Genomic DNA, 144,179 nt, shown 5'->3' on the forward strand with positions numbered 1-144,179 from the left:
AAGAGATGAAGAGAGTGAAGGCCTTAGCTTTAGGTTCAAAGTGCTATATGAAGCCCTGGTAAATGCTGCAGACACCTAGAAGAATAATAACATATCTGGGCTTGCATTGCATGTCTTCTGGCCTGTCTAAAGCAAATTCAATTTTTCTGAGAATACAATACGAGCAGTTCGATCAGTATGCACCGCGGCATCCCAGAACGCAATCTGCTGATCTCTGTGCCATTTCTGTATTTCACCATGTGTAAAGTTGACTATCTTTCTGAAGGGACATAATCTTTTGTTTGCTGACTGCAGGTCAGTGGCAGTATTGAGTGGAAAATGTTTGCACGTACAGTAAATCTAGTGGTAATTCTTGAGGTCATTGCTTGGAGATGTTCTTGCTTCCATGTCAGAGCGGATTTTAATACATTTTGTGAAAAATCAATGAATTTTCATTTGCTAACAGGATTTCATAACTGCAAATCACTGTAACTGAGAGAGCGAGAGAGAGAGAGAGAGAGAGAGACAGAATATAGCCACTTTTTCTAATTAAGACGATAGAATCCAGATCAAGTTCAGAATGTCATTTATTAATTTTCTCTTTCCCTTACTTTATTTTCCTCTTACTGAAGTTAATGCATGTGGATTTAATGGACTCCCATTAAATGCATTTCTGTTCAATCTAAAGCAAACAGGTAAAATACAGCAAGGCAATATACGGTCTTGCCAAACAGCCAATCGGTGATGTAGTGAAGGGGAATCCATGTCATTTATACTGAAAGACCTTCATTGGATACACACAGTTTATTCTGGATACAGATGCTAATTGCATTTTAATGTGTCATTAAAAATAAACCCATAAATCAACTGGTAGCAGTGTAATTGGGGTTTAGAGATTTAATGGCCCCTTAGGAGACATAATCCCACTTCCAGAGGAGTGGTGAGCACAGTGCAGTGTGGGATTTCAGGGCAAACAGATAAATGGCCAGCTTTTCAGTGTGACCACAAATATGTCCAATGGTGCTATTCAGCTCTGAGGCCCTGCTTTGAGCAGCCAGCACATGACTGAAACACAGTGGAGGGGATCCAGAATACAGGAGTGATTCTTAGGTTCAAAATTAACTTAAGCACAACCATTGACTTGTGATTGTACTGACAATTCTCAGGATGCTAAATCATTGCTTTCAAGCAGAGGTTACTCTGTACAATGGAGGTGCTTTTTCATGACACATACTTTAAGTTAAAGCCCAAATGCCGTCTTTTAAATGTAACTGTATGTCTATTAAATCACTGTACGTTTTCATTTCATGAAAATATCTCCAAATAAATGTATATGAACTTATTTCCCTGAGCCTCCTTTTACCATTGAAATGCTCAGTCTGATTGCGTGGAGGTGTGTTGATACAAATTGTAATATATTTACATACACAGCCCTGATGGGCAGATAGGACCCTATAGACTCTTGAGCCTACCTGCTTACCAATTAAAAGTAGGATACATATACAAATAAAAGATGACTAGTCATTGTTCAAAATAATCAGATCAGATTGTGATGTCTTTATCTGGGCCAAAAACTCCATCCCACCGGACCAAGCTGAAATTCCAGGAATTTCCTCTCTAACACAAAATCGGGATATCATAATTTTTTACCATTTCAGAGTGTCATTCGACCTCAAAATGAAACATGAAAATCATGGTCTTGACTGCACTGCCCCTTTTAACCATAGAAAAAAACAAGTAATGAGGTGAGATGTCTGTGAACAAAACACTTGTTCATTATATCCGCAAACCCTCCAATAATCAATAAAGAATAGGATTTCTAGAGGTTGGGAGAATAGGGCAGAAAGTAAGTCCAGGAAAGGTGGTCAAGCTTCTTGGTGGATGAGTGTGGGTTGAATTGGGGGGTAGAAAGAGAATTGTTCGAATGTAATTTTCTCTCTTACCCTCTCTCTGTTATGTAAAATCCAAGAGCAAGCTGAAACAAGAGGGAAAAACAGTGAGGGAGAGAAAGAGAAACATATGAGTTATTTTTAATTGTTGTCCCACAGCGATATGTAATTGTCAGATGCTTTATCTGTCAGCTGCACTCCTGCCAATATACAGTAGACAGCTCTAGGCCCTCTGGGAGGTTTCACGGTGGGTTTTTTCTCACCCCACTCCCTCTGGCTGTGGCAGGTGTAGAGTCATTACAACTCTGTTATCTCCACCATGGCAATAAAAGCACATTAACCTGCTAGCTGGAGATCCCTGCTCATTACCCTAGTGAGGCCCAGTAAGGCTCAGTGGACCATGGAACCAGGGGGAGGGGCTGGGGCTCTGTCCAGAAGGGCCCGGCCCAGACCTGCTGCTTTCATCTTTCCACTGGCTCAGAGACACGGAGCATGGTGAGGCAGGGAGACAAGAGGTCACATGAATGAAAGCATCAAACACTTCTGGATTCTGATCACATTCCACTCTAGCCTTCACAGGCCCTGGCCCTGTCTCAGAATGCTTAGAATCCCCCACATGCTCCCCCATAGTAACCATCTCTCAACAAAAGACAGGGATAATAGGTGACCACTGACAACACACTCCACCCAGCACACGGCCCTGGCCCTTCTGCGGTCAGCCATCGTGGCAGGCAATCTCCATTCACACCCGGATAAAGGCCTGCTGGTCGGGCTCGCCTGGTTGGGGCTACCTCGCCACAGGGGCGTGTCCGCCTCCCTCTTTCCACCTCACTAATCCCAGGCTAGCCTACCAGAGAAGACCATTGAGAGCATACCTGGCAGGCCCCTCCATATCCATCTAGCTGGTTCTGAGATAATTAGCCTCTAGATTTCTCTTAACCCCACTGCCTGTGCGTCCCTGAGAACAAGCCCTTTGTGCAGGAGACATTTACTAAGGCCTCAATGGACTCCTGGAGGTGTAGGGTGGTGGGGGCCTGTGTCCCAGCCCCTCAAGGAGATGGAGAAATGTTGACCCTTTGTTTTCCCTGTGGAGCTTTTCTCTCAACCTGGAGGTTTGGAGATGATTAAAAACTCTGTAACATTGTTAAAGGAAACCAGATTCATTCAAATGTTTTGTTTTGTCTCTATCTGTGTACAATAATGTTTGGTTCTGTTCTTTCCTTCCTTCTGTCTCCAACCTAGTCTCAGAGCATTTCGTATTATTCTTAATCCGTACACTCCATTCAGTATGTTTCGTATGGTATGTATTAATTTGTGGATGTCCATCATCCATTTCGTATGATATGTTACGAATTACAATTTGTATGATATGTTATACATTTCCAATATATACTATATATTACAAATTTGCAAAAAGTATGATATGTTACGATTTCCAATTTGTTGTGGCTAATGTTAGGTAGGTGGCTAACACTAATGTTAGCTAGCTGGCTAAAGTTAGCTAGGCTAGGGGTTAGGTTTAGCGGTTGGGGTTAAGGTTAGGATTAGGGGAAGGAAAAACTAAATGGTTAAGGTTAGGATTGGGGTTAGGGGAAGGAAGGGTTTGCTAACATGCTAAGTATTTGCGAAGTAGATCAAATGTAGTAAGTATTTGAAAAGTTGCTAATTAGCTGAAATGATAAAGTTATCTGTGATGTGATTCAAACACGGAACCTTTGGGGTGACGTTTGCGTTATACGCCCACACATCCACCCCGACCAACCACTCCCTTTTTGTTTCTGCCTTAACTTCTTAAGGTATAGGGGGCAGCATTTTCACTTTTGTATAAATGGCTTGCCCAACTTCAACTTCCCGGCTACTCATGCCAAGAATATAAGATATGCATATTATTAGTAGATTTGAATAGAAAATACTCTTAAGTTTCTAAAACGGTTTGAATCATGTCTGTGAGTATCACAGAACTTATGTAGCAGGCAAAACCCCGAGGACTAACCGTTCAGATGTTCTTTTTTTGAGGTCTCTGTCTGTTCAATGAGATCTCTTTTTTTGAGGTCTCTGTCTGTTCAATGAGATCTCTTTTTTTGAGGTCTCTGTCTGTTCAATTATATTTCTTTGGAACTAGTTTTCAGTTCCTACTGCTTCCACTGGATGTCACCAGTCTTCGGAATTTGGTTGAGGTTTTTTCCTTTTGCAATGAAGAAGCATGGCCATCTAGGAACTGCGTCTCAACTCTGTTGAGAGTTGCGCAAAACTTGAAGAGTAGCTTGGTTTGTTGTCTTCCTGTATTGAACACAGATAGACCCGTCTTCAATTTGATCGATTATTAACGTTTAAAAATTCCTAAAGTTGTATTACAAAAGTAGTTTGAAATGTTTTGGCAAAGTTTACAGGCAACTTTTGAAATATTTTGTAGTGACGTTGCGCAATTTGGAATCTGTTTTTTTTTATTTAAATTTAAATTTTGGATATATATGCACGGAATTAATCGAACAAAATGACCAATTGTGATGTTTATGGGACATATTGGAGTGCCAACAAAAGAAGCTCGTCAAAGATAAGGCATGTTTTATATTTTATTTCTACGTTTTGTGTAGCGCCTGCAGGGTTGAAATATGCTACCCTCTTTGTTTACTGTTGTGCTATCATCAGATATGCTTTCGCCGAAAAGCATTTTTCAAATCTGACATGTTGGCTGGATTCACAACGAGTGTAGCTTTAATTTAGTATCTTACATGTGTGATTTAATGAAAGTTTGATTTGTATGTCATTTTATTTGAATTTGCCGCGCTGCATTTTCCCTGGCTTTTGGCCAAGTGGGACGCAAGCGTCCCCTATACCATAAGAAGTTAATTAAGTAACATTCTGTTTTATATAACCATACCAAACGTAACATATTATACTAATTTGTTTCCCAGATTTGCTTTTGTAACGGATGTGAAACGGCTAGCTTAGTTAGCGGTGTGCGCTAAATAGCGTTTCAATCGGTTACGTCACTTGCTCTGAGACCTTGAAGTAGTAGTTCCCCTTGCTCTGCAAGGGCCCCGGCTTTTGTGGAGCGATGGGTAACGATGCTTCGTGGGTGACTGTTGTTGATGTGTGCAGAAGGTCCCTGGTTCGCGCCCGGGTATGGGCGAGGGGACGGTTTAAAATGATACTGTTACACTTTTACTATGTTACTTCTAGTCTATGAGACCAGGCTGCTCTCTCCTGTTACATTTATTGCCTCAGTCAGAACTGTTTTCTCTGGTAGGAGACCAAGATATACAGCTTTCAGTTTTTTGGACATTAACACATTTTTACTTGGTAAACATAGAAGTTCCAAAATAAAAAAAGTCCTCACTAACAACTTTATCGTCTCATCTCCCAGCCTCAGGAACCAGGGAATTGTACACACAGATGGAGGTAATATGCCGCACTCCAAAAAAGTGAGGCATATAGGCTTCACTGTTATGCAACAAAAAGAAGCAAGGATTAGGCCTAGATATGAATTAGTACACAAACATACTTTTATGCAATGTAACAACACAGAGTAAAGCAGAATGTATGCTGATGTGTAGATTGTGGCCATCAAGATCTAAATAGAAGGGGGAACATAACAGACCCTTCACTTCATTCTGCACCTATTCCAGAATCACATTAGGGTTGTAGAGTGCTGCTTTAGTGCTTTTAGCTTTTCAATTAGGCCAAATAATTTGTGTCCACCTCTATGAGATTAGATTTTAATTAGAAACATGTTGTGTAATTAATTATCGGAACTCTTATTTTGTGGACAAAGCTCTTTAACTCCAAACAACTTCTTTTTTTTAAATGGTCAAGGAAGTATGTAAATGTCCCTTCTCTCTGTCCCCTGCATGGCTAATGTGAAGAGCAGGGTGGAGCGGAGCTAGCTCGGGGCTGGGGTGTAGTGGACAGACAGACAGGCTGAGTGATTAGCTCAGTGACGATGAGAGGGGGCTGTCACAGCAGTAGCACTGAAGGCCCATCAGGCGCCTGCATAACCATGCTGTCGGGCTGGCGCTGCGTCTGTCATCTGCCTGACACCTTCACACAGGGTGGTGTGTGTGTGTGTGTGTGTGTGAGATGCTCATTCCTCAGCACACTGATAACTCTTCTTCTGCTGCGGCTCAGCTTAGCAAAGTGGGTCAGGCCTCTGCTGCTACTGCTGCTACTGCTTGCCTCCGTCGCCCCTGGATCCACACATACTGAGAGAGACAAAAGTGCTGCTACAGCGTGACTGTTTACACTGCAGGCCCTGTGTAGATATACCATACGTGTACTTTGCATCAGATGTCTATTTGAGGTCTATATTGAATTCCTGGCTCAAATTAAGATCCTAGATCTGTATAAATGGCTGACTAGAGTGACGGATGTGTTCAGCTAAAACAGACATCAACAAGGCTGGTGGTTTTAGAGTATGGGTAATGCTCTGGTAGGTCATGTATGTATTTTTTTACCATATGCCTGCTGTTCATTAGAGCTGTTAACAACTCTGATCACAAACTAGGTACACAGTACTCCAATTCAACCATAATGTGACATTTCAGTAAACCTATCAGGCCACTCTGAACTTCATGTGAACTTAATGTTAGTACACTGATCAAGAGTGTTCTAGAGTAGAGCTGTGTTCTCTGTGACACATGCTCTGCATTTTCTAATCTACATTTACAGGTGATGTCATGTATTTATAAAATGGAAACAAAGCAGTCATTGATTTACATTATGCATGCTCAGACAAAGTCCTCTGAAACAAGTAGAGACTTCAAACATGACAAAGTGATTGAAACATTATGCCTACAACTGGGTTTAGGGAAAACAAATGACAACGCAGCAGCCCTACGGCTATGGCTCTTATCTTTGAGTAATTCCTTGAACCTTAGATTTTGTCACTTGAACCTTGACCTCTGCACCGCTGCAGCATAGCCAATCAGAAAGGCAGTGGAGAGCTCTATGACCACCCACCCAACAGTACTTATAGTTAGCATAGATTATAAACCTCACAATCAGACCTGTAAGGGACGGCGAGCAGTTTTTTTGTAAGGTATCCTTCATCTGAGCACAAAAAGTATAGTTCTTTACTTAAATGCTCCTATACGATCTTTAAAATGATGCAAGTGCACTTGAGTTGCTTCTTAGAGGGCTTTCCTCAGAACGGGAGCCATTACTGTATGTATGTAGCTATACCAATTCCTGTTTGCTAACAGTTGAGGATCTATTTTAGAATTGGTGCAGAAATCCCAATAGAAAACAGCCCCTCTAGGGGGTTTGGGCTTTTTGTTTCATATTCATGCAATTAAAACATACTCTCCTAATTATCACTCTATTCCACTCCAATCCTTTTGAAGAGAGACTTTTTTCTCTCCTCTTTTGAAGCTGTATCAATAAAAAAAAGTTGAGAAAAGGGGACCAGTTTGGGAAAGGCAAACATTTCTGTTGATACAATTCTACTTTGCACATTTCTTGAGAGACCAAATCCCTATTTTAAGTGTTTATGTAGACACTATTATCATTCATTACCGAGGTACAGTGCCTTGCAAAAGTATTCAGATCTATTGGATTTCTTCACATTTTGTTGTGTTACAAAGTGGGATTAAAATGGATTTAAATGGTATTTTTTTATCTACACAAAATACTCTAATGTCAAAGTGGAATTAACAATTATATGTTTATTTAGATAAATAACCAATTCCTTACAAATATAGTTGATTCAAAGGTATTCAGCCCCTTTGTTTAGGCAAGCCTACATTAGTTCAGGAGTAAAATGTGGCTTAACAAATCACATAATACTTTAAACTCTGTTTGAAATAATAGGGGTTGACATGATTTTTGAATGATTAAGCCTTCCTCTGTCCTCCATACAAATTAAGTGCCCTCAGTCAAGTATTGAATTTCAAGCACAGATTCAACTACAAAGACCAGGGAGTTTTTTGAAAGCCTCATAAAGAAGGCAATAACAAATCAGACATCATATCTCCTTTAATATAAGGAATTGGAAATTATTTACACTTTCATTATTGATACTTAAGTACATTTGACCAATTACATTTACTTTTGATACTTAAGTTTATTTAAAGTCAAATAATTTTAGTTAGTATTATTTTACTGGTTGACTTTTACATGAGTCCTTTTTTGTCAGACAAGTGAAATATGGGTTCGTGCATGTGTAACAACAACACTAATGATGCCCCTGTACATGTCAAAACTACTATTCCACTTCAGCCACTGAACTCCAACCCCACATGATTCTGTTATCTATAGAGATAATTGTTTTAGCACTCAAGGGGGATCTGTTGTTTGTCTTGTTATACAAATTAGTGATTCATTTGTGAGTTTTCTCCCATCCTTATCAGAATCCCCACACCACCATCCAGCTCTATATGTGGGGAAATGGATGCATTTCATTGTATTCAAAAGCATCTCTGTTCTGGCTTAGTTTAGATGTGCTCTTCCCCCATATACCCAAATCTCCCGCTGCAGATGTGTGCTGCAGCTGACAGCTGTGTTAGTCACAGAAATAGAATAAACAATTGCAAATGAAAGCTCAATTTCTTGTTAACAATTACTGTTGAATGGAGACCAGGAGGTTAATCTAGTAATCATTGAATCTGCATAAACGGAATAAGTAATGAATGATGTAAACTAGAGGCCTTCTCCCTGAAAAGTAAGACAGGATGTGATTCCCAAAATGGTTATTCATATAGAAATAAAACCCTTACAAACTGGTTGAGGAAGGCGAGGAAGTAGACAAGAAACATGCCTCCGCAACTGTCATCTCAGATTATAGAACCTTTGAGCACAGACCAAAATAACCAAAATAAAACATCGATATGGAAACATTCCCAGTCCTAGGGAGTAATTCACTTCCTGTAGAAATTCTCCATATAGGTCAGGGTGAATTGCCATTAGTTGATTTAGTTTCTTTTCCAGACAGTTCCCTAGCTGAGACTGTACTGAAGTACCATTTACCCTCATCTAAGTCATATTAGAAATATCAATGGCTCCCCACATCTCTCCCCTTAACCCTGGAGGGCTGATCAAGCTGGAATCAGGGCATGATGAATGTTGGTCTGGGCTTACAATTTCCCATGACCCTTTGCACCACACACCATACTTCATTGGAAAATGTGTCTGATATCTAACCTAGTCTACATTGAATAACACCACACCAAGGTTATTAGGGGATATGTACTCCATACATCAGAGGCTGGAGCTTTAAGCAGATATTCAAACAAATGCAGTACACCATAGAGAGCAGCGTACTGTACTCCATTAGGGCTGGGAATTACCAGGGACCTCACGATATGATATTATCACGATACTTAGGTGCCAATATGATATGTATAGTGATTCTCACGATTCTATAGTGTATGTATTGTGATTCGATGTTCCAAACATATTGCTCACTAGGCTATAACAGCTGACAAGCGATGACTTATGCTACCTACAGAAGCATGGGTTTTTAATGAGTATTTTAGTATTTTTATGAATCAATACATGGAGTCAAATATCGATATAACATCATCCAAAAATAATATTGTGATATGTAACTGTAGCAATTTTTTAATGTATCATAAATTCATTCAACATAAATTATTGATACAAGTCCGACAAGAGTTATCTTGCCAAGGTGCCATTTTAAATATTCTTTGAACTGTTGATTTATCAACTGAGAATCGATCTGTGAGAGGGAAAATACAATGTGTCAGGGGCACAGTAAGTAGTACTTTGTACCTTTTCTAAGGACCAAAACAGAACCATGTGTCTTTCTTTTCCTCTAGTTCAGCACAGTATTTCCCATTAGACCCATGGGGAGAGCACTGGGCCCTCGGTCAATAGAGGCCCCATTAGGTACCCCTGTGGAGGATGGGCTCTGGGCATTGAATGGCCTATCCTGGCTGCTGCTCTTAGCGGTGTTGTTGGTGGTGGTGGTGGGGATGGGGAGCCCCTCCAAGCCCTGCGGCACTCATCCATCAGGCCCTAGTTCCTCTCTCCAGCCATACCACAGCTCCCTCTTCCAGGTACACAGCACGAATGGCAGCCTCTCATCTATTCTAGTGGTTTCCAGTGTTATTATGAGCTGTGAATATTGGCTACTGGGGGAGTGAATTTGTCATCTGTGTTTATGAAAATCAAGCATCCTGCTAGAGGACAGCCAAGCAGCTGTTGGCCACTGTTTCTGCTGAACTACTATGCGTTCACATTGTATCAATTCAGGTGTCAATGAATTGTGGCTCATATCATTTTAGTCTTGTGGAGATTTTCTAGTGTTGTCTTTCACATGCATAGGGTCTCATGTACAGCGCCATACCACTACAAAAGGATAGAGGGGAATTGCTGTTAATGTACATATCAGACAAACAAATCTTCACAGGAATGTATGGTAATTGTTTCGATAGGGACGGGTATCGTGCATGTGTCAGTTCATAAACAGTCTTGAAGCAATATTTATTCTATATCACTATAGTGGTTATGCAAACTCTGTTCTAGCATGTTTACCCAGATACCTCACTACCGCCTGAGCTGTTGGCATCTCCTACAGTATTCATTTCCCATTAATAATGTGGTACATCTCATGTGAGATGGAAAGACAATGGTGTCACAATGCTGGCACACATCTCTCTATTGACAATGGGCTACACTCTGATTTCCCTGCCTCTTCATCCCTCACATTGCTGGCCAATGAGAGGGCGATTTGCAGAGAAGATGCATGATTGACCCTTGACTCTCAGTAGAGTGGCACCCACGCAGTTCACACGACTTGACCTTTGCGTGCCGTGGATGGTGCGGAGCAGGTCTGACTTCACTGATTTCTTTAGCTTTGGTTCCTCCCTCGCATGATTCCCTTGAGGAAGAAACCTTTATTGCATCGTTATTTTCCCAGGTTTGATTTATTTCTTTCCTCCCTGCTTAGAACCCCGCTGAGATTGAATTGGATTTTAATCAATGATCTTTGCACTGGCCCTTCTGCAATGTTATGCAATAGTCATCATCATACTCTCTCATTACACAGCAGTGACTAGTAAAAGGCAAGGAGATAGATATGGAATATGGAATATCTATGATGGCGAGTAAACACCATTGACTTCTCTGAATCCAAGAATTCTGATTCTTCAGGTTTCATAACAAGAGCAGCTCAACCTAAATGGCATTTCAAATCCTTCCTCAGCCCAAATATGTTATCATGAATATATTCCTTAATACTGTGTGCAGGTACATGGATTTGTGAGGCTCGTCTTCACAGTCGGCCATTACGGGGCTAGAGAAAGAGCCTCGGCTAGCTCATGCCAAATGAGCTGTCTCCTTCTCTGCTACTGGCCAGCTAATAGCAGATACGCAGAACTTACTGTGTCTTTAAAGAAACCATCAGATCGGCCAAATCCATCATCCTTCTCCACAGTGGCTTTTGCCAGCCTGTGAAATTGATCATCTGCCCAGGGGATGGCAGTCCGGAGAGGGGGAGACATATTTTACTAGCCCCTAAATACTTAATGCTGCAAGGTGCCATGTGCCAGGCCATAAAAAGGAATCAGCGTGAATCCAATGGCGGCCAGGCTATTCCCAATCAAATAGTCCGGGGTAGACTGGTATGGGAAAAGCATCTGAAAGGGTTTTCATAAAGGAGATAATGTGTCTAACTCGAGTGATGCCAGCGCGTTTCATAAAAAAAGGGCGATATTTTGAAAGGTATTAAAATAAAAAGGCTTATGATTTAGTATTCTTTGGGGTAAGACGAATGTCAGATTTGAATCACAAATGACCATTATCCATTCACAGTATCTGCCTTGAGCAAAACGGGTTTCAATCAGCTTTGTGTGAGTTTGCAGAGTTGATGTCTTTATTTGCATCACACTGGACTGATGATTCTTACCTTTAAGCATGTTTGAATGTCAAGCTAGGAAATAACTCTGCTGTCAATGTCATCATCTTAGGTGAGTGCAGAAACACTGTAATTATTATGCGTAAACCTTTCCCTGCACTTTGCCAATTATTTCTCTGCGTTTACATAAAATATGACACAAGCAAAAAAAGAATAACCTTTCTGTTTGTCTGCTGAAGGAAGGTCTTGTCTGAGGTAGATCAGTTAGGCTGATTGTCTATTCGATTCATACAATCAAATATGCAAATAATGTTCAAATATGCACATAATTATTCAGCTTATATATCTTAAAGCCAAATGTGTTTTTCAAATGTCCTTATATTTGAGTTTGAAGCATTTAATTTGCATAAGATCCTGTTCATTTGTCCATATTTGTCAACCAAAGGATGAATTTCTTACTTGTGAATATGCTTCCAGATGTAGGCCTAATGATCAAACCAGACTGACGATTAAGGCTAAAAGGAGATGTTTGAGTTTCAGTGAAATACCTGACAACAACAGAAGACATGTTTCAAAACTGTTTTCAATTACATACACTTGAAGTCGGAAGTTTACATACACCTTAGCCAAATACATTTAAACTCAGTTTTTCACAATTCCTGACATTTAATCCCTGTAAAAATTCCCTGTTTTAGGTCAGTTAGGATCATCACTTTATTTCAAGAATGTGAAATGTCAGAAAAATGGTAGACAGAATGATTTACTTCAGCTTTTATTTCTGTCATCAAATTCCCAGTGGGTCAGAAGTTTACATATACTCAATTAGTATTTGGTAGCATTGCCTTTAAATTGTTTAACTTGGGTCAAACGTTTTGGGTAGCCTTCCACAAGCTTCGCACAATAAATTGGGTGAATTTTGGCCCATTCCTCCTGACAGAGCTGGTGTAACTGAGTCAGGTTTGTAGGCCTCCTTGCTCGCACACACTTTTTCAATTCTGCCCACACATTTTCTATAGGGTGGAGGGCAGGGCTTTGTGATGGCCACTCCAATACCTTGACTTTGTTGTCCTTAAGCCATTTTGCCACAACTTTGGAAGTATGCTTTGGGTCATTGTTCCTTTGGAAGAACCATTTGCGGCCAAGCTTTAACTTTAACTGATGTTTTGAGATGTTGCTTCAATATATCCACATAATTTTCCTCCCTCATGAAATCATCTATTTTGTGAAGTGCACCAGTCCCTCCTGCAGCAAAGCACCCCCACAACATGATGCTGCCATCCCCGTGCTTCACAGTTGGGATGGTGTTCTTCGGATTGCAAGCATCCCCCCATTTTCCTCCAATCAAAACAATGGTCATTATGGCCAAACAGTTCTATTTATGTTTCATAATTTCTCCAAAAAGTACAATCTTTGTCCCCATGTGCAGTTGCAAACCGTAGTCTGTCTTTTTTATGGTAGTTTTGGAGCAGTGGATTCTTCCTTGCTGAGCGGCCTTTCAGGTTATATGGATGGAAGGCGCATTTTACTGTGGATATAGATATATATGTTTATTTTTTTGTGGAAAAATAAATGCTCAATCAATGCTATATTATCCATCTATCTTTAAATGTAACTAGGCAAGTCAATTGAGAACAAATTCTTACTTACTTTCAGGGCGGCAGGGTAGCCTAGTGGTTAGAGCGTTGGACTATTAACCGGAAGGTTGAACGTTCAAACCCCTGAGCTGACAAGGTATAAATCTGTCGTTCTCCCCCTGAACAGGCAGTTAACCCACTGTTCCTAGGCCATCATTGAAAATAAGAATTTGTTCTTAACTGACTTGTCTAGTTAAATAAAAATGTAAAACATTTCCAAACAATGACAGCCTACCAGGGAACAGTAGGTTCACTACCTTTCAACCTTTTGGTTACTGGCCAAACACTCTAACCACTAGGCTACCTGCCGCCCCATCTGCAGGTTTGCTTAACAGATATCGTCAATTTATAGTGTGTTGGACAGATGTGAGTTGAATCTTCAGTCAAATCCATAATTGCTTTTTGAAAGTCTCGTAACTGTCATAAAACCCCCACAAACAAATACACACCTTTGCATGCTCATCATGTCATATTTTAACATTGCTGCTCACCTTGGGATCAGACATGATAAATAGTCACGTAACCAGTCAACATCCAATTTTTTCATGTGTGGAAATTGCATATCTGTCCTTGGCTTTTCGTGCTGACAAGTCCACTATCTCCAGCAGTCATATTTCAAACCAGGAAGTGAGTTAAGTCAGATGGTTTAGTTAAGCCTTCCCACTGGGCACACACTGGTTGAATCAACGTTGTTTCCACGTCATTTCAATAAAATTAAGTTGAACCAACGTGGAATAGGTGTTGAATTGACTTCTGTCCCCAGTGGGTTACCGTTCATCTGATTTCCATGTACAGCATATTGCCCAGCAGAACACAGTTGGCCATTGGATGATGAGCCCTCATTATTTAAAAGGGTCATGATTTTTTAACCTGCTGAGGCAGACTGGTATTATCTAATCCAGGCGAAGTGTATTCTTATATATTTCAACAATATCACTATTGACCTTGGTATTAGATGTGAATTGTATGAATAATGGCAAACTAGTGCTTCAGATTTTTGCAGAATTGCAAAATATAATGATTTATTTCCCTTAATCCTCTATTGGCACTCTTCCAGTTTTTCTCCCTCTCTGTCTGATGGTTGAGTTAAGTGCAGCATATCTGGGAGATATCAACTTTTCCTATTCAAACATTGAGAAAAGGGTTTTATAGAGAATATAAGTATTGCAACGCCTCAAGAAACTGATTGAAAATAAAACCCAACTTTTACAGGAAAACTTGCAGAGCTTCTTTTCTATACGTGTTCTGTTGGAGTTCACATTTTCAACGTCAATACTATGTCCAATCAGCCTGCAGTCGTGAGAAAAAAGCCCGATAACATACAACCAACCTACCAATGGACCCTAAGCATAAATCTGCCAAACTAGGAACCAAGAGGATGGAAGAACACTCTGTGTTGCTATTAAATCAGTCCAACTCTACTGTGTATATCAAAATACTCAAACATTTCTGCGTTCATGTCAGTTGGCAGGACGATAAGCAGGCTGTAGTGTACTGTAGGGATTAGTGGTGACAGAGGAGTAGCCATAGAGCCTCTCATACTCACCCAACCAAAAATGCAAGGATGGGGGCCAAACTCCCCTAGAAATATACACTATGGATGCATCCCAAATTGCACCCTATTCCCTATATAGTACACAACTTTTGACCAGAGCCCTATGGGCACAGGTCGAAAGTTGTGCACTGTAAAGGGAATAAGGGGCTATTTGGGGTGCAACCCTTAATAATGATTGCAGTCCATCAGCCCGTGAGACGAGATGTTGATACCATTCCAACTTAATAAAATAAATATTAGAATAACAGGAGATATAATCCTTATAAATCGATTAAGATTCCTTTGTATAAAATCCCTCAGGATGGAGCTGAATTAGATGTTTTGTGCAATGTTGGAGGTTTAGTAATGTCTTCTTAATGACAACATCCCAGCTATTGTTCTTCATATAGACTGTACCCTGCCATGTCACTCAGTCTCACACACACACACACACACACACACACACACACACACACACACACACACACACACACACACACACACACACACACACACACACACACACACACACACACACACACACACACACACACACACACACACACACACACACACACACACACACACACACACACACACACACACACACACACACACTCACTATCACAAAAACACAAACAGTCATGTATCACATTTGTTTAGATTGAATCAAAACTACTTTGATTGTATTCTTACTTTAACTTTCAAAGAACACGGATGAATGATTTACAAAATGGTGTGTGTGTTGATGAATATATTAAACTCTTTGAAACTGTTTAAAAGCAAAGGTTGTACCACGGTTACATAATAGTAGCTATTTATGATGGAAAAGAATCCAATGAGAAACAAAAGATTTCTATAGAGATTGTATTATATTTCCAAAAATATATGTACAGTCTATTACAAAGGTTACAAAGCAAAAAAGAAATGTCCTATGTAACAGGAAATTGTCTAAGAAGTAATGATTTTAAAGTTCTGCTGTTTGGGGAAAATACTTTTGACCGATGAATACTCAATACTCTCATCACAGAAAAAAATAAATAATACATTGACAATTCATATAACTGTACATTAAACTAAAAGAGAAAATAAAAACAAAATACAATTCTAGATGGAAAACCTGTCTTTGGTCCTAAATGAGAAAGTATGTACAACTGAAATCTTCTGGGTGACAATAATCATCTGCAAGTGAGATAGAAAAATATAGTGCATTTTCAATGTATTCAGAGCTCACTACAGAGTAATATGTGTAAAAAGACAACTATATAAATAAAAATGTACAGGTTTTACAATTAGAACATATACAAAGTTCCCCTCGGACCTCAGATCTTTCTGACACAATCAACAGTGCTGAACTCTTTGGAATCATCCAACACCTATGCATTGCAAAGGCGTGTCCACAATTTCCAACAGTTTGTCCAAAAGGTTTGAAAATAATAATCATTCTACTTTGTATTTAAAATGTGTTCTCATTCCTGAATCCAATCAACTCACCACACAAACTGCATTCAGCTTTGTTGAAACAGAACAACATCCCCATATATTCACTTGAACATCCTCAACAAGAAAACAGGTAAGAAACAAAGTAAAAGCGGAGAGGAACCATGAGGATGGAAGGTTGTGAAGGCCTGTGAAGGTTACAGATTATTTATATGGCAGATCGATTGTATCCAGGTCTTAATCTCAATTCGGCTCAAATTTGCTGTCTCTACAGGACCCCAGACTCAGAGAGAGAGGGAGGAGGAGGAGTGGGGGCCTCCAGCTCTGGGGTGTGAAGGCCCCTAGGGGCCCGCTGTTAGAGATCAGAGCAGGGGAAAGGAGAGAGAGAGAGAGAGAGAGAGAGAGAGAGAGAGAGAGAGAGAGAGAGAGAGAGAGAGAGAGAGAGAGAGAGAGAGAGAGAGAGAGCCTGCTTGCCTTCCTGTGAACTGGGGAGTTTTGTGCTGACTGAATGACTTTACGCTGGTATTCAATTCAAAGGGCTGGCATGTTCCCAATTGCTGAGCTTTGCTGTATGGATAAAGAATGGGTCTGTCTGTGACATGGGGCCCAGAGCAGGCTGTGCATGGTCTGATTCCCTGGGTACCCCCCCCACAGGTGTGAGTCCCTTTGGACCGAGCACAATGGAAATTAATCTAGGAAAAAATAGACAAAGTCACTAATGGCTTCACAAAAACTAAGCTTGCAGCCATAGTCCATGATAGTGTTTCAAGGTTGGTTTTCTGAAGACCAATTCAATCTACAGGCATATTAAAAGGCGTCTTAAATAAACCATTGGGAAAATCTGAATCTATGATCAGTCCATAAAGACAGCCTTGGATATAATTGCAATTGGAAATACCTATATTTTCTTTACTTTAAATGACAAAGAAATGAGTGAATCGACCATCAGAGTGCTGGAGACATATTCAACGTGATAACATTCATTTTGTTGTAGAAAGAGAAGACTGCGATGGCACCATTAGGTTGGCTCTTTAGCACATCTCTGCAGAGCCCATTCCTTATCTCTGTGCCGTGATTAACATGTGAAGGGCCAGGTAAGTTAAAGAAAAAAGCCTAGAAAACACTTTTATGCATGTTACATCACCCTGTTTGCCTGGAAAGGTTTAAGCAGAGACACATTAATAAACATGTGGCTGGGACGCTATGTGATTTTCAGAGTATGAGCATCATAATAAGGAGTATTAGGATTTTCAATATATTATGATAATATTAGTTAGTGTATTTAGTGTACCTCACACCGAACTGAACGCCTGCAAATGCAGTGTGCTGCAATGGAAAAGATGATGTCATGACTAATATGTATGACTCTCCGCTGGTTGAATGTCATTTCACTCCACTGTAACAGCCATATATTCCAAACATGCTCATACTCTGTGACATTGTTATCAAGTCATTAGCATGCCACGGTATACCATTTCGTAAGTGGCATTACTATTTCATTATTTGATAACTCGGTATTGTACTGTACCAATCTATCGTCCCAGCCCTATAATCCAGGTCATCTTCAACTGGAAAAAGATCAATACATATTCCTTTTTCCTGTTGGTGACAGAACATTTCCAAAGAATTTTCCCAGCACATCTGATATTTGTGTAAAACCCAGCACCTTAAAATCTCAGAGGACCATTTCCACCTGGGCTAATTATTGCTCTGTTCAATATTCTACCCTACACTGACTGCGTTAACCATCACTGTGCATGCACTTGATTTGATCTATTCAAGTTCAGGATGACAGGATACCACAAAGAAAAAAAGGGAACTTGACCATTCCACCCTACAAAAGACTGTCTCAGTGAATCGCAAAAAAACTTGCCATAGAAGTGCCGAAAAAATAATGGGAATACATTTGTTTTAAGGGACAAGTACTTGTAGAACGAACATACACAGCCGTTCATAGATTCACCCTTGACAACTGTTTTCACCAAAATAGGAAAGAAATACCATTTGCTGCAACAACAAAAAATATGCTTGTTTAGGCATTTCAAACCCTTTGCGGTGGATCAAGTCTCTTTAAGTTTCAATACAACCTTTCTACAGTGCTGTCTGTGGAAACGTTCAAATAAATAATTCAACAACAAAACATTTCAGATTGAAAGTATATTGGACAATAACGTAAAATAATTCATGTGGTAAACATAAACATTGCCAATTTGATGCTTGATATTAGATATAAAAGTTGTGATCAATCTGAAATCGAATTGCCTTGTTGGTGTCATACTGTTTCGCAATTCCTACATAGAAATTTGAAATGTTTTCATTATACAACGAGAGCATCTGTCTTCAGAAAAATTCATACAACAAGCCACTCTTACAAGCTTGAAAAAACCAAGTGAATACTACTATCCTTGAAGTCACTGATCTGAGGTGCAGGATGCCATTTCCACTTCAGAAACATCAGGGAGAAAAAACACAACTCACTGCAAACAGTTAAAACAGGCAGTAGTGTCTCAAGACAAACTGGTCGAGATCATCTCCACCAAAATGTTCAGACACCATATTCATCCTCCCTGTCCTTTTGATGGGAACGTTTACCCTGTTGTCAAGTCCCAAAAAAAAGGAAGAAAAAATTGTAACGGGAAAGAAAGATGTTAGATGACTTTACGTACCAGACCATGTCACTGTGCCTTCTGAAACTAACAAAATTAACAAACTAGAATAAAAATAATAATTTTTAAACATTGCAAGGGAAAAAAGTTTTGGGGGGGATTTCTTTTCTTTTTTAAGTGAAATCCATTTTCATGGTGCCCTCCCCCCCAAAATTCATAAGGTTAAAAGATCAAGGTAATATGGATAAAACTCCTTTTCCAAAGCTCCATCTCTATTTGTGGTTGAGTTTCTCAGAGCGGCATCATGTCCAGGGAGTATTCTCTCAATCTCTCCTTGGTACCCATTCTAAAGAGGGGTTAAATCCTTTGCCAAGGAACAAAGGAATGATTTTAATTCCGATAACATCCGGAAAAACAGAGTCAGACACAGGAGACGACGTCACGTCACATGATTTGTTATGATTATCCTGGGAAGTTCTGCCCTTGCGCTGCTCTATATAGCTCTTTGCCCCCCTGTCCACAGGGGGCACTGTAGTCTATCATCACACCTGGATGCCCGTGCCGTGGAGATTTAGCATCTGGGCTCTCATAGTCTGTATGTTGCTCATGATCTTCTTCTGATGTCCCACTAAAGTGATCCCCAAGCTCATCACATCCCTGCAAGACAAGACAAACAATCATAAATCACAGCACTGTACCACAAAGATGTTCAAAACGTCTCATGATTTATAGCACTAGGTATTTCATTAAAGGAGAAATGGAGGATAAAAAAAATACATGTAAAACTCGACAGGCTTGTTCATGAATCAAAATGATGAAATTTAAATTCAGTGAATTTTGAATGAGAAAATAATTCTAAAATAACTCTCCAGAACTGGCTATGGTGGCTTTGGCATCCACAAGTGTTTTAAAGTTCATTACTCGATTGACATCCTGGCCACAGATTCCAGTGAGCTGTAGCCTTCGGCGGTGAAGTTGTCTTTGTATCTCTCCATCTTGATGGCCTCCAGCCACTCCCCCACCGAGCGGAACGTCGTGAAGTCTGGTGTGCTCTGATCTAACAGGGGACTAATCGGTCTGTGGGATGAGCAAGACAAAGAAATGAACATCTTATGCAAAAACATTCCCACAGAAAATACAAATTCAGCTGTAAACAAAACACAAAGACAGCCAAAGACATCCCGGGGTGCAGTAAATTGCAGGTGAAAAATAAATTAACACATTCTTTACACTTCAATATCAAATTCAAAAGTGACTATGCTATCTGATCCTCTTTTTCAGGCAAATATGTGTGCTAAGTAACTATCAAAAACCCTCAACATCAGTTGATGTTCAAACTCAAACCTCCACAATGGCCCCCAGAAATGGAAAAGTTTTTTTTACATTTTCAGGGGGGTTACGTTCTCAATCTCACCCAGAGAGATTGTGTTCAGACTGTAAATATAATTAATTTGACAAATGTCACAGTGGGGTCCAGAGTTCCCACAGCACCTGAAAGTCCCAGGAACTCATTACAGCGATTGATTTAAAAGCCCTGCTATTGACCATAAAGCCATGGAAGCTGCTTTGGCTTATTGATTCTCAGGGATTTATCTTTCATCTGTGAACTCCTATGGATAAATCAACCATTGGATGCTCTGAATTGTCCACTAATGTAGTTCCATAGTAATGAAATATGAAGAAACAATACATACTTCCAGAGTCTTAAACAGATGGCGGATCTTAATTTGATCACTCTTTTGTTGCTGAGAATTCGTGATTGACATAAATTCACTGAAAACGCAGTTATATAAACAATATAGCACTCATCATGTAGCCTACTTTTGGCTGGCTAAAATTGTAGTATACCTTTAAAGCTCCCAATACCCTTTATTTACAACGTTTCCAGCCTAAGCACCAATTAAGCAACATTGTGAACTAAACACAGGATTATTTTGCTGTGGCAATATACAGGTAACTGCCAGAAATGATCTTACTAGGTTTTACACCTTGTCATAGATTCTGTAAGTGTCTGGAACTCTATTGGAGTGGATGTGACACCATTCTTCCATGAGAAATGCCATCATTTGGTGTTTTGTTGATGGTGGTGGAAAAAGCTGTTCCAGAATCTCCCATAAGTGTTCAATTGGGTTGAGATCTGGTGACTGAGACAGACATGGCATGCGGTTTACATCGTTTTCAAGCTCATCAAACCATTCAGTAACCACTCATGCCCTGTGGATGGGGGCATTGTCATCCTATAGCAATGGTAGCCAAAATAATGTCTTGCCCAGCATTTTTATACATGACCCTAAGCATGATGGGATGTTAATTGCTTAATAAACTAAGGAATCACACCTGTGTGGAAGCACATGCTTTCAATATACTTTGTATCTCTCATTTACTCATGTGTTTCTATTATTTTGGCAGTTATCTGTAGGTCAAATTAAAATTCTACATCTGTAGCAAACATGGTCAAATCTAATGAATGAAGCTGAAAATTCAATTGATTTCATTAGAGTTTTGTAGTGCTCAGTCATAGGGTTAATGAGACAAGCTTTCCTTACCTTGTGCATGTTCCCAAAGGGGTTTTTAAGGTATTGGGATTGCGAATCATCTTATCAAGGATGCCAACTATTTGATCAAATTTGGGTCGATCAGCCCTGTCTTTCTGCCAGCAGTCCAGCATTAGCTGGTGCAGGCCTGGAGGGCAGTCCATGGGAGCAGGGAGGCGGTACCCCTCCTCTATTGCCTTTATCACCTGGGAAAACCGAAACACAGGAGAGTCATTACCACCACATAAACACAAGTCACCACTTCCTACAGTTCATTACCATTTCTTCCTCTAATCAAGATAAACAGGAAGTGTCAGTACATAAGTCTTTTGTGGTTCGCTATATACAGACGTGGTACATCGAGGGGAAACAAGCCAAATCGGATGTTCATCGCTCAGTGTCAGCATGTAAAGATGATGGTGAGACACAAGGACACAGAGTAGCAGGACCCAGCTATTGAGAGTAGCAATAGTATGTCCCTGTATGGCACTGAGATTAGTCACTGGAAGAGCTGCTCCTGTCTGTTATAAAGAACCAATAGACATGATTGTAATTCATTTAGCCAACAGTGGAACTTTTTTCCTTTAGATGCATCATTTATACTGTTTGTCTCATCAATAGGGGGGCATCTGCATATTCTTAAAGCTACATCTATTCTCACTGTGTCAATAGTTCAAAACCAAGTCCATTGAAAGTCTATGGCGTGAGAACATTTAACATTAGGGGCAATGGGAAACTTTGATTTGAGACTCAACAGTCTCTTCCTCTATTCTAGGATTTATTTTCTGCAAATATTAATCTGTTATTCCTGCCAGGGCTATTCAAACAAAACTGAACTATGGAAGGAAAAGTGTCGAAACACTGAAACTGTTGAGGAAATGTAAATATTTCTCTTTGTGTATCCCAGAGGAGCTGTTTGCCAACATCTTGACAGAGGAACTAAAATCCCTGACATTGATGCCTGTCAAGTACTAAAATGGCTAATCATGTTTAGTATTTCTACCAGCTGATTGTTCAATCAGCAGGCTTCCCATTAGGAGTTGAGAGTAATATAATCCTTTGTAGTTTTTTTCTGCTGAGGAGAAGAATGTTTGTCCTACTGGATTATATCATCTTTAACTTTGCCAAGGGAGACAACTAACACTGGAGCATCTCCCAGACTAGTATTTGCAAACATTGGTGGATTTTGGGCTCCTGAGTGGCGCAGCAGTCTAAGGCACTGCATCTTAGTGCTAGGTGAGTAAGACATTTAAACGTGTTAACCCTCGCAAGGCTGCAGGCCCAGACGGCATCCCCAGCCGCGCCCTCAGAGCATGCACAGACCAGCTGGCCGGTGTGTTTACGGACATATTCAATCAATCCCTATACCAGTCTGCTGTTCCCACATGCTTCAAGAGGGCCACCATTGTTCCTGTTCCCAAGAAAGCTAAGGTAACTGAGCAAAACGACTACAGCCCCGTAGCACTCACTTCCGTCATCATGAAGTGCTTTGAGAGACTAGTCAAGGACCATATCACCTCCACCCTACCTGACACCCTAGACCCACTCCAATTTGCTTACCGCCCAAATAGGTCCACAGACGATGCAATCTCAACCACACTGCACACTTCCCTAACCCATCTGGACAAGAGGAATACCTATGTGAGAATGCTGTTCATCGACTACAGCTCGGCATTCAACACCATAGTACCCTCCAAGCTCGTCATCAAGCTCGAGACCCTGGGTCTCGACCCCGCCCTGTGCAACTGGGTACTGGACTTCCTGACGGGCCGCCCCCAGGTGGTGAGGGTAGGCAACAACATCTCCTCCCCGCTGATCCTCAACACGGGGGCCCCACAAGGGTGCGTTCTGAGCCCTCTCCTGTACTCCCTGTTCACCCACGACTGCGTGGCCACGCACGCCTCCAACTCAATCATCAAGTTTGCGGACGACACAACAGTGGTAGGCTTGATTACCAACAACGACAAGACGGCCTACAGGGAGGAGGTGAGGGCCCTCGGAGTGTGGTGTCAGGAAAATAACCTCACACTCAACGTCAACAAAACTAAGGAGATGATTGTGGACTTCAGGAAACAGCAGAGGGAACACCCCCCTATCCACATCGATGGAACAGTAGTGGAGAGGGTAGCAAGTTTTAAGTTCCTCGGCATACACATCACAGACAAACTGAATTGGTCCACTCACACAGACAGCATCGTGAAGAAGGCGCAGCAGCGCCTCTTCAACCTCAGGAGGCTGAAGAAATTTGGCGTGTCACCAAAAGCACTCACAAACTTCTACAGATGCACAATCAAGAGCATCTTGGCGGGCTGTATCACCGCCTGGTACGGCAACTGCTCCGCCCTCAGCCGTAAGGCTCTCCAGAGGGTAGTGAGGTCTGCACAACGCATCACCGGGGGCAAACTACCTGCCCTCCAGGACACCTACACCACCCGATGTTACAGGAAGGCCATAAAGATCATCAAGGACATCAACCACCCGAGCCTTCATCCAGAAGGCGAGGTCAGTACAGGTGCATCAAAGCTGGGACCGAGAGACTGAAAAACAGCTTCTATCTCAAGGCCATCAGACTGTTAAACAGCCACCACTAACATTGAGTGGCTGATGCCAACACACTGACATTGACACTGACTCAACTCCAGCCACTTTAATAATGGGAATTGATGGGAAATGATGTAAATATATCACTAGCCACTTTAAACAATACTACCTTATATAATGCTACTTACCCTACATTATTCATCTCATATGCATACGTATATACTGTACTCTATATCATCGACTGCATCCTTATGTAATACATGTATCACTAGCCACTTTAACTATGCCACTTTGTTTACATACTCATCTCATATGTATATACTGTACTCGATACCATCTACTTTATCTTGCCTATGCTGCCCTGTACCATCACTCATTCATATATCCTTATGTACATATTCTTTATCCCCTTACACTGTGTATAAGACAGTAGTTTTGGAATTGTTAGTTAGATTACTTGTTGGTTATTACTGCATTGTCGGAACTAGAAGCACAAGCATTTCGCTACCCTCGCATTAACATCTGCTAACCATGTTTATGTGTGACAAATACAATTTGATTTGATTTATTTGATTTGATTTAGATGCGTCACTAGAGACCCTGGTTTGATCCCAGGCTGTATCACAACCGGCAGTGATCGGGAGTCCCATAGGGCGGCTCACATTTGGCCCAGAATCGTCGGGGATAGGGGAGGGCCGGGCCGGGGTAGGCCGTCATTGTGAAATCATGATTTGTTCTTAGCCTAGTTAAATAAAGGTTCAATAAAAAATGTTAAAATGTTACTACTTATAGATGTAGTATCTTAATTTGATCACTCTCATTCGTTCCTGAGAATGTTCCTGTTCCTGTAAACTTGTAGTGTATTCTAAGTTTAAAATGGCTTCTAAAGTTTATTTCCACCTTAAAATATCAGACTTGTTTTGCCCTAACAAAAAATTTATCAACCCCTACAAAAAATATCCATTAATTCTAATCCACATAATAATTCACATTTTCAGTTGCTACAAAATTAGATTAATAATATAATTAAATTAAGATCCTACATCTGTAAGTATCATCGTTACTGGTGTTTGAATTGGCGGCCAAACTCCTCTAAAGCCACTTTTCCGATCAGCATGATGAACAGCTATGCAATGTTCATCTGTTCCAATTTAGCTGAAACAAAGCAATGACCACAGTTCAAACTAAAGGCTCTACATGACTAAGTAAATAGCTCTGGAATTATTGAACTCAGCTAATGGCAGATTTGGTTTTCATTATCCTAACTCATTATAAAGGTTAAAAGCCGTTTTGAAGTCAGAAAATTATTTGTATGGCTGGGTAGCTACTATTTTTCTTTATATTATCATATATACATTTTATGAATATCAATCTCTGATTAAAACGGAATCAATTAAAAACTAACAATCCACCTCATTTAACTCTGAATAGTAATTGTGGCCCATGTTTAAATCATTTATAAGAATTCTGTTAATTCTGTTAACCCCTGGGCAATATGGTAGCTAGTCCCTGAGCTACATGTGAAACCTGACATGACATTTGGTGTATAATTGACTTTATGTAAGAGAGCAACTCACATCTTGATTGGACATGTCCCAGTAAGGCCGTTCCCCATAGGACATGACCTCCCACATGACAATGCCATAACTCCACACATCACTAGCGGAAGTGAATTTACGGTACTGGATGGCTTCCATTGCTGTCCATCGAACAGGTATCTTTCCACCCTGTTCAGTAAAATGCAGGTCAATGGCTGGAGTAAATATCACATTCATTATATCCTGCATCTTCCCCTAAAACATCAATTCAAATAGAGTTATAACTCTGCACACAGGGTCAGCAAAACTTGAAAACCTTCAAAGCAAAAACTCTACCCCATAGACTGCATGCTTTGCATATTGAATAGCTAGCTAGCACAGGCAAGCATCCATATTTTATACTACATGTTCATGCATTGGCTGTTGGCTGGATTTGAGTATTCAGAGAGAGCGCAAGGTGTCTAGGAAGGGAAAGTAATACGGGGCTGGCTTAATTGACTCACCGTTGTTGTGTAGACAGCCTCGGGATCATCGTCGATCACTCTTGACAGGCCGAAGTCAGATACTTTACATACGAGATTGCTGTTGACAAGGATGTTTCGTGCAGCCAGATCTCGATGGACATATCCCATGTCAGAGAGATATCTCATCCCCGCAGCTATGCCCCGCAGCATTCCCACTAACTGGATCACTGTGAACTGACCATCGTGTTTCTGTACACAACAGAAGACAACCGTCAGCTAATCAAGATCCAGTGAGATCCAGGTCACAAAGCTATTGCAGTGCTTTTATTCATAGAATAAGAAGCTCTTATTGGGAACATATTGTATTATACATGTATAACTGGTAAGGGATTTGCCATTTGAATGCATTGAAAGGTTCTCACCCTGAGGAAAGCATCTAATGAGCCGTTTTCCATATATTCAATCACAATCATCACCGGTTTTCCTGAAAACAAAGGTGACACTTTCCGTTAATTGACTCATAAATATGGCTTGCAAGTGTTTATTAATGACGGCCTGCTAAAAATACATTTCCGCCTCAGTGTTATATTGAGCCGTTTGTTTGTAATTAAGTGTTAACATCTGCCCCTTATATTAGGCTGTCTAAATTAGAAAAAAATAAAACAGGGAGCAAGGCTAATTCAATCAGATACTTCTCAATGCCATTCCTCTTGACTGCAGCACTTTCACATTGTACAGCTAGCAAAATATATTGTAAAATGTTCCTCTCATGTCTTCTTCTTGCAGTTGGTCTGGCAACTTAACCTTTTCACACATTCATGTGATTCACTAAATGTACAAAACATTAGGAAAACCTTCCTAATATGTGATTTGCACTCCCTTTCACCCTCAGAACAGCCTCAATTAGTCGGGGCATGGACACTACAAGGTGTTGTTAGCAATTGATGTTATTCTTCAATAACACAAACTCCAAAGCAAATCAGGTGGAGAAAAATAGGTTTATTTGAGGACAAATCAAGATGTTATGCTGGGAGGTAGATGTTTAGTCTCCCCTGTCCTCAGCTTTTCTCCACCGAACAAAGGAACAGGATGCCATTTATAACCCCCCACCCTAGCCTGGGGTTGACCAATCTGAAAGTCCTTGCAGTACGACTGGGCCAATGGCCAAATAACAAGTATCCTGCTCCCGACTCAATGTACAGAACGTAGCACATGTAGCTCTGAGTTCAGGACAGACATTCCACAGATTCTAAACAGCTGTTGAACTGAAGACCAACTATTTACATCAACAATTCCCTATTGACCATTAGTACTATATTTAGTTTATTACTCTCGTCCTCTCATCCTCTAGGTTGTGTATTTATCTTCAAAATATTCTTATAGTGTCAAAAGCATTCTACAGGGATGCTGGCCAATGTAGACTAATGCTTCCCACAGTTGTGGCAAGTTGGCAGGATGTCCTTTTGGTGGTGGACCATTCTTGATACACACGGGAAACTGTGGAGTGTGAAAACCCAGCAGGCTTGCAGTTCTTGACACAATCCCGTGCGCCTGGCACCTACTACCATAACCTGTTCAAAGTCACTAAAATGTTTTTGTCTTTCTCATTCACCCTCTGATTGGCACACACACAATCCATGTCTCAATTGTCTCAAGGCTTAAAAATCCTTATTTAAACTATCTTCTCCCCTTCATCTATACTGATTGAATTGGATTTAACAGGTGACATCAATAAGGGATCATAGGTTTCACCTGGACAGTCTATGTCATGGAAAGAGCAGGTGTTCCTAATGTTTTATACATTCCGTTTATAATGACTGTAGCAATTTAACACTTGAAATGCAAGCTAAAACCAAGAAATATTGACATTTTATGTGGCCTTAAAGCATGCTCTTTGAGTGCATTTGCTCGAATTCCTTGCTAGAGCTTTAGTCATGTGTGTGCGTGTGTGTATGCGTGTGTGGGTGTGTGCCTGTGTGTGTGTGTGCGTGCGAGTGTGCATGTAAAATAATGCAGTCCTTACCTCTGGTCACCACTCCCTCCAGATGGACAACATTGGGATGGTCAAACTGGCCCATAATGCTGGCCTCACAAAGGAAGTCTCTCCTCTGTTTCTCAGAGTAGCCCACCTTCAAGGTTTTAATGGCCACTGACGTGTCCCGTTTCCCTGGGAGCTTCATCCGTCCACTACACACCTCCCCAAACTCTCCTGTGAGACCGACAGAGACATAACCTGTCATGACCCTTAAGAAAAACTAGCATTTCATGTTTTGACAAAGCGCTTAGTGTGTTTTCAGACAAAACAGCTGCGCTGCAGGACAAAAGAAATTGGAGTAGGACATCTTGTTCTGCTCTGTGGAGTGTAGCAGAGACACATAATAAGACAAGCTGTGGATATATAGATACTATCATTGACTGCTTCTCTAAAACTATTGTGGCAGCAATTTATCAGCTGTGAGCTGCTTTGCTATATTGTCTTGCCTTTTACAAAGTAGCAGGGCCACACATTAATTGCAATGAACTTTTCCCCACTATCAATATTCGGTGAGGATAAACCGTGTCCCCATTCAAGGTGTAAATATGTGGTTGTCATTATGATGTATGAGTATACGTGACTAAACAGAGAGAGCTGGGAGACACCAGCCAGACTCACCTGCTCCAATAACTCGCTCAATCTTAATGCAGGACGCGTCAAGCTCCTTGGCAAATTGATGGACAGCCCTGTTGGGGTCCTCGTAGGTTTCTGGGTCAATGTATGTTTTGGTGCCTGGAAATTTAACTGTAGAAAGGTAAGGGGATTACTGTTACGATTAAATATGCATACAGAGCACCAGGCTGGCCGGGCGCTTGACAGGCACACCATTACCAAGAGCAACCATTCAGAAGGAATTGCTAAACAGCCAGCTGATGGAAAGCATCCATGTCAAAAGGTCTTTCTACAAAAACCCTAAACCAGACATTTATTATTTTATGTTACTCCTTTTTTATTTTCCTCCAATAGAAATGAAAACGTTATTATATTTTCTTCCTAACCTCCTCACAAAGGAGCAACAAGGATTTCAGCAGCCTAGAATGGGATTTGCTGCGAAAGTTGTCTGCTATACTGAGCAGGGTTTTGAGTTAGCTAAGTCTTTCAAGCTCTGCCAGTGAATTTAAAAGTCTGGTAAGGAAATCCCTCATATACTGTAATACGAGTCATAGAAGACAGTTATTTTCTTATGGTCTGTGACTTGATAACCTTCTGGATTTTGCTACCCAGATAATGGTGACTTTAGCTCTATCACAACTAGTACAATATTACGATTATAACACAATGATACTGGAAAGGTTCATACATATTCATGCGCACATAGAGATGTATGATCTTAATTTGATCACTCACAATTTGCTGAGAAACAGAAATGTGTATTCAAATTTTTAAAAGGATTCTAAAGTTTGTAATTTCAACTTTAAAATGTCAGGCTTGACGCCCTAACGAAAAATGTGGATTATAAATCATTCCATTAATTATAATCCACATAATAACATATCATTTCTGTTGCTGAAGGATTATTTTCCTGCTGTAGCAAACTGGCTCAAATTAAGATCCTACATCTGTAGGGTAAAAAAAGCCACTGCCTGAGAAAGAAGCAGTGTAGTTCTTCCCATGTATACAACACCACACTAATAAATTACAGGGTTATAGTACATGACTGTGTTCCACTGACCTAATTTGTTCATATCAAATTATACCTAATTATAACATAACCTGCCAACTTCAATACCACAAGCTATTTAATGAGATGCACATAGCGGAAGAGTGACACACAGCGAAAACACAGTACAGAGTGAAACAAGGAAAACAGACACACCAAACACCATCATTAAATGACTAATCAGCTCCAGGCTCAATAATGACTAACATAAATTTTATAATATCCTCTGCATACATCCTGGAAAGCCATGTTGGCCTATCCAGTAACATAAACACAAACACAGTGTGTTCCAGCGAGGAGCTCCAGCGATGGCAGCTGATATTTCCCTCCAATCCATCCTATAATTGCTTTGTCCATCCAAACTGTCACTGGATCTGATAGGGAGACATCTTACCACGACTTCCGGGCACTAGACAGAGGACAAATTGGGCCTACATGTTGAATTCACGCACTATCTGGCTTCTGTCACCCTGCCAGTCCCTCTATTAGGCCCAACAACACACAGCGGAGAGCTCTTGTTTGCGTTCCCATCTCACAGTGTTTTTAGCTGAAGGACCTGTGCCTTCCTGCAGCTTGATCTGTCAGGTACTTATCAGCCGAGGATTGCGAAACGCCAACACAGCCCTCTTTCTACCACTGTAGCCATGTGACACCTTGAACCTTTGTTTCACAATCAGCAGTTTGCCTACAGCAACAGATCATTTGGGCTTCGCTTGGGAAGATGTCTGTGGCTGCATCTCTAGGGGCATCGTTAGGATGGGGTGGTGTGTGTCCGTGTGTGTGTATTGGTTAAAGGAGCCTAGAAGAGGAACCTTGGGATAGAGTAAATATGTGTGTACATCTCTACATCTCTACTCCGAGTACCACCAGGAGGTCGACAGCATCCTCCTATCCTACCAAAGTGGCTGAAAAGTTGGGCCTTTACATTTTTTATGAAGAAATTTCTCTTTCAGCTCTGCCCTGGATCACTGTCTCTGACAACTCTCATATTCATGTGTTTGCAGTTTGGAGCCTCGTGTCCTCTTCTCAATAGATGTATCTATCAAATACCAACCAGATGCTAGAGTTGAAGTCGGAAGTTTACATGCACTTAGGTTGGAGTCATTAAAACTTGTTTTTCAACCACTCCACAAATTTCTTGCTAACAAACTATAGTTTTGGCAAGTCGGTTAGGACATCTACTTTTTCCAACAATTGTTAACAGACAGATTATTTCACTTATAATTCACTGTATCACAATTCCAGTGGGTCAGAAGTTTACATACACTAAGTTGACTGTGCCTTTAAACAGCTTGTAAAATTATGTCATGGATTTAGAAGCTTGAGTCAATTGGAGGTGTATTTCAAGGCCTACCTTCAAACTCAGTGCCTCTTTGCTTGACATCATAGAAAAATCTAAAGAAATCAGCCAAGACCTCAGAAAAAAACTTTGTAGACCTCCACATGTCTGGTTCTTCCTTGGGAACAATTTCCAAACACCTAAAGGTACCACATTCATCTGTACAAACAATAGTACGCAGGTATAAACACCATGGGACCACAAAGCCGCTATACCACTCAGGAAGGAGACGTGTTCTGTTTCCTAGAGATGAAAGTACTTTGGTGCGAAAAGTGCAAATCAATCCCAGAATAACAGCAAAGGACCTTGTGAAGATGCTGGAGGAAACAGGTACAAAAGTATCTATATCCACAGTAAACGAGTCCTATATCGACATAACCTGAAAGGCCGCTCAGCAAGGAAGAAGCTCCAAAACCGCCATAAAAAAGCCAGACTACGGTTTGCAACTGCACATGGGGACAAAGACCGTACTTTTTGGAGAAATGTCCTCTGGTCTGATGAAACAAAAATAGAAATGTTTGGCCATAATGACCATCGTTATGTTTGGAGGAAAAAGAGGGAGGCTTGCAAGCCGAAGAACACCATCCCAACTGTGAAGCACGGGGGTGGCAGCATCATGTTGTAGGGGTGTTTTGCTGCAGGAGGGACTGGTGCACTTCACAAAATAGATGGCATCATGAGGTGGGAAATTATATGGATATATTAAAGCAACATCTCAAGACATCAGAAAGTTAAAGCTTGGTCACAAATGGGTCTTCCAAATGGACAACCCCAAGAATACTTCCAAAGTTGTGGCAAAATGGCTTAAGGACAACAAAGTCAAAGTATTGGAGTGGCCATCACAAAGCCCTGACCTCAATACCATAGAGAATGTGTGGGCAGAACTGAAAAAGTGTGTGCGAGCAAGGAGGCCTACAAACCTGACTCAGTTACACTAACTCTGTCAGGAGGAATGAGCCAAAATTCACCAAACTTATTGTGGGAAGGCTACCTGAAACGTTTGACTCAAGTTAAACAATTTAAAGGCAATGCTACCAAATACTTATTGAGTGTATGTAAACTTCTGACCCACTGGGAATGTGATGAAAGAAATAAAAGCTGAAATAAATTATTCTCTCTACTATTATCTGGACATTTCACATTCTTAAACTAAAGTGGTGATCCTAACTGACCTAAGACAGGGAATTTTTACGAGGATTAAATGTCAGTAATTGTGAAAAACTGAGTTTAAATGTACTTGGCTAAGTTATATGTACATTTTGTTGAAGTCAGAAGTTTACATACACCTTACTTTTAAACTCAGTTGGGGGCAATGTTGTTGGACCCACTTCCTGTGAGGCGACAGGCAGGAGCATGCTGTAAGTGAGATGTTTCAATGTGTGTGTGAGCTGATGAGGATAGAAGGGACTCACATTGAAAATACAGCTCCTCGTCTCCTTCCTGGTCTGCCTTGCTGTAGCCACAGTGCCTGACAGGGAGAGAGGCGGAGGAACACACAATCAATTGATCGGGCCGAGGCAGAAGACTGTCTGTTTTACTAGAATCTTAATGCAGCGCCACAATGCTGCAGGTACAGATACAGTTGAGAAGCATGGGAACACTGTTTGGCTGCTGATGTTGAACTAAAGTACCCACCTCTGGTATTCCATATACATACTCTGTAAAAGACTGTTTAGTAGTCCTTGTTATATGTGTAACATTGATGTATTGAATGCACCCTCGGGCAGATAATTCGTAGTACATGGTTGTTCTATAGCACTGTACAATATGGTTTGCCAACAAACTGAACTGATAATGGAGTGATGATTAACATGCAGGTTAATGTCAAATGGATATAGAAATAACATGTGTATGGCTCTACCCCCATGTAAGGCATGCTGTGATGAAATGCTATCCACATATAAATGAAGGACCACTGGAGGAGAGCAGGGTGGTGACTGTCACACAGGAGGGTTGATCTGGGAGGAGACGGCTACAGGCATAAGTGTCATAAGTGTATTACTGTTTAACACCAATGATGTAACACACGTGCAGGCACACACACGCACACACTCACACACGCACACACACACACAAAGAGGAGACAAAAGCTTAAATTTTAGAGTACTTTTATCTCTATAATGGATCCATTACAAAAAAATAAACATGCAAAAAACCGAGTCAGTTGTGTGAGAACTGGAAAATGATGCATCACAATCCATTAGCACAGCATGCCATAGACGATGGGTGCCTGTGGTGTGTGGTGGACTGACTCCACGGCTATGGAGGCCTGTGAGTGACAGAAAGGCTAACTGACAAGCAGAGACTCACAGCAGTGGAGAGTCAATGGGGCCCGCGAGAGCGTACCTTCTCCCAATGATGAAGCCAAACACCATGAAGACCAGGATGATGGTCCCCGCCACGGCCACCACTGCGATGATGATGACAGGGTTCTGCTCGCTGGAGACAATGGTGGATGCTTGGAGAGGGACACACATGCAAGCGCGCGCACACACACACACACACACACACACACACACACACACACACACACACACACACACACACACACACACACACACACACACACACACACACACACACACACACACACACACACACACACACACACACACACACACACACACACACACACACACACACACACACACACACACACACACACAGAGACAAAGGGCACACAGTGTGAACATTCAGCACATCAGGCATTGGAATCTGCAGGACATAATAGAACCAATGAGTAGCGAGCAGGGAGACTGATAACCCCCTTCTCACCCTTTACCACAGAGACATGGAAGGCTAGTTCTATTTCTGGGCCCTCTGCATGCACGCCTCCACTGTTTCAGAAAGTGGGCTTAACGGTCCCAGATGGTAATGCTGGTGCCCTTCATTTGAAACAATGACACATTCGGTTTGGATTGTCTCCCGTTCAGAGCCTATTATGCTGTTAGACTGTTTGCATTGACAAACCACCAATTGCTCAAAAGAATGGTGCTAAGGCACTTTAGACTGTCAGTGCACATGGTGTATGACTGGGAGAATTCATGCATTTTAAATCAAGTCACTTCAGTTGCTATATAAACACCAGCGAGAGAGGAGAGTAATGATTTCTGAGCCCTGGCACTTTAGTTGGGACCTACTGCTCCTTGTGGATGATCCTCAACCATATTTCTAAATGGGATAAATGGAGCTATGAGATCAGTGGCATTTTGATGAAGGTCTACACACTAATCATCTCTGCCTGTGCATGTGTTTTGCTGGTACCTGAGGCCTCCTCCTTGGTAGTGATCTCCAGGCGGGGTCCGTAGGTGCCGTAGCCGGCCGTGGTGAAGGCTCGGATTTGAAACACGTAGGCTGTGCTGGGCTTCAGATTGTTCACTGTGGCTGACGTGGATCTAGACTTCACTGTGGAGTAGATACGATCCTTCTGGTCCTATAGAGAGGAACAAACAGGATTTGTGTTATAATCATCCTGTCAATTTGCAACCATAGACAGTAGACACCAGTATGTCTAGATGATGAATGAATTGACTCAATCTGAGACACCAAGATACAGCCAGAATGTGTCTGTAAATGTTTGAATGCCTCAGTTTGTCTGGTGTTTTTATATGATTTCAGAAGATGTATTAATGAACTATTTAACCCTATCTGGGGTTAAATAATTACTCTCTGTGTAGACTCTCTATCTCAAACCAATAGGAAGAAAAAAAGCTATGATGCCAGGCTCAGAATCCATTTAGAATTTACAGACTGCGTGTACTGTGTCTTTTGTTGTTGATCTGTAAATGATTTGCTCTGCAAAAAACCCAAATGGAATGCCAAAGCCTGTTAGGAGTGAAGTCATGCTTGCTTCCAATTTTACAGCTGGGCAGACTATAGCTACAGTACGTGACACAGGAGACTGATTCCTGGCAGCCTGAGAGGCCATGGCCAACAGGGCCTGGAACATCAGGAGTCATGGAATCTAGCCCTTTGATTTGTTGTGTTAAACCCACTCTTCTCAACCTCCTCAACCCCATCGCTACCTTACTCATCTGCTCAGACTTAGGACACGCGTGAGCTGAGGTTATATTATATATGAGGGGGTGAAGGGGGTGAAGGGGGGGAAAGGAGAGAGGGAAGATACAGAAACAGATTGTTAATGATGGCAGAGTAGCATGATAAAGTGTGTGCTGCCTGGTATGTGTGTGTGGGTGGCTGTGAAGAACCAGGGACTGATTAAAATCTTATGAGCGTCTCATTCATTATTGCAATTATGGGACAAAGGATCTCCTCGCAGAATCCTGCCGATCCCACTCGCAACGGCATGCAGATAGAATGTGAAGTGAAGAGTAGGCAAAATGAAACTAAAAAGGAGAGGATAGAGATAGGGAGGGGGTGGGGATGGGGATGGGGGGGGTGGGGTTTGGGAGAGCCAAAGTTGTCTGTGTTCAAAGCTGTAACACAATCACACACAGGTACATACACACGGACAGGCAACACACACGCTCTCTCTCTCTCTTTCGCTCTCTCTCTCGCTCTCTCTCTCGCTCTCAAACACACTCACTTTTTCATAGTACTTAATCTCATATTCAGTGATGACTCCGTTGGGCTGCTCAGGCTCCTGCCAGGAGAGCTGGACGCTTCGCTGCTGCACTCTCTCCCTGATGACCTCACTGACTTGGGAGGGAGCTGTTGGAACAAGACGTGTCAATAAGTGATGGGCAAACCCACTCTGCACACAGTCTTTTTTCCTAAACTTTTTATCCATGCAATTGGTTGCATGTTTAAATGTGTATTTCTTTCTCAAACTCATCAAACGCACGCACACAAACAAATACACACACACACACACTATTCACACGGCTGCTCCTAAATGTTTACACCTCTTAATTACAGTGCATACAGCGTAAAATAGCATTATCCCAGCCAGTGTAAAACTTCAACATGTGGCTTCTGAATACATGTGGTCCTTCATAGCTCAGTTGGTAGAGCATGGCACTTGTAACGCCACGGTAGTGGGTTTGATTCCCAGGACCACCCATATGTAAAATGTATGCATACATGATAGTAAGTCGCTTTGGATAAAAGCATCTACTGAATGTCATATATTATTATACTGAATATTACAATGAAGTAAAATAAATTCCAGTGAGATGGCGGTCGAACCGGCAGCACTTATTCTCCCTAATGACAGAGGCATTCAAAAATCCTTTTAGTGAAATATACCTGTAACCTCGCGACACCTGGTTTGTAGCAGAGTAATTATCCGTTGCACTGAGCATAAACTCTGAACGTCAGTCTCTTTTTCCCCTTCTACAGCACAATTAAAGTGTCTTGTTACTGCAACGGGTGTGAAGAGCTGTGAAGTTAAGCTTGTAATTGTACATTGTAACAGTTCTGAATATTTAAATTCTCCCACATGTTTGAATATCCATTGTTAAGCAAGAAGAAGTAAACAGAGGCAGGTTTTTATGTAGCAAAGATAATAAACTCAAGGTAATGAATTCAAATCTTTGTGCAGATGGGGCGTGCATTGCTCATTGCTGGTGTGAGCTGGAAGATGGACAGATTGGTGTATGACACTCTTCCTTCCACACAGTCATGACTCAAGGCCAGTTAGGTTCTGAATGAAACAATGCTTTTACAAATTATGACACAAGGTTTAACTCCAGAACTTCCACAGACAATGGAAAATACTAATTGAACTTGAAGTTATGAATATACAGTAGAGTATATCCTTTCAGCTTTCAGCTTGCCCTCCCGGACCACCTGAAGGCACCACAGACTCTGGGCTTTCTGTTGATATCTGTGCTCCTTGGTGTCCTTGTTCCTGGTACTGTCAGCTGGGTTCTTAATGTCTAGCTGTCTTCACTTGTTTTCTCTTTATTTATTATTTTATGTACTTTGAGATTATACTGTATAGTGAAAAGCGTTTTATAAATGTAAGAAATAAATAAATAATTATTATCCTATATCCTATGAGAATGTCTATGAAATAAGCAGCAAAGGGATTTTGCATAGGAAGGAGGAGGGGGAGCCCAATTGTGTGGGAAGGAAGGTTGAAGTTGGAGCTCAGAGCGGATAAAGTGCTGATGTCTCTATGTGTCATGCTGTTTAGGGACCCAGTAGAAGAGGGGCTCTCGGAGCTGTTGGGCCCCAACAGGGCCTGACCCCAGATGTGTTTTAAGATGATCTCCCCGCTAATGACTGCTGCTGGATTTAAACCTTGTTAGGGCTCATCTGCATTCCTGACAGTAACGCACACGACACCAGAGACCCTGTCACAAACTCCCTGTTTTGATATGTCTCATATAATCCTACCAATCCAACCAAAGCAAGGTAACAATATATCTTTTTCACAATGGCCTCGCAGTTACTGGGACGATTAAGTTTCCACAACAAAAGGTTAGGCAGCCTAACTTGGGCCATCTTGGATGCTTGTTCTCTGCACCCTGCCCTGTGACTGGTCCTTTTATAAGTACAGACAACCGCCTTTCTCCTGATCGATGGATGTTCTGGTTTGAGTTTAGAACAGCCTCAAGACACCTCTAGCGTGGGTTTGTTTGGAAATTGAATTAAGATTTTGACTGTTGTGAGCCCCCCCTCTCTCTCTCTCTCGGCCTGCCAGTTGGGAAACACTGCCCTATATAGTGCACTACTTTTGGGCACTTAAGGGCCCTGGTCAAAAGTAGTGCACTATGTAGGGAATAGGGTGCAATTTGGGACACATACTTAGGCAGGCCTCATCATCAGATCCTCCGGCCCTGAGCCTTCTGCTAGGACTCTTGTCAGTCACCCAGCAGACCATCCAAACATCACTCCTCCACTTCACCCCTCCCTCCCTCCCTCCATCCCTCCCTCCCTAACTCAACCACAGGTGACACACATCTGCAATGTTTTGTTTTCACTAGGTACCATCATTAGATCAATGCACACCATGTGCAGATCTGTTCCACAGGAGAGAAAAAAGTGAATTCTCCAATGATCATTTAAAAAAGGAAGGGGTAGCAGTGGCCTTGAAGCATCTCAAATGTTTGAGGGGTGAAAATGAGTGAGGGAGTTGGGTTGGTTATTAATACGGACAAGGCATGTTCCTTTAAACTGTTCTATTCCTCCCCTGTGGATTACTCAGGCAGCACCCTGTGACAAGCATTAATGACGTACTAAACATTATAGAGACCAGAACCCAGACAGCCACAAGACTTTTAACAAACCCGAGGGGCTTAGTGTACCAGAACATTTATTAATTGTTATGCCCGTCTCAAAGTGACTGTTTGGGGGAAAGCGTTTGTGCAATCACTCAGTCTGCAATGTTAGAGAATGTATTAGTGACCCCCAACACCTCCCCCTGTAAAGCTAACTCATCCGGAAGCCCACTCTCTCTCATGCGCTGCATTTGAATACCTTTATGAATACATTACGCTGGAAGATTTTAATATCCGCTTCTCTTTCACTCAGCCGGTTGGTTCTGAGTAAGTCTATAGTGGCGGAAGTAGTGGCAGAGAAAATGTCAGTTCATTATAGAAACTCCTTTCTTTCTGCTCCTCTAGAAACTACTCTGCTTTTAATTACCAAACTACTGAAGTCAAGCTCGAGTATCTGACGCCCACATTATTGACTGAGCGTACTCGATGACGTATACTATCTTAAAAGCCATGGTTACTTAACAGCATTTAAATAGAAAATGAGTGGGAGATTGCTGCATCTAACAGGCTCTGCACAGTAGACAGGAAATCTAATAACAACAAGGTGATTTCAACACTTTAAACACCTGCAGATAACATACATTGGGTTAGCCTATGATATAAATATTAGGCCAAGGAAACGGGTGTGATGTCACACAGACAGGAACCACCTCAGACATGTTTTACACACAGTACGTTGTTTTTGGTCTGTCCTCTAGATTTCATTCTGTCATGACCACTAAGTTTGATATTTATGGCCCACTTAAGGATCTCAATTTTAATAGATTGGGAGCCTCTATGAAAACATCAAGATCGGCGACAGTATGGTCCCAGGGTTGACACTAATGAGCTATGACATAATCCCCAATACTTCCCATTTGACATTGTGACTCACGTAGGAGAGAAAAATTCCCTGGTATTAAATGTTGGCGGCACCCAGGAGAGAGAGGGATGTTGAAGCAGTGGACGAAGGGAAGTAGAGATGGTGTGTGTATGTGTGCATGCGCGTGTGTGTGTGTAAGAGGTGGGTGTACTCCCTCATTGTTATAACTAGGTTTCCAGCTATAGCCTAACTGGCTGGGAGACAGTGTAGTCTTGCCTGAGCTGGAAACAGCAGACTGGGTCTACCAGCCTAGTAGTGAAGGTTCTTCAATCACTCTGGGAGCAGACATGGAAAAGAAGACAGAAGGAATTCACCTTTTGTGTTCAGAGCAAGCAGTAGAGGCTCAGTGACTCAGAAAATAAAAACCTCAGACAATGATAGGCCCAGCCTTTGATGAATGTGAGGGGAACTGCCGGGATTGGCTAGTGGGCCTCGATCTGCACTGGTGTGCGTCCTTCATCCGCCCGCTCCACTGCCTGCTGCGACGAGCCACACACGGAAATGTGCTTTCCCAGCCACCACCGCTCACAGCTTTGTCACCTCCGCTTAGAGTTCGGGGAGGGAGATGGTGAGAGCGACCACAGCAGACGTAAATTGTTCAGCCCCGTTAAGTAACGCTTTCATTTTGTAGAAGGATCAAGGCTTCAGCTTTCATGTGGATGACATCGCTGAGTGGAGTCCTTTGTAACAGAGAAATTCCCAAGCTCTGCTCAGCACCTACAGCAGAACCAGGGTTCTCTCCTTTCACTCCCAGCACTTGGCAATCTCCTTCTCTTTTCAAACAAGTCATTAAATATAGATAATAAGCCAAAGCTAGAATGTCTTTATTCATCTGTGAGTTATATTTCATTTGATCATCTCTATATTTACCCTAATTCAAATTCAGTGTGAGTGCTACGTATAAAAGAGTGTCTGTAAAAATACCCTTATATAATTACCCTCATAAAAATACCCTTATAAAATACCCTTGTAAAAATACCCTTATATAATTACCCTTATAAAATACCCTTGTAAAAATACCCTTATATAATTACCCTTATAAAAATACCCTTATAAAATACCCTTGTAAAAATACCCTTATATAATTACCCTTATAAAATACCCTTATATAATTACCCTTATAAAAATGCCCTTATAAAAATACCCTTATAAAAATACTCTTAAATAAATATTCTTATATAATTACCCTTGTAAAAAATACCCTTATAAAAATACCCTTGTAAAAATACTCTTAAATAAATATCCTTATATAATGACCCTTATATAAATACCCTTATAAAATACCCTTATAAAAATACTCTTAAATAAATATCCTTATATAATTACCCTTGTACAAATATTCTTATATAAATACCCTTATAAAAATACCCTTATATAATTACCCTTATAAAAATACCCTTATAAAATTACGCTTATAAAAATACGCTTATAAAAATACCCTTATGTAGTTACCCGTATAAAAATACCCTTATATAAATACCTTTGTAAAATACCCTTGTGAAAATATCCCTATCAAATTACCCTTGATGTGGTGTGCTTCAAAATAGAGTTAGCAAGAGACTAGCTAGCTAGTCAGACCACTACCTGTATAATGACAATGCTGGACTAGGGGCACCTTTGCTGGGCATATGCAGGGAGGTCAAAGGGGCCTCTGCTTCAAAGTAATTAGCAGAAACTGATTTAGAGGAGGTTGGCTCTTTCATATTACATCAGTATACTGTGGTAACAATGGTATACTGTGTCTACATCTTTAAAACATCTAATAAAAGCTTTCTGACCAAAATTTGAATCAATGATGAATAACTTCTCGATTGGCCAATTTTATGTCTGCAAATGAATTCAATTCAATGCGTTTCAGCAGGTTTCCTGTGTGTCACCCACCATAACAAAATAACTATGGTCTTGTGCTGAACTGTGCCGTGAGTGTGAGGGTCAGTGGGGGGGAAATTGCTCCAGACCCCTTTAATATTTATACTCACTGACATGGACAGTGCCGTGTGCATCATTGCCCCTCCATCGTGAGCTGACAGGGAGTCCGATTCGTTCAAAGCTGCCCCTCAATGGTCGTCCCATGCTGTGTGAACTCTGCTCTAATTTCCAAATAGTTGTGTAACAGATGCAGAAATCACTGGTCAGATTTGTTGCATAATCGTTTAGGCAGCAGGGACCCCACTTATTGAAAATACACTCTTCTGCTCAGTGTCAGTGGCCAAATTAGGAAGTAGGGCTAACAGGGCTGGCAGCCTATCATCAGCAGCTCTGAGACACACACTCCGATTCCTCCAAGAGGATAGGAGAGTTGCTGGGGCTGCTTGGTTGTCATGGAGATATTTGTCCTCTACCCTCATGTAGAGCATGAATGGAATCATCTCCTACCTGGAGATGCACTGCCGATCACTCTTATCCCCATCATCAGTTCGCTGCAGCTTGCGACTGGAATGAGCTGCAAAAAACACTCAAACTGGACCATTTTATCTCAATCTCTTCAAAGACTCAATCATGGACACTCTTACTGAAAGTTGTGGCTGCTTTGTGTGATGTATATTGTTGTCTCTATCTTCTTGCCCTTTGTGCTGTTGTCTGTGCCAAATAATGTTGGTACCATGTTTTGTGCTGCTACCATGTTGTGTTGCTACCATTTTGTTGTCATGTGTTGCTGCCTTGCTATGTTATTGTCTACGGTATCTCTTATTGTGTTGTCTCTTTTGTCATGATGTGTGTTTTGTCCTATATTTATATATTTTTTTATATTTTTCATCCCTGCCCCCGTCCCCGCAGGAGGTCTTTCGCCTTTTGGCAGGAGGCCTTTTTGCCCTTCTTAACTGACTTGCCTAGTTAAATAAAGGTCAGATAAAATAACATTTAAATAAATACAAAAACTTATTCAAATGAGAGTGATTTATAAGAGAGAAACAATGTGTCACCAAGAGACTGGCTTACCAAGAAAAAAAAAACTAAAGTGCCTATTCCAGGTTAAAAGGAGGCAGAGATTGATTTCTTATTGCTCACTTTAATCTATTGTACAGAATGCGGACAGGTGACTGATGTTTCGACGTCAAGCTGATGTCTTCCTCAGAGTGACCAGACCATTGCATTTAGCTCCTATTTATACCCTAATGGCCCACTGAGACACAACAATATTAAACAATTATAATGATATGTTTCAAGGTAAAAGGAATATTGTATCATCAACATCAGGATCATGATGATGTAAATAGAAGAATGATATCCTAAATGTCTTCTTGGGTGCCAGTCATATAGTACGCATTAATGGTCTGAGAAAGATAAGTCAATGTTTTGTTTTCAAGGCCGGGGGCCCAAATAATTCTGTCTTCATAAGGACATTTCCCTGGCTATAATAGTCAACTAGGCTAATGAACCACAGCCAATAATAAGGTCCCGTGTGGCTCAGTTGGTTGCGCATGGCACTTGCAATGCCAGGGTTGTGGGTTTCATTCCCACAGGGGACCAGTATGGAAAAAAAAACACAAAAATGTATCCACTCACTACTGTAAGTCGCTCTAGATGAGAGACTCTGCTAAATTACTTAAATGTAAATAAATGTGAATGAAAGTCTGAACCAAGAAAAATAAAGATGCTGTAACATAAGGAGTAAACAAGGGTCCATGTACTATTAGGGAGTAAACAATGGTCCATGTACTAGTGGTCCATGTACTAGTAGTGAGTAAACAATGGTCCATGTACTAGTTAGGGTCCATGTAAACAATGGTCCATGTAATAGTAGGTCCATGTAGTAAAACAATGGTCCATGTACTATTAGGGAGTAAACAATGGTCCATGTACTAATAGGGAGTAAACAATGGTCCATGTACTATTAGGGAGTAAACAATGGTACATGTACTAGTAGGGAGTAAACAAGGGTCCATGTACTATTAGGGAGTAAACAATGGTACATGTACTAGTAGGGAGTAAACAATGGTCCATGTACTAGTAGGGAGTAAACAAGGGTCCATGTACTAGTAGGGAGTAAACAATGGTCCATGTACTATTAGGGAGTAAACAATGGTACATGTACTAGTAGGGAGTAAACAATGGTCCATGTACTAGTAGGGAGTAAACAAGGGTCCATGTACTAGTAGGGAGTAAACAATGGTCCATGTACTAGTAGGGAGTAAACAATGGTCCATGTACTATTAGGGAGTAAACAATGGTCCATGTACTAGTAGGGAGTAAACAATGGTCCATGTACTAGTAGGGAGTAAACAAGGGTCCATGTACTAGTAGGGAGTAAACAATGGTCCATGTACTAGTAGGGAGTAAACAATGGTCCATGTACTATTAGGGAGTAAACAATGGTCCATGTACTAGTAGGGAGTAAACAATGGTCCATGTACTATTAGGGAATAAACAAGGGTCCATGTACTAGTAGGGAGTAAACAATGGTACATGTACTATTAGGGAATAAACAAGGGTCCATGTACTATTAGGGAGTAAACAATGGTACATGTACTATTAGGGAATAAACAAGGGTCCATGTACTATTAGGGAGTAAACAATGGTACATGTACTATTGGGGAGTAAACAAGGGTCCATGTACTATTAGGGAGTAAACAATGGTACATGTACTATTAGGGAGTAAACAATGGTACATGTACTATTAGGGAGTAAACAAGGGTCCATGTACTATTAGGGAGTAAACAATGGTACATGTACTATTAGGGAATAAACAAGGGTCCATGTACTATTAGGGAGTAAACAATGGTCCATGTACTATTAGGCCCAGGACGATACCAGTATCACGATACTCGTTTGCAAGGAAACAAAACACGAAGCGGATTCCTACTTCTTTAGGAAAACAACCGTAATGTTGGAAACAAACATCATTATGTTGTCATCCAGTCACATGAATTTATTTTCCAAGCTATAGCACACAATATTTTACACACAGCAGGTTTTAAAGAACCAAATAATTTTGGCAATGGATAAAATATTGCGATACTGGTATTGTCCCTGCCCTATATACTACAATACAAAACACAACACAAAGACCCTGCATTCACCTCTGAAGTCAAATTTGGCTTTTTATCATGCAATAACAGCGTCATAAAAGGTGTAATTCAGCTCCGTATTTCTGTCAAATCCTCTTCTGCTGTTCACACCAAGGGGAATACAAGAGGCCAATTGAATGCAATACATTTTACTTGCTGCCAAATAAGGCTTTTTGTTGACTTATGTTGGCAATCCAAATTTGAATGACAATTAACAACAATCCTGGAGGTGGGAGGAGAATGTTAACGATGCTAAATACCAACCTGTTTTAGGGGCAGGCGTCGGAAATACATGTAAGGTAAAAAACAGAGTGAGATCTCTGTAGCTTTGTAAATAAATCGAGTTTTTGTTCCAGTCCGTTTTCAATCTGAACTCACTTAGTGTAAATCCCAGTCGGAGTACAGAACAGAACCTCCCTGGAAGATGTACAGGGCCAGACCCATGGAATTCAAGGCAGAAGAAATATGCCACGGCCATGCTCATCCAAATCCCTTAATGTGAGTCGTATTCTAATGATGATATCTAAATCCTGCTCAGCACACTGAATATCACAGGGAATCAGGTGATGAAACAACTGATGAGAAATGAAAGTAGTGGGACAGGTGGTAATGTAGTAATGTACACACCTGGATCTGCTTACCTCAATGACCTTTCTGCTGCAGGCAGCTGCAAGGCCTGTATTTTCAAATCCACCAACAGGCCTAAGCAGAGAAAGCCTATGTGTTTGCATACAGAGTGGCTTTATCGTTTATCTTACTAAAACAAAGGCTCTGGATTGAAAAAGCACAGAGGCAGATTACAGCAGCGGCTCACACGGCAGAATGTTCCTAAGAGTAGGTCTGACTGTGACTGTGGACATTTACAGGATCCACTGCTAACCAGCCACAAGGCCCTCCACCTCCTCGTCGCTTCTATTAAATGTCAAAGCACAGCCCCAGGCCCCCGGCGCATGCATCTAAAGCCTTGATTGGACAACCGAGTCATAAGGGGATTGAAATGAGAGAGAAGTCATAAAATGCAGTGGGCTGGAGGGTGATGGGGCTAGCTTGTGTCGGAATCCCGAGGCACGACTATTATTTCGGGGTCTGGAGCATTATGGCCACTTATCTATGCCTTCCTACAACGGCAGCTCTGCTTGTCTTAGACTGCCTTAACCCCGCATCCTCATTTCCTGATCAGCGGGGAATGAATCTTAAGTTTGGCATCGGCACGGCGAATATACAAATGCCAAATGAAACCACCACAAAACCATTTCGCAGGAATCGGGGGAACATATGATCACCGAGGGTTGGCATCATAAAGATCTATTTATTATAGAAATACCTCTGTCATCACCAAGATGATCATATTAATCAGAGCTCATATGCTCTTTAATCACAGTCTTGGACAGCATCCATAGTAGGGAAATCATATCCAGAGCCCCTCCAGCCAAGTCTGTAATTTTGCATTGAGCAGTCTGGTTGGACGCACTCTGCTGACTGCCAACAGCTCTAAGCCAAGCCGGCAGACCACTCTCTGTCTCTCTCTCTCTGCCTCTCTCTGTCTCTCTTTCTCTCACTGTATAAGAACACTGAGTCAGGTCCATACCTGTGGATTCCAGGCCAAAGGCAGACCATCTCTCCCCAGTGTGGAAAATAACCCTGCCTGCTTGAAACATTTTGGAAAGCTACAGGGGTGCGATATGTTGGAAAATAAAGACATCATCATCACCCCTGGAGCTGCTGTGGCCAGTGTACTGAGTGACTACCTGAGTCTGTCAACAGATAAAGCAGGAGCAGCACAATAATCAAGACTTTCTTTTTTGAACATCACGGATTTGAGGTTGAAGTGTTTTTTCTGGTTTGGCAAGCAGACTGGAAATGATCAGTCAACAAACTTGACATCACAGAGTGAGATAAGTGGGGAGATGGTTCTATTCAACAAACTATTGAATGTTTGTTGTAGCGTAGGCAAAACAAAAAAACTGAAAAAGACGGACAAAAAAAGAGTAGAAAGTAATTTAATTTAACGACATGGCCGACCACAGTAGATTTCACTTCAACTCTGACCCTCTCAGTTTACTGGCAACTCTTTATGTTTCTCAAGCCACAGGTCACAGTCACGCTCTCAGAGGGGAGGTATGCTGCCTCTTAGCTCTCTTATGTCTGCCTGTAAATCACAAATCAGATAAATGCCCACGTCACAACTCCGTCATTCTACCTCCTATTTTGCCACCTCATTCTACCTCTGTCGCAAACCGGGTGATGATGACATAACATAGTAGTGGGAGGAATACTCCAAGTGGGTGTAGGATGGAGCAGAACTCAGTCCGCCCGTGACAGGTGAGCGTGCCTGTCCATGCTTAGTGTGCCGAGCGTTGAGGGACAGAGCTGGCAGGCCCACCAAACTCCAAGCAGCCAGTAATGACATGACGGGGAAGGACCACATACTAGCAGCAGCAGCTGTCATGATGAGTAAACCCTGCCTCGGACACCCAGACAAACTCAGCCCACAGCCCTCAACCCGCCCTCCACTGAGCCATACAGACAGCTAAGACACAGATTGCGCGGAACAGTCTGCTTCGTCACAGTATAGTTTTAGAGGTCAGCTTTTTGTGTGTCATCGCCGGTGAGCTATCACTCATCTGTGTGATGTGAAGCAAGCTTGATGTCTTATGTTCAGTCAAAAACAAAATGACAGGGCATGGCGAAAATCAGACACGTGCACTTACATTGACAGTGTGTGCTCAATTTACACTTCAACGCACACTCCAAACATAGTTCCTTCAGGGAATAAAGTATGTAGATGCGTTGATGATCTTAGATGGGACCGCCCACCCAGCCATATTTATTCATGGTGTATTATATTAGCTAAACAGAAACAATAACTGATTATGAGTCATGTCTGATTACCATATAAAGAGAAATCCAACAACGCTGTGTCTATGGGGCTTTCTCATATCACACTGCAAAACATTACAACTCCTGGCTTTGGAGACAATTTCAGAGTTGGTTTGCCACATTTCCCCAGCTTGCAACAATCTGTTTTGATCACAACTGTAACCATGATTTATTATAAAGTGTCAGGTAAAACCTGTTTTGGCGTGCTAGAACTCATTGAAGTCTTACGTTGTTTCCACCCCTAGGTTGGGAATGAATTGAACAGAATGAGAAAGAGCTGATTGTTCCCACCACTGTCTTCTCTCTCCTTACATGGAAACACTCGCTTATTTCAACCTAAACTGTGCTGAGTGATGTGCTACCTTCTAAAACAAGGGTCTCTCTCAGGTTGCTTAGCTGAACCCTGAACTGCTGAGAGAGGCTCTCTCTCTCTCTCTCTCTACCCTACAAAGACCAGTGAGACTGTCCTTTGTCCCTCCACCGCCCTACTCCCCTCGCCCCCGCCAGCTTCCAGAGCATGTGATTGGCCATAATCACTGGGCACAAATCGGCTTCAGTTTGCCGTGAGAAGCGCAACACCACTATAATACCCAGAAGATAGCCAGGTCAGCTCCATTTCCCTAGAAAGCACCCCCCTAAGCCTTTTCAACACTGTTCTGGGTGGGATGACAATAACAATAAAGCGAGGGGTTTGGAGGCAGCCGCCCCCAACCTTTCAGCTGGTGGATATTGGCTAAGCTATACTATATACAGTAGTATGACCCTTGACCCAGGAAATAGAACCACAGGAGGTTATATCTGCTGAGGTAGGAAGATATGATCTGTTTGTTGTTGTTTTGTATCAAAGATGATCTATTATATTGACAAGATAACCAAGTGACCGCTCGCTCTAACAATGGAAATACAAGTCCGCTATGATTGAAAGTAGGCGAGATGAGGTGGGACCATCCTAGCCAATGAGAGGGCAGATACAAGTGTGAACAACAGGCACAACTAAGTTGTTTTTCTTAAAGTTGCCAGAATGCCATGTGCATCCACTTATATCAGTATATTTGTAACAGCCTAAACATTACGAAACTTCTATTAGATCAAATAAGCCTCAGGTAATTCAACACTCTCTCTTAGAGTTCCATACAAAAACAGGCTTATCTCATGCGGACAGATTTTGGGCGGAGTAAATCCTTGCGCTCCGTCTTTTCCTCTCTGTTTGTATTCAGTACCTGAACTGCTTTTGGTTAGACTCATTCCCCCAGACCGCAGCTCTCAGGAAAACAATGGATCTCTCAACACAACAGCTGAAATGATTCTGCTGCTACACAAGTCTGATAAATAGTAATGGGGTATTATAAATGTAGTATTTTTTTGGTATTCAGATCAATATTTTGCTCATACAAGGGAGAGCAGGTGTGAGTGTGTGAATATGAATACGTTCTCACATTTTGACATAAGGATCATGATGAGTTACACTGGCATCATTATCTAAGGTAATTATCCCTCAGAACACTGTACAGTTCCATGAACTCTTCAGAGTTTGTCTTATAAGAGCATTATTTGGTTACTAACTCTTCTAACAGACTTTAATGACTCTTTCTTCTTTCCTCAATGTAGGAAAAAGATGACTGCAATTAATCTCTGATATAAAGCAAGCATTAGAGCTGTCAAATTATTATTTTTAATTATTGAGTTATTCGCAGAATTTTCTGTGATTAATCGCAATTAATCGCATTGTCAGAATTTGCTCAAAGTGAGGTGTAATTTAAGGATTTATTTATTTTATTTATTACATGAATATTAATGTCTTAATTTTGTCTAAAGTAATGGTTAGCAAAATCAGGTAAATTTAAAATGCACACTTTCTTTAACCTCAATGTCAATTTGTTTCTACATCACATTGTAGATTTTAGCTGTATATATTATGCATTTTGGAAGTTTCCATGTACTTTCAGACAATGCAAATAATCACACAAAAACAAAATGGTGCACTAAAACGACACAAAGCTAACTGATTAACTGATGAACTGATTAACTCCAACAGCCCTAAAAACAATTGATCAACTACATAATAATCTATGGCCCTTTGAAACAATACAAGTAAGTCACAGACTAATAGGATAAATATTGAATGGTAAATGTTATAAAAGCTACTAATCAAGATCTTACTCAAAGTTGAGAAACATTCTTGTAGAGGTCTTGATGTGCCCACAGAAGAGCAGGACTAACGGTATTCATGAAATATAGCATGATGTAGGTAGCATACCGTGTTTCATTAAGTAATCATTGAGGGTACTTTTTGTAATAGCTCCATTAGCTGGATAATGTTTTCTCATTTGGGAATCAAAGCGAGACGTTTTCATTGCGTTGTGGTGAAGTTATTGCAAGTTGCTTAAAATGACAAACCCAGGGAATGGCCCAATAAAACTCAGCTACGCTTGGCAGATGAATCAGTTTCTCTGGATTTATGAAAGGAGGAACACGGCCAGTGGAATGTATTGAAATGTGAAAATAGAAAGGCCGGCAGCAAGGCCTTTGAAGTCGTCAGCCTGATTAAAGTTTGGAGCTTTGCCAGATACAAAAACCCCAATCTTGACTTACTTCAAATTTTCTCTCGGAATTGTCATTTTATTTTCTCAAAGAGAACGCCAGTACAGTAAGATCACAAGATTCTGTGGACCTGTTCGTCTTTAGAAGAGGGAGAAGACAGGACTTCTCTTAATCTATTACAAATGAAAATGTGTTCTGGTCAAATCAAATTCTCAGTCCTCCACATGGAACTAATCAGTAGTCAATGCTTTACATCACTTTTAATTGTGTTGTCTCCTAAAATGCTTGGCCTAACGCAGCTGCCATTTATCAAGCAGCACAATTAAAAAGCTGCCGCAGCCTTTTCTTTGTTTATCAGTCTGAATTGCCTTAATCCTTCACTATTAAACTAAAGAACAGTTAGTCCAGCCATTCATATCCATATCCCATGCACTCTCCATTTTGGCCATGCAGCCTCGATGTGGATTTAGTTTAGGCGGCAGCAGGGAGTGAAGGGTAAGGGGGTCGGGCTGTTTGTGATGTGATATTCTACACTGAGAGGAACAACCGGGAGGACCACCAGCAATGCAGAGAGCACACAGACAGTGTTTACACAGATAGAACATTCTCCTAACAATGAACCCAATGGGATAACAAAATAACCTGAAGTTGGACTAAGACGGTTAAATGCTGTGCATATAGGGGAGTTAGTGACTGAGGAGCTCTGTATTGAGAGATCAAGTAAACCTTGTTGATGAAGATCAACCAGGTGTCACTTCTCTCAGCCTTTGTGTATTGAGGCCAGGATTTGCCATTACAGTAATTGGTGATTTCTGGGCATTGTTAGACAGTAAGGAACAGGCTTAGGGCTAGTGGGAGGGCTGGACTATCGTTTGCTTTCAGTTTGTTGAGCTTGTCCCAAACCCTGTTCCCAATTACCCGCACTGCACACTGACAGACAGAAGATTGTCCCTCTCTTTGTTTCACACTGTCTGTTTTCTTTAGCAAATCCACAAATCACCAGCTAATTGGAGGATGTTGCCGTATTATTATGTAAATACCAGGAATGTTCACACAATTTAAAATGAACTACCTTTCAATTATCTGGAGGTAACAAACTAACAAAACCGTATGGACAGTCTGGGGGTTCAGCCTGCTCCCACCTGCAGCAGCAAGCCCAATGAAGCTACCATGCATGGAGTATGTCTCACAGTATCAGCCAGTAACCTCTAATCTAGAGTATCCACAGCATGAAACAATATGGTCTTGCCAAAGTGTATTAGTCTAGCTGCTATGTGACAGTATTGCTGGCTATGGCTACTCAGTGGCGTGACAACGAGAGCATTTGAGGAGAATTTAATTAACTCCTTTAATTATTGCAGTCTCTGGGGATATCGGCTCTTTCAAGTTTTTTACAACGTTTTTCTTCCGAGAATACTTTCAGAAAACAATCCCAAGATCTCTTCAAATAAAAATACATGTATGTTGATAATTCCACTATGAAATATGGTGGTTTCACCAAAGCTTCGAGCACATCCACACTATCACAACAAACAACAAACACAACGAATAGCAAAAAGGCTGAATCTGATCATGCAAGGATAATGTATCCCCAACACAGACTATTGTCTAGTCTACTACCAGACGAAATATCCTTTGAGACACCAAGATAGTAATTAAGCCGTTTCTCCAGCAGTATTAAGTAAAACCATGTTTTTGTCATCCAAGTATAAAATTATAAAATTGCACTGATGCACAAGGTTAAACAGGCAATTAAATTCCCAACTACATGACTCTCTAGTTAGAAAAGGACACCAAAGGAACACTTAAAAAAAAGTCCTTCTCTAGAACTTCTTACAGAACTGTCCAAGGATTTTGTTACAGACTAACTCAGATGACCACAGAGATGACTCCACCCTCACCACTGGGCATGGATACTGAGGAAAGGAGGAAGGGAGGGAGGTAGGTTTGAAAGCCCAAGGAAGGCCACTTCTCAGTCAGACCCAGCTTCCCTCCTGCCCCTCGCTAAATTCTTCCAGCCCAGATGTTTGTCCCATCTGCTTCACAACCAGTAACCAACACTCAGTGGTCTCCATGGATGATATAATCTTTTTACTGTTGTTTTTATACCAAATCATCAAAAGCAGCGTAGCAGATGGCTGTCAAATATTCCCTGTGCTTTGCTAAAAGACAATGTATTGCTGGTACTGAGCTGCTGTACATTGGGAAGGTGAAGAGCTCAGCTAGCACAGCTGAGGAGGCAAGCAGGTGGCTAGTGATCAGGCTATAAGGCGACAGCTTTGGGGGTCAAGAGGTCAAGAGGTCACCCACAATTACCAGCAGTCCTTTTCAGAGGTAGCAACTGCAGTTTTGGAGGATTTCTGGATTTTGATATTGTTTTTTGCGTTCAGTGCCGAAGTGGTCGTCTGACTCAAACTCATTATGATTTCCAAATGTGATGATCTGAACAAAGGGGAGGGGGTGAAGCAGGGGGTTGAAGACATAATTAGTTCCCCTCACTGCAGGAGACAGACAGTGTGCTGATGAGACAATGAAAGAGTGAAAAAAACAGACCTGTCAATCTGCCTCCTTTCTTTTTATCTCACAAAACAACAGTGAGTAATGCTCACAGACCCGGAAAAAAATCTTGGTCTCTCGCTGCTACCAAAATACATTCTTGTGTGATACAACATACAAGTCCTGCCAAAGCCCATCCCATAAGACAATCTGTGATTTTTCCCAAGCTGAATTCAAAAGAAGAAAATAAACTCTGAAAAGTAGGTAGTTGTTTTCTTGTTGCAGACGTTGCAGCTCATTTTCTTCAACTCTTCTCTCTGTATAAAAGTCATGGTGACAAGCTGAAATAGACTGCAAATGGATATCAAATGTCTAACCTCAGGCTGACAGAACCGTATTCCAGTGTGTGGCAGTCTAGTAGATAGAGTTTTCCCTGTCAACCTGGGTTAAACTGTCTGGATCGTAAGTAAATTATCCCACTAGCCTGCACCCAGAGCAGTGCTGGGAAAATTCCCTCTGTGAAAGAAACAAGCCACGAAGGTCTTGAAATTGGTGGTTGGCTTCGTGGAAGTGTGTGTTTTTTTCTCTCTGGTCGATGGGGATTTGGTCACTATCAGGCACCTATGACATGCATCACTATTTAGGTTTTATTTCCAAACTCCTTTAAGTTCTTCGACAGGAAATGAAACACTTGAATGCCTACGCTGCAAACTGCTGGAGCCCTTTCCAACCAGGGGATCTAGCATGGACGAGCATGTGTTCCATATAAACACAGTGTCTGGGAGTCACAGGTGCATGCTGAGCTGGTATGTGTGTGTCTCAGAGAAAGAGAGAGTATATGAGTGTTTACTGGGGCCTCACAGTCACCCCCATGGGCAGCAAAGGGGCGTACGGACTCTGCATACCAACACAAAGGCCAGCCTCACTCAGTCTGCTCTACTTAAAGCCACTACAAACTTTACACAAACAAAGCGATGGAGCAGTGTTTTCTAAGTACTCTATGTACTTCTATGTAAATTTTTATGGCATAAAAATGTTGTAACAGACCGAATAGGACGCTCCTTCGCTCTGTTTGGGTAGGGTGTGTAGGGCCCTTTGCTGGTCAACTGGATTGAGCAGTGAGTTGCAAGTTCTCCAAAGGATCTCCCTGGTTCATTGTAAACAAAATTTGTGTTTCAAGCAAAAGGTGAATATCTTAAAGGGATTGTTCGGGATTTTGGCAATGAGGCCTTTTATCTACTTCCACAGTCAGATGAATTAGTGGATACCATTTTTATGTCTCTGTGTACAGTTTGAAGGGCATTTTCTTTCTAGCATTTGCGCAATTGCCAACTACCCTTAGCCCAATGACTAGAATTCGATGAGAATAGCTACTAGAGTGCCTTCAGAAATCATTCACACTGACTTTTTCCACAATTTGTTGTGTTACAGCTTGAATTTAAAATGGATTACATTTAGATTGTTTGTCACTGGCCTACACACAATACCTCATGATGTCAAAGTGGAATAAATTAATACAAAATGAAAAGCTGAAATGTCTTCAGTCAATAAGTACTCAACCCCTTTGTTCTGGCAAGCCTAAATAAGTCCAGGAGTAAAAATGTGCAATAATAATAGTGTTTACCTTGATTTTTGTTTGACTATCTCATCTCTGTATCCCAGACATACAATTATCTGTAAGGTCCCTCAGTCGAGCAGTGAATTTCAAACACAGATTCAACCACAAAGACCAGGGAGGCTTTTCAATGCCTAGCAACTAACTATTGGTCGATTTTTAAAAAAGCAGGCATTGAAAATCCCTTTGAGCATTGTGAAGTTATTAGACTTTGGAGAGTTTATCAATACACCCAATCACTACAAAGATGCAGGCGTCCTTCCTAACTCAGCTGCCGGAGAGGAAGGAAAGAATGGCGCCGGAGGGGATGGCTGACGTTTTACAAGCTCCCAACTAACTATGCTATTTTGTTTGTTTTTTGTTCGATGTTGTGTTGAATCCTACGCTCGTCGGATGTGGCAGGGCATTGAAAACTATTATAGACAATAAAGGGAAACACAGCCGCAAGCTGCCAGTGTGAAAAACTGAGTTTAAAAGTAATTGGCTAAGGTGTATGTAAACTTCCGACTTCAGCAAAGTTTACATACACCTTAGCCAAATACATTTAAACTCAGTTTTTTCACAATTCCTTTTTAATCCTTGTAAAAATTCCCTGTCTTAGGTCAGTTAGGATCACCACTCTATTTTAAGAATGTGAAATGCCAGAATAATTGTAGTGTCATGTTTTGTCATTTATTATCTTGCCTTGTCCCTGTGCTTCCCATTCTATTCGTTTCCCTCTGCTGGTCTTATTAGGTTCTTTCCCTCTTTCTATCCCTCTCTCTCCCCCTCCCTCTCTCACTCTCTCGCTCTCTCTTCTCTCTATCGTTCCGTTCCTGCTCCCAGCTGTTCCTATTCCCCTAATCAATCATTTAGTCTTCCCACACCTGTTCCCGATCCTTTCCCCTGATTAGAGTCCCTATTTCTTCCTTTGTGTTCCGTTCCTGTCCTGTCGGTTCCTTGTCTAGAATTCACCGTGCTGTGTTTGTGTATCGCCCTGTCGTGTCGTGTTTTCCTCAGATGCTGCGTGGTGAGCAGGTGTCTGAGTCTGTCTGGTTCAAGTGCCTTCCCGAGGCAACCTGCTGTTCACCTGCTGTTCAAGATCGAGTCTCCAGTTTGTCCTCGTCATTTCGAGTGAAAGTTGTGTTTTTTGTTTGTATTTACTTTACTGGATTAAAGACTCTGTTTTCGCCAAGTCGCTTTTGGGTCCTCTTTCACCTGCATGACAGAAGGAACCGACCAAGGAATGGACCCAGCGACTTCAGACGCTCGTTACACTGCCGTCGAGATCCAAGGAGCCATGCTCGGCAGACACGAGCAGGAATTGTCTGCTGCTCGCCATGCCGTGGAGAACCTGGCCGCTCAGGTTTCCGACCTCTCTGGACAGTTCCAGAGTCTACGTCTCGTGCCACCTGTTACTTCCTGGCCTGCCGAGCCTCCAGAACCTAGGGTTAATAACCCACCTTGCTACTCCGGGCAGCCCACTGAGTGCCGCTCCTTTCTCACGCAGTGTGAGATTGTGTTCTCTCTCCAACCCAACACATACTCTAGAGAGAGAGCTCGGGTTGCTTACGTCATTTCACTCCTTACTGGCCGGGCTCGAGAATGGGGCACAGCTATCTGGGAGGCAAGGGCTGATTGCTCTAACAAGTTCCAGAACTTTAAAGAGGAGATGATTCGGGTTTTTGACCGTTCAGTTTTTGGTAGGGAGGCTTCTAGGGCCCTGGCTTCCTTATGCCAAGGTGAACGGTCCATAACGGATTATTCTATTGAGTTTCGCACTCTTGCTGCCTCTAGTGAGTGGAACGAGCCGGCGCTGCTCGCTCGTTTTCTGGAGGGACTCCACGCAGTGGTTAAGGATGAGATTCTCTCCCGGGAGGTTCCTTCAGATGTGGACTCTTTGATTGCTCTCGCCATCCGCATAGAACGACGGGTAGATCTTCGTCACCGGGCTCGTGGAAGAGAGCTCGCATCAACGGTGTTTCCCTGCTCCGCATCGCAACCATCTCCCTCCTCTGGCTCAGAGTCTGAGCCCATGCAGCTGGGAGGGATTCGCATCTCGACTAAGGAGAGGGAACGGAGGATCACCAACCGCCTGTGCCTCTATTGCGGAGTTGCTGGACATTTTGTTAATTCATGTCCAGTAAAAGCCAGAGCTCATCTGTAAGCGGAGGGCTACAGGTGAGCGCAACTACTCAAGTCTCTCCATCAAGATCCTGTACTACTTTGTCGGTCCATCTACGCTGGACCGGTTCGGGTGCTACATGTAGTGCCTTGATAGACTCTGGGGCTGAGGGTTGTTTCATGGACGAAGCATGGGTTCGGAAACATGACATTCCTTTCAGAGAGTTAGAGAAGCCTACGCCCATGTTCGCCTTAGATGGTAGTCATCTTCCCAGTATCAGATTTGAGACACTACCTTTAACCCTCACAGTATCTGGTAACCACAGTGAGACTATTTCTTTTTTGATTTTTCGTTCACCGTTTACACCTGTTGTTTTGGGTCATCCCTGGCTAGTATGTCATAATCCTTCTATTAATTGGTCTAGTAATTCTATCCTATCCTGGAACGTTTCTTGTCATGTGAAGTGTTTAATGTCTGCCATCCCTCCCGTTTCTTCTGTCCCTACTTCTCAGGAGGAACCTGGCGATTTGACAGGAGTGCCGGAGGAATATCATGATCTGCGCACGGTCTTCAGTCGGTCCCGAGCCAACTCCCTTCCTCCTCACCGGTCGTATGATTGTAGTATTGATCTCCTTCCGGGGACCACTCCTCCTCGGGGTAGACTATACTCTCTGTCGGCTCCCGAACGTAAGGCTCTCGAGGATTATTTGTCTGTGTCTCTTGACGCCGGTACCATAGTGCCTTCTTCCTCTCCGGCCGGGGCGGGGTTCTTTTTGTTAAGAAGAAGGACGGTACTCTGCGCCCCTGCGTGGATTATCGAGGGCTGAATGACATAACGGTTAAGAATCGTTATCTGCTTCCCCTTATGTCATCAGCCTTCGAGATTCTGCAGGGAGCCAGGTGCTTTACTAAGTTGGACCTTCGTAACGCTTACCATCTCGTGCGCATCAGAGAGGGGGACGAGTGGAAAACGGCGTTTAACACTCCGTTAGGGCATTTTGAGTACCGGGTTCTGCCGTTTGGTCTCGCCAATGCGCCAGCTGTTTTTCAGGCATTAGTTAATGATGTTCTGAGAGACATGCTGAACATCTTTGTTTTTGTCTATCTTGACGATATCCTGATTTTTTCACCGTCACTCGAGATTCATGTTCAGCACGTTCGACGTGTTCTACAGCGCCTTTTAGAGAATTGTCTCTACGTAAAGTCTGAGAAGTGCTCTTTTCATGTCTCCTCCGTTACTTTTCTCGGTTCCGTTATTTCCGCTGAAGGCATTCAGATGGATTCCGCTAAGGTCCAAGCTGTCAGTGATTGGCCCGTTCCAAGGTCACGTGTCGAGTTGCAGCGCTTTTTAGGTTTCGCTAATTTCTATCGGCGTTTCATTCGTAATTTCGGTCAAGTTGCTGCCCCTCTCACAGCTCTTACTTCTGTCAAGACGTGTTTTAAGTGGTCCGGTTCCGCCCAGGGAGCTTTTGATCTTCTAAAAGAACGTTTTACGTCCGCTCCTATCCTCGTTACTCCTGACGTCACTAGACAATTCATTGTCGAGGTTGACGCTTCAGAGGTAGGCGTGGGAGCCATTCTATCCCAGCGCTTCCAGTCTGACGATAAGGTTCATCCTTGCGCTTATTTTTCTCATCGCCTGTCGCCATCTGAGCGCAACTATGATGTGGGTAACCGTGAACTGCTCGCCATCCGCTTAGCCCTAGGCGAATGGCGACAGTGGTTGGAGGGGGCGACCGTTCCTTTTGTCGTTTGGACAGACCATAAGAACCTTGAGTACATCCGTTCTGCCAAACGACTTAATGCCCGTCAAGCTCGTTGGGCGTTGTTTTTCGCTCGTTTCGAGTTTGTGATTTCTTACCGTCCGGGTAGCAAGAACACCAAGCCTGATGCCTTATCCCGTCTGTTTAGTTCTTCTGTGGCTTCTACTGATCCCGAGGGATTCTTCCTTATGGGCGTGTTGTCGGGTTAACAGTCTGGGGAATTGAAAGACAGGTTAAGCAAGCACTCACGCACACTGCGTCGCCGCGCTTGTCCTAGTAACCTCCTTTTCGTTCCTGTTTCCACTCGTCTGGCTGTTCTTCAGTGGGCTCACTCTGCCAAGTTAGCTGGTCATCCCGGTGTTCGAGGCACTCTTGCGTCTATTCGCCAGCGCTTTTGGTGGCCGACTCAGGAGCGTGACACGCGCCGTTTCGTGGCTGCTTGTTCGGACTGCGCGCAGACTAAGTCGGGTAACTCTCCTCCTGCCGGTCGTCTCAGACCGCTCCCCATTCCTTCTCGACCATGGTCTCACATCGCCCTAGACTTCATTACCGGTCTGCCTTTGTCTGCGGGGAAGACTGTGATTCTTACGGTTGTCGATAGGTTCTCTAAGGCGGCACATTTCATTCCCCTCGCTAAACTTCCTTCCGCTAAGGAGACGGCACAAATCATTATCGAGAATGTATTCAGAATTCATGGCCTCCCGTTAGACGCCGTTTCAGACAGAGGCCCGCAATTCACGTCACAGTTTTGGAGGGAGTTCTGTCGTTTGATTGGTGCGTCCGTCAGTCTCTCTTCCGGGTTTCATCCCCAGTCTAACGGTCAAGCAGAGAGGGCCAATCAGACGATTGGTCGCATACTACGCAGCCTTTCTTTCAGAAACCCTGCGTCTTGGGCAGAACAGCTCCCCTGGGCAGAATAAGCTCACAATTCGCTTCCTTCGTCTGCTACCGGGTTATCTCCGTTTCAGAGTAGTCTGGGTTACCAGCCTCCTCTGTTCTCATCCCAGCTTGCCGAGTCCAGCGTTCCCTCCGCTCAAGCGTTTGTCCAACGTTGTGAGCGCACCTGGAGGAGGGTGAGGTCTGCACTTTGCCGTTACAGGGCACAGACTGTGAGAGCCGCCAATAAACGCAGGATTAAGAGTCCAAGGTATTGTTGCGGCCAGAGAGTGTGGCTTTCCACTCGCAACCTTCCTCTTACGACAGCTTCTCGTAAGTTGACTCCGCGGTTCATTGGTCCGTTCCGTGTCTCCCAGGTCGTCAATCCTGTCGCTGTGCGACTGCTTCTTCCGCGACATCTTCGTCGCGTCCATCCTGTCTTCCATGTCTCCTGTGTTAAGCCCTTTCTTCGCACCCCCGTTCGTCTTCCCTCCCCCTCCCGTCCTTGTCGAGAGCGCACCTATTTACAAGGTACATAAGATCATGGACATGCGTTCTCGGGGACGGGGTCACCAATACTTAGTGGATTGGGAGGGTTACGGTCCTGAGGAGAGGAGTTGGGTTCCGTCTCGGGACGTGCTGGACCGTTCACTCATTGATGATTTCCTCCGTTGCCGCCAGGATTCCTCCTCGAGTGCGCCAGGAGGCGCTCGGTGAGTGGGGGGTACTGTCATGTTTTGTCATTTATTATCTTGTCTTGTCCCTGTGCTTCCCATTCTATTCGTTTCCCTCTGCTGGTCTTATTAGGTTCTTTCCCTCTTTCTATCCCTCTCTCTCCCCCTCCCTCTCTCACTCTCTCGCTCTCTCTTCTCTCTATCGTTCCGTTCCTGCTCCCAGCTGTTCCTATTCCCCTAATCAATCATTTAGTCTTCCCACACCTGTTCCCGATCCTTTCCCCTGATTAGAGTCCCTATTTCTTCCTTTGTGTTCCGTTCCTGTCCTGTCGGTTCCTTGTCTAGAATTCACCGTGCTGTGTTTGTGTATCGCCCTGTCGTGTCGTGTTTTCCTCAGATGCTGCGTGGTGAGCAGGTGTCTGAGTCTGTCTGGTTCAAGTGCCTTCCCGAGGCAACCTGCTGTTCACCTGCTGTTCAAGATCGAGTCTCCAGTTTGTCCTCGTCATTTCGAGTGAAAGTTGTGTTTTTTGTTTGTATTTACTTTACTGGATTAAAGACTCTGTTTTCGCCAAGTCGCTTTTGGGTCCTCTTTCACCTGCATGACATGTAGAGAGAATGATTTATTTCAACTTGTATTTATTTCATCACATTCCCAGTGGGTCAGAAGTGTACACACTCAATTAGTATTTGGTAGCAGTGCCTTTAAATTGTTTAACTTGGGTTAAACGTTTTGGGTAGCCTTCCACAACCTTCCCACAATAAGTTGGGTGAATTTTGGCCCATTCCTCCTGACAGAGCTGGTGTAACTGAGTCAGGTTTGTAGGCCTCCTTGCTCACACACGCTTTTTCAGTTCTGCCCACAAATTTCATATATAATTGAGGTCAGGGCTTTGTGATGGCCACTCCAATACCTGGACTTTGTTGCCCTTAAGCCATTTTGCCACAACTTTGGAAATATGCTTTGGGTCATTGTCCATTTAGTGCAACAAGGCACTAAAGTAATACAGCAAAAAATGTGGCAAACAATGAAGTTGTGTCTTTAATACAAATCCAATACAACACATTACTGAGCACCACTCTCCATATTTCCAAACATAGTGGTGGCTGCATCATGTTATGGGTATGCTTGTAATCTTTAAGGACTGGGGAATGGAATGGACAAGCAACATCCTAGAGGAAAAACTTGTTCAGTCTGCTTTCCACCAGATACTGGGAGATGAATTCACACTTGAGAACAACGCTGGAGTTGCTTAGGTACAGTTTTGACTTAAATCTATGGCACGACCTGAAAATTGTTGTCGAGCTATGATCAACAACAAATTTGACAGAACTTGAAGAACTTTGAAAATAAAAATGGGCAATTGGTGCACAAAACCAGGTGTGGAAAGCTCTCAAAGACGTACCCTGCTGTCACCGCTGCCAAAGTATTGACTCATGGGTGTGAATACTTATGTAAATGAGGAATTTCTGTATTTAATTTTCAATACATTTGGAAACATTTCAAAAATATGTTTTCACTTTGTCATTATGGGGTACTGCATAGATGGTAGAGGATAAAAACAAGGGGTATGAATACTTTCTGAGGACATTGTACCTCTAACTTACTTCATACTGGACGCAGAGACATACAAATGGTATTTACAAGTTCATCTGAACTCTATCCCTTTAATACAGTTGTTACAACATAATTTCATTCAGCCAAACATTTATAAATGTATCCATTTATCACCATGAATATGTACATTAACAGTCAAAAGTTTGGACACACCTACTCATTAAAGGGTTTTTCTTTATTTTTTTACTAATAATGAAGGCATCAAAACTATGAAATAACACATATGAAATCTTGTTGTAACCAAAAAAGTGTTAAACAAATCAAAATATATTTTATATTTGAGATTCTTCAAAGTAGCCACCCTTCGTCTTGGGTCTCCCGAGTGGCGCAGCGGTCTAAGGCACTGCATCTCAGTGCTTGAGGCGTCCCTAAAGATACCCTGGTTCAAATCAAGGCTGTATCACATCTGGCTGTGATATGGAGTCCCATAGGGCGGTGCACAATTGTCCCAACGTTGTCCAGGTTTGGCCGGTGTAGGCCATCATTGTAAATAAGAATTTGTTCTTAACTGACCTGCCTCGTTAAATAAAGACAGCTTTGCATTCTCTCAATTAGCTTAAAATAATAATATATGCCATTTAGCAGACGCTTTTATCCAAAGCGACTTACAGTCATGTGTGCATACATTCTACATATGGGTGGTCCCGGGGATCGAACCCACTACCCTGGCGTTACAAGCGCCATGCTCTACCAACTGAGCTACAGAAGGAGCTTCACCGGGAATGCTTATCCAACAGTCTTGAAGGAATTTCCCACATATTCTGAGCACTTGTTGGCTGCTTTTCCTTCACTCTGTGGTCCAACTCATCCCAAATCATCTGAATTGGGTTGAGGTCGGGTGATTGTGGAGGCCAGGTCATCTGATGCAGCACTCCATCACTCTCCTTCTTGGTCAAATAGCCATTAAACAGCCTGGAGGTATGTTAGGTCATTGGCGAGATGGAATGACATATCACTGCAGAATGATGTGGTAGCCATGCTGGTTAAGTGTGCCTTGAATTCTAAATAAATCACATACAGTGTCACCAGCAAAGCACCCCCACACCATCACACATCCTTCTCCATGCTTCACGGTGGGAACCACACACGTGGAGATCATCCGTTCACCTACTCTGCGCCTCACAAAGACACGGCAGTTGGAACCAATAAACTAAAATTTGGACTCAACAGACCTAAGGACATATTTCCACAGGTCTAATGCCCATTGCTCGTGTTGCTTGGCCCAAGCAAGTCTCTTCTTCTCATTGATGTCCTTTAGTCGTGGTTTCTTTGTAGCAATTCGACAACGAAGGCCTGATTCACGCAGTCTCCTCTGAACAATTGATGTTAGGATGTGTCTGTTACTTGAACTCTGTGAAGCATTTATTTGTTCTGCAATTTCTGTGGCTGGTAACTCTGATAAACTTATCCTCTGCAGCAGAGGTAACTCTGGGTCTTCCTTTCCTGTGGCGGTCTTCAATGAGAGCCAGTTTAATCATAGCGCTTGATGGTTTTAGCGCCTGCTCATGAAGAAACTTTCAAAGTTCTTGAATTTTTCCTGATTGACATATCTTCATGTCTTAAAGTAATGATAGACTGTCATTTCATTTCTCTTTGCTTATTTAAGCTGTTCTTGCCATAATATGGACTTGGTCTTTTACCAAATAGGGCTATCTTCTGTATACCACCCCTACCTTGTCACAACACAACTGATTGGTTGAAACATATTAAGGAAAGAAATTCCACAAATTAACTTATAACAAGGCACACCTGTTAATTGAAATGCATTCCAGGTGACTACCTCATGAAGCTGGTTAAGAAAATTCCAAGAGTGCAAAGCTGTTATCAGGGTAAAGGGTGGCTACTTTGAAGAATCTCAAATCTCAAATATATTTAGATTTTTTTTAACACTGTTTTGGTTACTACATGATTCTATATGTGTTATTTCATAGTTTTGATGTCGTCACTATTATTCTACAACATAGAAAATAGTAAAAATTTTAAAAAAACCATGGGAGGCAATTACACACATGGCGTTACAGACAAGAGTTACATACTAATGCTGAACACATTCTTGAACAACTCAGAGGTACACAATAAGTGCCACCTTATTGAAAGCAAGGGTTATTGCATTGCCAAATCCATTCCTCTATATAACAATGCAAGCATTGTCTCTGAACCTGTGTTGAGTCATTTTTATCAGTGCTAACAATATTTTCATAATTTTTCATTAGCGTTGCATTGTTCCCGGGTCATGCTATTAGTTATCCCAGCCCTCGTCTGGTATGTCCGCCCAACCAACAACTACTTCAATTAGGACCTGTCAGTCAAAGAAACTCATTAATAAGAGTCCATCCAATTTTGAATGAACTATATTAGTGTTCCATTTTTGTCCTACTCTTTGTAAGGACATTTATTTCACTGAGCTCATAATCTGTACTAAATGGACTTGTCCTGTATGCCAGTATGTCATATATGCCAATGGTCTTAAAGGATTGAGATGTGAGGTAAAACTAATGATTGATTCCTGGTCCTTGACATAAACAGTGAAGATTGGAAGATGATCAGGGAATGATGCAGTAAAAAGTTCAGTTGCAATGTTGCTACGGTGAACAATAGGCAGCCTGGGAAAAACTTTGCCTCCAACTTTGTTTGCAGTTTCACAGGCGTCTAAATAATTAACTGGTCTCCATCCTGACTTCTGCAAGGAGACACCAGCTAGAAGATGAAACTGAATAGGAATGGGCACCGGAGCCTTTTAACTTTGACAAGATTCCCAGTTGGGGGAAAAACATAATCATGAAAAAGTTGCAGTTCCTGGCAAATAACACCATTTTCTACAAATGTTCACGCATAACCGCAAACACAACACTCTCAGACACACACAAACACAAAAGCCTAGACTGAGAGATTGATAGATATTGCTTTCATCAACATTATCACAGTTTAGAATGACTAAGGAAAACAAAGTTATTATTATTTTTAAATGCTATTTAGTGGACGATAACAACGCACTGGGCACAGACGTCAATTCAATGTCTATTCCACATTGGTTCAACGTAATTGAATTGAAATGACGTAGAAACAACGTTGATTCAACCAGTGTGTGCCCACTGGGAAATGTCTTTCACAGCTCTTCCACACAGTCGGTCTGCAACGGTGTCTGTAAAAGTGTCCTTTCCAAGGCAGAGAAAGAGAAACAGGACTGTCATTCTGACAGGGTGCACGGAGAGCTTAAACTCTGTGTGTTCCCATAGAAAAGCCCCTCTGCCACTGGGCTGTCCACTGCCGGTGACCAAGTCAAGGGGAAAGACGGAACACTGTGGGGCTACTGTGAGCTAAAGCTCAGTCATGCACGGCAGATTCAGAGGGATTTAGGTGGCTCGTCTGCCAGCAATAAAAGACTGAAACAGGATACTTGGGGAGATTAATTACCTAGATAGGCCACGATAATGCCATTTAAATGGGAAAGTAATTAAAGTGCACCTTCCATGAAAATTATTCATTGCTGACGGATTGGGTGACAGACAAATCAGGAGGCATTTACAGAAAGCAACAGGTTAAGTGCCAGAGAGCTTGTGCTTCGGGGAGACCACCGCTGTCTTATTGCAGCTGTTGAATCGGACTGCTTTGCCCGGCTCTCATCAAATTACTGCATGTGGAGGGGCAGAGCAAAAAGAGAGAGAAAAGAATGGGCTCCCAGGTAACGTAAAACCACAGACAAACGCTAGAAAGGAGTATCCGCTTAAGTAGAAAATGACACCGGCTCGGGTGGTGGAAGTCAGTGGGGAATCCTCCGAATCAATCAATCCATTCTGTTTAAGGCCACCATGACAGATTAGGAATCAATCAATGGGCCTTGTTGTTCCCAAAAGTGTTACTCTCACCAATGCATTCAGCAATATCCATTTTGTGGTGATGAAGTGTGGATAAAGTGACCGTATAGATTACCGCTGGAGAACCTGAGAGTATCGGCTTGCATGGTTGCCCTAGAAGTCCAAATACTTCACACTCCCAACATTTATCTAACTAATTTCACTGTGATAAGGGAGATTGATTATCCAATCATTACACTAATACTTTTATGTTGCTGTACACCTTCATTCAAATGACTGACATCAGACAGTCAAGTAGTCCTGACAATACTAGCAGGCCAACAACTTTGTTGAAAGGGAGATATTTGTTTCTCACGCAAAGCCAGAGCAGAGAGGCTTTTCAGATCAAAGTGAAATGCTTAACTTACATTCATGCGTGTTAGAATGCATATTTCCCTGGGTGAATTGGTAGCAAAGGGAATAGCGTGTTCTTCCCTTTGAATGTTTAAATAGGTTTGTTCATGAGGGCACTCCAATCTCCTTTATAGTACAAATGAAGTTAATCAAACAATAGTCCTGAAGGAGATTCTCTCAAAATAAACAAATAAGCAATTGTTTTATCTGAATCCATTCACCTATAACAATTTATTAAAGAAAGGCTTCCTATATTTTCTATACACTTCACCTCAACAGTTCCACCATGAAAGATAATGTCATAAAGAATAAAAGACAACCCGAATCTTCATCTAGGTGTAAATAATACATGTTGCTTAGTTACAGTATATCCCAGTCCCACTGTGACTCATGCATGCTAGAGGGCTCTGAACACAAACAGCATTGCTCAGCGATAGTAGAAGTTTCTTTCTGATCGCTGCTCCTGGCTAATATGAGCAGTCAGCATTCAAATCATTTCCCACAGCTTTTCCCTTTCTCTCTTTATGATATTGTTTATGCCTCTTGCTGCTCGTACCTCAACAGCATCATCATCTGTGGCTGAGTGTCCCGCCACCACAACACTCCTATAGCCATTCCACTTAACCAATTCCAATCTTATTTCTACCTTGTTCTCCAGTGAATTTTCTGTCTGAGATGTGCACACACACTCTGTTGAATAAATATGAATGGTTATTTCATGACAGGTTCCCACTCACTGGCTCTTGCCAGAACAGAAGGCCTTGTTTACAAGTGTGGCAGCATGAAAGCAGCCGGAGCACGGAGGACCTTCGATGATGGCTCTGTAGAGTTGTCCAGCAACAATAGAGCCCTGATTGAAATGCACTCTCTGTCTAGCTAGCCTAGCCTTCCACGAAAAGAAAAACTCCACATCATCAAGATGTGATGACAAATTTCTATTCATTCACCTGTGGAGAAGGTGGTGAGAACTCGAGGGGGGGGGGGGGGGGGGGTCGGATAGAAATCAAGATGATAAACTTGCACTGCGTCTCCAACAGTAGCTATTTAAACACTGAGATGAGAGGTAATTAGGTTTTACTTGGAACAATAAGCACTCAGCACCTTGTACAGTTCCTCAGCTCCGCGGCTGCAGCCTGCCTCATCACAGCCTCACTCCACACACTTCCTTTGGTATAATTAGGGGAGGTGTGAATTCCTCATCAGATGGATCACCATCTGCATTTGAGCAGCACTGCGGAGCATTCCTTCCCCCAGTCAGTCCCTCTACTCCTCTCCTCCAGCTCCCTCTCCTCTCCTCTGCACAGGCTGATTATCATGCAGGAGAAGAGAGAGGCACCACCCGCTAGAGGGTTTCTCCTCTCCCTCCCCTCTTTAAGACCTTTTCTGAACCACAACTCGCTTTCTCTCTCTCTCGCTTTCTCTCTCTCGCTTTCTCTCTCTCTCTCTCTCTCTCTCTCTCTCTCTCTCTCTCTCTCTCTCTCTCTCTCTCTCTCTCTCTCTCTCTCTCTCTCTCTCTCTCTCTCTCTCTCTCTCTCTCTCTCTCTCTCTCTCTCTCTCTCTCTCTCTCTCTCTCTCTCTCTCTCTCTCTCTCTCTCTCTCTCTCCCCCCCATCCCCTTCCCCAGGAAAGGTTAATCAATTCTGGATGATGAGCCGTAAAGGGTTTAATAATGCAGTCATTCTTTAACGATGTGGCCATGCATGCTTGCTCGGAAAGGGGCCATTGTTTTAGGAAGCGCCGACGTTCCAATTACAAAGCGCTGGAGCGTTCCCTAACGGCTCCGGGAAGAGCAGCCGGACACAGTGAGGGGCCAGTGCTAAGAACTGAGTAGGACGGGGTTAATGTCTGTCCTTCTACGTGCACAACAACACTCAGATTCTTCCTGGTCTCTCACATGAAGATCTCACTAACAATATGTGTTTGCCCATCATCAAACTGAAGCCAAACAATCTCTTACATCCATAATGTTGAAATCAGTCATCATGTATCTAGGCTATAGGTTAATAAAACATATATCAACACATCTCATTACAATAAATAGTGGAGTGCATCTTAAACTAGGTTTTTTTCAAATAGTAGCCTACATAGCTTCAAATAGTAGCCTACATAGCTTCAAATAGTAGCCTACATAGCTTCAAATAGTAGCCTACATAGCTTCAAATAGTAGCCTACATAGCTTCAAATAGTAGCCTACATAGCTTCAAATTCCTTCCTCATCAAAATGTGTCCCTTTATTTCCTTACATTTATGACGGCTAAATATTCCTCAGGGTGAGCAGAGTAATTGTCTGTTGTCAACATGTAATTATAAGAGGCTTTGAAAGAGCCATGTGTTAATTGTTTTCCCTGTGTTTTCCTGCAGGTCTCCCTCCTTGCAGTGTCCATGTGTCCTTGGCAAGGCAACCACCAGCACCATCCAGCGTGTGTCTCTGTCATCAACTGTGTCACAGAACATACATCATTCCCTACAGTTTATCCCAAATGTATTCTGCTGCCTGGCAGCAATTACCATCCTATTCCACCCATGTCTCTCTCTGTAACCTTCTGGCAATTTAAGAATGTAGGTTGTCGCCATATTCGTTTCTCTACTTTGTTCATTTGATCTTTTCATTTCTCAATACATGCCAAATGTGGTACAATTTTATATAGTGCAATCAAATGTTGCAGAATGTAACAGATACTGCATGAAGCTTAATCTTACTAGGACACCATAGCACCATAGGACATGGCTGGATGTGCAGGACTAACCCAATTCTTTCAGCAAAGAATTCAAAGACTTGTAGCTCTTCTCCATTCATGTATAAGGTTGGGTAGGGGTGATACTAAACCCCAAAAGAAAACATCCCTTTCCTAATTTCAGTTAGCCAGTAATCTGAAAGGTGCCACAAAGTAAAACTTAAAGGTATACCACAATAGCCTATTGAGTGCCCCACATGAGTCCCAGAATGCTCATACAAATGTTGGATCTTCATTTGATCACCCTGTTGCAGGAGAACTTTTAAACATTTAAAACTGGTAGTGTAGGCAAGGTTTGAAAATGCTTCTGAAGTTTGTAATTTCCACTTTTAAATGTCGGACTTCAGAAAAATGTATCGGCCCCTACAAAAATGTCCATTAATTACAATGCACATAATAATTCACATTTCCTGTTGGTGAAGGGTTATTTTCCTGCTGTAGAAAAATGACTCAAATGAAAGATCCAACATCTGTAGATACTGGTAAGCAACATGGTTATGATGATAATATTCCCCATACCCTCTTTATATGCCACAATGGCTATGCGATCCTCTTTTTTGAAATGATTCAACCATACAATCTACTTGCCGTGAAGCCGCTCAACATTTACATTACATTCATTCATCTAACAGACTCCCATCCAGAGCGATCCACAGGAGCAATCAGCGTCAACACCCTGCTCAAGGCCACGTCGACAGTTCTCCCACACGGTCAAAAACAGGGACCTGTGCAGTCCTCTTTCAATAACACTGGTTAGTAGGTCCGTTTTACGCCGACTGGATTTCCTGGATGTTGGAGCATAATGGACACATCTTGTTTGGTGGATCCATAGAAATAATGAACAAATAAAAAGATCTAGTGCCGCCTTGAGTTGGAGTGTGTCACCCCAAAAAATACAGCATTTGAATTATGGTAGGTTCCCAGGGGCGTTTAGCGACACGCACTGTTCCCTATGGTAAAACTGGCAGCAAGCCTTGCTACATTAATAATGTTTGCCACCATAGCTCTGACGCACACTTTAAATGAATCTGGGGAATATGCAAACTGTAAATGTTGTGGATAATATCAGCCTATGATCATTAAAGCCAAAGTAGAATGCTTAAGGTACTTAAGGTGCATGTTCTCAATTGAACTTCACTAATGACTTCAGTGCAAAATACCCATATAATTCTGTCAGAAGGTGCTGAGACTAAAGAGCAAACTTTTAACATTATATTGTATCCTAAAATGGCCATATTTGACTCACTTATCCTGAACATCTAAAAGACCAAAAAAATGCTGCATATGAACATTAATTACATTTCTTTGTAACGCAATCATGAAAGCAATTCCAGCTCACACCAGCCCTCATCAGCCCACACCAGCCCACAGTAGCCCTCACCAGCCAACAGCAGCCCTCATCAGCCCACACCAGCACTCATCAGCCCACACCCGCCCTCATCAGCCCATACCAGCCCTCATCAGCCCACACCAGCCCTCATCAGCCCACACCAGCCCTCATCAGCCCTCATCAGCCCACACCAGCCCTCACCAGCCCTCATCAGCCCACACCAGCCCACAGTAGCCCTCATCAGCCCACAGCAGCCCTCATCAGCCCACAGCAGCCCACAGCAGTCCTCATCAGCCCACAGCAGCCCTCATCAGCCCACAGCAGCCCACAGCAGCCCTCACCAGCCCACACCAGCCCACAGCAGCCCTCACCAGCCCACATCAGCCCTCACCAGCCCACAGCAGCCCTCATCAGCCCACACCAGCCCACAGCAGTCCTCACCAGCCCACAGCAGCCCTCACCAGCCCACACCAGCCCATAGCAGCCCTCATCAGCCCACACCAGCCCACAGCAGCCCTCACCAGCCCTCACCAGCCCACAGCAGCCCTCACCAGCCCACACCAGCCCTCATCAGCCCATACCAGCCCACAGCAGCCCTCACCAGCCCTCATCAGCCCACACCAGCCCACAGCAGCCCTCATCAGCCCACAGCAGCCCTCATCAGCCCACAGCAGCCCACAGCAGTCCTCATAAGCCCACAGCAGCCCACAGCAGCCCACAGCAGCCCTCATCAGCCCACACCAGCCCACAGCAGCCCTCATCAGCCCACACCAGCCCACAGCAGCCCTCACCAGCCCTCACCAGCCCACAGCAGCCCTCACCAGCCCACACCAGCCCTCATCAGCCCACACCAGCCCACAGCAGCCCTCACCAGCCCACAGCAGCCCTCACCAGCCCTCATCAGCCCACACCAGCCCTCACTAGCCCACAGCATCCCTCACCAGCCCACAGCAGCCCTCACCAGCCCTTACCAGCCCTCACCAGCCCACACCAGCCCTCACCAGCCCTCACCAGCCCACACCAGCCCACAGCAGAGGAATATTAAAGTTCCCCAGCACTTCTACTTTCTCTCAGTGTTCTAGGCAATTAAACTGAACTGAATACTGTAACTATATGAGCCTACCTGCTTGACTGGTGGCGACGCTGACTGCGGCAAAAAGCCTCTGGGTGCGGCTGAGGTCAGAGACCCCGTTGACAGCCTCCACCTCAAAGGTGTAGTTGGCGTGGGCCAGTAGGTCCACCACATTTACGTAGGTGTCCACTAATTCCGCCTGCTGGGGGGAGTATCCCACGTTCCCCCCGCACGGCACGCACTCCTCGGGCTCCCAGCTGCAGCGCCGGCACATAATCCTGTAGGTGACGTCGTTGCGACCGCCCATGTCGGCCGGCGGGCTCCACTCCAGGCTGACGGTGGTCTGGTTGATGTTGTAAACCAGGTTCTGTGGTGCCGAGGGAGGTCCTGTCAGGGCAGGAGGGAAGACAATGAGAGGAGGGAGAGGAGGAAAGGCGGGAGACGAGGGAGAGTTAAAAAACAGAGTGCCAGGGAAGGAAAGTGACAGCCAACCATATGTGTGCACTGACTGGATCTGTGGTTCACCGTTCTGTTCTGTTCCCTCAGACTGAATGCCACGGGACATGCCAGCTCTAAGCCTGACACACAATTATGGCAGAACTCAGATCTAAAAAGAAAAACTAGTGCAGGTCGTCAGAGGCAGTTAAATACAAGTAAGGTCAATGTAGAGGAGGTGCTGAAATGGAAATAACCCATGGAGACCATTATAATGCAAAATGACTGCATTTACTACCACTCTGATATGATGCTGTGCATGCTAAATATGAATGTTAATCGTTAGCCACTGGTCGTGTGCCCAACGTAATTTGTTTTCTCCCATTTAAGGGGTGTTTTCATTGTTAATCAACAACAATTATGAATTATTAATGTCTGAAGTATTCAACATTGTAATGTCAAGTGTGCAACAGTATTTACTTTTGAGTGTGATTATCCTTTTATAGAGATTTGACCTATTGAAAGGTGTGAATGGCTCATGCCAGGACAAGGTAGACCCTTTTTGGATGCCCACTCTCTTCATTCGATGGTCATGCATCCACAATTCACAAATCAGTGTTTACATTAAAAACATGGAATGGGCCTATATGAAAAATGTAAGATTTGTAGGAATATCCCATTTTGACATGATTAAGATGTCATTACATTTTATAATTATTCATCCTGAAATGAGGATCAAAGGTAGGCATAAAGGGGCATTATTAGCTCTCCCTCAGTCCTCCCCAAAATAGAATTATCCCATGGTGAGACAAAGGGTTTCCTTTCCAATGAATTGCAGAGACACTAAACATATACATTTGAGTAAAATAGGCAGACAGACAAGTCTGACTCACCCCAGAATTTCAAGTGAAATTAAATCTCACAACAGCCTATAGAATAACAATCAGTTCCAGAAAGTCTCCAAACTGCACTACACAAGCCATTGCCCTCTGAACCGGGGGTGTAATGGCAAAGAATGACATTCCTCTCATAAAAACAATGATTTACAAATTGCTGCTTTTATCATTCAAATTCCAGCCCTTGTTTTTATGACCCAGATGTTTACATACTGTACACTTGAAATTGAGTGCTCGTTTTATAGCCCCCTTAAGACACCATACAGATGTAGGATCTTAATCATACACAGTTTGCTACAACAGGAAAGTAGTCCTGCAGCAACAGGAAATGTGTATTATAATTACTGGACATCTTGTTGTAGGGCTTGACACATTTTCCATTAGGGCAAATAAAGTCTGACGATTGAAAGTGGAAATGAGAAACTTTAGAAGCATTTTTCAACTTTGAATACCTACACCTGTAGATTATGATTTGTAATCTTTGTTCATGAGTAGTTTTAAAAAACATCTAAAATTCTAAACGACTCCATTTTCATCAGAATGGTTCCTCTAGTGAACCCTCGCAAGGAGCTTCTCAACCCATTTAATGAGACAGACGTATTTACAAACAGGTAATAGGTATGCTTAGAGTGAAAACTACAATCGTCTGTGTCAAAAATACTGCACATTTTGTTATTTTACTCATTCCTCCCAGAGGGAGAAGATGGGGAGACTCGGGGCTCTGGAGATGAAAGAGACACCTGTGGCAGGTGAAGAGGAGTGGCGGCGTGACTCTAGCGAGCACCAAGGCACAACTTCAGCACTGTCGCCGACACTCAACCTGCGTCCTTAAGAATCTTCAGGTACAAAGAGCGAGTCACACAAACAAGCACACGTGCACGCATGCACGCACGCAGGCGCGCACACTCACACACACACACACACACACACACACACACACACACACACACACACACACACACACACACACACACACACACACACACACACACACACACACACACACACACACACACACACACACACACACACACACACACACACACACGTCTCTGGGGTCTGTTGGTACTGCATTACAATGACCACGGTTACCAACAGATAATAGCTAGTTTTACTCAGCCACCCTCATTGGGTCTCAAGTGACAAAGACCAGTGATTTCAGAGATAACAGCTGGAGGAGGATATTGAAATAGAATTTGAGTGGCCTGTGTTTTGGTCTTGGTCTTGTTTTTGCAGACATGCAATACGGTGCAAGCTTCCCCTCTTTGTCCTTGGCTAGACATAGTTCTTCCTGTTCACTGGGTTGGCTTGGTTCCCTGCTTCGACACAGTCCTCTCCAAGCCACTGTAGGGTGAGGTGACACTGTCCTCCCCCCGCCTCACCTGCAGCTCGGAGGCGCAACACATCCCGAGCGTCCACCGTCTGTCTGCTGATCCTGGTAGCTCAAGGGCTTGCTGCTCTCGCCTCTCTGTCTCTTTATGTTTCCCTCTCTCACCCCCCTTCCAGGTGAAGTTTAATTTCCCTCTCTCACCCCCTCCTCCCAGTGAAGTTTAATTTCCACCTCTCACCCCCTCCTACCAGTGGAGTTTAATTTCCCTCTCTCACCCCCTCCTCCCGGTGAAGTTTAATTTCCCTCTCTCACCCCCTCCTCCAGGTGAAGTTTCCTTTCCCTCTCTCACACCCTCCTTCAGGTGAAGTTTCATTTCCCTCTCTCACCCCCTCCTACCGGTGAAGTTTCATTTCCCTCTCTCACCCCCTCCTCCCGGTGAAGTTTCATTTCCCTCTCTCACTCCCTCCTCCCGGTGAAGTTTCATTTCCCTCTCTCACCCCTCCTCCCAGTGAAGTTTCCTTTCCTTCTCTCACCCCCTCCTCCCAGTGAAGTTTCCTTTCCCTCTCTCACCCCCTCCTCCCAGTGAAGTTTCCTTTCCCTCTCTCACCCCCTCCTTTAGGTGAAGTTTCCTTTCCCTCTCTCACCCCCTCCTTCAGGTGAAGTTTCATTTCCCTCTCTCACGCCCTCCTCCCAGTGAAGTTTCCTTTCCCTCTCTCACCCCCTCCTCCCAGTGAAGTTTCCTTTCCCTCTCTCACCCCTCCTTTAGGTGAAGTTTCCTTTCCCTCTCTCACCCCCCTCCCCCGGTGAAGTTTAATTTCCCTCTCTCACCCCCTCCTCCCAGTGAAGTTTAATTTCCCTCTCTCACCCCCTCCTCCCAGTGAAGTTTCCTTTCCCTCTCTCACCCCCTCCTCCCGGTGAAATTTCATTTCCCTCTCTCACCCCCTCCTCCCAGTGAAGTTTCCTTTCCCTCTCTCACCCCCTGCTCCCAGTGAAGTTTCCTTTCCCTCTCTCACCCCCTCCTTTAGGTGAAGTTTCCTTTCCCTCTCTCACCCCTCCTCCCGGTGAAGTTTAATTTCCCTCTCTCACCCCTCCTCCCAGTGAAGTTTCCTTTCCCTCTCTCAAGCCCTCCTCCCAGTGAAGTTTCCTTTCCCTCTCTCACCCCCACCTCCCAGTGAAGTTTCATTTCCCTCTCTCACCCCCTCCTCCCAGTGAAGTTTCCTTTCCCTCTCTTACCCCCTCCTCCCAGTGAAGTTTCATTTCCCTCTCTCACCCCTCCTCCCGGTGAAGTTTAATTTCCCTCTCTCACTCCCTCCTCCCGGTGAAGTTTCATTTCCCTCTCTCACCCCTCCTCCCAGTGAAGTTTCCTTTCCTTCTCTCACCCCCTCCTCCCAGTGAAGTTTCCTTTCCCTCTCTCACCCCCTCCTCCCAGTGAAGTTTCCTTCCCCTCTCTCACCCCCTCCTTTAGGTGAAGTTTCCTTTCCCTCTCTCACCCCCTCCTTCAGGTGAAGTTTCATTTCCCTCTCTCACGCCCTCCTCCCAGTGAAGTTTCCTTTCCCTCTCTCACCCCCTCCTCCCAGTGAAGTTTCCTTTCCCTCTCTCACCCCTCCTTTAGGTGAAGTTTCCTTTCCCTCTCTCACCCCTCCTCCCGGTGAAGTTTAATTTCCCTCTCTCACCCCCTCCTCCCAGTGAAGTTTAATTTCCCTCTCTCACCCCCTCCTCCCAGTGAAGTTTCCTTTCCTCTCTCACCCCCTCCTCCCGGTGAAATTTCATTTCCCTCTCTCACCCCCTCCTCTCCCAGTGAAGTTTCCTTTCCCTCTCTCACCCCCTCCTCCCAGTGAAGTTTCCTTTCCCTCTCTCACCCCTCCTTTAGGTGAAGTTTCCTTTCCCTCTCTCACCCCTCCTCCCGGTGAAGTTTAATTTCCCTCTCTCACCCCTCCTCCCAGTGAAGTTTCCTTTCCCTCTCTCAAGCCCTCCTCCCAGTGAAGTTTCCTTTCCCTCTCTCACCCCCACCTCCCAGTGAAGTTTCATTTCCCTCTCTCACCCCCTCCTCCCAGTGAAGTTTCCTTTCCCTCTCTTACCCCCTCCTCCCAGTGAAGTTTCCTTTCCCTCTCTCACCCCCTCCTTCAGGTGAAGTTTCCTTTCCCTCTCTCACCCCCTCCCCCCTGTGAAGTTTCATTTCCCTCTCTCACACCCTCCTCCCAGTGAAGTTTCCTTTCCCTCTCTCACCCCCTCCTCCCAGTGAAGTTTCCTTTCCCTCTCTCACCCCCTCCTTTAGGTGAAGTTACCTTTCCCTCTCTCACCCCTCCTCCCGATGAAGTTTAATTTCCCTCTCTCACCCCTCCTCCCAGTGAAGTTTAATTTTCCTCTCTCACCCCTCCTCCCAGTGAAGTTTCCTTTCCCTCTCTCACCCCCTCCTCCCGGTGAAGTTTAATTTCCCTCTCTCACCCCCTCCTCCTGGTGAAGTTTCCTTTCCCTCTCTCACCCCTCCTCCCGGTGAAGTTTCATTTCCCTCTCTCACCCCCTCCTCCCAGTAAAGTTTCCTTTCCCTCTCTCACCCCCTCCTCCCGGTGAAGTTTAATTTCCCTCTCTCACCCCCTCCTCCTGGTGAAGTTTCCTTTCCCTCTCTCACCCCCTCCTCCTGGTGAAGTTTCATTTCACGGATTGGCCTTCCATAGCCCTCACAATCTGAGATGTCTCAGTCACATGCTAGCTTCTTCCTTCCAAAACGGCATTGTGTTGTGTGCTCATATGTGTGTGTCAGCACGCACGTACGTGTGTGTGTGCATGTGAGTGTGTGCATGTGTGTCCTGCCACCTCCTTCTCATAGCGTAATGCAGCTATTTCTCCAGAGACAGGGTGAACCTGTGATATTGCTGATGAATAACCGCCTCTGACAGCACGTTCTCACTCCCCCAAAGTGTCAACAGAATCTAATGGACGTTTCTCAACTGAATTATATTGCATAAATCAAGATGGCTGACTATTTTGGTTAATAGCAGTTAGTTGATAATTAGGACATCTTCCTGAGCCTGTCGCTTGTCTGTTTAGAGTTGAGTTAGTCAGAGGGCTTAGGAGAAAAGAATCCTGTGCTTATCTGGTGTGAGAGAAAGCTGCGCTGGGAGAGAGAAGTGCTCCAGGCTGTCTCAGCCCTCCACTGCCCTACAGATGTACAATCTTAATTTGATCACCCTGTTGCGGGAAATGTAAAACTTTGGAGTTTAAAAAGACTTCTGAAGGTTGTAATTTTCATTTAGAAATGTCAGACTTGATTTGACCTTAAATAAAATGTATCAACCCCTACAAAAATTATAATCCACATAATACTTAACATTTCCTGTTGCTGCAAAATGATTTCCCTGCTTTAGCAAACTGTCTCAAATTAAAATCATACATCTGTATTAGCTCACTAATTGGAGGGATGGAAGGAGAAAGGGAAGGCTGGTATTCAAATCAGCCAAGCAGTAATCCGTAATCTACAAACACGTGTCATGACCTTTGACCTGGGTGATTAAAACTTGGCTGAGTGAAGCCATGCAGAAGAGAGGGAGGCTGTGATAGGAGGAGAGGAGTGGGGCTCTTACATTTCACTGGCACCCGAACACCCCCTAGCAACTACAGGCAGGAATCAGAATGGACTGTTTCTTTCTCTCTGTTTCTCTCTGTTTCTCTCACTCCCTTTCCCTCTCCTTCTGTGAGATGTCAACTTGTTGAGGTGGCAAATTTGAGTGGGACGGGGGGCGAGAGGAGCTGGGGGGAAGGAAGGGGGAGATGGGGAAGAGGGGCTGGAGGGGGGAAGGGGGAGATGGGGGAGAGGGGCTGGAGGGGAGGACGGGGTGAGATTGCTGATCACAACTGCCCTTTTCAGATGCTACTACCACCAGCACTACTCACAGCTGTCACATGATTGATGCCCCCTCCCCAACCAGTCAACAGCTTCAAGTCTTTGCCCCAGCTTCTGCTTGGAAAAATGTTTGCAGCATTCCTGCAGTGTCACCCGCATACAGTTCTCATTATCTCTTGGCTTTGCATAAAAATGGAGTCAGCAAATATTGTAAAAAGATTATCATACAATGTTTTTTTCCCTTCTCTCCCAACATGCAATATTTGCAACAATTATAAAGCAAAATATATTGTTTGACTAGTGTCCTAATTTTTGTTCTGCGTGGCTTTTTGCCTCTTGCAGTGAATTACCTCCCGTGATGTTGCATCTTTATATTCCCCTTCGTCCAATCTTCATCTTAGATGTCTAATCCATCTGCTGCAGAGATCTATCTGTTTGTGCAGAGCCTAACATAAGGGAGGTTTACAAGCGCCCATTTCAAAATATGTCAATCAAGCTGTTTGCTCAAGCAATGTAAATTCGCTTTCGTTTACTATTGTATCCCAGACCATACAAGACCCCACAAAGAAAATGTCCACGAACATTGATGTGGTCACAATAACTTCATCCAGCAAAAATGTACATATGCAGGCATAACAGCATTGTTAATCTTCTCTATTGGTTGAATGGGAAGAATTCAACTTTACTTATTATTGGTAATTTTGAATACAATGAATATTTTTCTATGTTGTATAAACCTAGACATAGTGAATCTGTGAAATATAGAGCTCAATCTCCTGTTTCTTCCAAAGTGATTCTTCACAGCAGAACAGGCAGAGGGCATCGACAAATAACAAACCAGATGTGTTCTTCTCTTGGTCAATGTAAGAGGGATTTGCGGAGCAGTAAAGTGAGTCTTTTCATAAAAGCCACAGGACGGCCCTGGTGGAGAGTGGTTACCGTGGAAATGTGGGCTTTTTTTCTACCAGTTTTTGATTGGAGAAGGTAAGGGGTGGGAAGGGATAGGTACCAGGCAACAATTAGGTCAAATTGCATTCAGTGTGTCCTGTCCTTGTTTCAAGTCAATGACTGTATTAAGACTGGCCAGAACAAACACGGGAAGAGCTCAACAGAGAGAGAGAGACCATCCTGAATCCTGCCTGTAGTTGCTAGGGAATGGTTGGGGGGGCAGTGAAATGAGAGAGAGAGAGAGAGAGAGAGAGAGAGAGAGAGAGAGAGAGAGAGAGAGAGAGAGAGAGAGAGAGAGAGAGAGAGAGACGCTGGAATAACTCACTAATGATAAATCAGCCTGTCAGACTTACAGAAGAAGTCCACTTTTCCACCTCACCTTATTAGCCCAGTCTTGTACCACACTGCCCACGCTACTGTTCCTTTAAATGAAGACTAATTTCATTGTCCCCCTATCTCTCCCCGTTCTCTCTCTCTCTCTCTCTCTCTCTCTCTCTCTCTCTCTCTCTCTCTCTCTCTCTCTCTCTCTCTCTCGCTCCCTCTTCCTCTCCCTCTACATCTACATCTACCTCTCTTTCTCTATCTGTCCCCCTATCTCTCCCCGTTCTCTCTCTCTCTCTCTCTCTCTCTCTCTCTCTCTCTCTCTCTCTCTCTCTCTCTCTCTCTCTCTCTCTCTCTCTCTCTCTGTCTCTCTCTCTCTCTCTTTCTCTCTCTCTCTCTCCCAGTTCTCTCTCTCTCTCTCTCTCTCTCTCTCTCTCTCTCTCTCTCTCTCTCTCTCTCTCTCTCTCTCTCTCTCTCTGCGTAATTATCGTATTTCGCCGTCCTAACGTAGTCTTCACTAGCCAGCTAGCTAACGTCCACTGATTAGCTGCACTGGAGAAACTATTACACTCAACTGAACGACTTGATTAGTGTAGTGTTAGCTAGCTACATAGCTGTCTTTGCTGTCTTCGTATCATCGTATCCAAGATTGTTGTTGTTTAGGTTTAGAGTGTGTAGTCTTAGAGTGATTATCTTAATTTACCGAGGTTAGCTAGCCAGCTATTTGTCGTCCTTAACGTAGGTGACTCTGCTAGCTAGCCAACGCTAGCCAACGTCTTCTGTATAGAACTCAACATCCCGGTCGCATTCACAGGTAGTATCACATTTTCACTTCATTTCATTACAGTACAACGGTTTGATATGTTTGATCGTAGCTAGCTACATAGCTAGCTACATAGCCGTCTTTGTATCAAAGATAATTGTGTAGTCTAGAGCGATTTTCTAGGTTCGCTAGCCAGCTATTGTCGTTCTTTTAACGCAACGTAACGTAAACAACACTGCTAGCTAGCCAGCTAGCCCCCGAATAGCAACACTGCAGAAACTATTACACTCAACGGAACGACTTGATTAGTGTAGTGTCAACAACGCACCCACTGCCAGCTGGCCTACTTCAGCAGTACTGTATCATTTTAATCATTTTAGTCAATAAGATTCTTGCTACATAGCTTAACTTTCTGAACATTCGAGACGTGTAGTCCACTTGTCATTCCAATCTCCTTTGCATTAGCGTAGCCTCTTCTGTAGCCTGTCAACTATGTGTCTGTTTATCCCTGTTCTCTCCTCTCTGCACAGACCATACAAACGCTCCACACCGCGTGGCCGCGGCCACCCTACTCTGGTGGTCCCAGCGCGCACGACCCACGTGGAGTTCCAGGTCTCCGGTAGCCTCTGGAACTGCCAATCTGCGGTCAACAAGGCAGAGTTCATCTCAGCCTATGCCTCCCTCCAGTCCCTCGACTTCTTGGCACTGACGGAAACATGGATCACCACAGACAACACTGCTACTCCTACTGCTCTCTCTTCGTCCGCCCACGTGTTCTCGCACACCCCGAGAGCGTCTGGTCAGCGGGGTGGTGGCACCGGGATCCTCATCTCTCCCAAGTGGTCATTCTCTCTTTCTCCCCTTACCCATCTGTCTATCGCCTCCTTTGAATTCCATGCTGTCACAGTTACTAGCCCTTTCAAGCTTAACATCCTTATCATTTATCGCCCTCCAGGTTCCCTCGGAGAGTTCATCAATGAGCTTGATGCCTTGATAAGCTCCTTTCCTGAGGACGGCTCACCTCTCACAGTTCTGGGCGACTTTAACCTCCCCACGTCTACCTTTGACTCTTTCCTCTCTGCCTCCTTCTTTCCACTCCTCTCCTCTTTTGACCTCACCCTATCACCTTCCCCCCCCTACTCACAAGGCAGGCAATACGCTCGACCTCATCTTTACTAAATGCTGTTCTTCCACTAACCTCATTGCAACTCCCCCTCCAAGTCTCCGACCACTGCCTTGCATCCTTTTCACTCTCGCTCTCATCCAACACCTCCCACACTGCCCCTACTCGGATGGTATCGCGCCGTCCCAACCTTCGCTCTCTCTCCCCCGCTACTCTCTCCTCTTCCATCCTATCATCTCTTCCCTCCGCTCAAACCTTCTCCCACCTATCTCCTGATTCTGCCTCCTCAACCCTCCTCTCCTCCCTCTCTGCATCCCTTGACTCTCTATGTCCCCTATCCTCCAGGCCGGCTCGGTCCTCCCCTCCCGCTCCGTGGCTCGATGTCTCATTGCGAGCTCACAGAACAGGGCTCCGGGCAGCCGAGCGGAAATGGAGGAAAACTCGCCTCCCTGCGGACCTGGCATCCTTTCACTCCCTCCTCTCTACATTTTCCTCCTCTGTCTCTGCTGCTAAAGCCACTTTCTACCACGCTAAATTCCAAGCATCTGCCTCTAACCCTAGGAAGCTCTTTGCCACCTTCTCCTCCCTCCTGAATCCTCCTCCCCCTCCCCCCTCCTCCCTCTCTGCAGATGATTTCGTCAACCATTTTGAAAAGAAGGTCGACGACATCCGATCCTCGTTTGCTAAGTCAAACGACACCGCTGGTTCTGCTCACACTGCCCTACCCTGTGCTCTGACCTCTTTCTCCCCTCTCTCTCCAGATGAAATCTCGCGTCTTGTGACGGCCGGCCGCCCAACAACCTGCCCGCTTGACCCTATCCCCTCCTCTCTTCTCCAGACCATTTCCGGAGACCTTCTCCCTTACCTCACCTCGCTCATCAACTCATCCCTGACCGCTGGCTACGTCCCTTCCGTCTTCAAGAGAGCGAGAGTTGCACCCCCTTCTGAAAAAACCTACACTCGATCCCTCCGATGTCAACAATTACAGACCAGTATCCCTTCTTTCTTTTCTCTCCAAAACTCTTGAACGTGCCGTCCTTGGCCAGCTCTCCCGCTATCTCTCTCTGAATGACCTTCTTGATCCAAATCAGTCAGGTTTCAAGACTAGTCATTCAACTGAGACTGCTCTCCTCTGTATCACGGAGGCGCTCCGCACTGCTAAAGCTAACTCTCTCTCCTCTGCTCTCATCCTTCTAGATCTATCGGCTGCCTTCGATACTGTGAACCATCAGATCCTCCTCTCCACCCTCTCCGAGTTGGGCATCTCCGGCGCGGCCCACGCTTGGATTGCGTCCTACCTGACAGGTCGCTCCTACCAGGTGGCGTGGCGAGAATCTGTCTCCTCACCACGCGCTCTCACCACTGGTGTCCCCCAGGGCTCTGTTCTTGGCCCTCTCCTATTCTCGCTATACACCAAGTCACTTGGCTCTGTCATAACCTCACATGGTCTCTCTTATCATTGCTATGCAGACGACACACAATTAATCTTCTCCTTTCCCCCTTCTGATGACCAGGTGGCGAATCGCATCTCTGCATGTCTGGCAGACATATCAGTGTGGATGACGGATCACCACCTCAAGCTGAACCTCGGCAAGACGGAGCTGCTCTTCCTCCCGGGGAAGGACTGCCCGTTCCATGATCTCGCCATCACGGTTGACAACTCCATTGTGTCCTCCTCCCAGAGCGCCAAGAACCTTGGCGTGATCCTGGACAACACCCTGTTGTTCTCAACCAACATCAAGGCGGTGGCCCGTTCCAGTAGGTTCATGCTCTACAACATCCGCAGAGTACGACCCTGCCTCACACAGGAAGCGGCGCAGGTCCTAATCCAGGCACTTGTCATCTCCCGTCTGGATTACTGCAACTCGCTGTTGGCTGGGCTCCCTGCCTGTGCCATTAAACCCCTTCAACTCATCCAGAACGCCGCAGCCCGTCTGGTGTTCAACCTTCCCAAGTTCTCTCACGTCACCCCGCTCCTCCGTTCTCTCCACTGGCTTCCAGTTGAAGCTCGCATCCGCTACAAGACCATGGTGCTTGCCTACGGAGCTGTGAGGGGAACGGCACCTCAGTACCTCCAGGCTCTGATCAGGCCCTACACCCAAACAAGGGCACTGCGTTCATCCACCTCTGGCCTGCTCGCCTCCCTACCACTGAGGAAGTACAGCTCCCGCTCAGCCCAGTAAAAACTGTTCGCTGCCCTGGCCCCCCAATGGTGGAACAAACTCCCTCACGACGCCAGGACAGCGGAGTCAATCACCACCTTCCGGAGACACCTGAAACCCCACCTCTTTAAGGAATACCTAGGATAGGATAAGTAATCCCTCTCACCCCCCCCCCCCTTAAGTTTTAGATGCACTATTGTAAAGTGACTGTTCCACTGGATGTCATAAGGTGAATGCACCAATTTGTAAGTCGCTCTGGATAAGAGCGTCTGCTAAATGACTTAAATGTAAATGTAAATGTCTCTCTCTCTCTCTCTCTCTCTCTCTCTCTCCTCTCTCTCTCTCTCTCTCTCTCTCTCTCTCTCTCTCTCTCTCTCTCTCTCTCTCTCTCTCTCTCTCTCCGTTCTCTCTCTCTCTCTCTCTCTCTCTCGCTCCCTCTTCCTCTCCCTCTTCCTCTCCCTCTCCCTCCACATCTACATCTACCTCTCTTTCTCTATCTGTCCCCCTCTTCTCCCTCTCTCTCAATCTCTGTGTAGACTGTCATTGGTTTGAGGGGGGAGGGGTGTAAAAATACCCCCTTGGCTCTCCTGAATCAACCTGTTTGGGAGCAACAGGAGTGGATTTGGGAGCAAATGAGCCCCGCCCTGTAAAATGAATCCCCTGGCCTGTGTAAACAAGTCATCAATGCTTGTCACATAATTGCCACATTGGCCAGGACAAATGGAGACACAGGGTGCTGCCAGGGCTACTGCTGCTGACTGTAATTGCAATCTTTTAGATGGGAAATGGCAAATTAGCTACCAGCTAGGGGGGGGGGCAGACACCCAGGCCCATTAACATCATTCTAAAGACATATTGGGAAGCTTAAGCAGGGCTCTGGTATGGACTCTGGAGTGGGTTTTCACCAGACTTCTCCAGATTAAACATTCTCAGGGTGGTCAGTAGGGATCTGGAAGGGGTGCGAGATTGTTTGTACGTGTGCTAGGATGTGTTAATGGGGGCATAAATGCAGACTCTACTCCAGGTCCTTCCTTCATTTACTTAGCAACACTCCAGTACTTACTTGTGCAGGCCACAGAGGGTGGGTCTGAGTGCGCCCGGTAGTAGCCGTCCTCACAGTCGCAGCGCCACAAGCCCTCCCGGTCATTGTAGCTGTGTGCTGGGCAGCGCGAACACTGCAGGTCCTGGGACGAGGACTTGTAGAACCCACGGCCACATGCTATGACCAGGAGAAGAGGAGAAGGGAGAGAGCGAGAGAGAGAGAGAGAGACAGAGAGAGAGAGAGAAAATACTTTAGTTCACACTTGAATTCCCATAAAAGAGAAAGGGCATGATGGAACAGAGCATTACACTTGTGCTCACATCACAGAACAGCTGGTGTTTGGATCAACCTGCCCCTCTGGCATCATCAACAAGTTTAACAAACTCTACTTAAAAACACATCACAAATATCACCATGGCAAAGCCTGCACTGCATGGGGAAAAATCACTGCTTATTAACCAGAGGAAAAATCTGGCTATATTTGGTGCATTTTTTATCCTTTAGTCTTTAAGTTACTCAGTGTCCAAATCAATAAGGACTTAAATATGGTCCAATCACACACCCTTCAGGAGGTTAAAAAGGTTTGGCATGGGTCCTCAAAAAGTTATTCAGCTGCACCATTGAGAGCATCTTGACAGGCGGCATAACTGCTTGGTATGGCAACAGCACCGCCCTCGATCACATGGTGCTACAGAGGGTTGTGCGGACAGCCCAGTACATCACTGGGGCCGAGCTCCCTGCCATCCAGGACATCTATATCAGGTGGTGTGAAAAGAAGGGCCGGAAAATCGCCAAAGACTCCAACCACCCAAGCTCTTCCCACTGCTTCCGCACGGCAAGTGGTACCGGTGCATCAGGTCTGACACCAACATCTTCTATACCCAAGCCATAAGACTAAATAGATAACAGAATGGCTACACTGACTATCTGAATTGACCCTAGTATTTTATTTTTATTTTTGTCTCCATGCACACTCACAGGACCCTACACACTTACGCACACTGACACTCCAACACACACATAACATACACACACATTTATAGACTCTACACACACACACACACACACACACACACACACACACACACACACACACACACACACACACACACACACACACACACACACACACACACACACACACACACACACACACACACACACACACACACACACACACACACACACACTTCCGGCGCCGACAGAGATGGCCGCCTCGCTTCGCGTTCCTAGGAAACTATGCAGTTTTTTGTTTTTTTTACGTGTTATTTCTTACATTAGTACCCCAGGTCATCTTAGGTTTCATTACATACAGTCGAGAAGAACTACTGAATATAAGATCAGCGTCAACTCACCAAGAATATGTTTTTCGCGACGCGGATCCTGTGTTCTGCCTTACAAACAGGACAACGGAATGGATCGCATGCAGCGACTCAAAAAAACGACTCCGAAAAAGAGGGAAACGAGGCGGTCTTCTGGTCAGACTCCGGAGACGGGCACACCGTGCACTACTCCCTAGCATTCTTCTTGCCAATGTCCAGTCTCTAGACAACCAGGTTGATGAAATCCGAGCAAGGGTAACATTCCAGAGGGACATCAGAGACTGTAACGTTCTGTGCGTCACGGAAACATGGCTCACTGGAGAGACACTATCCGAGGTGGTGCAGCCAACAGGTTTCTCCACGCATCGCGCAGACAGAAACAAACACCTTTCTGGTAAGAAGAGGGGTGGGGGCGTATGCCTTATGGCTAACGAGACATGGTGTGATGAAAGAAACATACAGGAACTCAAATCCTTCTGTTCACCTGATTTAGAATTCCTCACAATGAAATGTAGACCGCATTATCTACCAAGAGAATTCTCTTCGATTATAATCACAGTCGTATATATCCCCCCCAAGCAGACACATCGATGGCTCTGAACGAACTTTATTTAACTCTTTGCAAACTGGAAACCATTTATCCGGAGGCTGCATTCATTGTAGCTGGGGATTTTAACAAGGCTAATCTGAAAACAAGACTCCCTAAATTTTATCAGCATATCAATTGCGCAACCAGGGGTGGAAAAACCTTGGATCATTGTTATTCTAACTTCCGCGACGCATATAAGGCCCTGCCCCGCCCCCCTTTCGGAAAAGCTGACCACGATTCCATTTTGTTGATCCCTGCCTACAGACAGAAACTAAAACAAGAGGCTCCCACGCTGAGGTCTGTCCAACGCTGGTCCGACCAAGCTGACTCCAAACTCCAAGACTGCTTCCATCACGTGGACTGGGATATGTTTCGTATTGCGTCAGATAACAACATTGACGAATACGCTGATTCGGTGTGCGAGTTCATTAGAACGTGCGTTGAAGATGTCGTTCCCATAGCAACGATTAAAACATTCCCTAACCAGAAACCGTGGATTGATGGCAGCATTCGCGTGAAACTGAAAGCGCGAACCACTGCTTTTAATCAGGGCAAGGTGTCTGGTAACAAGACCGAATACAAACAGTCCAGCTATTCCCTCCGCAAGGCTATCAAACAAGCTAAGCGTCAGTACAGAGACAAAGTAGAATCTCAATTCAACGGCTCAGACACAAGAGGCATGTGGCAGGGTCTATAGTCAATCACGGACTACAAGAAGAAATCCAGCCCAGACACGGACCAGGATGTCTTGCTCCCAGGCAGACTAAATAGCTTTTTTGCCCGCTTTGAGGACAATACAGTGCCACTGACACGGCCTGCAGCGAAAACATGCGGTCACTCCTTCACTGCAGCCATGGTGAGTAAGACATTTAAACGTGTTAACCCTCGCAAGGCTGCAGGCCCAGATGGCATCCCCAGACGCGCCCTCAGATCATGCGCAGACCAGCTGGCCGGTGTGTTTACGGACATATTCAATCAATCCCTATACCAGTCTGCTGTTCCCACATGATTCAAGAGGGCCACCATTGTTCCTGTTCCCAAGAAAGCTAAGGTAACTGAGCTAAACGACTACCGCCCCGTAGCACTCACTTCCGTCATCATGAAGTGCTTTGAGAGACTAGTCAAGGACCATATCACCTCCACCCTACCTGACACCCTAGACCCACTCCAATTTGCTTACCGCCCAAATAGGTCCACAGACGATGCTATCTCAACCACACTGCACACTGCCCTAACCCATCTGGACAAGAGGAATACCTATGTGAGAATGCTGTTCATCGACTACAGCTCGGCATTCAACACCATAGTACCCTCCAAGCTTGTCATCAAGCTTGAGACCCTGACTTCCTGATGGGCCGGCCCCAGGTGGTGAGGGTAGGCAACAACATCTCCTCCACCGCTGATCCTCAACACTGGGGCCCCACAAGGGTGCGTTCTGAGCCCTCTCCTGTACTCCCTGTTCACCCACGACTGCGTGGCCACGCACGCCTCCAACTCAATCATCAAGTTTGCGGACGACACAACAGTGGTACTCTTGATTACCAACAACGACGAGACGGCCTACAGGGAGGAGGTGAGGGCCCTCTGAGTGTGGTGTCAGGAAAATAACCTCACACTCAACGTCAACAAAACATTTACATTTACATTTAAGTCATTTAGCAGACGCTCTTATCCAGAGCGACTTACAAATTGGTGCATTCACCTTATGACATCCAGTGGAACAGCCACTTTACAATAGTGCATCTAAATATTTTAAGGGGGGAGGGGGTGAGAAGGATTACTTTATCCTATCCTAAGTATTCCTTAAAGAGGTGGGGTTTCAGGTGTCTCCGGAAGGTGGTGATTGACTCCGCTGTCCTGGCGTCGTGAGGAAGTTTGTTCCACCATTGGGGAGCCAGAGCAGCGAACAGTTTTGACTGGGCTGAGCGGGAACTGTACTTCCTCAGTGGTAGGGAGACGAGCAGGCCAGAGGTGGATGAACGCAGTGCCCTTATTTGGGTGTAGGGCCTGATCAGAGCCTGGAGGTACTGAGGTGCCGTTCCCCTCACAGCTCCGTAGGCAAGCACCATGGTCTTGTAGCGGATGCGAGCTTCAACTGGAAGCCAGTGGAGAGAGCGGAGGAGCGGGGTGACGTGAGAGAACTTGGGAAGGTTGAACACTAGACGGGCTGCGGCGTTCTGGATGAGTTGTAGGGGTTTAATGGCACAGGCAGGGAGCCCAGCCAACAGCGAGTTGCAGTAATCCAGACGGGAGATGACAAGTGCCTGGATTAGGACCTGCGCCGCTTCCTGTGTGAGGCAAGGTCGTACTCTGCGGATGTTGTAGAGCATGAACCTACAGGAACGGGCCACCGCCTTGATGTTAGTTGAGAACGACAGGGTGTTGTCCAGGATCACGCCAAGGTTCTTAGCACTCTGGGAGGAGGACACAATGGAGTTGTCAACCGTGATGGCGAGATCATGGAACGGGCAGTCCTTCCCCGGGAGGAAGAGCAGCTCCGTCTTGCCGAAGTTCAGCTTGAGATGGTGATCCGTCATCCACACTGATATGTCTGCTAGACATGCAGAGATGCGATTCGCCACCTGGTCATCAGAAGGGGAAAGGAGAAGATTAATTGTGTGTCGTCTGCATAGCAATGATAGGAGAGACCATGTGAGGTTATGACAGAGCCAAGTGACTTGGTGTATAGCGAGAATAGGAGAGGGCCTAGAACAGAGCCCTGGGGGACACCAGTGGTGAGAGCGTGGTGAGGAGACAGATTCTCGCCACGCCACCTGGTAGGAGCGACCTGTCAGGTAGGACGCAATCCAAGCGTGGGCCGCGCCAGAGATGCCCAACTCGGAGAGGGTGGAGAGGAGGATCTGATGGTTCACAGTATCGAAGGCAGCCGATAGGTCTAGAAGGATGAGAGCAGAGGAGAGAGAGTTAGCTTTAGCGGTGCGGAGCGCCTCCGTGATACAGAGAAGAGCAGTCTCAGTTGAATGACTAGTCTTGAAACCTGACTGATTTGGATCAAGAAGGTCATTCTGAGAGAGATAGCGGGAGAGCTGACCAAGGACGGCACGTTCAAGAGTTTTGGAGAGAAAAGAAAGAAGGGATACTGGTCTGTAGTTGTTAACATCGGAGGGATCGAGTGTAGGTTTTTTCAGAAGGGGTGCAACTCTCGCTCTCTTGAAGACGGAAGGGACGTAGCCAGCGGTCAGGGATAAGTTGATGAGCGAGGTGAGGTAAGGGAGAAGGTCTCCGGAAATGGTCTGGAGAAGAGAGGAGGGGATAGGGTCGAGCGGGCAGGTTGTTGGGCGGCCGGCCGTCACAAGACGCGAGATTTCATCTGGAGAGAGAGGGGAGAAAGAGGTCAGAGCACAGGGAAGGGCAGTGTGAGCAGAACCAGCGGTGTCGTTTGACTTAGCAAACGAGGATCGGATGTCGTCGACCTTCTTTTCAAAATGGTTGACGAAGTCATCTGCAGAGAGGGAGGAGGGGGGGGGGTAGGGGGAGGAGGATTCAGGAGAGAGGAGAAGGTGGCAAAGAGCTTCCTAGGGTTAGAGGCAGATGCTTGAAATTTAGAGTGGTAGAAAGTGGTTTTAGCAGCAGAGACAGACAAACTAAGGAGATGATTGTGGACTTCAGGAAACAGCAGAGGGAACACCCCCCCCTATCCACATCGATGGAACAGTAGTGGAGAGGGTAGCAAAGTTTTAAGTTCCTCGGCATACACATCACAGACAAACTGAATTGGTCCACTCACACAGACAACATCAGCGCCTCTTCAATCTCAGGAGGCTGAAGAAATTTGGCTTGTCACCAAAAGCACTCACAAACTTCTACAGATGCACAATCAAGAGCATCCTGGCGGGCTGTATCACCGCCTGGTACGGCAACTGCTCCGCCCTCAACCGTAAGGCTCTCCAGAGGGTAGTGAGGTCTGCACAACGCATCACCGGGGGCAAACTACCTGCCCTCCAGGACACCTACACCACCCGATGTTACAGGAAGGCCATAAAGATCATCAAGGACATCAACCACCCGAGCCACTGCCTGTTCACCCCGCTATCATCCAGAAGGCGAGGTCAGTACAGGTACATCAAAGCTGGGACCGAGAGACTGAAAAACAGCTTCTATCTCAAGGCCATCAGACTGTTAAACAGCCACCACTAACATTGAGTGGCTGCTGCCAACACACTGACACTGACTCAACTCCAGCCACTTTAATAATGGGAATTGATGGGAAATGATGTAAATATATCACTAGCCACTTTAAACAATGCTACCTTATATAATGTTACTTACCCTACATTATTCATCTCATATGCATACGTATATACTGTACTCTATATCATCGACTGCATCCTTATGTAATACATGTATCACTAGCCACTTTAACTATGCGGTGGTCCTGTGTAGCTCAGTTGGTAGAGCATGGCGCTTGTAACGCCAGGGTAGTGGGTTCGATCCCCGGGACCACCCATACGTAGAGTGTATGCACACATGACTGTAAGTCGCTTTGGATAAAAGCGTCTGCTAAATGGCATATATTATGCCACTTTGTTTACATACTCATCTCATATGTATATACTGTACTCGATACCATCTACTGTATCTTGCCTATGCTGCTCTGTACCATCACTCATTCATACATCCTTATGTACATATTCTTTATCCCCTTACACTGTGTATAAGACAGTAGTTTTGGAATTGTTAGTTAGATTACTTGTTGGTTATTACTGCATTGTCGGAACTAGAAGCACAAGCATTTCGTTACACTCGCGTTAACATCTGCTAACCATGTGTATGTGACAAATAAAATTTGATTCGATTTGATTAGACACACACACACACACACAAACACAATAATAATAATTGACTCTGCTGCTACTCAGTGTATCATTTTGGGGCAGCAGGTTAGAGCGTTGGACCAGTAACCGGAAGGTTGAAAGTTCAAACCCCTGAGCTGACAAGGTACAAATCTGTTGTTCTGCCCCTGAACAGGCAGTTAACCCACTGTTCCTAGGCTGTCATTGAAAATAAGAATTTGTTCTTAACTGACTTGCCTGGTTAAATAAAATATATATATCCTGATGCCTAGTCACCTTACACCTACACATATCTACCTCCATCACTCTAGTATTCCTGCACATTGTAAATATAGTATTGGAACTGACCCTGTATAAAGCTTCTTACTTTATTGTGTTCTTCTTATTTTCACTTCTTGTGTATTTTTGTTCTACCTTGTTATTTTTAGTATTACATTGTTATTGATTACTGCATTGTTGGGTTTAGAGCTTGCAAAAAAAGCATTGTACAGTGCTTGTTCACCTGAAAAACTTGAAACTTGAAATAAATAAGTGTTTTTGCTAATCAAAGCCCAGTCTGAGAGAGAATGTTGTCCTACAGTGCTCCGTGGGGTGCTCCCATAGAACACAGACAAGGTTGTAGAAATCCTAAATGGATTATTTGAATGTTTCACCTTCAAAAGAAAGAGGTGAGATGAATAGGCTTGTCCACCAGGGATAGGAGACAGTGAATAATTCACTATCGTTCACATGGTTGTTTGTGTGGGTCCATTGACATGTCTCAATGACAATTCATTAATTCAGCCGCTGATTCAATCTATCCACGTGAGCATCTTGAATTATCACAGATCATTGTTTTATGCAATGGGCCACAAACTAAATCGTGAGGGGACAAAAAAGGGCATACTTCCAGACAAAATCCAGCAATAATAACCATTTTTTTAGCAAAGAAACAATTCCAATATAATGAATAAAATTATTCATATAGAGGGCTTTGTGAATCACATTATCCAAATTCACTTTTAAGCATTACAGGCTGACTACACCGCTCGCGTCACATGCGCGAGCACTTCAAAATAAATGTAGACATACATGTTATTCAATTATTGCACCCACACCGCTCCCGTGCGCCAACGAGCGCCTGCGTTGCCAAGGGCTAAAATAGAAATCAGTTCTATTTCTGATGCAGATCTCGCTGCAAGTCCTGCCTCTCAAATCTCCTCATTGGTTTATAGAAGCGGCTACCTATTGGTTATACCCACGTGGGTGACTGAAAGACGAACGAGGTCAGTGCCGGAAATGAACATAATTTATGAAAGTTGACAATCGCAATATAAAGTCAAGAGAAGAAAAAGCCTGAAAGGAGGAGAGATGGCTAGAAACGATTCGGTTGACCGTTTAATGTGTGGATTAATTGGTGGAGTAGAGGACCTTGTGCATTTCAGGTAAAATAACTGTTCAATGTTTATATCCCATGACAAATTAGCTAGCAACAGCAAGATAGCTAAATAGGACAAATTAGCTAGCTAGCCTACTAAATTGACATAAATGTGTAATGCTTTTCGACCTGTCCCCAAATGAATATAATTGGTTCAGAGTTTGTTTTGATATTTTAACCTGCATGTCGTGATCGCGTTTGGTGGGGGGGGACAAAATACATTTTTTGCACAATGGCGCACGCGCGCAGGCGGTTTCGGTTCCATGTTAGTGAATAGGGAAATTCTAGGTTTTGCTTTTTTTGTCTCAACACTATAAGTCTGCTAATCCACGGTGACCTACTGTTGGTGTAAGATCCTTTGCTAAGCCTTCTGGCCACATGATGTTTGTTCCAATCTGCAAGGAGTCTATACGCTTGTAAATAGCTCTGCATACAAACTAGCAAGTTATAGAAAAACATTTTAAAAATGATATTTTTTCATGACCTGCTGGGGAAATTTTCATGGCGATGTTTCCCATTTCAGATCTCCGTTGCACTCTTTTTTCAAGCGTTCATAATCTTTGGCCATACTTCTGTGATAGATCTAAAATAGAGAGGATAAGGGAATCCAGGTTTCCTCATTCTAACACCGTCTCAGCGCGTGGAGGAGAGCGAAGGACGGGGTATCCCCATTTCAGCAACATAAAAGCCCTGTCACTCTCTATTTATCTCACCAGCCTCATGAAACAAGACATTATTCGGAGAAAGGGTGGGAAAATACACGATTTTAGCTCTAACATTATTTTAGCTGCGATAGCTAGTAATTGAAAACAGGGTTTTAAGGCTGTGAGAGAAGTGCCTTTGGTTAGAGTTGTGTGCTGCCTGCCGAAACATATTAATCACACATATTCTAATTTACCAATCTACCATAACATTAGACTTTAAGTGCAAACAATGTACCTGCGCAAAGACAGACACATAATGCGCTATACCATACTCTGATAAGACTATGTAAATATTCACATGTTGGCCCGTGTCTGTGATCACATAGAGCAGTCCATTTGAGGCAAGTTAAAGATTGGCCAATGGTGCTGTTTGAAAGGCTGCTTTCTCCTCTCTTCTATCACCACGCATGGCTGTTTAAACACTCTGATAAGCCAGTGTGTCTGTTTACCTTTAGGTTTGAGTAGTGGTGCTCCGCTAAGTGGCCAGCAGTGTGGAGGGGAGGCCCAGCTGAGCCCAGGGCTGCCTGGCTACCATGTTCCCAGGCTGAGCCTCCACGTCACTAGCTAGCAGGCCCAGATTAGTGCTATCTCAGCCACTAGAACCACAGGGCTTTCAAAAGTAAATAGTACTCCAAGTTAAAGTTTCCATGAAAAAACACTTAATTTTCCTTGTTTTGTCATCAGGGCCCCTGTGTTTATCAACGTGTCTGACCGGCTTTGGCATCCGGAAATGTTTACAGAAGCAACAAGGCGGCAAATTAGGGCCTCAAATCCAACAGCTGTGTGACATGGGTAACCATTTTCTGGGCTCGCCCTGGCTCTCCCTCTCCAGCACTCTCTCACAGTGCACTGAGTGACATGCACAAACACAGCCGTCCCAGAGCCTGCATTCCAGTCCCAGCAGCACAGACGCTTTTGGCCAGATCCTGTTCCTGGCATCATCAGCTGAAAACACACTCTTTAACGGAGATGTTGAAGCATTAGATAAAAGAGGGTGATAGTTTTACCCCCTCATTTTTCCCTTGCAGCAACACATTTCTTTTGGTGGAGGGGAGGGGGGGGGGGGGGGGGGGGGGGTAACACGTCACTGTATAATTACCCTGGGTTTAATCTCTAGTGCTTGTCTGTAATATCAGGACAAACCCGGCCTGCCTCTAATACAGTATTTGAGAACTTCACTGACAGAAGTGTCACACTGACACAGAAACACATTAGAGCACCGTACACGTCCATCTCCTGACTCCATTGCGTTTTACATTGACGCCGAATCCGACAGACAAACTCATACGTGGGGGAAAAAAGTACAGAGACTACTTGAAAATGTCTGGTTTTGTGACACCCGCCCTACACTACCACTCAGATAAAGGCTAGGTTAATAGGCTGTGCTTGTTGACACAGTCGGTGGGTTAAAAACATGGAGAAGGAGCTGGGACAGACAACACCGGCCTTATTTACACCACACTGGGAAATGAGCCGGTCTTTAGAGAACAGGGCTGAGGTTGAAAATACAAGTCTGACATTCCACCAGGCTCCTTAGCGAGGGGCAACAGACAGCATCTGTAATTTACCTTACAGTGGTCAAACGCTTTCATTCAGCGATGGGGGGGGGGGGGGACTGTCTGCAGTCAGCATTTTATACACTGTACTGATAGAACAGGAAAGGCCTCACTCTGGGGCTAGGAGCACAGTTAGGGAGGAAATGCCCTGACTGACTCCCTATACTGAGGACGTCTCAATCACTCTCCACATTGCGGGGCCACGAGAGGATGAAACAACAAGCCGTTATCTCCAACAGACACACACTAAGAAATTAAATTCTCTCATTTTTCAAGATACTGCTTTGTCTGTTTCCTCCGAGCTCGGCTTCTTAACATTCTTCAATTCCATCCAGACGCTCTCTATGTTTGGCAATTGAATGGCAATCTGGGTAAAGGACACAGAGGCAGAAAAAGGAAAGAGGATAGATGAGATTCGCATCCTGTGCTGACATTTTGTGACAGGCTGACATATCGCTTCCTGTGGCCTTACCAGATGATAATTATTCCTAATGTCTCGGCGTGACGCAATGGCACTTGAGTTTTTCCTTCGGTTAATCTTCCACTTAGATTGACAGATCGCATTTCATAAAGGTCCCATTGCCTTCTAGGTAGTTTTACCATTCCAGAAACGCAACGATTTTACCTCACTTTTAGAGTCGGTGAAATAGGGAAACAACACTCTCCACTTCCCTAATAACCCTCACATCTAAACAGGCTAGTTCTCCCTATCAACTACTGAGATAAGAGGGGACTTCAGGCTCTAAACAGGCTGGTTCTCCATATAATATACTGAGGACAGAGGGGACATCAGGGTCTAAACAGGCTAGTTCTGCCTATCAACTACTGAGGACAGAGGGGACGTCAGGGTGAGTATGGTGGTGGTGGTGATGGTTGTAGTGGTGGTGGTCATGGTCATGGTGGTGGTTGTGGTGGTGGTAGTGGTGATGGTGGTTTTCGTGGTGGTGGTGGTGAGTGTGGTGGTGGTGAGTGTGATGGTGGTGAGTGTGGTGGTTGTGATGGTGAGTGTGGTGATGGTGATGGTGATGGTGGTGTGTGTTAATGGTGGTGCTCCAGCTCTCCTGACCCTCAGTGAGATGGACTGGTGTGGGCTAGTCTGAGGGCCCTGACAAGGCCGGGCCTCCCCCTGGCCACCCTCTCATCCAGCCTGATTATGTGTTAAACCAGCCTGCGTGTCTGTCAGGATGGATGGAGAAAGAATGTGAGAGTCGGCAGGCCGGTGAGCGGAGGCCGCAGAGACCCGGAGTGAGAGAGCAGCTTAGAAAGATAGCACCCCATTAGAGTGATAAAGGAGGCCTAGGGAGAGAGCTGCAGTCGACAGGACCAACAGCCAGGCAGACCGGGCTCTGCTCACTGATGAATGCCAGGTGAAGCAGGTCAAACACGATAAAGGAAACAGGTTATTTTCTCATTTCAAAACGCCATTGCCTTTCCTTAAACAGTCTCTGTCGCCACCGCCGCTACGATAGGGAAATGTCTTTATAAATATCAACTATAAACACCGGCCCCACAAAATATGGGAAGCTTGTCTAGGCTGGTTTTTATGAATCCATTTCCTCCGAGAGTCTTTTCCTTCTTCCTTGTTTTGCTTGTTCTGACCTCAGTGCTCCGTTGTCTGGCTACACAGCATAAACACATTTATCTCCTATTCACCCTGCGAGGTGTTGTTTTATCAACTCCATTATACTGCTAACTCAATGTTCATATTACCGGGGACATTCTTTGCTAGTAATTTAAAAACACCCTGCTTCTCAACGTTCACAGAGCCATGAAATTCTATTCCAGAATCATTGCTTTAGGTCCATGACTGGGTTTTATTCTGAGGGCATAATATATAATTATGGACGTGACACTGTGTTGTTGGAGAGGGATGTCAATAGCCCTGGAGAAGCTGGGTTCTTCTGCATACTGTGTGGCTCTGATTAGATGGGTGTTTTTGCCATGGCAAGTAGTGTGTTAGGACATCCATCAAGCTCTGTTTACTGACATGTTGTGTACTCTACACAGTTGTTTTTTTTACGCTAATTCCCTTTGGTTTTTCTTCAACAACCTCTCTTGTTTCCCATGGAGTAAATCTTGCGAGTAATTTCACAGCATCCGCCTAGCAACAGGTGTTTTTAGACTTCTCCACCTCTGTGAGAAAAAAAATCTTGAGGTAGCGTACTGCACTTTTCTACTAAATCTCCCTCTTTTTTATCCATAAAGAAAGAAAAGAAAGAGAAACTAAGCTGAACAGTTGGGCTTTTGCCCCGAGACATGTTAATCTCCCACCTTTGAAAGGCGAGGCGCCTACCCAGCTCCTGGAAACAGTGGCACAACACACAAAGGAGAGGAGGGAGAGAGAACTGAGACCCTGCTGGAACCCTCTTCACAGGGGACGGGGATAGAGTTTCAATGTCTAACCCCTTCCAAACAAGCTACTTTCAAACACCTCCACCTCCTGTGGGCTTTTGAATGGAGGGGTGGAGATAGAAGGAGAGAGGAAACAAGGCTACAGTGAGCAAAAAAACTAAACAAACTTTCAGATGAAGAATTTTAGCTAGAAAGACCAGATTAAATGGCTGGAAAACCTAAAGATGATCATATTGTCACAAATTCTTCCCAAATAGGCCCATACCACACATAGCTTGAATGGCTGTGCCTGGCTATGCGTGCACTCAGCACACCTAGACAACCCCTCCATTCATCGGTGCTACCTTTGCTTAAGGGGAGATAAGTAGCTTTACTATGAGAAACAAAGAGAAGATTAGCATTCCCTTACACTGTGTTGGATGGCACACTGCTTTGGCCTCCAAACAGCCAAACTCCTGAGGAAGTGTCTGGTTGGACGTACCGAGCTAAGATCAAAGCTAGTTAGCCTACTGATCAAACTTTTAAAAGTAAAAAAAATATATTCTGGCTACCTAAATATTATTTAAATCTTAAAGTATTTTCGTTTTATAATTAGAAATATACACATAATTAGGAATGAAATATAACAGAAAAATTGAACTGATTTAACTTATATTAGGTAAAACAGCAGGATAATGTATCAGCTGTGCAATTACTGCTGAATACATTATATTTCTGACATTCCCATTTTGTTGGCTCCACTTAGTCATCCCCAACACCAAAGGAAGAATCTTTAGCCTCAATTTTTGATCACACTTTTAAAAGTAAAAAAATAATCTATTCTGGCTACCTAAATATTATTTAAATCTTAAAGTATTTTCATTTTATAATTAGTAATATACACATAATTAGGAATGAAATATAACAGAAAAATTGAACTGATTTAACTTATATTAGGTAAAACAGCAGGATAATGTATCAGCTGTGCAATTACTGCTGAATACATTATATTTCTGACATTCCCATTTTGTTGGCTCCACTTAGTCATCCCCAACACCAAAGGAAGAATCTTTAGCCTCAATTTTTTGTGTCAAACCTAAAATCAAGGCATCTATATTAAAAACTAAGGCTTAGAAGAGAACAGATTGTATCGGGTGTGATGATAATTATGCCAATACATCCAATTCAATAATCAGTATGTACAGCTGTTTTGGTAAATGTCACATTGATAACAAAGGTCACATTGATAAAAAAAAGGTCACATGATAAGTGTGAAAAAAAACAATATTCACAACCAGTTCACAAACTTTTCAAATCTGTTCCTAGTGCATTACAGCCTGAGCTACCACATGTTGTCAGACATTGAAATAAGCAACAATAAACCCCAGCACCTGTTTCCTCACTTAGCTATCACACTTATTTACTGCATGGGTCTGCAGGTGGAAAATGAAGGACGTTTTCACGTTAAATCATTACAGAATTTATAGCGTTAGTTCCGCATGAGCAGAAACTGAACCTTGTGTCCGTACAAAAGTACACCCTCTTCCAGAGAGAGAGAGAGAGCAAGGTCTTCACTTCTTTAACTCATCATGCAGGGAAAGGCCTTTCCAAATGACTTTCCAGTGACAAAGAAATATCCCTACCTAATCGTCTTTTGTTTAGTTCATTAAACTTGCATGGCGACGGGAGAAAAAAGTCTTAAGGGCAGCTGGCCTGGGCGCTGGCTACCTTTAAATGGAGGATGTGGCTAGATGTAAGAGGACCTCTTATTGCTGAAAGAATTCTACACTGAAGAGAAGAGACTGTACTGCTCTCGGGATAAAAGCAGAGGGCCCAAAGGTCTACCCCGACCCAAAGACCCCTGCAGCTACAACGAATCAGCGCTTAAAATGTCCCCAGTCAGCAACCAAGCATTATCTCCAAATTGTGCCAATGCCCCGCACCCCTCCTACCCCACCCCACTCCAATCCCCATGGACCCACTGCTGTGACAGAAAGGACTGGAACACAGGAACAATTTTAAACCAGCCACTAGTCTCCCTACAGCGGGCCAGCCCCCGTGGCCTCCAGTTACACACAAAGGCGTTCGTTTGGCCTCAGATGGCCGTGCTGATGTGAGCGCTGCTCCACAGAGAAACAGCCAGGTCAACTTAATGAGGCAGAGAGAACCATCAATCCAGATTTGACAACCAACTACACACCAAGTCTAAACCCAGCTCAGGTCCTGACAACCAACTACACACCACATCTAAACCCAGATCCTGTCCTGACAACCAACTACACTCCACATCTAAACCCAGATCCTGTCCTGACAACCAACTACACACCGCATCTAAACCCAGATCCTGTCCCGACAACCAAATACACTCCACATCTAAACCCAGATCCTGTCCTGACAACCAAATACACTCCACATCTAAACCCAGATCCTGTCCTGACAACCAACTACACTCCACATCTAAACCCAGATCCTGTCCTGACAGCCAACTACACACCACATCTAAACCCAGATCCTGTCCTGACAACCAACGACACTCCACATCTAATCCCAGATCCTGTCCTGACAACCAACGACACTCCACATCTAAACCCAGATCCTGTCCTGACAACCAACTACACTCCACATCTAAACCCAGATCCTGTCCTGACAACCAACGACACTCCACATCTAAACCCAGATCCTGTCCTGACAGCCAACTACACACCACATCTAAACCCAGATCCTGTCCTGACAACCAACGACACTCCACATCTAATCCCAGATCCTGTCCTGACAACCAACGACACTCCACATCTAAACCCAGATCCTGTCCTGACAGCCAACTACACACCACATCTAAACCCAGATCCTGTCCTGACAACCAACTACACTCCACATCTAAACCCAGATCCTGTCCTGACAACCAACTACACTCCACATCTAAACCCAGATCCTGTCCTGACAACCAACTACACTCCACATCTAAACCCAGATCCTGTCCTGACAACCAACTACACTCCACATCTAAACCCAGATCCTGTCCTGACAACCAACTACACTCCACATCTAAACCCAGCTCAGGTCCGTGGCTGTTCCAGTTCAAACAAATGCTAATCACGAGTTTATGGATTATAATAATCACGATAATTAGAACAAACATGCTTTTTTGCATCTGAATAAGCGGTACCACTGTGCTGCTTTGCTTACGTGAGCAGATCAAATTATTTGGAGTGGGGAAAAACAGGCGGCTTGAGTCAAGAGAACATTGGCTGTTTTATTCATTTTTATACAATGAATTTGCTTAGATTTTTGATTTAGTAATAACCTAGCACAGAAACACACTCATTGCCTGCCTCGCAAAGTAGCTTGTATTCCTCTGTGCAGTGCCTTTGCTCTTTTTAATCCCTTGTTATGAGAAAAAGGCAGTTTCTTCTGCTTCTCATTAGTAGACTGAATCATAGTTTCTTCCTCAGAGAACTGGAAAGAGCACAGATTGGTTTAAATTGTAAAGGTGGAGAGCTATAATAAACAGGGTAGTCATTTTAATGTTGGATACAATGTCTCTCCCTTTTAAATATACACCACCACTTCCGAATGAGAAATAAAAGAATAAAAATCAAAGTTTCCCTGGATACAAGACTCCTAGCTGCACAACGCTGCCAGGCCTGACATTCTGCGGGAAACTTTAACATGTGAAATGAAATACAAATGCCTCATTTTCTAAACAAAACAGTTTCACAGGGCTCACTCATTTCCATTTCATTTAGGTATGGTAAGTATTTGTTTCAGAGTCATATGCAAAAATAGAATATGCCCATATGCATTGATTCACATCCAGTGGTCGGCAACCATGCTTTTTTCCCCGGCCCCCACAGTTTTCATTAAAAACACATACAGCATACAATACTAAAATATTTGGGGGTTTTAGTTTTGGGTCAAAATAGACAGTAAAATTCAGAAAATAATAATAATAATTGAGTAAATCTGTTCTTAAGTATTCCCACTTTTAAAAAATAAGGGAAATTCACAAACATGTCTCAATGTTACCAAGGTTATACAATTATTGTTATTTTAAAATCAAATCTATTTTTGGGCTTAGTCAATTTGCAGTGTACAAATTATAATTATGTTCCGGTCCCCCGAACATCCGCTCTGAAACAAATCGGCCCGCGGCTGAATCTCGTTGTCTTTACTCTAACATAATGCATATTGGGTTGCTGCTATATCAAATCAAACGAAAACTCTATCTTTAACGTTTGTCCCTACTGTTTGTCATTCTTGCAGATATTATACCTAGAGATAAAAGTTGATACATCGAGGGTGTAAAATCCAGACCTAAAAATATCCGGAATAAGTCTCCCTGAAACATTGCTGCTCGCTGCCTGGTCATTGGTAATAGGTTTTTCTTTCACCTCGCTTGATAAGCTGCTGGAACTAAATCATGTATATATAAATATGAATCAGAGGACAGTAAAATATAATCCACTTAACGCTTGTGGGGACACACCAACTTGCCCAGAAGACACCATTACATGAAATGTATTTAACCCCTTAGCTGAATACCAGTTAATCAAATGGGGCAAAACCACACCTAATATTCGTATTAAGCACTTTTTGAGTCATGTTAGTTCAAAATGGAGGCTAACTAACTGACACACATTATTCATCTATAGATCTGTCACTGTCAGGCCAAATTAGAGACCCAAGTTGAATTTCATCTATAGACAAAATCATAGTTAAACATTCTCCATTTGGACGCCAACAGAGGACAATAAGAAGAGATATGTGGGTAGACATTGTTGACCCTAAAAGAGAGACCTTTGCTATTTTGTGTCAGATGGCGTTATTTCCAAGGTGACACTGGCGTCTCTCATTGACTATGCTTAAGGTCAGTGAATATTAACTTAATTTACACATGGCTGCAAACAAGGCTGCCTGCCTTTTGTGCTTAGTAACGTGAGCGCCCTAGATGACAGAACACTGCCAAGACGGAAGATGGATGATCGCAGCAGTTGACCCTTGTTCATCAGAAGAGTCACCTCTCTGGCCCCCTCTCCCCGCACAACAATAGCCCCCTCCCCATGCCTCAGCAGCCCTCATCTCCACTTGCACTAACAGGTTCAGACAATTCCATCGATCCCCGGTTCCATACCTCTTGAGATTGCGGGCTTTATTTTCCTTTGGCTATCTAAACTGTGGCACAGATGTCTTTTTTTGTAATTGCTCAGCCACCATTCTGTTGGGAGGGATCCGATCGGACAGGGGAACACTATGTCAGATGACAACGTCTTGCCGTTTAGTGTCCCTGTGGCATGTGGGGGAAAGTGACTCGGCCCAGGGTCTTAGCACCTTACCGTGCGTCAGGGAGAAAGGCAGAGAGGGAGGGAGGCAGGGAGGGAAGGCTCTGTCTGTTGTCTCCTCTGGGAACTTTGTAGACCGGTGGCTCTACACTTCAATCTTCCTTTAAGAGGAAAATCAATAACTTATTACATAAGCTCAACACTTTTTTCCCCACTTACACCCCGAGCAGGCAGAGAGGGGACTTAAAAATGTGCTTAGAAGTGCTCTGTTGCATAAAAGCCGACCATTTCTTTCCCAGTGACTTGTTCTCCTTGGACAAAACAGGCACATACTCTATTACACTGTGACTATACATATGGGGTGTGTAAGTATGTGAGGTTGTTTGTTTCTGTCGATATGTGTCTCTCCAGCTTCTAACAAATCAAAAAATGTAAATCTCCATATCAACTATTAGTAATGTCTAAGGCTTGGTGTATAAGCCTACATACTATTTATTTGAATCCCCCCCAAAAACTAAACTAATTCATTTTGAGACTTGATGCTAGCTGTCAACCATGTTTGTGTTTCAAAGCAACAGATACAATGGCCCCACAGTCTATCACTGTGCTCCCTGCCAGGTCAAACAAACAAAAACAGGAACAACCCTGAAGCTGTGGAAGAATGCAGCTTTTCACCAGAAGCTAGCCGACACGGGCGGTGACAAGACTAGCCACCGTCCGTCACCAAATTATTTCAATCTTGAGTGATTTCAATCCAGTTGCGTCTCCTGGGGATTCCGTGTGCACCACCATTTGAATAATTAAGCTCAGGAGCGGTTGTAAAGGACAGCCATTTGGAGCATTATTAAAATCACACCTTATCAATCCGGAGGAGCGTCAAGATGCATGAGGACCCCTGACTCCTGGCTTTATTTGAAATGCTAAATAGTGGCCTTGCCTGGGCCTGGAGCTGGGGCTACCTGGTGCCCCTCTCCCCTCCACATAGACAGACACACCTTGGCTTGTGTGGTCAACCGCATCACAGTTAGGTCCTTCCCTCAGGGGTCTCAGCCCATCAATCAGCCGTAGACTAACTCCTGTCTGACTTCCTGACACACCAAGATGGATGGTGTCAGTGTCTGCAGGATGCTGTATCCTCTCATGAATGATCTTGTTAGCATGTAGCGATAGCGCTGGGATAAGGTTGTGTTTTTATCTGTTTACTTGAGAGACTAGGCCTCCCACACTGGAGAAAGAGTTGAACAGGTGAATAGTTCATCAGTTCTCAAGAGTCGGTTGCTTTAGGGTATAATTATGTGATGTGTTAAAATTGGACAACCTACATTCCTGGCAAAACAAAGACACCAATGTCTGTCCACAAGGGCCCTCTATTTCTCGTAACGACTCAGTGGCTCCATTTCTGAATGGCCACTATTTTAACACCACACACTTCTATGCAAATAAACCCTGTGCACGTTGCAAGGACACTTAAAATGTGCCCTTTTCAACACCCATAACACTGATTCTCCTAACATTGGGAGAGAGAAACACAGGTATTTATAGTGCTGCAGATGCCACAAAATAGTTAAAGAGAGACAGAGACGGGGAGGGAGAGGAGTGAAAGACATGCAGTCCCTCTCCAGTGACGGTGATGAATGAGTGGATCACAACACGTTTTGGAGGAGGCCTCTGCATTCGCAGAGGGGGGGCTCCTAGTCCTCGAATGTCATGACTGACAGCTCAACTCACTTGCTCCTCCTGCAGCCTTCTGCTCAATATTTCACAGATGGACATTTTACAATTGGAGGATACTGCATATATTGAAAATAGGACAGTGAGCGGAATGTGTATCTATTTTCTATATAGAAAGTCACATTATCGCAAGCAGGATGCTAAAAGAGAGGCCTGGGTGAAGACTGAGTAAACTCCAACACAAGTATTGTAGCTGTACTGTAGCTAAGGGGCAGTTACAGAGGACAAAAGCCTCTTCCATTCTAGGCCCCATTGAAGTGGTGTTCAACCGATGGAAAACTGTTGGATTTTCCCCTTGCTCTAGGAGAAACCACTGAATGGGCGATTTAATATCAACAGATCTCTGCGAGAAGCTGCTGATTCTGCAGTAAGATGTTCATTTTATTTAGATTAACTACCCCTCAATACAATGGCCAGCCATGCCCCAATGGAAATAAATCTCTTATAAAGTTACCATGTTGAGAAAGGATTTGAATCACTCATACACAGGTGGGTATGTTTTCCACCTCATTAAGGACAGTTTTAGCTGGCACAGTAGTTGGACCAGTTAATTGCCTCGAATGGGCAACAGTTCAGTTCTAACAGGCCTGCTTTACAAGCAGAAGAGCAGGCTTCAGCTGGTACTTTTAGACAAAGCTTTGATGTAATATATGCTACATTTTTTGCTCCAAAATAATATAAACGACTACACAAAAAAGGACTCACCGGGTGTTGAACAAGCTCTAACCTCTAACCACATTTTAGAGCAAGATAACTCAAGAGGCAATTTTTGTTTGTTTTTGATAATATCACCTAAGTACACTTCACATGGTAGAAGGTATAGACCTACCTCTCTGGTGGAGGCCTACGTGTTGCCTGAAAGTGGCCAGCCTGCCTGGACCTCTAGTTTGTCCTGAGACACATTTCCTTTAATTATTACTGGTCACTACCCCTCATAAGCTGCTTAGAGGGACACTGCCCATTCCGTGAAAGAAAAAAAGCTTGGCTGACAAGACAGAGCACTTAAACTCTGTGACTTAAGTAGTTCCCCTTTAATCCACAGTGATTGTTATCTTACAAGTCAGGTGGCCGCTGAAAATAATCTTTTGTGCAATTAGAGTGACATAAAGCATTTAATGCTAACTGCCGAGGCATGGTGCTAGGACCAAACAACACAAAATGCATATCCGCAGCGACTTTAATTGTGTTTCCTGTTAGGGCCCTTCATAAATATCTTGGGGCCTAAATGCCACAGTATGGCGGCTATTTGTTTTCTCTCTCTGTCGGGGTTGTTTGGAAGGGGCAGAGGGATACTGAGATTGGTTGGACATCCTCCAGACCTGTCTATTCTGCAAGTGATTGCCTTGGCCAGCAGCCAGCCAGAGAGGGAAGTGCTCTTACCGAGGAGCACTGAGCTAAACTGAAGTGCAAGTTATCATTTAATCCCAGTGTCAACAGAACCATGGCTATAAATTAAGAGCCTGCTAATCAAACAATTAACATGGATTCCAATTATTACACTGAGGATTTTCAGGCCTCCATACTTTATCCATCATTAATATGGCCCTCAAATCAGCTGCTTTCATTTTATTTGCCACCACAACTATTCAATGTGGCCTAGATTGTCCTTTGCCTGTTTTGTATAATTAAAAACTCAAATACTCAACAGATTCTTTCTGTTGTTTAGGCATGGGTGACCCTGTGCAAAACCATAAATCAAAGGGAAAAACGAGTCTAAACATTTACATTTGAATGAGGCACATTTTCTGCTTACCAATAAGTTTCCTATTTCCCCTAATTAAAACAATAATATTTTTTCCATATTGAAAATTGCAGTGTAGCAGAGGATAGAAAAAGTTATGCCACTAATGAAAATGACGTATAGAGAGGATAGAGCAAGATGAATATAACTGCACTCACGTTCACATGCATCGCCCTTCTGATGAAATCCAGCTTTGCATATACATTTCCCTATAGGCACCAGCCATTCTCCCTCTGCGCTGCAGTGCATCTTGGGAGCGTTATCGGCCTCCTCCTCGGCGTCACTGACACACATGCCCTCGACCTCGACCAGAGAGGAGAATTCTGATCCCGTAACAGTGTCTGGGAAAGTGGCCAGGTTCTCAATGATGGACCAGCACTTCTTGTAATAAACGTTGACAGAGACCAGAGCGATGCATGCCCCTACATCCTGGAAGGCCAGGTAAAACCCTCGTCTGGACAGCGGCCCAATGATGCGCACTTCTGTATTCAGCTTCATCTTCCTCTCTCCCAGGTCCCCCTGAGTGAAGCTCTCATCTGCTGCGATTGTGTCGATTTTCACGTACTGGTTCTCTCGTATATTCCTGCCGACCTCCGAATCGGTTTCCTGATAATACAAGTTGAATGTCTCCTTGCACGTGCCCACCACACCGGGTAGACTGTTACAATCCCTCAACGTGAACTTCAGTTCCACAAAAATCCTCTGGGCATCGCCCTTCTCTATCCAGCTAGTCCGAAGCCAGTTGTTCTGATTGGGCTCCATGACCTGACAAACCTGGTATGTGCGAATGGGGGTGTAGTTTTCATCCAACCCGCTGATCTCTTCCCACTGAAAAGAACAGATCACAAGTTTGGTACATTTATATGGATTGGTTCTCAACAACAACATACTTTTGCAAGGAAATGAAAACACAACAATGTAAATACTGGCTGGTTTTGTGTCCTACTGTAGTGTTGATTCAATAGAGTGTTTTAACATATTAATAAAGACGTGTACAAGGTGTAACAACTAGTAATAACACTGTCTAAATTTGGGTTAGCTAAATGAAATCACAAAAACATAGGGCATGAAAATACCTCCATTATTGGAGCACTTTAAAAACAATTGGTCATCCATTTTGCTTTTATAGTATTTGGAAATGAGTATGGAACTATTAAACAAAACCCATAAACCTCTGTTATTATGAAATCAGACCTAAAGAAATATTAGAAAACAGAGATAAGCCTAAAGTTAGATATTCCTAATATAGCAAATAAGTAAATCTGATAAGCATAAAAACAAATGGATCAACTACAATTACTTTCCAGTCATATTGCTAGATTTGTATTTATTTATTATTTAAATGTTGTTATTTTAGATTTTAAAACCTTTACGGACAGGCTATTATGGAAAGGTGACATGAGGCCTGGGCTACATCAAAAACAAAATCAATATCTCTTCACTTACATGTCACCCATCCTATAGATTTTCAGGACTGCTACAATTAACAACAATTAACATAAACAAACATCCCACCCAAATGGCCTTTCTCGAACTCTGGTCCGACACTGTGACAATTTTATAAAGCTTGCCTCTGGATAGTGCGACTGGTAATGACCCAGAGGCACATATCCATGGTAATGACCCAGAGGCTCATATCCATGGTAATGACCCAGAGGCTCATATCCATGGTAATGACACAGAGGCACATATCCATGGTAATGACCCAGAGGCACATATCCATGGTAATGACCCAGAGGCACATATCCATGGTAATGACCCAGAGGCACATATACATGGTAATGACCCAGAGGCTCATATCCATGGTAATGACCCAGAGGCTCATATCCATGGTAATGACCCAGAGGCACATATCCATGGTAATGACCCAGAGGCACATATCCATGGTAATGACCCAGAAGCACATATCCATGGTAATGACCCAGAGGCTCATATCCATGGTAATGACCCAGAGGCACATATCCATGGTAATGACCCAGAGACACATATCCATGGTAATGACCCAGAGGCACATATGCATGGTAATGACCCAGAGGCACATATCCATGGTAATGACCCAGAGGCTCATATCCATGGTAATGACCCAGAGGCACATATCCATGGTAATGACCCAGAGGCTCATATCCATGGTAATGACCCAGAGGCACATATCCATGGTAATGACCCAGAGGCACATATCCATGGTAATGACCCAGAGGCACATATCCATGGTAATGACCCAGAGGCTCATATCCATGGTAATGACCCAGAGGCACATATCCATGGTAATGACCCAGAGGCACATATCCATGGTAATGACCCAGAGGCACATATCCATGGTAATGACCCAGAGGCTCATATCCATGTTAATGACCCAGAGGCACATATCCATGGTAATGACCCAGAGGCACATATCCATGTTAATGACCCAGAGGCACATATCCATGTTAATGACCCAGAGGCACATATCCATGGTAATGACCCAGAGGCTCATATCCATGTTAATGACCCAGAGGCACATATCCATGGTAATGACCCAGAGGCACATATCCATGTTAATGACCCAGAGGCACATATCCATGTTAATGACCCAGAGGCACATATCCATGTTAATGACCCAGAGGCACATATCCATGTTAATGACCCAGAGGCACATATCCATGTTAATGACCCAGAGGCACATATCCATGGTAATGACCCAGAGGCACATATCCATGTTAATGACCCAGAGGCACATATCCATGGTAATGACCCAGATGCACATATCCATGGTAATGACCCAGAGGCACATATCCATGGTAATGACCCAGAGGCTCATATCCATGGTAATGACCCAGAGGCACATATCCATGGTAATGACCCAGAGGCACATATCCATGGTAATGACCCAGAGGCACATATCCATGTTAATGACCCAGAGGCACATATCCATGGTAATGACCCAGAGGCACATATCCATGTTAATGACCCAGAGGCACATATCCATGGTAATGACCCAGAGACACATATCCATGGTAATGACCCAGAGGCACATATCCATGGTAATGACCCAGAGGCACATATCCATGGTAATGACCCAGAGGCACATATCCATGGTAATGACCCAGAGGCACATATCCATGGTAATGACCCAGAGGCACATATCCATGGTAATGACCCAGAGGCTCATATCCATGGTAATGACCCAGAGGCACATATCCATGGTAATGACCCAGAGGCACATATCCATGGTAATGACCCAGAGGCACATATCCATGGTAATGACCCAGAGGCACATATCCATGGTAATGACCCAGAGGCACATATCCATGTTAATGACCCAGAGGCACATATCCATGGTAATGACCCAGAGGCACATATCCATGTTAATGACCCAGAGGCACATATCCATGGTAATGACCCAGAGGCACATATCCATGGTAATGACCCAGAGGCACATATCCATGGTAATGACCCAGAGGCTCATATCCATGGTAATGACCCAGAGGCACATATCCATGGCAATGACCCAGAGGCACATATCCATGGTAATGACCCAGAGGCACATATCCATGTTAATGACCCAGAGGCACATATCCATGTTAATGACCCAGAGGCACATATCCATGGTAATGACCCAGAGGCACATATCCATGGTAATGACCCAGAGGCACATATCCATGGTAATGACCCAGAGGCACATATCCATGGTAATGACCCAGAGGCACATATCCATGGTAATGACCCAGAGGCACATATCCATGGTAATGACCCAGAGGCACATATCCATGGTAATGACCCAGAGGCACATATCCATGGTAATGACCCAGAGGCACATATCCATGGTAATGACCCAGAGGCACATATCCATGGTAATGACCCAGAGGCACATATCCATGGTAATGACCCAGAGGCACATATCCATGGTAATGACCCAGAGGCTCATATCCATGTTAATGACACAGAGGCACATATCCATGTTAATGACCCAGAGGCACATATCCATGGTAATGACCCAGAGGCACATATCCATGGTAATGACCCAGAGGCACATATCCATGGTAATGACCCAGAGGCACATATCCATGGTAATGACCCAGAGGCACATATCCATGGTAATGACCCAGAGGCACATATCCATGGTAATGACCCAGAGGCACATATCCATGGTAATGACCCAGAGGCACATATCCATGGTAATGACCCAGAGGCACATATCCATGGTAATGACCCAGAGGCACATATCCATGGTAATGACCCAGAGGCACATATCCATGGTAATGACCCAGAGGCTCATATCCATGGTAATGACCCAGAGGCACATATCCATGGTAATGACCCAGAGGCACATATCCATGGTAATGACCCAGAGGCACATATCCATGTTAATGACCCAGAGGCACATATCCATGGTAATGACCCAGAGGCACATATCCATGTTAATGACCCAGAGGCACATATCCATGGTAATGACCCAGAGGCACATATCCATGTTAATGACCCAGAGGCACATATCCATGGTAATGACCCAGAGGCACATATCCATGTTAATGACCCAGAGGCACATATCCATGTTAATGACCCAGAGGCACATATCCATGGTAATGACCCAGAGGCACATATCCATGTTAATGACCCAGAGGCACATATCCATGGTAATGACCCAGCCAGAAAGACATAATAATACTGGACTGTGTTGAAATTTCACATTTAAATCTAGATTTTCCTCCATTGAGGTAACGCTGAGAAGAATAGTGTTAATTGGAGTATTATATGTTCTCAGAGGTGTAGGCTAGTTAGTGTCCCACTTACCCCACCAGGAGGAGAAGATATCCACTCCAGCTCTGTCTGCTGTGCCTTAGAATCCAACAGAATCACTAGCGACAGGAAATAAAAGAGTAGAGCAGATGATTAATTCTCTGTATGTGCCACTGTCAGTTCGACAAATATTATTAAATGAATAAGCTATGAAAGTCTACAGCCTGATACAGTATGTGAGGGCTAGATGACTAGACACATGACCCATTTTATGCAGCCAGCTATGGAAATGAACCATTACAGGCTGTGCAATAGGGTATTTATTTGATGACAATACGTTTACCTCAATGGCACTGCCCTGAGAACTGATTTCACATTGAAGACTACTGGATAAACGCATGTCACATACAGTAGGCTACCCTTCCTATTAAGACTAAGGCCAGCTTTTATCTCCATTAAGCTAAATGGTAAGTGTTATTTGTGACAACGTTGGGTTTCATGAAGCCTACAACCCAGATAAACATGGGGTAAAATGGCAACATTATTTAAACCTATCTATCTGTTTGTGTCTTTTCAGTATGGAGGCACACATACTGGTGCAATAGGGTCAGACAAGAACACCTGCCTCTATACGTAAATCTAAGACAATAAAAAGCAATGCACGAGTCCTTGCTGTGCCATGGGCGACAGCCGCACTGACAAGAGAAATATAATCCTAAAACTGTTCGGCTGTAGTCTACCAACGGCAACATGAATTTGGTGTAAAAGTGTCACTTACCTAACATATATATATATATATATATATATATATATACATATATACATATATATATATGCATTTAATAGATTATTAGCAGGTAGACTTTTTATTCATTCACCCTAATAGAGCCTCAGAGCGTACTGCCGATTCCTCACCTTGAACGCAGAGCCGTGAAAGAAAGTGTTTAATAGCAGAGTTACTATAGGCTAAATATAATTTCAATCTATTGATCAGACATGCGATCATATATTATAGCCCCATATGCTTTAAATCATTTACACAGACCGTTTCAAACTTCAGACAGACTCGAAAATAGTTGTATTTCAGAATCATTACGGTGTGTTTACGAATACAATAATCACCTTAAAAGTGAAGGTCGGCAACTTGGCAATCCTTTAATATTATTTACCTCCTTCCAATTGTATTTGTTTATTAATAAGTCAATTTCTTTAGCAAAATGAACCTTTAGTTCATTTATATAAACAGTATACCTTGATCTTGCTATCTCTCCGTGTCTGTGATATAGACTTTCCTTGTGCGCTCTCGCTATGTGCATGTCAGTTTTTATAGACTCATTTCAGGTCTTTCAAACATGAACTCCTGTAATGACAAGGAGGGTTAATGTGTACCATACTTAGGGTGAATGGGTTGGTATTAGTTTACCCATCGATCTTGGAAGTTTATCCCAAGTCATGATATGAGACTGAGTGGAATGACAATCTAAATGTAGACTATTTTAGGCTTGAAAACAACCATTTCACCATCGTCCGTATAGAGCCTTATTTTGGATTTGGTGCCACGCGTAAAAGCCTACTAAAATAGCCTACGACGGGTCGTTTGTCACGCAAACGCTGTGTAATGTCCACAGACTGCAATCCACTGACTAACAACACTGTAATGTCATTGAACTAATGTCTTGACATATTGTATTTTTTAAACATTTGACAAATACAGGAATGATCATTCGTGCGCAAGCAACAAAATCGCAGGATCATCTACTGCGCGCTATTTCTCTGGATGTCACTACGCGCGATTGCCGATCAGTTTTTGAGATGTAGCCTGGATGAGGCGATGATGAGAGGTTATCAAACTTTATTACATACCTTCTTTCGCATTCTGCGCTTTTCCAGTGTTCATCAAACAACATAAATGAAGGCAAAATGTAATCCACAAACACGGTATCGACGTAGAACCCATGTTGTAAATGGAAGTTAGCTAGACAGTATTCGCTTTTCCACCTTGGCGTGCACTTCCCATTGACGACGCTAAAACAGCTCTATGTACGAACCTGCCGTGTCTCACTCAAATAGCATCCGCATCTGCTGGGCGTGGACTGTACCACAACTGATGTCACTCAACTAGACTGACAGAAGAATGATCCACTCGCGGCTGGTAGAAAAGTATCCTGTGCAAGCATTGTGACAAATACATTCGTTGCAGAGGCTGTTCTTCAGGATAATTGAATGAATTAAGGTTTTAGTCAATGTTACAGTCTAGTCTTCTTTGGGCAAGATGGACCTCTTTGCTTTGGGTAAGACCATGGTAAGAAACTTTCCTTCCATACAAGACAAAGCAAATAGTTATCAGCCTACATTAACATAGCCTAAACCAAAAAACTCTAATCCAAAGTATGTGATGCATTACCCTGAAATAACAACATAAATCTAAAAAGATTAAGGGCTATCTGGGCAAATAATGTTGTTATAAACTGTTACCATACTTTCACCATGTCACCACTTCGCTGTAATGTCCCATGTATTTGTTTAGAAGAGTGAGTAAAGACAATGGGTAGAGACATTGGAGTAGTGTGCATCATCTTCAGAAAAACAAACTGCATTATTGGTTAAGGACTTGAAAGTAAACATTTCACTGTAACACCTGTTGTATTCGGCGCATGTGACAAATACAATTTGATTTGAGAACGCCACCTTAAGACAGGAGTCTGGGCATTAGGAGGAGATGAGTTGACTCCTTATGTTGTGTTGTGTTGCTGCATGGAAAACTGCTACAGTAAAGATGGAACTAACTGCCTCCTGGGGTTCGAAGTAGGGCTCTACATCAAGATAAACACAGAACACAATTAAAAAGTGTAACATTAATTTCCCGTTGCTCAGTTGATTTATCACTGATAAGTTAAAGCGTAAAAGAGAAACGCAGTAACATAGACAACATGTGTTTCAGCTCACCAATTAATCACAATTTACCTATACCAAGTAAAAACAGCTGTAATTATGGCCCACAAATATTGATTAATAAACTATGTACATCATGAATGGATGTAAGGAGACATTCAAGTTTTATGTACCAAACTTTTTGTTTGACATGTTTATTATGCAAATTACTCTTAATCCTCTTCACCTGTGAAACGTGTTCCACCAATGTATTATGCTGTATCCTTCATTATTAGACCATTTAAATGTCTTAAAGTTACCTTCATTATACAGCATGTTTTATTATTTATAGTTATAGTTTATCTCAATCATTTAAACCGTGACTTTAATCATTGATTTGAAAAATAATTCTTATGTTCAGTGGGGGGGCATCATTTCAGACCTGTTGACTGTGTTTATTTACTGTACCACTGACTGTCATTATACTCTGTCTCTTGGATTTGTATCAAAGACATTTGAATATTCATGGCTATTTGTTATTCACTCTCAATCTTTGGCTTGATTCCCACGTGACAAGCTCAGGCATTACAAAGCTTCCCCATCGCTAGAATACAAGGATATTCAAAGAGTAAACAATGCATAAATGTTTCTACATTTACAAGTAGTTTCCCGAAAAGCACAATGCTGTCTTTTTATGATGTTAATATTAACATTCCGGCATTAATACATCATAGAATATCCCATGATCCATCAAACCATATTCTGTATTATGCCAAGGAATTGTCACTCTGGGTCAGATCTCAGGTCATTATAAGCTTCCAAGATGCATTACCTCTATTTGTTTTTACTATCTGTTGCTTACTGTGACCATGGCACTCTCTAATTGGGCTCTTATTATTATAGCTGTGCTGTGGTTAGTGGTCATGTGGAAGTGACACTCTTCACAAGGGAAGACGTATTGTTGTAGTGGTGGTGTTCACTGTTTTATAGATTGTGTCACAAATGGCACCTTATTCCCTTTTCAGGGTGTGAATTGTGACTAAATAAAGAATAGTGTGCCATTTGGTACGCAGCTCTAGTAAAGCTATCAGCAGCAACTAGGCCTAGTCTCTGCAATAAGGTGTGGATAAGTTATTACACAGGAACCCATATATATGTGACAGATGAAAGGTACACATAAATACATATAAATCATCATTTTTGAATGGTGTAGATTAGGCAATGAAATCCTATTTTTGCATATAATATTTAAATTATAGCAACTTATGTTGAAACGGGTGTCCAACTGTCCATCATATGGGGAAACAATGATGAGAGAGTGGCCAGAGGGTTAGATGCAGCTGTTGCTGCAAAACCAAGTGTTCTTTCAAGCTGTGAACTGACAGACACTTACCATTCAGTCTGTTTAAGGAACCCCCTAGTTGTTGAGATATCATTGGATATGAATGTGACATCATTAGGCAAGTGGATGTACTGTAGCCTACCAAAACCAAATCAATTCATAAAGCCTGAGAAGAAATTACCATCTGCGACCAATAATTCACAAGAGTAACTACAAGTTTAGTGACACATACGCAATAGTCTATTATACAGCTATATACAACATTTATTTTCTGGTTCCCTTCCAGTGAAAGTTGATCCTCCACCAACCACACTGTCGTCATCAGCAGGCAGTTACAAAACACTTTTCTTTTTAGCTTCTTTCCCTGCAGGACTGAATTCTGTGGTTCTCACCAAAAGCAATCTGAAGACTGCTGAGAAGTTGTTGACTGGCTACTTATAACATCCTGGACTCAGGGATAGACGTAACATAGTTCACTTAAATGTATTGATTTGTCATCGTCCATCATTCATTTCGCATTATATGTTACACATTACAATTTGTATAATATGTTACGAATTTGCAAAATGTATGATATGATATGAATTCCAATTTGCTGTGGCTAAAGTTAGCTAGGTGGCTAATGCTAATGTTAGCTAGGTGGCTAACATTAGCTGGGTTAGGGGACAAGGCTGGGTATTAGGAGTTAGTATTAGGAGTTAGGTTAAAGGGTTAAGGTTAGAGTTAGGCGAAGGGTTAGCTAACATGCTAAGAAATTGCAAAGTAGCTCAAATGTAGTAAGTAGTTATAAAGTTAATAAAGAGCTAAAACGCTGAAGTTGTCAGTGATGAGATTCGAACACAGAACACCCACCCCAACCAACCACCCTACTTTCGTTTTTTACCTTTAGTAACCTTCTGTCTTATGTAACCATACCAAGCGGAACATATTTTTCTAATTTGAATGTCCAGGAACACACCACCCAGAGCTGTAAAGTGGCACTCCATTTTCCTTTTAACCTAATTTAACACCTGATTTACTTTTCTTCAGGATCGGTGTCCCATCCACGGGACAGTTGAGCTAACGTAGGCTAATGCAATTAGCATCAGGTTGTAAGTAACCAGAAGTAGTCAATATAACTCTTTGTTAGGCGCTTTTGATATGTGCAGCGACAGAATTCAGAACATGTTCTTACAATGTTCTCCCTGTACACCAAGTCAGAACCGTAAGATAAATAAAGGGGGCATACAAGCAGATAATGAAAGCTCTTACAATATTCAATGATTACATTTCTCAAAAACAGGTTATAGGCTACATGTGCACCACCAAGTCAGAACAGTAGGCAAAATTAAGAGGTGACAATAGACCAAATTTTTAGGGCGAGGCACATGTGCTACTAAGCGCTTACTACACAACATAAACTTAGTATTACTTTCTTAGCTACAGTATATCTCCCTGGCATATTACATCATTTATTCAGCAGCATATAAGACATTTTGATGTGCTCATTTGAACAGGAAGGTGGTGCTGCGGTCCTTCGTTGGCAAATTTTGTCATCAAAGAAAGAGAAAGAGGCCGGATTTACAATTCCTTAGTTGAATGACCGTTCAAAACATATTTCCCCAGTTTGAGCTCGTTTATTTACAACTTCCCAGCTGTAATGCTTGCAGTTAGCAACTGTCACCGATTCCTTCCAAACCACTCATTGTTGAATTTGCGATTTCTAACTTTGTCACGTCCTGACCATAGAGAGCCTTTATTTTCTATGATGGATTAGGTCAGGGCGTGACTGGGGGGTTAGTCTAGTTTATATTTTCTATGTGGGGTTCTAGATTGTTTTTTCTATGTTGGGGTTTTGGTATGATTCCCAATTAGAGGAAGCTGGCTATCGTTGTCTCTAATTGGGGGTCATACTTAAGTAGCATTTTTTCCACCTGTGGGTTATGGGATATTGTTTATGTTTTGAGTTAGTGTTGTAGTCACGGTTCATTGTTTGTTAGTTATTGTTTATTGTTTTGCCTTTGCTAAAGTTTCACTTTCTTTATTCAATTATGTGGAACTCAACATATGCTGCACCTTGGTCCATTTCTACGAACGAACGTGGCAAACTTGTTATGTCATGTTACTGTCCAATGACCAATGAGCACCGATACCCTTCATCTATAATTTCTCTTCATATGACAAGGATTAAAAATGATATGCCAGTAGATTGTCGACTTGATTCATGATGATGACTGCCAGCTGAAATGTTGAAAGTAAGATGTTGACATGATCAGCCCAATCAAAGCTGCTGTACATATAATGTGTGATTTGACATCATTTTATTTGTGGCCAATGACCTTGACCCTTTTTGGAAGGGCACTTATAATGTAACTCTATGGCAGGACCCAAAGGGCTTAAACATTTCAATGTCTACCCTTACTAAGATCTCAGAATTGGTTATGACGTAGTGTCCCCATGAGTGACAGAACACTGAGCCTATCACGGCGCAATGCTCCTATTTTCTGTTTGGCTTGTCCCACCACCATAGAAAGCACTGATCTAGGCTGAAACACCTGCATTTTGGAGCTGCCTTAATCAAGAAAACAAAAAAGAGACCATGTTTGTATGCGGCTTTATTAACTCAATGATATATATATATATATATATATATATATATATATATATATATATATATATATATATATATATATATATATATATATTTTACATTATTTGCAAACTGATATGTGACACATATTAAGGCCAAAATAGCATGCAAAATAGGCAAGTCCCCCCCCAATTTAAAAAATACAATAAAAACTATATTTTTTATTATTGTTTATTTCTTAAAATATGGGGCTCAAAACAGGTGGGGCGCTGCCCTGAATGACGTGTCGCCACTGCCCCACCTACATGTACAAATTACCTCGACTAACCCCTCACTTTGACTCGGTACCGGTACTCCCTGCAATATAGCCTCATTATTGTTATTTTACTGTGTTACTTTTCTTGAACTGCACTATTGGTTAAGTGCTTGTAAGTAAGCATTTCACGGTAAGGTCTATGTGACAAATAAAGTTTGATTTGATTTGATCTCTCCCTTCACTCCATGAACCAATTGGGGAGAGGGAGTGAGAGCAGGCAGCAAAATAAGCAGGTTAATGCATATTACTATTGACCAAATAAATGAAATTATGCCAAGTTCACGAGGCCACTGATGATGTGAAGCCTCAGGCAATTGAGTTGCCTAATGGTAAGTCCGCCTCTGCCCATGACTTTGGTTATCTATCTTGTAGTTGTTATCTATCCAACCATGTGACGTTTTTGGCCTGGTAGGTCTAGCATGTGTTAAAATGTTCACCTTCGCCCTTAATTTGACTGTTATTATTACCCCCATACACATTGTCCCAGGAGAATGTCTTGTCTAGAGGTGAGTGTTCTTGAGGTCATTTGATGACTGTTCTAAAATAATGTTTTTTAGAACCAATATGCAAATACATAACCACCCTTAGGGGCTTTGCTTGCCATAATTTAGCTTGCATTTATAGTCTTGCCCTTTCATGTTACAGTAAGAGGACATTTTAAACACCCCAAATGTGAAATAATAATAAATCATATTGATAAAAATATATATGTAGGTGGTATTGCCCAACTCGTGTAATTTACCCCTGGAGTATTGTTTATATTGGCATTAATATTCTAGTGGTGTACGTTAACTCGGAGATAAGTCATTGTTGCATGCCCACCCACACAGGGCACCTGAATTAGCATGTGAAAATATGCCACTGTTAACTTGTGTGACTTTGGGGTTTACATGGCTGTCAGAAGAAGCATAGTGAGTCTTTGTCTTTCTCTCTCTCTCTCTCTCTCTCTCTCTCTCTCTCTCTCTCTCTCTCTCTCTCTCTCTCTCTCTCTCTCTCTCTCTCTCTCTCTCTCTCACTCTCTCTCTGTCTCTAACTGATGTTCACAGGGAGAAATGAAGGAGTGTGGCTTCACAGAGAGAGTAGTAGAGGGAGAAAATGGGAGGTAGGGAGTTTCACATAATGCAGTACATATAGACAGAGGGGGAGATGGGAAATGACAAAGCAGTACAAAGAGAGTGAGAGGTGGTGCGAAATACACGCACATACACACACAAACATGTACACACACAGAGAGAGAAAAAAGAGCGCAAAAGAGAGAGAGCAAGAGAAATTGAGAAGTACAGGTGAGGAAAACTAGGCAGATACAGTGGTGTGGAGACAAAGGACACATGGTGATGTGAAGAGAGAAAGAGAGAGAGAGAAGAGAAAGGGGGAGAGAGAGAGGAGAGAGACAGAGAAGAGAGAGATGGCTCCTCAGCCTGTGTACTCTGAGCAGAGAAAGGACACCGGTAGAGCAAAGTATGTACAGTGGCAGCATGGCACGGCAGGCCCTGCTTCAAAGCCATTCTCTCACTCACTCAGCACTTCTGCCTCCTCCTTTACCCAAAACAAGAATTAACCCAATCAGGAGATGAAATGGAACAGAAGAGCAGGGATAGATGGGGGCCAATCCCTTTAAAGCTTACATAATGCCTTTTGTTTCCTGCAGGAAAAATTAACTAAGTCTGAAGTTGAGCCGAAACTTTGGAGCGAACCAGTGGCATCTCATTAAGGTGTCTCACAGGTTAAAGGATTTATTTCTTGGTCTCTTACTTTGTCTCCTTTCTGAGTCAAGGCATACAGTTGCAGGATCTTAATTTGAGCCAGTTTTCTACAGCATGAAAATAATCCCGCAGCAACAGGAAGTGTGAATTGTTATGTGGATTATAATTAATGGACATTTTTGTACGGGTTGATACGTTTTTCGTAATGAAAAATCAAGTCTGAAATTTCAAAGTTGAAATTACAAACTTCAGAAGTCTTTTGAAACCTCAAATACACAACATTTTACAGTTGAATTATTGCATTACAGGAAAGTTATCCTGCAACAGGGTGATCAAATTAAGATCCTATATCTGTACAGGTAAAAAAAATAGTGGTTTTCTGAGAAAAGGGAAAAAGTAGTGCTGAAAAAGTAGCAGACACTTGATGAGACAATTGATGTTTTAATGATAATAGGTTCTTCCCAAGGCCACTAGTTCATTATCTGAAAGCTCGGGGCTTCTGCAAAATCTGAAGAGCGTAGAATTATTTTGCTTTGATTTGCCAGATGAAGGAGCTTGGCCATTTTTCTCCATGGGTAAAGACACTCATTTTATAATAGAGAGGGATAGGGAGCACTGTAACTACTAATTGGCTTTTTAGGACAAAACTTCTGAAATTACACTTACCATCTCACAGCTTAATGCAGTAAAGAATTACAGTCTGTCGAATTGGTGACTTTCACTTTTGGGGTCAATTGCAATGAAATAGTTGAGTTGTAACGTGTGCTACCATGATAGCCTAAAATGAAAATGAGAGCTAGCATTGTTTGCTCAAATTGATTTCAGTTCTCTTTACTCCCGTATTCCTCTGTTTTTGGTGTAAATTGAATAGTTCAGAACCATCAACTTCAATTTATGTTGGATTATGGACTTTATATCTGGGACTTTAAATCCGTCTGGATTTTGTCCGTCAAAGGTTTTTCCATTGGAATACAAACATTTATTTGGACTTGGACTTTGACTCAACCAGAAGTTCTGGTAGGACTAAGGTTTTCAGTTAATTTGTTGTTAATTATTGAATCATTATTTTGTTGTTTATGCTGAACTCCTTTGATTTTCATTTCAATACACTACTGTTGCACTGACCAAGTTCGCCAATGTCTCATTTCAGATAAATATTTGCCAAAAATAACATTGAAGGCAAATACCAGTCCCTTAAGGATGAGACAGTGGAGAAATAACCTTGGTTGTGTTCACAAGAGGATACGATTGCAATATTCCAAACAAAAATGCTTAAAGGAATGAGAAATGGTCAATATATTGTGCAGGGACCTGATTAAACCATAATTGGAGGATAGGACATATATTATTTTTCAGGAGCAATGGCTGCTTGACAATGGCTAGCTGGGCTAGGCTCTGTTCTGTCTGGGCTGTGGGTGGCCATTTGCCTGGCTGGCTGCACATGCTGGGAGAGGCAGGCCAACCATTACCAAAGTGGATGCCGTCAGCATTTCAGAGCAGGCAGCTGGAGAAACAGTCAAATAAAACACCTTTCTGCTGGGCATCCTTCAGATTCAGAGGGGCCACCGACTACTATTTCACGCTATGGAAATCCTAACTGACTCCCTGGCTGCTTTTTTCTCTCTGAGGTAGTTGATTTATTAGAGACAGTCAAGTAATGCTATACTGTTACCACATTTGGATCTTGGTGACACATACAGTAACACTCTGAGACAGAGCTGCAATATCTGAAAGAGAGAGGCTTTGAATGTGTCCTAAGTGGCACCCTATTCGCTACATAGTGCACTACTTTTGACGAGTGCCCAATGGGCCCTAGTTAAAGTAGTGCACTATGTAGGGTATAGGGTGCACTATGAAATATGGTGCCATTTGGGACGTATCCCTTGATTTGAGCCCAGCAACCCGTACCTATTTTTGTCTTTAAAATGAGATTCATCGTTGCATGAACAGCTGAATAATGATAACTTTCAATTATGAGTTTTCATACGTGAAGCGTATTTCTCCACCACAGAATCCTTGCAGCACGTACCGTGCTGAAGTCTTGCAGCAGGTTATTAATACATTTATGGTAACACTTTACATTTTACAATACATACCATAGACACTATGTTTGCATGAATTATTGCAGAATAATAGTGGGTAACACTTTATTGACACTCATCGTCGTAACACGTTATAACAAGGTCATAACACGTTATAACAAAGGTCATAACACGTTATAACAAGGTCATAACACGTTATAACAAGGTCATAACACGTTATAACAAGGTCATAACACATTATAACAAGGTCATAAAAATGTCATAATATGTCATAAGAGCTGACAAAACTTGTCATAACCTGTCATAATATGGTCATAACACTGTCATGACCCAAATATTTACACCTGCTATGACAGGTTATGACAAGTTATGTCAGCTGTTATGTCATATTATGACATGGTTATGACCGTGTCATAACGTGTTACGACGCTGGGTGTCAATAAATTGTTACCCACTATTCTTCTTCAATAATTCGGACAAACATAGTCTTACATTGTGTTATTTTATGACTGGTTATGACACCTCCATAAGAGCGTCAAAACCCACAAAACTTACCACACAAGGAAAAACATTCCATTACACCAGGGATCATTCAGCCGGGGGCCGATTTATTTCTTGAGCGCATGGTCGGGGAGCTGGAACATAATTACAAATAATTGACTGCAAATTGACTGCAAGAAGCCCAGACAGACATAATATTGGACTAAAACATAATGATTTCAAACCGTGCTTGCATTTGTATGTGATCACATCTTACATTTGTCAGATTTCCCAAATTAAAATTACTTATAGCTGATTTCCTGGTGTTTTTACTGTTTTTTTATGTTCAACAATGAAAATATATTTATTTATATTTTGCTCAGAAAACTTGGGGAGGCAAATAAAATCACCCGCGGGCCTCCAGGTGGGTAACAATATGTGTCAACAGTATGTTTATGATATAAATTATAACCGTTTTTGACATTGACCATGTTAAATTATCACTGTAATTGAGCACACATTGATGTCAGGTATGCACCTACTCCAATGCTCTGTTGCTGGAATGAATGCAGGAGCAGATTTCAGGAGCAGGACAAGACACCCCCTTGTTGACTGTTGACTGATATAAATAAGGGAATATACATGATAGGCCTGACTTATATGGTTATGATGCTCATAATCCTTCCTGACAGTATAATAAAGTGTATTTTCTTAGTCCAAGTAAAGCGACACAGGATGGTCATAATGGATCATAACAGTATCATAAAGTGTATTTTCTTAGTCCAAGTAAAGCGACACAGGATGGTCATAATGGATCATAACAGTATCATAAAGTGTATTTTCTTAGTCCAAGTAAAGTGACACAGGATGGTCATAATGGATCATAACAGTAACATAAAGTGTATTTTCTTAGTCCAAGTAAAGCGACACAGGATGGTCATAATGGATCATAACAGTATCATAAAGTGTATTTTCTTAGTCCAAGTAAAGTGACACAGGATGGTCATAATGGATCATAACAGTAACATAAAGTGTATTTTCTTAGTCCAAGTAAAGCGACACAGGATGGTCATAATGGATCATAACAGTATCATAAAGTGTATTTTCTTAGTCCAAGTAAAGCGACACAGGATGGTCATAATGGATCATAACAGTAACATAAAGTGTATTTTCTTAGTCCAAGTAAAGCGACACAGGGTGGTCATAATGGATCATAACAGTAACATAAAGTGTATTTTCTTAGTCCAAGTAAAGCGACACAGGATGGTCATAATGGATCATAACAGTAACATAAAGTGTATTTTCTTAGTCCAAGTAAAGCGACACAGGGTGGTCATAATGGATCATAACAGTAACATAAAGTGTATTTTCTTAGTCCAAGTAAAGCGACACAGGATGGTCATAATGGATCATAACAGTAACATAAAGTGTATTTTCTTAGTCCAAGTAAAGCGACATGGGATGGTCATAATGGATCATAACAGTAACATAAAGTGTATTTTCTTAGTCCAAGTAAAGCGACATGGGATGGTCATAATGGATCATAACAGTATCATAAAGTGTATTTTCTAGAAGTCATTTAAAATATGATGAAAAAAAAACATGACTGTAGAGAATTCATTACAACATCTACAAAGGATCTAAGATAAAAACTTTTTAAAGGAAACTTCTTAGCAGGGAAAAAACTCATTTGAATTCATGTGGGTTTTGACACTCTTGCAGTATGTCATAACCAGCCATAAAATAACGCAATATATGTCACAACAGGTGTAAATATAAATGATGTCAGGTTATGACAAATTATGTCAGCTGTTATGACATATTATGACATGGTTATATCCTTGTACATGACACTGGGTGGCAAGTAAAGTGATAACGAATAGGGTGCTGTAAATGTACTGTTCATTGAACAGTGGTCTGCATGAGACATGGACAGTAATTGGCGGCTTATAGGTTCTTAGTGTCATTGTCACACCTCATCCTTTCATATTCTTTCAGTCTTAACTTTGAAACTCCACAGCATATCATGAGATTATATCGTAAGTCTGATCTTTGCGCGGGAACCTGTCAATGGCAGTTCTCACCATGTGCTGTCATCTGTGTTTCAGAGGATATAAAGATCACATTTATAGTCAGGTATATGGAGGAAAAGGTTTATGTATCTCAAAGCTACATCTCAATGACTTAATCATTGATTGCAAGAATGGCCTACCCTTCCTTGTACAGTTTATGCAAACGGTTGATTTGTGATTTTATTCTTGGACAAAGTGACCCTATAGTTCATAATTTTTCCAGGTACAAAGTGACAGCTGTTTAAACAACTGAAGTTATATAGGCGGGTCTTTTTCACCATTCCAAAATATACAGGTAGACATTAATGATCCTGTCTCAGCCAATCAAATTGCTTCTCCTGAAGCACGAAGGAGGAACTGAGTAACCACATGGTTTCCATACATATGGGTGTCTGGATGTCTTCATCTGTCACTCCAAGAATCCCGCCATGTCTGGGGTAGCCCAAAGACCCATGACTCAGGCACTGACCCAGTCATTAGTAAGGCAGACCTCTAAGGAACCAGCACGCAGAGGAAGAACTCACACGACACAAGCAGAACTGAAGGGCTTCCCTGAAAAGTACTGGAACTTCAATGTTAAAGGAAAATTATGGATGGAAAGCAAACCGACTCTATCCCCATTTGCAATGGGTAAAACAGCATATTCATTTGAAATTGGTGCATAAAGGCAGTGTTTTTGTGTACATACTGCAGATAGTTTGAAAGCTTTAATTAATTTCCACTTGCTATGAAATAACATGCTTGAATAGAAAGCACAAGTATCATTGTAGCTTAACTTTAATGTGAGCACATCAATCAATGCTTGTTTTTTCCTCTGTTGTGTCGTTTGAGGCTCCATTAGTCTTCAATTGTGTATACTTTTCCATTCCAATTTCTGTTCTTCGTGTAATTTAATGAAATATAAAAAAGTGTACTTTTAAAAATTATTGCTATGACAATTACTCAAGCTTAACAGCCTGCCTTTATACACTGACAAATCATCGTACTCCTGTTCCAATGGCCTACACAAGTAGCCGAGAACACCGCAATACAATACGTTCTCTCTACATATGCCTCAAATGAAACCTTCCTGCTATCCTTCCTTCCTGTTATCTCTGAATAGAACTACACACCAGATAGGAAAATGCTTAGTAAAGGTAAGTTTTCATATTCCTCTATTTGAACTGACTAATTGGATCACTGCATATTAAGGTTTTTCTGACGATTTCCCTCCTTTTCTCGCTACTTTTCATATGAACTTAATTGTGACCCAAGGCATGAATAAGAGCCCTCTACTGTTTAAACATGGAGGAATTTATGTGGCATGATTACTGTTTCTTCAGTGCTTTGCATTTTTTTTAAACTTCACCCGGGCAGAGATAGACTCTCAGAGACAGAAATGTGATTTTATCAACAAACCGGTGTCAGATGCAAATGTCTGTGAGCTGCCCCACAACAATACCAGTACATTTTCAACACTTGAGATTTCCTATGGGAATGCCATTCCATATTAGTGAACTATAAAAATAACTTAAAGGCAGTAAATGAGGCTGAATGTCACGTTCCTTTATTATGTCTTTGTGTTAGTTTGATCAGGGCGTGAGTTGGGGTGGGTAGTCTATGTTCTTTTTTCTATGTTGTGTTTATGAGTTTGGTCTGGTATGGTTCTCAATCAGAGGCAGGTGTCGTTTGTTGTCTCTGATTGAGAATCATACTTAGGTAGACTGTTTTCCCCATTTTAGTTGTGGGTGATTGTTTCTGTCTCTGTGTCTTTACCAGACAGAACTGTTTCGTTTTCGTTCGTTTTTTTTACAGACCTCTACATGCTTTGTAAGTGGGGAAACCTGCAAAATCGGCAGTGTATCAAATACTTGTTCTCCCTACTGTATATGGTATATATATACAATGGGTTAATTTATTGTGGTATGACTTTTTGTCCATATCGCCCAGCAATTTGGCCTGCAAATTGCTTCTGGTGAACAAAAACGGTCCCCCCAAAAATCAATGCAGCCTGCTCAACCTGCTAAGCGAAGTCACTCTACAGTACATGTAATGGAAAAGAAAGGAGTGAAACCTACCCCTACATAGCATTTCACCCTATATTTGTTGATGATGCCACACTAAATTAACATTCTGAAGTAATCTACATGGCCTTTATAGTAGTTGAGCAGTAATCGGAAGGAGAAATAGAGACCCTTTTAAAAGACAAGGCCGATATTATTTTTGTACAAAAATTCTGCCTGAAAAATCAAAAAGAAGTTGACCAAGTTTAAAACGTGGGCTATGAGTAAAAGGAATGTCAGTGGTGGAACTTTTATTAATTTTATTTGGTCATTATAGGAAGTGATATTAATACCGTAGCACAAGCTAACAACCGTGAGGCAAGTTCGAACAGTACTAAAAGGGAGAAGAACTATTGACATGAAACGAGGAAGGGGTGAACAATGGGAGATTCTTGTTTTTTGATTTCTTTATAATCAATTCTCAATCCTTTTTGTATTATGAAATGTAAATGTGATGTTAAGGATTTTATTAATGTTAATCATTGAATTTAATAACAAAAACTAGCAAAACAAATTGAATATGAAATAAAGATATTTTAACACACAAGAAAGCAACAAAACAAGAGATGATGCTAAACAACGGTCTGCATCTCATCAAAGAGAAAATAATCAGAGAGCTATGGTTTAAAGCTGATCTTGTTAGAGAAGAAAACAATTATGGGGCCTGTTTTCTCTGACACACATTTGACCTCAGTCTCAGATTACAAACACGTTGATACAAAACACATAACAAAATAATTGTTTAAATAATATACATATAGAAAGACATAATAACCCACTTTCAATGTGCAGCCAGAGGTTGACATACAGCCAAAACAGACATTATCATATGTGACCAAAATGAGAAAAAACAGACATTATCACGTGACCAAAAGTTTGAAAAAACAGACATTATCACATGTGACCAAAATGAGAGAAAAATTTGACATTATCATATGTGACCAAACATGTAAAAAACTGACATTATCACATGTGACCAAAATGAGAAAAAAACAGACATGATCATTTGTGACCAAAAGGGAAAAAACAGACATTATCATATGTGATTAAAATGGGGGGGGGGGGGGGCAGACATTATCATATGTGACCAAAAGTGAGAGAAAAAAACAGATATTATCATGTGACCAAAAGTGAGAAAAAAAAACAGATATTATCATATGTGACCAAAAGGGAAGAAACCAGAGAAAGCATCAAATGATAAACAAAAGACAGCTTAACTTTCTGACCCTGAGGACTGTTGGGAAAAGGGGGAGATAGTAGTCGGGCACTGGTCAGGATTGACAAGACAGATCCAGATACATGGATTTAACTGGAAAAGCATAGCTTATACAATGTTATCAGATAATTAAATCACGCCGCGATTGTGTTTCACATCTTCTTAAATGTTTGATTCAACATGTGAAATCTAAACTGGCACTCTAAGACACAAAGCACAAAAAGAACAGACACACTTTTAATTCCCAGAGATAACTCAACATTACTGGATTAGAAAACTCAACGTTATGAAGAACCAGAGTACCAATTATTCCCTGTTCCGAGCGTTTCACTTAATAATAGCCACTGTATAACAAAGGGAGCTCTAAAGTGCACTTTATGGGTTTAAATGGATGTAAAGTTTTATATTTACGGTTAAATTGAAATTCCTAGTAATAGATATGGCATGAGGATTTGCCCCACCAGCTTGGGGTCTGCTCAATAGACATTTATGTCTCCCTGGCTTGGGGGGATAACGTACTTACTGTCAAGTTGGTGACACTTGAGTGACATTCTAAGACAGTTATTAGTCCTCATTCCCTCCTAATCATCACTTACAGTATATAAATGTCCTCATGTAGAGTATGAAGATGCAGGGGAAAACAGACATTGTTTAGTGAAATGTTCCTTGTCCCATGCTGCTTTTGCAAAATAAAAAAGTGTCTGCGCCGTATCACCACATGAAACTCATATAATCCCACTCAGCTATATAGTGGTGCAATTCTAGACTTTATACATTGAACAAAAATAATGGGTGGGCCTGGCTCCCAAATGGATGGGCCTATGCCCTCCCAGGCCCACCCATTATTTTTGTTCAGTGCACCCCTGCCCAGTCATGTGAAATCCATAGATTATGGCCTAATGAATTGATTTCAATTGACTGATTTCCCTATATGAACTGTAGCTCTATAAAACCATTTCAATTGTTGCATGTTGTGTTTATATTTTTATTCAGTATAATGTTGTATAAACATTTTGCTATAGACCCATGCATGTGCAGAATGTGATATAAGGCTATCTATGGCTTATATTTAAATACTTTGATTGCCTTTCATCATAGAGTACATGCTAGGGCACGAGGATCATCCTAAATGTAGTGTTATTATCTCCATTATTTGATGACTCTAGGCAAGTCTGTGCAGTTGAACATGCAGAAGTTCTGTCCTGCACAGGCATGCTGTGGATTATAGTTTCCTTAATGCCTCTGTTTTGAGAACATCTTTCTGAAATATGTATATGCAGGTCACATCTATTTACACCTCCCTCACTGGTCAGACAGAGCTGACCGTTGCGGCTCACTACACACATAATGATGCTAACCCTCTGGCCTTCACAAACATAGTCATTAGCTGGTAATTGCTTAATGGTGCCGGGGTGCCAGGTCAATATGAATGTGTTGCTGTTATTTGCTGATCTTCATACTGTCTGTATGCACCAATGTAATCTGCATTCATAGGTCTCAATAATGCCAGACTGGAAACTCTAGTTTTATAGGTTCATTGATTGAAAAGAAAGAAAGAGCATGAGCGGGACATTCTGGTCTTACCTTTAATTTGTATTAGTCTGGTCTTATCTTTTGTATTTATTATTCTGGTCTTACCTTTAATTTGTATTAGTCTGGTCTTATCTTTTGTATTTATTATTCTGGTCTTACCTTTAATTTGTATTAGTCTGGTCTTATCTTTTGTATTTATTATTCTGGTCTTATCTTTTGTATTTATTATTCTGGTCTAATCTTTTATCTTTATTATTCTGGTCTTATCTTTTATCTTTATTATTCTGGTTTTACATCAAATCTTTATTATTCTGGTCTTATCTTTTATCTTTATTATTCTGGTCTTACATCTAATCTTTATTATTCTGGTCTTATCTTTTATCTTTATTATTCTGGTCTTACATCTAATCTTTATTATTCTGGTCTTATCTTTTATCTTTATTATTCTGGTTTTACATCTAATCTTTATTATTCTGGTCTTATCTTTTATCTTTATTATTCTGGTCTTATCTTTTATCTTTATTATTCTGGTCTTATCTTTTATCTTTATGATTCTGGTCTTACATCTAATCTTTATTATTCTGGTCTTATCTTTTATCTTTATTATTCTGGTCTTATCTTTTATCTTTATTATTCTGGTTTTACATCTAATCTGTATTATTCTGGTCTTATCTTTTATCTTTATTATTCTGGTCTTATCTTTTATCTTTATTATTCTGGTCTTACATCTAATCTTTATTATTCTGGTCTTATCTTTTGTCCTTATCATTTTTTTCTCTGCATTTGATTTGTTATATCTCCTCATCTTTCAGATCCTCCTGATATCTCTCTTTCCACATAATTCCCTTTCTTTGCCTGTCAGATATAAAAGTGCAAGCTGTCAAAGGGGTCCAGTTGTTGTCTTTCTTACCCAGGACGCACTGGAATCACACACTCAGATAGGTTTTCCATTCCCTGTTTTTCTTTCACTTCTTCTGGCAATAGCAACTGTAGACTTCAGGTCAGGATACCGCATATCCCATGTCGACAACAGACACGCACAATCATTTATCTTCTTAATGTCTTGGAAAACTAAACAATTTAGACATTCCATTAGAACCCTGCCCATATCATCTCAACTGTAGTTTTTCTTAGTTAAAACCAGAAAATCATAGTGTGGTCTTTTTGATTCCCTCTCCTTACATTTAATTGCTGTGATTGTTTTCTTAACAAATACCAAACAGGGTATGCTCAGAGCCATGGATTTAGAGAGTTGGGCCGAAGCAGGTTTCTACATTATGATGCATTTACATGACACTTCAACATTCTATGTCAGCCATCTTAGCTCCCCATTAACATTATATGGGGAATTTTTAAACAATGCTATGTACCTGAAAGTCTAGAATTAGAACAATATTACAAATTCTTAAAGTTGGCCTAACTCTCTAAATATATGGCTCTTGTTACATAAGGAATCATTTACTAATAGAAAGCTGTAATGGAATATTAAAACGTGTTAGGAAGACTTACAAGCTAAGCAGCACAGCCTCCTTCAGACAGAGGGAACTGCTACACAATTCTGTGGCCCAAAAGTTGCGCAACTCTCTGTGTGTACTGTCTGTGTAGACTCACTGTGACCCTGTACGTTGGTAGCATGAAGCTAGGAAAAGCACGAGTGTAGAGGGTAGGTTATTTGACACTGACTACAGCCTAGATGGCTAGTTCTCCAGTGGGAATGCTACAGTATGTGGAGGTGGTAGACCTTCTAACAAGCTTTTTGCAACTCAGCAACATTTTTATGCAGGGTAGTATAAAACACAGATGCAATATCCAGCCAGTAACATATTTCCATCTTGCTTAATGAAGTGCTTTTTAAGCACATTTACAAACACGTCTACCTTGTTAAAAAATACATACCTTATAACCACCAGCAATAACACATATTTACATACATAACCATAGTTTCAGTGTAACCTAAATATCTCATTTTCATGTTCATGTCACATTCATTTCTGGATTTTTAGAGGGCATTCAACAGGATCAAACTTACATGATTACCATCTTATGAAATGTGCTAAATGGTTTTGAAGATGTAATGTACAGTACCAGTCAAAAGTTTGGACACACCTACTCATTCAAGGGTTTTTCTTTATGTTTGACTATTTTCCACCATGAAGAGTAATAGTGAAGACGTCAAAGATATGAAATATCACATATGGAATCATGGTGTAACCAAAAAAGTGTTAAACAAATCATAATATAGTTTATATTTGAGATTCTTCAAAGTAGCCACCCTTTGCCTTGATGAAAGCTTTGCACACTATTGGCATTCTCTCAACCAGCTTCATGAGGTAGTCACCTGGAATGCATTTCAATTAACAGGTGTGCCTTGTTAAAAGTTAATCTGTGGAATTTCTTTCCTTAATGTGTTTGAGCCAATCAGTTGTGTTGTGACAAGGTAGGGGTGGTATATTTGGTAAAATATATTTGGTAAAAGACTAATCCATATTATGGCAAGAACAGCTCAAATAAGTAAAGAGAAATGACAATCCATCATTACTTTAAGACATGAAGGTCCGTCAATACGGATTATTTCAAGAACTTTGAAAGTTTCTTCAAGTGCCATTGCAAAAACCATCAAGTGGTATGATGAAACTGGCAATCATGAGGACCGCCACAGGAAAGGAAGACCCAGAGTTACCTCTGCTGCAGAGGACAAGTTCATTAGAGTTACCAGCCTCAGATTGCAGCCCAAATAAATGCTTCACAGAGTTTGTCACGTCCTGACCATAGAAAGCCTATATTTTCTATGGTAGAGTAGGTCAGGGTGTGACTAGGGGGTTTAGTCTAGTTTATTATTTCTATGTGGGGTTCTAGGTTGAATTTTCTATGTTGGGGTTTGTGTATGATTCCTAATTGTTTGAATGTATGTGTTTTGAGTTATTGCACGTAGCATCTCTGTAGTCACGGTTCGTTGTTAGTTTATTGTTTATTTTGTTTTTTGTCTTTGCTAAGTTTCACTTTATTCATTATAATTATGTGTAACTCAACATACGCTGCGCCTTGGTCTGATATTCATTCCACGAACCTGACAGTAACAGACACATCTCAACATTAACTGTTCAGAGGAGATTGCGTGAATCAGGCCTTCATGGTCGAATTGCTGCAAAGAAACCATTACTAAAGGACACCAATAAGAAGATGAGACTTGCTTGGCCCAAGAAACACAAGCAATGAACATTAGACTGGTGGAAATCTGTCCTTTGTTCTGATGAGTCCAAATTTGAGATATTTGGTTCAAACCGCCATGTCGTTGTGAGATGCAGAGTAGGTGAATGGATGATCTCTGCATGTGTGGTTCCCACTGTGAAGCATGGGGGAAGAGGTGTAATGGTGTGGGAGTGCTTTGCTGGTGACAATGTCTGTGATTTATTTAGAATTCAAGGCACACTTAACCAGCATGGCTACCGCAGCATTCGGCAACGTTACTCCATCCCATCTGGTTTGCTCTTAGTGGGACTATCAGTTGTTTTTAACAGGACAATGACCCAAAACACACCTACGCCTCCAGGCTGTGAAAGGGCTATTTGACCAAGAAGGAGAGTAATGGTGCTGCATCAGATGACCTGGCCTTCAAAATTACCCGACCTCAACCCAATTGAAATGGTTTGGGATGAGTTGGACTGCAGAGTGAAGGAATAGCAACCAACAAGTGCTCAGCATATGTGGGAACTCCTTCAAGACTGTTGGAAAAGCATTCCTCATGAAGCTGGTTGAGAGAATTCCCAAGAGTGTGTAAAGCTGTCATCAAGGCAAAGGGTTGCTATGTTGAAGATTTGTTTAACACTGTTTTGGTTATTACATTGTTCAATTTGTGTTAATTCATAGTTTTGATGTCTTCAATATTATTCTACAATTTTGAAAATAGTAACAATAAAGAAGAACCCTTGAATGAGTAAGTGTGTTCAAACTTTTGACTGGTACTGTGTATGGTTAGCACACCTGGGAATATGGCGCTAAACCACTGAGATGTTGATGAAATATTGGTGGCTTCAAACCTAATTGAATGACCGTCATAATCAGAATCTCCAACAGAATACATAGAGTAGATTGCTGTAGGCTATAAAATGGCAAAAAATCCCCTATCATTTTATTGGAGGCATCTGGCACAAACCATATTTTTTACTCACATTCAGTGGATTCCACGGACGTGTCCCAAATTAATACAGTAAAGAGGGTTTTTTGGGGAATTCAAACAATGTATTTCTGATTTCCTCTATTCACTCATGATAACGCTACTCATTGTCTATCCCCGTTTAGACTGAAATCAGAAGATGTGCTAATGTGAATTACAGTAATACACCCTGAGCAATGATGAGGCAATGATAGGTTGTCCTCGAAGAAGCCCCTCTCTATCTTTGGAGTGTTGCCACTGACTTGGAATACTGTGGTCGACCCAATTCTGCTGGGAGGCTTTTAGGAAGTCATACAGTAAACAAAGCCTTGCGTCTCTGTGTGTAACGACCCCAGAACTTCCCCTTTTTGTTTGGGCACGACAAACCCACCGATGAAAGCTCGTAGCCTGAAGGGCAAGGGGCTACAATAGGCTGTCTGTTTAGCACAGGTCTGCAAGACTGCTGCTTCTATCAGAGGAGGTTGGAGGGAGGTATGTGGGTGGGAGGTGCAGGCAAGACAGAGTAGACTTACAGGATCACTTCCCTCACCAGTTCTCCCAGCAGGTATAAATGGACAGACTAACAGGCCCAGTTTTCTTTTCTCCCCATCCAGGGATTCTTCTCTTGCCATCCCCCTCTGCATTCCCAGCGGCTCCTGAGCCATGACGCAGTGTAGACGTTTTGTTCCTGTTCTTGGGTTTGTGTGTTGTTTCAATGTACATCTTACCAGTGCATTATAGTATACAACCTGTCATTAACACTGGCCTACCAGACTATTAACATCCTGCATTTGGAGAAAAGCATGAAAGACATGATTGATCTTATTCTTTTCTCAGGGCTTGAGTTTCACATCAGAATAATGTGGGTTTACTTATTCCCCATAGTGAACCAGAATTCCAGGTCTGTTTCTCATGCCATGGATAACATTTCTGTGTTGTATTGTGTGCTGGACGGTGTTCATACAGTACAAGTCATTTCTCATTTATCTTCTCTAATTCAGATCCATCTGTTGGTGACAAGTGGTGAGAGGTCTCAGAGCGCTCCCAGGGATTATTTCAGACATAGACCTGGCTTTGACTCACATCTGTCACTTGTATTTTCAGAGCTCCTTCACGGACTATTACCAATTACCATAGCAGTACATGCAGGATGAGAAATAAAATGGTAACAGTTTATTTTTAATGTATGTCATGCAACCACACAATATTTGTCCCACTTTTACGGTGCCTGTTCTCCTTGATTCAGTGTTGTGTTCTCACTCTACACCATGATCATAGAGGGAACCATCACAGCAGAGCACGTGTCTGGTGTGATGGTGAATTCCAACACGTACAGCATGGATCAGTAACATCTACACTATCTTACATTTGAGTCATTTAGCAGACACTCTTATCCAGAGCGACTTACAATTAGTGCATTCATCTTAAGATACCTACTTGAGACAACAACACATCACAATCATATCAAGTACATTTAACCTCAACAAAGTATTTATCAGCAAAGCCAGCACTAGTTGGAATGGGTAGGGGGGGGTGTCTGATGTACCATAAGAGTTATTTAAGATACTCTTAACACAGTAATTGCATTTTCAGGTTGCACTATTCAAAAATATCGTTAGTAATGAGGTCCGAATAAGTGTGAGTGAATAAAGTGTGGAAGTACTTCAGTAGTCTGGATCTGGCATTCTATTGCCTCTGTCTGGACCCTTGCATTTTCAGTAACTCAATGAAGCAACTATTGACCTGTGCAGCAGCGCTAATAGATCCACAGCTAGAGCTGGGAGACCAGAGCACGACAACGACAATGTCTGTGGGTGTAGGATCAGACGTTACACTGAAGTCTTAACTGGTCACATGGCACTTATCTCAAAGAGGCTTATCATTAACCTTTGCATACTGGACAAATTCCCTGCCCACTTCTCTCATTGTCTCTGCCTAATTATCCCCAAGTTTAATTGGCTAAATAAATCACAGCCAGGCCTTTAACAACTTCTGTGTCGGGGACAAGTCTGGAACTCAATGGGCAGTGTGAATCAAATCACCCAGGTAATTAAAACGTAATGGTGAAACATAGCTAGGTCACTTCACCACAATTATCTTAGTTTATCATGGAGTTGCTAGTGGTAGTAGAATGCTAGCTCGCGCATATATTGTTTACATGTTTTTGTATAGAGAACTGGCACTCATATTCTTATAACATAGTTGTAATGGAGTATCAAGTATGGTTCCCAAAAGGGTGGTATGTACACCCTTTGTATTGTCCATGCAAACTCAAAAGGTTACAGGTAAGCAGTTTAATTAGACCATGGGTTGGTTCACAACAAGGTACAAAAGGTTTTCGAATTGCAGGTGTAATGGTAGTCAAGTCTGCCATTGAAGTCCCCCTATTGGGTGGTAAAAATGTTGTCAGGCAGAACCTAACACATCTGTGGAGGATTGGAAGCATGGCACCCATTCCATTTCATGGTGCTATGGTGTAAAACGTTCTAAGCGGCCAATTCACGAGGATTCGCTGCTCAGGTTAGACACAATCTGATCTGAGGTGCAACTCTGAAATAAATGGTGAGATCGGTCACAGATGAAAACCATGTTAAATAAAGGCACTGTGTTGTCAGCTCATAACCAGAGAGTGTTTTTCTTTTTCACACCATGCCGCTTGATCATGGGGATTTTTGTGCTCTTTGCTTAAGATTTTCTATGAAATAGGATTTTCTCTCTCTTTGTGAGGTAGGAAGTCCAATGCAGTGGGTCTCAGCATGGGTCTCTCCTTCTGTGGGGAAGGTATGTCCTACTAGAGAGTTTCTCAAGTCCAATGCAGTGGGTCTCAGCATGGGTCTCTCCTTCTGTGGGGAAGGTATGTCCTACTAGAGAGTTTCTCAAGTCCAATGCAGTGGGTCTCAGCATGGGTCTCTCCTTCTGTGGGGAAGGTATGTCCTACTAGAGAGTTTCTCAAGTCCAATGCAGTGGGTCTCAGCATGGGTCTCTCCTTCTGTGGGGAAGGTATGTCCTACTAGAGAGTTTCTCAAATCCAATGCAGTGGGTCTCAGCATGGGTCTCTCCTTCGGTGGGGAAGGTATGTCCTACTAGAGAGTTTCTCAAGTCCAATGCAGTGGGTCTCAGCATGGGTCTCTCCTTCTGTGGGGAAGGTATGTCCTACTAGAGAGTTTCTCAAGTCCAATGCAGTGGGTCTCAGCATGGGTCTCTCCTTCTGTGGGGAAGGTATGTCCTACTAGAGAGTTTCTCAAGTCCAATGCAGTGGGTCTCAGCATGGGTCTCTCCTTCTGTGGGGAAGGTATGTCCTACTAGAGAGTTTCTCAAGTCCAATGCAGTGGGTCTCAGCATGGGTCTCTCCTTCTGTGGGGAAGGTATGTCCTACTAGAGAGTTTCTCAAGTCCAATGCAGTGGGTCTCAGCATGGGTCTCTCCTTCTGTGGGGAAGGTATGTCCTACTAGAGAGTTTCTGACACATTATTTACCAACTATCTCTTGCTGATAGAAACCAATGAATAAAAAATCAGAAGCTATTTGTTGTCCAGCAGAGAACAGTGAGGGACGGAGGAGGCTATTTTAATTCATGTAATACGTTATTGACTTTGACCCCTTGGGAGCACCGTTTGAGGACACTGGTGATCCCTTTTGACTTACATTTCAGTTCTGCCATGAGACAATCAGAATACTCCTATCTACTTTCATTCTTTCACCTTCCTTTTCATCTGTTTAACAATTTGAAATCAATTTGAAACATTTCTCGTTTAAGGGTGAAACAAATTGCTTTCAGAGCCCATATAGGCGTATCTACTGCTTTGGCTTTGATTTATGCTCTCGTTTTCTGTGCATCTCAGACAGATCAGGACATAAACGCAAATACACATACTTCTACAATTATTGTTCAAACACAAATACCATTGAAATGTGTTATGACAGCTTTGTAGTTTTCTCAATTGCATCCTTTAATTTGTGTACCAACGTAATTACTGATTCCATTCCATTTTTAAATGACAGTGAAATCCAACCTCGAGAGATCTCTCATGTATCCACCTAAACATTACATTTTCTAAAACAATATTTACAGTAGCCTACAATTTCTTTGGAAAACTGCCATGTTAACTAGTATAAGCATTTTGTCTGGATAAGCTACAGCTTAAGGCAAAACGATGCTAGGTTTGTTATAAATATATTTTTCAAAACAAGAGGGTATAGTAGATCTGTATTATAGCTGAGCTATTATTGAAGAATGCACATATGGAATATCACCAGTGGACAGCTATTACCCAGCCAATACCCAGTGCAGAATGACATTTGTGATTATGTAGATTGCCACTGTCAAAAGCCCATGTCAAAGTTTGTTTAAATTATACTAAATAGGTGTTGCTAAGCAAAATACAGAGAAAGGAATCATGAACCACATTTGCAAAACAATGAACATAATGCAACAGATTTGGCTGTCATTTAAAAGGCTTTGCATAATTACGCTCCCATTGAATAATTCTCCATAATTGCACATGCACTAATGCTCACCAAGAACAGCACACTATTCACTAAACCAGAAGTGTTTGTCTTTAATTGCTGTCCGTTCTTTTTAAACCCATCTTCAAAGGTCAAGTTTATTTAAATATAATATATTGTGTTTTCATATATTTTGCATGTGAGGTTGTATAATAAAAGTTTGAAATAATATCAAATTAGGCTAATAGTAAAGAAGGAGTTCAAGGTGGAGAAAGGTGCCAATTCAGCTATAAGCAGTGTTCATTAATATTTTCAATGGTGATTCTTGTGTCCTTTCTCCCCATCCCATCCAGGTAACACTGAATGTGTGTGTGCTCAGTTGGCCTGAAGAAAATGTTTAGTTAAATAAAGGTTAAATAAAATAAATCTCCAGTCAGAGTCTGGGAGCCCCACTGGGCCCACAGGGTCAGATGAGGTGTTTTCTAACCCATTGTTGTCAATTTCACATTTCTGTCTTGAAAACCTAAAAGAAAGCAGACGTGAGTGTTTTTTAAAATCCCATTTTTTTCTTGGAAGTGTGGCCACCTGAAGGTAAATAGTGGACAGGAGGGCATGGGGTCAGCTGTGTGTCTGGACCGAGCCTCTCCCCATAAACTGAGGATGTCAGAGGCCTGGCTCGGCCCTGTCTGGAGCTCTGAGAGGGGCTGAGCCACTGTGGCACCTGGGCTGACTGTCTGACACCCCGTCAAGCTCCGGGGCAGGGATTGTCATGGAGTAGAGCTGCCTCCTGAGTCCCCATCCCCATTTAGCATGCAGGGTTGGTACAGAAGGGCTCATGTTCTCGAGGCACCTCCAGTCCGAGGACGGAGCGGCTTTGGAGAGCTAAATGTCTGGCCAAATGAACCCATAATCCCTTGCAACCGTTCAAAATGTATGGGCAGAGAGAGGACAGGGATCTGCTGGTGGCTCAAAGGGGGGTGCATGGGCCTTCTGGAACAGCATATCAGCAATCTCATCTGTTGCCCTGCAGGTAGCCTCCCACCCAGCCTCAGCACTGGAGACATGCAGAGCTGAAATAGCATAGAATATGTCCCCTCAGCGTGCCCCTGAGGAAACAAAGCACAATGTCGCCAAGTTTGTTTCAGGATCAGAGTTATGAAGATCAGTACAAAGAGTGAACTGAGGGAACTAGGTGTGGGGGTTGTTACAAAGTCATATCAACAATATCAAGGTTCACATAGGGAGATGTTGAATTCATAGAAAGGATTGCATAACTTATCTTTTGTTACTCACAATAAACTACTTGAATTGAGATTTTTCAAACTTTTGAACAACCTCCTCAGTCTTTTATTTCTTGCAGTCTTTTACGTACAGTACAATGCCAAGCTCACACTATCTGACCTTATTTAGCTGGAGGTTGTTAAGTATTGGTAGATTCTAAACAGGCTGCCTTTTCAAGGTCACAGTGAATCACAGACAGTTTGAGTATCTTTCACTTTATGCATATGTATTGGATTCAATGACTTCTCCCAGAGCATTCTCAACTATTATGTTGACGGAGGCTTTGAATTTGTCCTTGAGACATGCGGAGACTATTGAATCTCTTTTTTAAAATCCAGTTCAGATATTTTAAGAAAAATTATAATTTTCATGCTGCATTTTCAGATGTCTTTTATCCCTTTGCGAACAAAGAGTCTTACAACGTTTATGCAACGTCTGATCACATTGGGACCATGATACACCGCAGGATATTTTGAAGTTCACATCTATATCTACTGATTTAAACCCCAGACAGTTTAGCTTGTTTAAATATCTGTGTTCGGAGAAAATGACCCATCTGATTGGGAGCCCCCGTTTCAGGGAGATTAAGGTTGCTTGTATATCAGCTTAAAACAGGGGACAAGACAAGCACCCCAACATGACTTTCATTTCGATGATATAAGATGATTACCAGTTTAATTATAGCAATAAGGCACCTCAGCGTTTGTGGTATATGGCATACAGTTGAAGTCAGAAGTTTACATACACCTTAGACAAATACATTTAAACTCAGTTTTTCACAATTCCTGACATTAAATCCAAGTATAAATTCCCTGTCTTAGCTCAGCTAGGATCACCACTCTATTTTAAGAATGTGAAATGTCAGAATAGTAGTAGAGAGAATGATCTTTTTCAGCTTGTATTTCTTTCATCACATTCCCAGTGGGTCAGAAGTTTACATACACTCAATTAGTATTTGGTAGCATTGACTTTAAATTGTTTAACTTGGGTCAAATGTTTTGGGTAGCCTTCCACAAGCTTCCCAAAATAAGTTGGGTGAGTTTTGGCCCATTCCTCCTGACAGAGCTGGTGTAACTGAGTCAGGTTTGTAGGCCTCCTTGCTTGCACACGCTTTTTCAGTTCTGCCCACACATTTTCTATAGGATTGAGGTCAGGGTTTTGTGATGGTCACTCCAATACCTTGACTTTGTTGTCCTTAAGCCATTTTGCCACAACTTTGGAAGTATGTTTGGGGTCATTGTCCATTTGGAAGACCCATTTGCGACCAAGCTTTAACTTCTTGGCTGATGTCTTGAGATGTTGCTTCACTATATATAAACATACTTTCCCTCCTCATGGTGCCTTCTATTTTGTGACGTGCACCAGTCCCTCTGAATTTGTTTCATCAGTCCAGAGGACATATCTCCAAAAAGTACAATCTTTGTCCCCATGTACAGTTGCAAACCGTAGTCTGGCTTTTTTATGGCGGTTTTGGAGCAGTGGCTTCTTCCTTGCTGAGCGGCCTTTCAGGTTATGTCGATATGGGACTTGTTTTACTGTGGATATCGATACTTTGTACCTGTTTCCACCAGCATCTTCACAAGGTCCTTTGCTGTTGTTCTGTGATTGATTTGCACTTTTCGCAACAAAGTACGATCCAGACTTGTGGAGGTCTACATTTTTTTCTGAGGTCTTGGCTGATTTCTTTTGATTTTCCCACGATGTCAAGCAAAGAGGCACTGAGTTTGAATTTAGGCCTTGAAATACATCCACAGGTACACCTCCAATTGACTCGAATTATGTCAATTTGCCTATCAGAAGCTTCTAAAGCCATGACATCATTTTCTGGAATTTTCTGAGCTGTTTAAAGGAACAGTTAACTTAGTGTATGTAAACTTCTAACCCACTGGAATTGTGATATAGTGAATTTTAAGTGAAATAATCTGTCTGTAAACAATTGATGGAAAAATTATCTGTGTCATGCACAAAGTAGATGTCCTAACCGACTTTCCAAAACTATAGTTTGTTAAAAATAAATTTGTGGAGTGGTTGAAAAACACGTTTTAATCACCACAACCTAAGTGTATGTAAACTTCCGACTTCAACTGTATATACCACAGCTAAGGGCTGTGTCCAGGCACTCCACGATGCATCCTGCCTAAATGGTAAATTGGCCATATACCACACCCCCCCATGCTATTATAAACTGGTTACCAATGTAAGTAGAGCAGTAAAAATAAATGTTTTGTCATACCTGCCATATACGGCCTGATATACCACGACTGACAGACAATCAGCATTCAGGGCTCAAACCACCCCGTTTACAATGATGCTTATAACATGATCATACACAGGAAGACAAAAAGCTTGACACATATTTAATGCACCAACTTGCCCACAGCACACATCTAACAAGCACCGGCAAGCACTCCGCCTCTGCACTGGTATCAGATCAAAGCATGGGATGCTCTTCAGGCCAGCCGTCATGTTTTTTCCTGTATACATTATCTAATGAGAGAGGCCGAAGCACACAATTACAAGTCAGCCTACATACCACTGCTTTATAGAGCTAAACTGCCATGCTGCATGCCACATTTCAAGTACCAATGTGGAATGGCACGTTAGCCAGCAGAGCTCTACTCATCAGTGAGGAGAGGAAGAAGCTCCACTACTGGAGGTGGTAGACCACTTGGCAGCGGATGATTAGTCGTTTTTATATCCCCTGCTGTCGGGGAATAATTCAAATGCATGCAAGCTGCACCCGTTTCTATTCGTAGTAATTTATCCATAAACTCCAATAATAATCCTGCTTTAAAGGGATGTGACTTTGAAATATTCATGGTAGATTAATGAAATGCCTGTTTGTGTCTAATTTAAAGCCCATGGCACTGTTATGCACTTTGGCCGAACCCAGATACTCAATAAGTCGTTTTACTTTGGGTCTGTATCAGGGTATTCACTTTGTGTGTTTATGTGTGGGGTGTGTTTGTGTGTTATGCTTGTTTTAACTACAGTTCAACCCCACAATTAACGTAACAAACAACCTCAGCATAGTGGGGGTGATGTTGATGAAATTAGATCTACTATTGAAGCCGGGTCTTTAGCTCTTTGGTGACTAACATCATTGCTTGTTATTTCAACTTCGTTAAAAGTTAAAAGTGCACCACAAAAATGGTGTGAGTAGCAAAAAGATCAAAAGAACAACAAAAAGCTTGTATTTTCCTTTGGTAGGTTATAGTAGGTTATACACTTCACAGTGCATACTACATCAATAGCACATCTTCAAAGTCGGAATATGTTGAATATGCTTGTAACAAAAGACTGTTGGTTGAAAGAACTACATGCTACATGCAATGTCTCCTTTCCTTTCTGTATGCCAACATAAAAAGTCACATGAAGCACATATCAAATGATCAAACCTGTAAAAGAAGAAACAATGTAAGTGACACACACACATATTTGCGTGCACATATGTAGGCACACACATCAACATCTGAAGTGATTTACAAATCACCTTTGCAGATTAGTGAGGGGATTGAGTCTCCCCTTCAGCAGCTGCAGGTCTGAGGGCTTCCTGTTCTTGTTGCTGTAGCAGTACAGGTTTGGTGCGCTGCAGGAGGCTGTAGCCACACTGTGCTGTTTGTTAGTGTACGACATCTGTTCTGTGTGTCACAGAGACACCCCTGGCACAGGCCCATTCCCCACAGCCACAACGCAACACAGCTACACTATATATACAAAAGAATGTGGACACCCCTTCAAATGAGTGGATTTGGCATTTTAAGCCACACCCGTTGCTGACCAGAGTATATCATTGAGCACACAGCCATGCAATCTCCATAGACACACATTTGCAGTTGAATGGCCTGTATTGAAGAGCTCAGTGACTTTCAAAGTGGCACTGTCAAAGGATGCCACCTTTCCAACAAGTCAGTTTGTCCTGCTTGAGCTGTCCAGATCAACTATAAGTGCTGTTATTCTGAAGTGAAAATGTCTAGGAGCAACAACAGCTCATCCGCGAGGTGATAGGCCACACAAGCTCACAGAACGGGACAACCAAGAGCTGAAGCACATACAGTGCCTTGCGAAAGTATTCGGCCCCCTTGAACTTTGCAACCTTTTGCCACATTTCAGGCTTCAAACATAAAGATATAAAACTGTATTTTTTTGTGAAGAATCAACAACAAGTGGGACACAATCATGAAGTGGAACAACATTTATTGGATATTTCAAACTTTTTTAACAAATCAAAAACTGAAAAATTGGGCGTGCAAAATTCTGTCCTCAGTGTTCCAAAATGCCTCTGGAAGCAAAGTCAACACAAGAACTGTTCGTCGGGAGATTCATGAAATGGGTTTCCATGGCCGAGCAGCCGAACACAAGCCTAAGATCACCATGAGCAATAACAAGCGTTGGCTGGAGTGGTGTAAAACTCACGGCCATTAGACTGGAGCAGTGGAAACGCTTTTTCTGGAGTGATGAATCACCATCTGGCAGTCCGACAGATGCTATGCCCCAATGCATAGTGCCACCTGTAAAGTTTAGCGAAGGAGGAATAATGGTCTGGGTCTGTTTTTCATGGTTCGGGCTAGGCCCCTTAGCTTCAGTGAAAGGAAATCTAAACACTACAGCACAATGACATTGTATACAATTCTGTGCTTCCAACTTTGTGGCAACAGTTTGGGGAAGGCCCTTTCCTGATTCAGCATGAGAATGCCACCGTTCACAAAGCGACGTCCATACAGAAATGGTTTGTCGAGATCGGTGTGGAAAAACTTGACTGGCTTGCACAGAGCACTGACCTCAACCTCATCGAAGACCTTTGGGATTAATTGGATCACCGACTGCGGTGAGCCAGGCCTGATCGCCCAACGTCAATGCCCAACCGTACTAATGTTCTTGTGACTGAATGGAAGCAAGTCCCCGCAGCAATGTTCCAATATCTAGTGGAAAGCCTTCCCAGTTCAGTGGAGGCTGTTATAGCAGCAAAGGGGGACCAACTCCATATTAATTCACATGATTTTGGAATTACATGTTTGACAAGGTGCTGTCCACATACTTTTCATGTAGTGTATGTGCCATTGCAGCAAGTCACCTCTCCAGGCCGTCCACCGGACAACAATAGAGAGAAGGGGGGGAAGAGGAAGGAGAGAGAGAGTGGAAGAAGGAGAGAGAGAAGGCGAGAGAGGGGGAGAGAGAGCAAGAGAGGTAGGAAAGGAGAGTGACAGTGAGAATGAGAATGCGCTAGAGTTCTATTGATCAGGTTCTACTGAACTATTGATCACTGGAACCAAGCTCTTTTGTGCCCATTCATACTTTAAAAAATAAACAGTCTGTGGTTTTAATTGATAACTGCATGCGACTCTTAAATGCTGCCTATTACTGAACGTCTTACTGACTGTTTTATCGACTGTGCATTTTTGACTGTTGTTTGTATCATATTGTTTAACCTATTTGTGTGTTATACGTGCTGCGCCATCTCCCTGACAGGTCGTCATTGTAAATAAGAATTTAGTCTTAATTGACTTACCTGTATAAATAGAAAAAGTTGCTGATTAAGTTAGATATTTGCAAATCTGATTTATTGTCACGTTCTTACCTTTATTTCCTTTGTTTTGTCGTTATTTAGTATGGTCAGGGCGTGAGTTGGGGTGGGCAGTCTGTTTGTTTTTTCTATGATTTTGGGATTTCTATGTTTCGGCCTAGTATGGTTCTCAATCAGAGGCAGGTGTCGTTAGTTGTCTCTGATTGAGAATCATACTTAGGTAGCCTGGGTTTCACTGTTTGTTTGTGGGTGTTTGTTTCTGTGTCTGTGTTTATTCGCCACGCGATACTGTTTCGGTTTTCGTTCGTTTCACGTTTATTGTTTTTGTATTCATAGTGTTCAGTTTATGCTTTCTTAAATAAACAACCATGGACACTTACCACGCTGCGCATTGGTCCTCCGATCCTTCTCGCTTCTCCTCCTCAGACGAAGAGGAGGAGGAAAACCCTTACATTTATTGACCGTGCACATCATCAGGATTGATGCTAATGGGATGTGCTATATTATGGGCGGAATACACTGGTATAGACTTCATCGTGAAATGCTTGCTTAAGAGCCCTTCCCAACGATGCAGAGTTTAAAAATGATAATACAAATGTAATTAAAATAGTAACACAAAAGGAACAAAATGTATGCACAGGAATGGAGCTATATACAGGGAGTACCAGTACCAGATCAATGTGCAGAGGTACTAGGTATTTGAGGTAGATTCAATGCATTCGGAAAGTATTCAGACACTTTGACTGTTTCCACATTTTGTTACATTACATTCTTTTTCTAAAATGGATTAAAAAAAAACAATTCTCCCTCATCAATCGAAACACAATAAATACCCCATAATGACAAAGCAAAAACAGGTTTTTAGAAATGTGTGCAAATTTATAAAAAACAACAACTGAAATATCACACACATAAGTATTCAGACCCTCATCTTGTCTATGAACATAGACAGGGCTCTAACTCCTCTAGCTTCACAATGAGATAGGGTGCAGGCCAGGCAGCAGGCTGTTAGCCAGCCTGCCAGCCTAGTGGAGTCTGCCACTAGCACAGTCAGTGGAGTCAGCTCAGCTATTCCCATCTAGGTTGGGCAAAACTAAACATGGCGGTGTTCACTTTAGCAATCTCACTGGAATAAAGATATACTGGAATAAATCTCACTGGAATCACTTTTTATAGCTACTGTTTACATGCATCCTGGGCCATATACAGCGTTCCCCACTGAGTTCCCTGAATTCCTATCGGACCTTGTAGTCATGGCAGATAATATTCACATTTTTGGTGACTTTAATATTAAATTGGAAAAGTCCACAGACCCACTCCAAAAGGCTTTCAGAGCCATCATCAACTCAGTGGGTTTTGTCCAACATGTCTCCGGACCTACTCACTGCCACAGTCATACTCCTGACCTAGTTCTGTTCCGTGGAATAAATATTGTGGATCTTAATGTTTTTCCTCTTAATCCTGGACTATCAGACCATCGTTTTCTTATGTTTGCAATCGCAACAAATAATCTGCTAAAACAACAACCAAGGACCATCAAAGCTGTGCTATAAAAT

At 42.7% G+C, this 144,179-nt stretch overlaps 1 protein-coding gene across 2 annotated transcripts; it reads right to left on the reverse strand.

Moving 5' to 3' along the window:
- Positions 1-15,703: 15,703 nt before the first annotated feature.
- LOC123990664 (ephrin type-A receptor 7-like) lies at positions 15,704-111,058 on the reverse strand. Of its 2 annotated transcripts, none has more exons than XM_046291397.1 (17): positions 110,898-111,058; positions 109,089-109,153; positions 104,477-105,146; positions 82,856-83,011; positions 70,025-70,360; positions 35,554-35,678; positions 34,272-34,440; positions 33,354-33,465; positions 32,420-32,475; positions 28,627-28,740; positions 27,997-28,182; positions 26,396-26,457; positions 26,013-26,222; positions 25,549-25,698; positions 21,443-21,636; positions 19,818-19,973; positions 15,704-19,553 (listed from the first exon to the last, which is right to left on the reverse strand). In XM_046291397.1, the coding sequence occupies exons 1-17, from the start codon at positions 110,989-110,991 to the stop codon at positions 19,439-19,441; spliced, it is 2,970 nt and encodes a 989-aa protein (XP_046147353.1). In that variant the 5' UTR covers positions 110,992-111,058; the 3' UTR covers positions 15,704-19,438. The 2 variants fall into 2 exon arrangements, with proteins under 2 accessions (XP_046147353.1, XP_046147352.1); XM_046291396.1 differs by having other exon boundaries at positions 28,627-28,752.
- Positions 111,059-144,179: the final 33,121 nt, after the last annotated feature.

Source organism: Oncorhynchus gorbuscha, linkage group LG12 (assembly GCF_021184085.1).
Source record: "Oncorhynchus gorbuscha isolate QuinsamMale2020 ecotype Even-year linkage group LG12, OgorEven_v1.0, whole genome shotgun sequence".
In the NCBI taxonomy this organism is placed as follows: Eukaryota; Metazoa; Chordata; class Actinopteri; order Salmoniformes; family Salmonidae; genus Oncorhynchus; species Oncorhynchus gorbuscha.

What these genes read in the sequence shown, in the direction of transcription:
- LOC123990664 (XM_046291396.1), bottom strand. Translation starts at nt 110,991, where the DNA reads ATGGGTTCTACGTCGATACCGTGTTTGTGGATTACATTTTGCCTTCAT. An exon ending in CGAGGAGCTGTATTTTCAAT is followed by an intron (nt 28,753 to 32,419) that starts GTGAGTCCCTTC and finishes ACCTTTCTACAG; the next exon opens with TTAAATTTCCAGGCACCAAA. An exon ending in CCTTTGGGAACATGCACAAG is followed by an intron (nt 19,974 to 21,442) that starts GTAAGGAAAGCT and finishes CTCATCCCACAG; the next exon opens with ACCGATTAGTCCCCTGTTAG.